Source organism: Aythya fuligula, chromosome 5, assembly GCF_009819795.1.
Source record: "Aythya fuligula isolate bAytFul2 chromosome 5, bAytFul2.pri, whole genome shotgun sequence".
NCBI classification, from domain to species: Eukaryota; Metazoa; Chordata; class Aves; order Anseriformes; family Anatidae; genus Aythya; species Aythya fuligula.
In genome coordinates this window covers 17,701,754-17,845,932 of record NC_045563.1, presented here as the reverse complement: position 1 = coordinate 17,845,932, position 144,179 = coordinate 17,701,754, and the positions used below count along the sequence as shown (strand labels likewise).

Sequence of the window (144,179 nt, the reverse complement as noted above, 5' to 3'; positions counted from 1 at the left end):
GCTGCAGCTCAGACACCAGCGGTCTGTCACACCGGGGCTGGACACAATTCACTGCCTGCTGGAGCCTCACTTGGCTCACCTCTTAGCTAAAATCCCTTTCTCCTAGAAAGAGCAAACCCTTATTCAAGGCTGGATGCTTACAGTTGGTTGTAACTCCAAAATAACTGTCAGCTCCAAAGCACATGAGGGAAAAATGAAGAAAGAAAAAGCTTTCCTAAGCTCTCTGGGAGAAGAAAGTCAATTCCTTGACTGACAGTGCAATGGAGGGCTTTCAAGTACTCCACTTAGTCTTAACATTTAAGGGGCTAGATTTTAAGAAGTTAAGCAGGATCTGAAAGCAGACATCAGGTGGTGTATTCGGAAGTCTCCTGGTACTCGGTTTCTATCAATATCATCACAAATCAGAAAGCTATAGTCCAGCCCTGACTTAAGCACCTAAATCCCTTTTGTTTTCCTTGGTTACTCTGAACCAAATTGATTAGTAGATTTAGAAGTGGCAGAAAAATGAAACATGTGGAACATTTTCCTAAAATACCCTGTGCTCTAGTTGAATGAGCAAGTGTTTTCTAAGGGAGAAGCTGGTTCGTTAGGGTATTACAATCCTTCCAGGTGGACATAATTGAAAAACCTTAGAAGAAGCTTTTCAGTTCCCATCCTCTGGAAAAAAGGGTGGAGCTCTGCAAAATTCAAGATACAGCATAAAATTTAATGTGATGTAGGAAAACGTGTTCCATCCTTCAGACAAAGGTCCACACAAGTTTAGGTGTAGATCTGAGATGGCACACATGATTTATCCTCACAATGCTGTGCATCTTAGACCTGAAACAAAACCTGAATTTTTGGAAGTTTCCTGGTTTGTGTCTGTCACCCAGAATTTTCTGTTTTACACAAAACCAAAGGTGCTGGTCTCAACATGCTGCCTGTTCCAAGTCAGAGGTGGCAGCATCACCTCACATGGCTGTTGAAAGCAGTAATTTCCTTAGACCACATGCATACACTCATGCTGGAGGACTTCTGAGACTTGTGAAGCACATCTGTTCAAAAATGAGACGAGCCTGTTTTCTGCCTTTTTTCCAGCCAATTTTCTTGCTTAGCCTAAAGGAGATATGTTTTTTCTAAGGGACCTCTTCAGAAAAGATGCTGAATTGGGACTTCAGGCAAAATATTCTGCAGTCTTCTCTGGAGAGGAGGTTAATGCATACGCATAAGGTTTCATATTTTTATCCAGATAAGAGTCTCTTGACTTTCTCATTCTGGAAAAGCAAGGCATGCTGCAGCAATACTAACTGAAAACCAGAGGTTCCTGCAGTTTTGTAAAAACTTTCCCAGAAATAAAACCTTCCTGCTACTAATAAATAGCTGCACAAGTATCTTCACATGGCTACAGAAACACTAGTTTTGCAGGAACAGGGTGGGAAACTTCTTGCGTTTCACCAGAAGTCAAAAGCCTCTGGGTTTTTGATTTTGAAAGCAGTGGGGCCAGAGTGCCCACGTTCTGGCTGTGGGTGGGAGGAAAAAACCTGCCCCAGGCACCTTTCACCCTCACGATGCTCCATATGGAGCTTGGCCTTGCAGCAGGACAGGGCAGTCATTGCTGCAGCACCCATGAATGACCACAAAGGTGATGAAGCTCTGTCACACAGTTTCCTCCTTCCTATTTTTAGTGTGCAACACTGATTTTTTTTTTAAATGTATTTTTAAATCAACATTTTATTCTTAATTATGACCTGTCAAATCTGATTTGACCCAAAATCAAGGTAATAAATCAAAGCTTTCATATGCATCCATAGTCAAAAGAAATGTTGCTGTAAAAAAAAGAACATTTAAAAAAATTAATGTTAACAGATTCCAGTTAAAACAACTTATAAACATGCAGAAGCATGTTTGGAACATTCCTGCACCACATAACATGCCATGCTACCTGTGGTGATTTACTTATGCTTTCAGGTTCTCATGCACTCATAGAAGTCACAGCTGAGCAATGTTTCTATTGTTCAAAGAGAAATATAACTATCAATTTAACTATCCAATTTTCATATGCATTGGGCCAGAGTTAGACTGAGCACCACTAGCTAAGGCTTATCATTTATTTTACAGTGGGACTACCATGGGGTCTCTGAGCTACAATGGCCCAGATAAGGCAAGCGTGCATTTTGTAACTGTGACTGAGACGAAGCTAGCAATCCCAGCAGGGCTGTTTCAGCTACAGCAGCGTTCCTCCTGCAATTTCTGTTTTTTTCTCCCCATGCCACTCACATCTTTTCAGTTCTAAAATGCTCCCTATTTTTAGTACACAATTTGAATTAAAAATTAAACAAAATGGGAAATAGCAGATTGGCAACCGCTGTCCCAATGCGCTGTATGCTAATTGCAGACATGTTGCATGTCTCAGCCCTGTTCTCTTTTCACTGAGTTGAATGCAGGTTTAACAAATCCTCGCTCCTTTCTCCCACACTCATCTGTTTTCCTTGTTTTGCTCACTATATGCCTGGTTCCTTCTTCCCTCCATTTTCTGATAGATGTTATTATCTTCCCTCAGGAAATAATAGGAAACTCTCATAGCATACTTGCTCTCAGGCCAATTCCTAGCATGCTTGCACCAATGAAGCTCCCATTGACAAAAATGCTAAGGACCAGCGTAGGACAGGAGATGACTGGGAAGGACTAGAGAGGAACAATGACTTCGCATAGATGAAAAATTTAAGCAGTATAAAAAAAAGTGAATCTGAAGCTCAGGGCATTTACCTATCCAGAACTGCTTAGAATTTAATAGAAAATAAAGTCTTCATAAGAAGGCACAAGGAGACAGTCACTGCCTCTTACATACTCTTCGTTATGAGGCACAGTAGCTTTGCCTTGTGATGCATCCATGAATGGAAAGAGAAGAGTTTAAATGATGGAAATGCAGAGTAGCTTCCCAGAGCAAACAGTTATTCAATCAGCATACATGTCTCTGAAATTGGGTCCCTATTCTAAGAGATTAATAGTATTGCAGTCTGCTCCAGAGACCTCTGAAATCAGTGGAGATCTTTCAGTCTATTTTACCTGGCTTTTGATTAGCTTCTTAGCATAGACTAAAAGCATGACAAGGTACAATAGAGCTGAGAAGCAAGGAACAGGGAAGGAAAGGTTTGCCAGAATATTACAGACAGCCCTTGTTATTCCAGAAAAATTATGATGTCAAGTCCCAAATAGCTGCAAAGTGTTGGAACTAATGTGTTCTTTCTAATGCATACATTATTTTTAAAGTGGAATCATTATGCAAGCGTCACCTGAAAGATCTTCACTGCTCACACTTACTACATTAGCCTTAAATATATGGTGTTACTAGAACCCAGGATTACAAAGGTAAATCTGCACACAGCTCTGCCCAGAAACACTACAGGTTGCACCTCTCCTAGTTACAAAAGTCATCAAAATTCAGACTGAGACTCAGAGGACCACAGGGTCCAAGCTCATGGCAGCCCCACTGCATACTCTAGCAGCTGCTGCATGCAGTATTTCAGCAGGCTAGCCCCCTTCTCCTGAACAGCTCAGCTATCCTCAGGTTGGCAAAACTCAGCATGGAGAGAAGCAGCCCATCACACCTGCAAGAGACATAGTTGAAAACCTTGGTTACACCATCTCATCCAGCTTTTCCAAATTGCTAAATATATAGTGCCTTTTAAAAAAAAGGCACTTTTAAAAAAAAGGCGTGGCTTTACAAGCCACGCAAGCAGCAGTGACCTGTTCCAGTCCTAGAGGAATCCAGTGCTAGATGTATGCAGAAAACCCCAATAAATAAATAAATATCTTGTTTTGTCCCAGTTCAAGAAGTCTAGAGAACATCCAGGCTATTTCATATATTCTAATACAACCAACACATTATTTGGCAGTACCTTTGTGCCTCTTTGCCAGAAGTCAGCTCTGATTTCTGCTGCATATGGCATTACAACCAAGACCAGAGCGCCAGCCTGCCTAGCTCCTCACAACAGAGGCAGTCACAGTCACCTTACCCAAATCTTAGAACACTATCTTAGTGAGAATTCTTACACTTTTAACATCTCATAAGCAGGGCAGGTGTTTCTAGTTGCCTCTGAAGGCACATTTGGCAGGTGTGGATCAGCTGGGTCAAGCCTGCTGGGTTCTTCTGACACCTGTATCACTTTCAGGGCTGGGAACCTGTATGCTGGCCAGATTCTCCACACCACCACAGGTTTAACTGCTTCCAAACACACTGCAATGAACAACCAAACACGCAGAAATTACGAAGTGGGATGTGGGGAAAGCATGGGCTCAGCTGCAAGCTGATAAGAAAGTCTAAAGGTAGCCAGAGAGACCATTCATCTGCTTAGTTTTCTGAAGATCAAGCATTTGGCCTATACATTCCTGCCAGGTATGAAGATCCCTTTTATTGCAGTCAGCTTGTGCACATCACTGCATTAACAAAGTGACCTACTTTGCACACTCAGTGGCTATTTTCCAAACCTGAGCATCTTACCCACATAAAAAAAAAATCAAGGCATAACAATATGCACAAGCAGCCTGGGTAGTGTTCCCAGGGCATTGCCTAGTCCAACACTCCTTCACACGTGAACTTTTCCATGAGTCCACAGCTAGGCCCTTTACATGAAGAAGTAGCACAGGATAATATTGCATGCAAATAACTCCTCAATTTTTTGAGAAATAATTTAAACTGTGTAGAAGGTTCGAGGAAGGAAGAAGAGGGTTAGAGGGTATTCAAGGAGAGGAATGACCAGAGCTCCTCCCTTAGAAATGGGGGGCTATTGCAAAGTTATTTTAGGGTATGTGTCTTTCAACAAAGTACAGTAATGGTGTGAGAAGCTCACTATTTATGCAAGCAAAAAAATGTGTTTCCAAATGTTGGCTCCTAAGGCCACTTCAGTGCCTAAGTAACCTTTATGTTGTGGGCATGGGTAATTCACAGTGAGCCCTGCTGTCTGGTCCCTGGGTTACTGGTTCAGGGACCCAGTGGAAACTCCACACAACCCTGTCTGGCCTCCTACTTGCCTAGTTTTCTTTCTATGGACAGAGTTATGTGAGGGAGGAGGAGGTGGTGTATTTGCAGCTTGTACCTGGGCGTGGGGCTCGCGTGGTTCTCCCAGCTCACTGGACTGGCCTGGGGAGTGCGGGATGCAGGAGGTGCTGACATCTTGGCTCAGACTATTTCCAGAACTACGGAAACAACAGGAAAAGTTGAACAGAAACAGTCTAATGCATGATTGTATACATTGGTATTCAAAACTTGATTTATATGCTTGACAGAAGTGTACCGTGGTCACTCTAAAACTGCTACTTACAAAAGCAAGTGATCCTGTCATGGTGTGGACTCCAGGCTTGTATTTACCCATACGTAATATTTTGGACTGTATCAGAGCAAATAAAATCATGTTTTTGCCCAAGGAACTAAATAAAGAAGAAGGCTACTTTACAGATGAATGATGGAGAGACAGCAGTGTGTTTGCATTAGCATTTTCTGTAGAGGGCTAGCACACCGGTACTGCAATGCAGGGCTCCACAGTTATTTCAGTCTTTTGAGCCCTAAAAGTAGGGACAGCTTCTACAGGGTGTCCAGTTTGTATTTCATGTGCTCAGTATCACTGCCATTGCTGTCAGGCCATGCCTTGGGGTATCTCTCTTCTGTACCTTTTCTTATGGTACCCATTCACAGGTGGCATTAGAAAGAGGAGTTTGTGGACAGCCTTCTGGGGCAAGGAGGAGGACTTTTCCCAGGGCTTGGAGGAGAAATGTGAAGGGTGGCACAAACCTCCAACTGCACTGTGGCACTAAGGTGTCAGGGAGCTTTTCTGGGGGTCATGGTGGCCTCTGATTTCACCCCATGGCGCAGGGACCCACAGCTGCTGGCACACAACCCGTGGTGCTGCTGGCCAAGGGTGAAGTGAACTCAGTGCACCAAGTCTCAGCCTTGTTCCCAAGGAAAAGACAGGCACACAAACATGGGAAAGAAAAGGCACAGGACACAAGGCATTAATTAGGGCTGCTCCCCCATGGCAGGTTCTGGTGCATTGGCTGAACTTCACTGCTTTACTGCTGAGCTGCCAAAGGTGTCTGACTGTATTTAACCACCAAATTCACATCTAGGTTTTTAGGCTAAACTGCTCTGGTCTGATTTTCACAAATGGGAAAGATCTGGGACTTTCACTTCACTTCAACTCAACACCATTTAAAACATACAGATAAATCTTTCCGTGCTTTTCAAGATATTCAATCACTTCACCTTTTGTTTTATGCTTAAGACATCACTTGAATAATAAGTGAATATATCAGCTCTTACCCTATTCTTTAATGTGTTTTGAAATCTGGCACACACTTGAGGTAAAAGATGTTTTACAGAATCACAAATCAACAGGCATGTTTTTAAGTGTTTTCTGTTTTAATTCTTTCCATTGAAATGTGTTTAAATACAAGTAAGTATGTCCTGACAGTATTTACTAACTAAACACTGAAATATTCAAACATGAAAGCCTAAAAGCAACATTGACAGGAAACCAATAAAAAAAGCAAAGAGCTATGTTACTAAATGCTAAAACCTAAAAAGGAAACACACTGGCAAAGTAAAAGGGAATTAAGATACGGTCTCAGTTTTCTGCTGTGGTGTGACAAGAAACAGAGAATAGAAGCTCCTAAAACACAGTAACCAATATATTTCATAGTATAAAAATGCAGAGAAATCTTTATTTTAGAAATCATCTCTTAGAAATTCAGTACTCTAGAGTTCTGCTTTATGGTAGCAACTCATTTTTTGTCTTTTTAAAATACATACACTTCTTGTTCAGTATCTTTTTTTTTTTTTTAAATTTAATTGCATATACATTAGTGAATTGCTTCTTTTGATATGTTTTAAGTAAAAACATATCTATTTTTTTTTCGATTCAAAACCAGAAGGTAATACCTCTGAAGGATACATACATGCATGAGCAATGGCCACATAGCAGCATGTGCGCTTCTATTAGTCTGACTGGAGGTATGGTCACAAATCACTCAGATGAGTTCATTGTCCATATTCAGTTTATTCACAGAATTATTGTTTGAGGTGCTTTGGCCAAGAACTGTAAGGCCTTCCTGTCAGTGTCAGAAAAATAACCAAGACAAATTATACAGCAGATGTAAGTAGTTCGCCAGCATCGAGTAAATATTCATCTGTATGTCTGCAGGTGACATTACCCACAAGGCTTTTCAGTAGGGCAGAGGGAATCACATCTATTCACCAGCTTGCAGTCGCTTCAGAAATAAGAAGTATGCCTTCTGGGCTCTCCTAACATACCTTAGCAGAGGTATAATAAAGTGTTATGTGGCCAGACATTGATACTGACTGACCCTAGAGCAACAAGTGCTCGTGAGGTTTAAGGAGAGCCGAGCTGGTATGTGCTGGAGGAACTTTTGAAATTCCCACCTATATTTTCTCAGTAGTGCCTAAATCTTACAATTTGCCACTGGAACTGAATCAAACCACAGAAAGCAATATGGGCTCATTGCAGTAATAGACAAATTGATGTTGCCTGAGGACAGCAAATGCTCCAACTGCCCAGCAACGCAGGCAACATCTCACACTTGCTGTGAGAAGCTGAAGTTTGGATTTTTAAGCCATGCTGCTTGGCAAACTTTGAAGAGATTTGAAAATTAGATTGATTGAGCATCACAGACAAGACCATTATTCTTATAAAACTCTTTCTCTGTTCCCAATAAAAAGATTGTTGTAAGCACAGAAATGTAAAGTGCTTTGACAAGAAAAAGCAACAGCAAGGAGTAGACATTGGATGACTTCTGTAAACCTGAAAAGAATTAATCTTTTGAAAATAGAAGTCAGGTTCTCAGCTGCGGAATAAAAAAGGCTCAATTCCACCGTCTTCAACATAATTGTACTGTCTGAACCGTCTACCACTGTGTCATATTCACGAGACACTCTTATTGTACAATTGTCATGGATTCCTCCTTTCTCTAGGATAGGCAAGGAAACCATAGGGCTGGATAATGTGGGAAGAGAAGTACCAAGCAGAGAGGAAAAATAAAATATATATATATATAGGGAAAGAAAGAAATGCAATGAAATAGTCAAAGCAACTGCAGTGTTAGCCACAGTCTAGGTGCAAGTGTCGTGGTTCCACTCGAGTGGGCAGCCGAGCTCCACCACAGCCGCTTTCTCACTCCCCCTCCTCAAAGAGGAATGGGGAGAAAATATGTGAAAAGGGCTCAAGGGTTGAGATAAGGACGAGAAAATCACACAATAATTATTGTAACGGGCAAAACAGACTCAGCATAAGAAGATAGTAAGATTTATTGCTCATTACTAACAAGCTAGAGAAGTGAGAAACAAAGGAAAGAAACCAAAAGCACCTTCCCCCCCATCCACCCTCTTCCACCTCCTCCCCCCAAGTGGCGCAGGGGAACGGGGGAATGGGGGTTATGGTCAGTCTACAGCACTTCTTCTCTGCCGCTCCTTCTCGGTCACTCTCGTCCCCTGTGCTGTGGGGTCCCACCCACGGGATGCAGTCCTTGATGAACTGATCCAGCGTGGGCTTCCCACAGGCAGCAGCTCTTCCAGAACTGCTCCAGATACGGGTCCGTACCACGGGGTCCATCCCTCAGGAGAAAACTGCTCCAACCTGGCTCCCCCACGGGCAGCAGCTCCTGCCAGGTCACCTGCTTCTGCGTGGGCTCCTCTCCACGGGCTACAGGTCCGGCCCGGAATCTGCTTCCGGCAGGGCCACCTGCTCCACCGTGGTCTCCTCCACGGGCTGCAGCGTGGAACCCTGCTCCACTGTGGTACTCCATGGGCTGCAGGGGGACATCCTGCTTCACCATGGTCCTCACCACAGGCCACAGGGGACTTCTGCTCCGGCACCTGGAGCACCTCTCCCCCTCCTTCTACACTGACTTTGGCACCTGCAAGGCTGTTTCTCACTCCCTTGACTCTCCCGGCTGCTGTGTGGCGCAGCGTTTTTTTTCCCTGTCTTAAATATGCTCTCACAGAGGCGCAAAACAACATCGCTTATTGGCTCAGCTCTGGAAAACAATGGGGCCCTTCCCAAACATGGGGCAGCCTCTAGATCTTTCTCACAGAAACCACCCCTATGGCCCCCTGCTACCAAAACCTTGCCACGTAAACCCACTACAGCAAGTTACTCAGGTTGTCATGAATTCTAGAGGAGCCTCACTGCACACTGAAGTGACTACCTGGAGTAGGTGCACCTTCAGACCAACTTTCACCAGGGCAAGGCAGTGGGAAGCCACTCTACCCAGATACTGATCTAACACCACAGTTTCAGGGAACACAGAAGGGAGATGGATAAGCCAAAGACAAGTTTTCACTCCAGAGGGAACCAGAGATGGTGAGGAGGAAGATGGACACAGCATTGCTCATTCTGTGGGGAAGAGAGAGTAAACCAGGCTTGACTCATACAAGAAATGGGATTTTAGAAATTAATTAAGGAAAACAGCTTGGCCCAGTGGGGTTCAGGGGTTGTCTGCAGGAAAGGCCAGAGCCAGGACATAGTGCCAGGAGGAAGGGTGCAGAGGAGGCCCAAGCTATGGTGACCCCTGGCCCCAGGCTCAGCCCTGGGATCCCAGTGTGCCCGTGTGGCCATGGGGGCAGCAGCAGAGGGGCACCAGGAGTGGCTGCAGGTACCATGGCAGTGGTGCCCTGTGCTCTGAACAGACATTCTTCGCCCCATCCTTGCTGCCCTTCTCTCCAACTGGTCCCCTCCAAGCAACCAACTGCCTGTATTCAAAGCCTCATCACAGTGCACGTTCCACTCATCTCCCCTAATTTTACAGCCCCTTTACTGTTCCTTCTCTCATTGCTTTTCCTTTCCAGCCTCCCTCACCTATCCATGTGTGTTACAGAGGAAACACCACTGGACTGGTGGTGTCTGCGCTGCCTGGGCACCTGCATGGCCCACACCACGGGCCTGCCCTGCTGGTTTTGACCACAGGCTCCTTAGGAGCAGGCACTGTCACCAGCCAGAGTCCCAGAGTGTCAGCCTAGCAAACCATGTTTTGTATATTGGGCAAACACCTGTAAACTGGGGAGTGGGCACGAGGGGGAGAGGCTTTTCATGGAAAAGGAAGAGGAGGAAGTCATGACAGTGTCTGCGAGGCTGCGGGCCTGAAGTGGGCAGTGGAGAATTTGCTGAGAAGGACTGCAATGTGCCTGTTGGTCTTAGCCCAAGGAAACCAGGAGGGGGGCAAGGTCTGGAGCAAACCATCACTCCTGCTGGCTGCTGAGGATCAGTTAGAGGACCAGCACGGCTGTGCAGCCAGCAAGGACTGGGGGCTGCAGCTTGTCGGCCATCTGTGCCTGCCGGGCTCACGCCAAAGTGGCTCTCCACAGGTCCCTGCGCTGACACTCACTCACATTTTGGCAGGCAAGGAGAGGAAGATGAGAGAGGAAAGGTACAGAGCTCTGTCTTAAAGGGGATTATTAGTATTAACAAATCCCTGTTTTCCTGTAAGAACTGTGACTGATTGCACCAAACTCTTCTTGCAGACAAATCTGAAGAGCTGCAGAGTATAACATAAAAAATGCATGTGTTATGCAAAGCCACACTTGTGTTACTGCTCTCCTACACGCGGCACATCCTGTGTGCCACTGACTTCATTTAAGCTTTCTTAGATTGAGGACTTATTATAAAGAAACACCCACCGTCTAACTGAGAAGCATCAATTCATGTGGATACATACACTCTGCATCAAATATTGAACCCTTCATCCACAGAATTCAATGCCTGAGTTAAGGCAAATTCATATTTGAATAAAAACCTCTTGCATATTTACCTCACAATTCTCCATGAAATACTCAGGTACTTAACTATCTGCTGACACACTAAAACTTCACAGTAGCTTTCCTAAAATATATGGCTGAACTTTAGGAGCAGAAGCTTGTACTAGTTCTCAGTTCTCAGGGCAGCAAGTGTCTGTGAGCATCTTTACTCTTCAAGTATAATATCCTATACACATCCCAAGCTGTGTGTGGTTATTTACTTGAACCCTTGTCTTGCCTTAAACTGCTGAGAGAAAAACAAAGGTGAAGAAAGATGACTGGCTGAAGAGTATTCAGTATCCCTCTGGCTCTTAGCTGTGAATCACTGTGTGCCATTGCTTGTATTTTTGACAGGCCTTCAGATACAGCGCATCTCCCCTAGTGTGTCTCCATGCTGTCAGGAACATAGTCTGATCACAGTCTCCCCACTTCCCTCATTCAGGGAAACCTCTTGGCCATTTCAGCAGGAACTTGAGGAAATGCTGCAGGCTTCCCCACCTGCAGCTGCAATGCCATGTCCACGGGAGTTGCTCATAGCTACATTTGGTATGTCAGAGGTAGACCAGATGACACAGTCAGAATATCATTTTGAATTTGTAGATATTTTTAAATGAAATTGCACTGAATGAAGCACTAGCTTCATCAAAAAGCCAAATTCCAACAGAGTTATCAAACATCACTCAGCTGTGAAAAAAAAGTTCTGTTATTCCTTCTCTGTGCTTATTTGCTCGTTTCATGTCCTCAGTATTAATTTCCCTTGGGTTTCCTACCCCTAAGTACTGTCTGATGAGGAGATTCTTTCATTTGGCCCCCGTTACACGGTTCTCCAGCTGCCTGGTGACAACAGATATAATTAGCCTGAATGGGGAGGGAACAGCAAAAGATAATCCAGCGAAATGACAGCTGCGAACATCCTGTTTGATATTCTTCATTGTGTGCTAATGACTGTTTTCAACACATGCCAGTGAGACACACTGTGAACATGACTGTAGAGTGGGCACGCATGAGAGCTGAAGAAAGTAACACAAAATCTTCTATCAAAAGATAAATGGGCAAAGAATCATTATTAGGTAATCCCTTGCTGACATATCCAAGCAGACAGCGATCTTGGTCCATTTCTGCCCTCAATTACATGTGCAATGACCAGGCAATTTAAGGGGAGGTGGCACCTGTGTTAGTGATGGCACCATGGATCTTCCACATACTATAATTACAGGAGGCAGGGAAAGTTATCAAACATGCATAAGCACAGCTTACACCTAGTTTTGTGAATGGAGCACATTAAGCGTGCTGATATGTCTTCATTGTTCTAGTTTTATATCTAATAATTATATCTAATGAAATCGATCTAGTAATTATGCTACTATTACTAATAAAGCAAATACAAAGCACTTAGCATTCTGCTACAGAAACATTATTTTTTGAGTTTCACATTCCTTGGAGCACTTACCATAGTCTGGTGAATCATGTCTTTCATCTCCTCAGCCTTTCAGAGGATGCATCAGATTAGCAGAAACTGTAAATTGTTTATTTTTACTGTAAAACCATTGAAGTGACTCAGGTTTCTTTGGGGATCAGCCTGTTCAGCTACTTGTACTAGCCTTAAGATAGGGAACAGTCTTCTGGATCTAAAAACATTCTGCATCTTGGAATACACTTATACATAAATGCATGCGTTCAAAAATGTATGTCTTCATTGTCAGCTACGACAAGATCTGTTAATTTAAACTCCATTGATAATGTTTTCTGCTTACTATCATTAATTAAAAAAAAATATATATGAAACCGTAATTCTAAAAGCCAAAACTATGCAGAGGAGTGAAGATGTACACGTTTTAAATGGACAACAAGCAAAGAACAAGTCAGACTATTAAGGGGGCAGCACAAATCCAAGGTCTTTCTATGTGCTGTGGAAACAGGAATTAGTTACTGACACAACAATGCTTTTACCTGTATTATGTATATCAACCTACAAGATTCACTCTGAGGCTTGCACATTCTTTAAGTATTAATTTTCATCCTTTTAAGTCTTTGTTTTGTAAATGCTCTGATGGATAATTATCTATAGTCATTTTACAAATTGGGCTTTTGTGAAAATATCTCTTTTCTACATCTTCTGGCTCTTCAGATGTATTTTTCAGATTTTACTTTTCTGATAGATAGGTAAAATAATGAAATAAATAAATGGAGTCACCAAGGTCACTAGATAATTAAAAAATAGTGAAGATAGCTGTGGCTGGAACTGGATATTGATGTCCCATTGTAATTATACCTGGAAAGCATCAGAGAGTGAAAATGCAGTCTGCACAGAATATGTGTTGTCAATACATTTGCAAAGGTGGGGGCACCACGACTGCTGGCTAGCACCCTGCCTGCCAGCAGCACCCAGTCAGGCTTGCCACTTTCCTCATGGATAGCGTGGAGCAAGGACATACAGTGCTGTGCAAAGCACGCTCTGCTTCGCTCTCCACTTTGCCATAGAGATGTACATCCAGTTCCCAAATAAGGGTAATCCTCTATCCACTGTACTGTTTCTCACCTTGAACACTACATGACGGACTATCAAAAGCCTATCTATCTATTGACATCTCTAGAGCACTTACCCCCATGTATGATACCATAGCACTATACATGGACAAAAGTAATTACAGCAAGACTGCCTATTGGTAGCTTGAAGTGATGGCAAGTATTTTCATTTACATTACTCTTTCTATGGGCAGTTTGAAGTAAAAAATATGTTCTTGCTCAGCTTCCTCTGAAAAGGTTGGTTAGATTTTTTCCATTTCCCATTTATTTGTTTCTCCTCAGCTTCATCCTTTTTTTCTTCCTGCACCTGAATCTCCGTATTTCTTTCACATGCCCCTAGAAGAGATGAGAACAAAAATGTCAGAACCTTTTAAAAGACATATCAAAAAGTTTTCTAAAGAAAATGATTGTTCTGTCTAGAAGAATGTGAATTGCATCTGCTGCTTAACTCACAAAGAAAACCTATCTATTTTAATTTGTAGTAAAGCAGAGGATTGGATGAAGCTAAATAGGTATGTGAGCTCTTTTGTTGTTAGAGCTCGTATTGCCTAGGGCTTAGTTCCATCAGCTAATAAACAGAACTGCTTTTACTATATTACTGTTTCTGGTGACAAGATCAAATAAACACCCAAATAAAGTCGTGTCTATTTAAAGTAATGATTAGAAGACAGAAACTGAGAAAAACATGGGTTTTCGTCCTATGACAAGTGAGACACAGACCCCTGCTTGAGGGACAGCACTCACATCAGGAAAGAGGTTCAGCACTGTTAAGCAGAAAGGACACTCCACTGATATTAAATATCTATCTATATATAAAATATTTAAATCTCAATTTATTTACACTTTTTCCAGTAGGTTCTTGCTGTAATACAGCTTATTTCTAAAAAATATAGTCTCCTACTTTCTATTTGTATACTTTCTATGGTCCTTTATCATAACCAACTTGGCCCTTAGAACAAAGTATTTTACTATGTAATTTAATAATATCCCAAAGATTTCTTAACATTTAAGATCTTAAAAAAATAAACCCTTAACAGTTTTCAACAGATAAATAAATATCATGCAAATATTATTTTGTATTGTTATTGACAACTGAGTAACAACCAAAACTGCCAGACATCTTCCTCTCCAAAGAAAAAACAGAATTCACCAGAGATCACTGGGCAAAAAGAGGTAACTTGAACAGACAGCTGAGTTTACCCATTGAAAAAAGTTATCTGATGTAGCTTAATATTATAGCATATAAATAAGACAAAGCCCTCAGGACTGGACAGTGCTGCTGTCTTCACATGCTCACTGCAAAGGCGGGGGGGGATGCCCCTGGTGCAGGGTCACTAGCTCCTAAAGCACTACTCTGTGTGGAGAGGACAGACTTTGACTTGTGGTGGAGAAAAGATCAGAAATGCAAAGCAGAGACAACTGGATAAAATTTACCTCTCTTATTCTTTTCTTTATTCCTTCACTGTGTTACATTCTTAATGCACGTGGAATTCAGAAAACAATTCAGTTTTAATAGAGGGAAAGGTGAGATTTTCAGCCACTGATATAAACCAGGACATAGATCTGTCTTTGAGGTACTGCCCAGCAAACGATATTCTTTTGTAATCATGACAGATGGAGGAGGATTTCCAGGGATCCAGAGATCAGTTCACTCTATCAAAATTCTGCCCTGCAAATGAGGTAATGTACCACGTGGTGCTGCCCTGAGCCCCAGCAGCTTAAGATACGCTTGTAGCTGGCAGCACATTGGCAAATTCTACTCTTATGTATGTATGTATGTATTTATTTATTTATTTAAAAAGGGGCTAAAGAAATTTTTTGAAGAGCAGGCGCCAGACTACTTTCAGAAAGCCAGGGGTGGGTGAGGGGAGCAGTCCATGGGTTTCCATCAACTCAGCAGCACTGCAAACAAGAGCAGCATCACATCCCCCTCACCTCCATCCAGTTCCAGGGCACGTTCAAGCGCTATCAAGGCAGTCAGACATCTATTTCCTTCACTAAGCACCTCACTTCAAACAGCGTGATTTTCAAAATGCTGAGCAGCCACAGCTCCCACTGAGATCACTGAGGGTTGTAGCAACTCAGCATGTGTGAAAGATTGGGGGATTTCCATTTCCACATTTAAATATCACCTCTGGTGTCTGATTTCAGGTGTCCAACACTTACAATGGGTGGCCAAAGCAAATGAGCATCCATGCTCCTGTCTAATTCTTTTTGGAAAGCTGAGCATAGGAGAAAATAATCATGAGACTGAAGGCTTCTTTCAGTAAAATTGTTTTCACATTAAAACAAACAAACAAACAAACAAACAAAAAAAAACCTTTTTACTTTGTTATTATTATTTATTTATTTCTTAATGTATTTACTCATACAACATAACAATCATTTCTAATATAGGACCACGTGTATAGAATAAATAATGGAAAGGACTGGAGCTTTCTCTAGCATGTCTTTTCATATCCTCACTTCTGCTTCTGATTAGGTTGGAAGCACAGTGCTGGGATGGAGTAATGAACATCCAGCCAGTAATTTATGTGACAGGAAATTGAACAACCAGCTCCTTGGCCATTATTTCTGTGAATTTCCCAAGCTGTAAATGCATCAAATAGTAACAGAGAAACATAAATTTTATTAAACAAAAGGGCCCATTTTTCTAGGTATGTCTACAGGCTTTAGGGAAGAAAAACAATAAAAAATTTGAACTAACCTGTTGACAGAAAACCTGTAAGACCAAATTTTGGCTCATTTGTTAATGAATTACCATGGTGACCTAAATTGTATGAAAGGATTAGTGATTTTAGATGCCCAGGAATATGAGATCCTAAAACCTTAAAACGTCATTGGTTTCAGAAAAAGCCACACATTTGCCACCCAAACTTCAGACCTTTTCTAAACTGCTCAACATCCAAAACAGCTCAGTATTTTTACCAAATATTAGCCTGTAGTTTTGGAAAAGGAGTAAGACAATATTCCTGGTGAGTAATACTACTCTGACAAACAGACACTGAAGTAACGTATTTCTGAGGTGTTACAAATATAGGACTTAATTCTACTTCCTCAAATTAGGACTATTACCAGTAAGAGTTTCTAGAACTAGTTTTGAAAAAAATGGAAAAAGAATATGAATAACTTTTTGATCTTGTCAGCCATAGATATATAATCTGATAAAATATATTTGAACAAGGAAAACTCTGTGGATTCCTTAGTAACTAAAACTTCAGTGAAGTTTCATTCTTAGGTGTGTTTAAATTGTCTGAAATATACAACATCAAAACCCTCAGCAGCAAAGAGCAAGGTGCCTGTGTCCATTGAGTAATACAAGTATAACATTCAATTCTATTTTTTCACTTTGACTGCCAATTTTATGGCACTTCATTTAAGCCTGAATCTCCAAAGAATCAATTCAAATTAGCTTTATAATTTTCCCCAAAGAATCTGCTTTAAAATAAATTGAATTGGAACATAAGACTTAGTAAATGAGTATAAAATTCAAGTGAACTTCTCTGAAGAAAAACCTCTATTAATCAGAAGACAAATAAAGCTCAGGTGCAATAATATATGACAGCTCTAAAAATAGTTTGTCCTTGCTGGTGGTTTAACATCGGACAAACCATACTTTGTGTAGTTGTGATGTCTAACAGTTTCATGCCATGTTTCTGGGAATATAAATTGTTATATAAGATGGTGTCTTAAGGCAGACATCAGAATCCCTTTTTTCTAAAAGAATAGTCATTTCATCAAATCTCAGTGATGTTCCTGCAGAGAACCAATGCTTTTTGACTCATTTTCATACAGTTGTGGTCCAGAATGAGATATATGAAGTTTTCCATCACCGACAGTGACATTATTTGTTACAAATTTGAATGTTGTCTGGCACAGTTGTTAAAGTTTATCCTTCATAAGCAGCACGGTGTTGATAGGAAGGTGGGGAGGCTCACACTCCTGACTGCATAACTTGATGGCTGGCAGTGGGCACTGGCCCACGGGAATGGAGCAAGGGGGTGAGATGGTTGCAGCAGTCACCTGCCAATTCAGCTCCCCAGAGAAGAGGAGAAGAGCATGCTTGGCACTGGCCTGAAATGAAGGCACAAAACCATAGCTAACTGCCAGAGGAGTTGTCAAAAAAAAAAAAAAAAAAAATGAGGATGCTCACCTATGGTGATATTAACAGATTTTAACCAATGACTGGATATTCTGCAGAGCACTGAGCCCAGATGTCAACAGCTCTTCTGAGTCCTATCCCCATCATTAATTTTCACTATGTCTCCTTGGCAATTCATTTAGCTTCCCTTTACAGTTTTGAATAGCAAATGCTGAGAAAGTGCTAAGTTTAATTATCATATCACATACGCATAAAAATCACTTTGCCTTCTACTTATATGCAGCTCTGCTCAAGGTGGAAAGCTGGCATTGAGGTAATATTAATTCCAGCCACAGCTTCAAGCAGCCCCAGTGTCGGGTGTCCCTGGTAATCTCCCTTCAGAAGGACGATCGGGGGACAGGATGTGCTCCTGTGGACTCCTGCGGCACCATGCCTGCCGCAGCCTGCAGGGTGCTGACTCCATGCCCAGGTGTGGGAGGTGGCTCCTGCTGCCTCGCCACAGGACCAGCCTGGGTCTCGATCTCAGCTCTAAGCACAAGCAGTTAATGAAGTGGTCAAAGAAAAAAAATCATGTGTGCACTCTGACACCACATGTTTATAAAGGTACTGAGTAGTCATTTGTGTTGTCACCTTTCTGTCCTGTCCCTTACTCTGTCCTTACACTGCCGCGTGGGCTGTGAGCAGAGCTGCCCTTTGTGCCATGCACAAGCCACACACATTTGAACACTTCCTCCTACCATCCATTGCAAATCTGGCCACTTGTTATGGCGCTGTGGAAGATGGCACGTGCATCCAATATGTCCCCAGAGAAATTAAGAACTGTGTTCTGTATCAGGACAGACCATACAACACCTTCAATATCCGTCTTCTATATTTCTTCTAAACTCAAAGAAAAAAAAAAAAAAAAGAGAAAAAAAAAAAACACCTCACAACCTATTGAGGCAGCACAGGCCTGGTGGCCAGGGTCTGTCCCACCACCCCAGCCAGGAACAGGGCAGCCGAGGGCACCAAGCACCACCCACGGATGAATGGGCTGAGACATGAGCCCACACGTGGGCCCACTTGTTGAGGCCCATCTCCGGGCTGGGCCAGGCTGTGAGGAGCTGGAGCCCAGCTCTGCTGGGGCAGGGGCTGAAGACCACAAGGTGATGTGGGGGCCTGGGCCTGGCAGGTTGAGGGAAGCTGGGCTGAAGCAGTAAGGCCTGGTCATGTCCTCAGGGCCATAACACAATGTCCAGTATTTTTTGGTTTACCCTATATAACACAGATAGAGTGCTGAAGAGCAAAATTCCCTCCATTTTATCCAGTAGCCTTCATTAATATTATTTCAGCTTTCTGCTTGAAAAAATATATTGCTATCCATATACCTATCCATATAGGAAATGACAAGCCCAAGATGCCCAACAGAGCAAAAACTACAGGAGTACAAATGAATTTTTGATTTTCCATGGATACAGTCAGAGAAGTCATCATTCAGGACACCTCATTATTCACTTAATTATTCATTTTGTTTATTTACAGTAGAGATATTACACATAATATGGTGTAAATCCCTAGCATCCTCAAACACCAGATGCTGGTTTTTCTCTGCAGTCCCAAAAGGAAAAACCAAAGCATCACTGTGAGAATTAACAAAAAAGCCCAATTAAATTCCTTGCCAGAATGTTAATTTCCCAAAGATAAAAGCAGCAAATTAATATTAAGCTTCTAGTCACCTCCCTTATCACTTTTGCACACATTTGAAATGACAGTAATCTGTGTTTAAATTGGAAGTTATCAGGTAGGGAAGCAAATTTTAAAACTGATTTAAAAACTCCAAATATGTAATGTTTCACCATTTGCTCATCTCAAATACAGGTCATCAGGAAGAACTGCTAAGGGCATGGCTCAGCTGAACAACTATTAAAAAATGGTGGTATAAAGGCATGGGAGATGAGACGTCTTCAAGTGCGATACAGAGAACCACAGCAGGGGCTGGATGGGTCTCAAAGGTCATTCTCTCATTTCCCTGCCCCCTGGCAGAACCGACTATACCTAAGTTTTTCCTGGCAGGTATATGTTCAGCTTGTCCTTAGACACCCCCTCTTAATGGGCACTTGACAATGTCTCCAGGTAATAGATCCTTACCAGTCACTCCCTGATCACTGAAGAGTTCATGCTTTAAAGAAAAATCTCACTTGCTACAGTTCTGTCACATTAGCTTTTGTACTATCAATGGATGTGAAGAAAAGTATTAGTATCTGCAAGTCTTCTGTGCATTTGAATAATGTTACTATGTCCTTGCTCAGTTTTCACTCCTCATTGAACAATCACAGCTCATTCACTCTTTTTGCAAAAATCAACTCCTCCACAGTCCTCACAGTTTTTGGGGCTCTTGCTTAAGGATCTCCCTCTTCAGGCAGTGGTTTTGACAAATGTCAATATACTGCTCTATAGAGCATGTATTCATATTCATGTTTAGGAAGGAACACACAAGAATGAGTAATATAAGCAAGCCTAGAAGAGCTTTCTTGATAGAGAATCCCATTCCACTGCCCAGCATTGCTGGAGGTCAAAGCACTGTCCACTTGTCTTTTTCTACCTGCCCTGACTTTTAAAGCAAGCTAAAGATGGCTCTGGCACTTCCCACTGTTCTGGAGGGACAAGGGTGATGCCATCGATTGTTATGGCAAAGGGAGTTTTCCCATTTACTGTCACAGCAACTGGCTTAAGCTGTGACCACCTTTAAACCCAACTACTCCCTAACATTTCCCTTGTGTCAGGGAAGCCCTAGTAGTATATGTAAAATTGGGTGAAGGCTTGATACTGACACTTCATGCTCATAATAGACATTATATTTTTCAAGTGTCAAACAATTAGGTATATTCCAGTCACACTTTCATTCCATTTGGAAAAATTGTTATTACATGCACACTTCTTTAAAGGTTTTGACAAGACATTCCTCTTTTTTTTTTTTTTTTAATATCAAGGTCCTACCAAATCAAGCAGGCTCATATTAAACACCCTTGTAGTTGATGTGTGGGACCAAATCAGTGCTTTCGTTATCAATGAGCAACACATCTTAAGTTGCACCCAGATGGTACTTGAGCAATTATGCACATATATTATCTGGCACACAGAGGCAAAACACCAAACATAGCGTGCCAACCTACTGCTGCCTGGGTGATTTCTTCGATAATACCAGAGACTATTTCACAGAGGTGAAATATTTAGGTTATCTGTTGATTAATTCAGGAAGGGGCATTACTGGGTTTTGCAAAACCTGCAAAAATTTCAGCATACGTGTAGCTGGAGATAAGTAAAATCAGTCAAAAAACAGTGGAGTAGGAGGTTATCTCAGCAGGAAGAAAGATGGACTGAGTGTGCACCTGTTTCTTAGAGACCCTTTAAAGATGTGTTTGTGGAGTGCTTTGCCTAATGGGATCCTGTGCAAGGATAGATGCTGCTGCAGTAAATATTCTTGAAATAGCGACCACGAGTGTTGAAAGGAAAGAAAAGCTTTTATACTGGATTGCATGCAGTTTACAGCATGGAGGCTTTAAACATCATAAAAATACAAAGTTTAACATAACCCTATCCCTATATTGCAGGTAAGTGAATATAACATATATTTTATATCATACAGTAACAGTGTAACTGTAGAGTTAGATTAACTGTTATGCTCTGAAAAGTGACAAAAAAATGATATTGCAGTGTTTCTTGTTTATCGGGCACCAATGATTTTTTAATCAAATATATGTTGTAAGTAAGAAGATGCTTTGTGTAGCTGCAAATCTTCCAACAAAACTTCCAGACCTGACATGTAACTAGATTACTGTTTTCATGCACTACCATCAGAACTCAAGATTGTGCAGACAAAATAAAATCTTCACTGACATCTCTAATTCCACTGACTATGGGTGGGATATTAAAAATGTCCAGGGGTATTTCTCTGCTGTGGAGACCTCCCCAGTTAGAAAGAGCTCAGAAGTAGCTCAGATAGAAGTAACTCAGATATTGAAAGCAGTTTAGCTTCAACTACTTTTCACTGACATGAATTAGCTCATGCATCATTTTACGTGCTGTGTCAAGCCCCAAGGTATTCAGCAACATGTGGAATGACTTCAGTGAGGTGTGCAACTTATTTTCATAGACACTTTTGAAAACCCCACTTTTACCTTCACTGGTCCCTAGGTAGTCCTCCTGCACATATTGACTTTGCATCAGGTGAAATGGATTACAAAAAAATCCCTTGCACAATTAATAATCTGTTATAACTATGCCCATGGAATAAAAATGCATCAAAGGAAAAAAATAATAACTATTCTCACGTGAAAATCACACTTCTCTTTGTTTGTATATTTCCTCCAATATTTTAAGTTCATATTTGTGTAATTTTCCAAGGTTTTCTCAATTCTACTGACATCCTCTGGTCAGTCTGACACAACACTGCAAGCTTGGCGTTTAGAGTCAGACTGGTTTGGGATGGAAGGGTTCTGTGATCCCTCTTGATACTCCTCAGACTGCTCCTGGCTGCATCACTGGTGCCCACGTGAGACAGCAGCAGTGGATAACAGTCCTTAGGCTGTACGAGGCTTGGTGGTCTCCAGGTAACATCCTTGTTACGAACCCCTGGTAAGTGGCAGACTTTCCCCAAGAGCAGATCAGGAAATCTCAGAAGACAGTCTCTTACCACTGGCACCCATTGCTTTTACCTACTGGTTGTTACATGGGGAGCAGGCTGGGCTGTCTCACTCACCTACATGCCCCTCAAACAGGACTTTCCTTTTCCATCTGCAGAGGGGTGAAGCAGTCTGCTTCTGGACCTGCTCCAGCTCTGTTGTTCAAAATAGTGTCTTTACTAAGTCCCCATCAGTATTTCTACTCTACAGTCAGCAGGACTGTTTAAATATGGTAACCTATTTAAAACTTTTATGTAGCAATTTTATTAACAGAAGTTTAAATCTTGTTTTATATAAACTAAATTCATACTGTTGGAAAGTAAACAGAAAAGTTAAGTCAAGAGGAAATTGAAGTAGCTCATCTACAGTATGAAGATTCAGTGTTTCTCTGGAAAACAAGACAAAACAAGACAAAAAATACAATCTGCTTAACTCAGCTTCAGATCCTCCTTCAGGGGAATTTTCAGGTATGCTTCCCAGAGATATACATTCAAAGGGTCCTTATATTAACTGAGATTTAATCTCCTGGAAATCTCCCCTTTTTCTTGTAATAACAGGATGTCACGTCCACATCCATTGTGGAACAGAAGGAGTGAAGAAAACCTCTAAAGTGAGAGATAGAAGATAGGTACTTCAATTATGGTCAGGCACTTTGGAAGAAGTAATATTTGCAGGAATCTGAGATGTTCTGCAAAGGCTCTCAGAGAAGCCCACAACTTTAAACACAGAGAAAGTTACATAAAAATAGCCATGCCTATGATCTTCATTTGTTCATTTTATACCATTTGAGAAATATAAAGGCATGTTCAAAAGAGTATAAATTACATTTACACTCATTCTAAAATCCCTTTGCAGTGTGAGAATGACATGAAAAGGCCTAAGTATAAATAAGAATTGCAGATCATGCAGGAGATAATACAGTACTCAGGCAATAAGGAATCACAGGACAGCACTATACTTACGTCAATCAACACATTTTTTAAAATCGGATCTTATTAAATAAACTTGATATGATTCTCCTATGAGATTACAAGTCTGGTATGTCAATGTTGTTCTGATATGACAGTCTCTGTGAGGCATTTCACTCAGTACTAAATAGCATTTGGATTTTGAAATTACTGTATAAAAGCAGCACAGCATATTCTAAAGGGATTCAAGTGCCCAAAAAACCTTATTGACAAGCTTATGAGAAATCTTTGCTGAATATATGTGTTCAATTATTTTCTGCATTGTGTATTTCTATTTTCTGGAAGACTAGTTTTGTGATCTTTTTTATTAATATGCTATTCTTTAATGATTGTGTTCATTCCTTAGTTAGGTCATTTTCTTCACCATGTTTAAAATGATGCAATACATGAACCACATCAACCACATCTTTGTGAGATCCAGGGACATGACATTGAGAAAAATAATTTTCTTGTTTTCAGCCCAACTAAATAGAGGTGTTGAAATAAAATCTAACTGAAGGATTTGTCCAACCCTTCTTCTGCATGCAAGCACATCCTTGGATCTTTCCAACTTTTATACCAACATCCCTGTTAAGAGCTATAGCTGTGCTGGAAGTGCTAGGAAAGTCATTTAAAAGACAGAAGATGTAAGTGAGAGCAAAGTTGCCTCTTGAAAGAATTGAAAGAATTGAAGAATTGAAGAATTGAAGAATTGAAGAATTGAAGAATTGAGAAATTGAAGAATTTCCTCTGTTAGCACAAGACTGTGGCACACCATTAATTAGCAGTTAAAATCTAATCTCATTTGTACACTTTCTAGAAAAAAAAAAAAAAAGAACTGTAGAAGAACATCAAATGACATATCTATATGAAGGATCATACATACACTACGAAAACCTTGGACTGTTTACATTTTCTCATGACACGGTCTAGGCTTTGTTTTGTCAGTGATGATTGGAAGGGTCTAAGTCATTTCAAGTTTAGCACTAGTCTGTGCTTAACAGTTCCTGTAAAGTAAATGTTCTGTTTTCTCACAAGTCTTCAAGATAAGTGGTGTCCCCTCCAGCTTTCTTAATTCAGTGCCTCTGGGGCAACACAAGGGGACTGAACTGCGGGTAGCATCCTGGCTTGTGCACTCTTTCTGAATAGCATCTCCCATCAGCACAACTGGAGACAGGCTATGGAACTAGGTGGACCATGGACCTGGCCTCATCGGGTATTTCTTCTTCATCAGGAGTAAGATGCCTAAATTTCTTTATGTCCTTTGGTCTATGTACACCATTTCATTTTAGTTCCATACAGGAGTTAGAAAATTGCCATAGAGAACAGGGAACTGCAATAATGAATCACCGCGGTAGAGAACTGGCACATATCAGAGAGCTACAAATGTTTTCTTTGTTATCCTACTGTTCTTTTTGCCATGACTGGCTCTCAGCAATAGATACGATGTGATTTCTCACCCTTGGCTTACAGTCCACAATTCTGTATTTCTCACCCTTGGCTTACAGTCCACAATTCTGTATGCCTGAGAATGTCTTTTCCTGATCTAAGTTTTATTATATTGTACCAGCTTGTAGACTGTGACAGTTTTCATAATTATGAGCAAATTATTATAATCATGTCAACAATGTAATCATAGTATCTGACTAGTCTTCGTCAAAGGCACCTAATAAGTTTCAGTGTTTTGTGTTTTTTTTTTGTTTTGTTTTGTTTTGTTTTTTTATAAATCCAGATGAGTCACTTTTCTTAAGCCCCAGTAAATTTAGGTGATTTGCTCAGTTTAGAAATCTGCAGCTGTTCGCATGGGCTGCTGAAAATGGAGAAAATCTCTCTAAGTAGTTGTCTCTGTCTCATCGTATGTCGATCATATGATCACATATACCCAGGTTGTGGCCCTGCATAAAGGTTGGAACTGCTTGCCTAATATGGCAGGTTAAGGGCAGGAGACTCTGCTCTGATCTATGACTTGGTCTTATTTTAAAGTTCTTTTTAGTATTTATTCCCATGTGGTTGTCTACTTTTTACAATCTTAAATATGGAGGCTAACGCCTGCAGGATTTTCAAAGCCCCATAAGTAGTTAGTGTAAGGACTGTTAGATTCCAGAAGCTAAGAGTTGGGTGCCTCAACAGTTTTGCAGATTGCAAGAGCCATCTTCCTATTTATGTAGGTGCTTAAATATTGCAAAAAATATGACTTCTATTTTTTATTTATTATTCATGAAATATATTTTTTATGATAGTAAAGTTACATAATGTATGACTGAAGATAATGGAAAAAAATAAAAAGAAATCTAACCGGTTCCTAATATAATTTCTGAATTAGCTGTGCTTCACTACTGAATCTTCAACTTATTGTTATGAAAGCTATAGAACATAAAATGGGAAATATCATTATGCTGCTATATAAAGCCATGGTTATTTCCACAATTTCAGCACTGAGTGCAGTTCTAATCATCTAAAAAAGACTATAGCAGGACTGGGAAAAAAAAAAAAAAAAAAAAAAAGAAAAAAAAAAGACAAAGACAAAGACAAAGAAAAGAGCAAGTATGATTCAAGATGAAATCACTTCTGTAATACAGGATGTAATAGCAAGGAGTTGTAAACCTCTGATTGATAAACCTCTGATAAAAGAGGGTGCTGCGGAAGCAGCACTCTCCGCAGCCCTGTTGCTATATGGTTAATCATCACTACTGCCAATGGTCAGAGGCTGGACATTGGGACAGGTGCGTCTTAGGTCTGTCCTGTACAACAGTTACAATTTTCTAGAGCTCAGCTTAAGCTTCAGGACTCTGCTTTCCATCTTCTACACAGTGAAATCCTGAGTCTCTGTCCAGACGGGGCTTCTGGTTTCCACCATCTGCACTATTCTGCAGTTGTCTCTGTAGATCTGACTTCAGGGCAGTATTAAAATCTGTCCACTTCCTCTCCCCCCCCCCCCCCCAAATAAACAAATAAACAAATAAATTAATAAATGTGGAAAAAGACCAAGAAAAAAACAAGCAGCCCTCCCCCAACACCCTCCATTGAATTAATTAAGTCAAATCAAGAGCCTCTCAGAGAAAAGAAGGTTTAAAACATGCTGCTAATATATTTGCTAGTTCATCAAGGTGTGACCTATCTTCCAAATGGGGACTTGGAAAATCTGGGATACTTAGGGTCTTTCTTCAGGGATGCTCTGTTTGTGTACAGCATATCAGTTCTGGAATAATGCTTCCCTCTTCCAATACACTGTCAAAATAGAGAATTTCAAGTTCTTCAACCAAGGCCTTCTTAGACAGTTAAATATATCTGTGTGCTGCTTCCCCAGCAGAGAGAGTAAGTAGAACTTCAACTGACTTGTTATTTGTACTCTTTTAACACTACAGTTTCATATTACTAACTCTCAAAATTGCCCTTAGCCAGGAACAGGAATGTTAACAAATATATGACACTTACAAAATTAGTACAATGTTTGACTATGACATGATGCCATAGCATCTGTTACATCTCAATATGTCACTGAGTATTTCACAATTATTTAACATCTCTCACAGCTTTCTTCTCCAAGAAAGATTAAGTATTCAAAGTTCTTCCCTTTCCAGCATAAATGTTCTGCAGCTTCTAAGGTTTTCTCAGTAGAGCCACCTTATATCTTTTAATGCAGCAATTCATCCTAAGATGTACTGTTGTATATGTCTTACTTTTCTATGAAAAAAACCTAGTTTGTAAGCCATCTTTATCTACATTCTTCAACATTTTCTTGTATTTAGTAAAGCTAATAGTAAAAGAAACAAAAAATTCACTTTGCATATTAAATCTACTTATGTTAGAATAACTTTAACAGAATTATATATTTAAATGCAAACTCAACTGGACATTTTGCAGTGCTCATAGAAGTACTCCACCTTGCTGTTCGTGAGATTTCATCTGATTAAGGCTGATATTTTCACAGTAGCACCCAGCTCTTTCTGGCTAAATCTACATTAGCAAATATTTCAGTGCAGAAACAGTTTAGTATTTTGCTGACATTGGTGTTGAGGCTCTTACAAAGTCGTTCTCTATTGATTTAATCATAGTTCTTTAAGATGAGTTCTCTGTTGGCCAAGTTGTGATCAAGAACTCTGAATCCTTCCTCCTAATACTGATTGACAGTCAACTGCAAATTTAAAGGTTTGTAGGCCATTTCATCATTCCTACAGCATGAGAAGCCCTTCAGAGCATGGTAGAAAGTCTTGACCATTCTGCATGTCTGCTTGATATATGTTGGAAGATGCTGAGGACTTCATGGTGTTGCAAGTTAGTCACTCATTCAGACCCATGTATCCTCCATTAGGTATTGAAGCATATTTTCGGGGTGCCTGAGTGGACTCCTAGTTTATTTTCCATCAGAATGAATCAGATTTGCATGCACCATAATGGCTTTGCAAATTGGACTAATATACAGAAAGTGGGGAATTCCAAGGGATTCACTTCAGAACTACTCCATGTTAATGCATGTGCAACCTATATGGGCTGTTTTAAAATTCATCACTAATTTTCAATTTCTTGCAAATAAGAAGTTCAGATAAGAGTCCTTAAAGAACTATGATTAAACCAAACAACCAAACAACTAAATAAACAAAACAACTTTTCCCTTATGTTTCTCATGGGAAAATGGTATAATGTATTTTCTGAAATCATTATTGGCTAAAAACAGGTCTTATTCTTTTTCCATTTGGGTAGCTGTCCATTCAAAGAACAGTGTTAAGGAATTAAAGCAGGGATGGAGCTGTAATTCATATTAATTTTAAGACAGCATTTCATTGCCAGAGAAGTATAAAGCTAATATGTTATAGTAAATGAGAGTCATGCCAAAGCTTTTCTTTGAACTGCGACATTTTGTGTGTCAGTTAGTTACTGGGTTTGACTTGTCAGCCACCACCCACCCAGCTGATTAAAGATAGAAGACACAGTAACACTACCACAAACCTAATGTACTATCTTTGAACTAAGTTTTATTTTGGGAACCTAATAGGGACATATTGCATATTCTATGACGTACCGCGCATATTTACTTTTGGAGTCTTCTGATCACTGAATATATGGATGAAATATTCACCATCTGATACACTGGAAAAGGAAACAAAAACAAAAACAAACAAACAAGCAAACATCTCAATGAGGAAAATCTTGGTAGCTGTCTCAGTCCTCAGAATTCTTTTTCAGTCAAATCTCTCCTGCATTTCGGTATGCTATACTACCAGAAATATCAGGTTGCCCAAAGACCATAGTTCAACACCTGCTCATTTCATCAATAAAATCATCCAAATCCTTTAAACAGAAATTACAGATTACTAGACTTCAAGAGCTCTAGTGACTTATAGAAGCTCCAGTAGAACAAAACAAATATATTTTGAAAGTATGGTTATATAATCTGTTTATTATAAAGTGGCAGCAATAAACTAAGTGCACAAAGTATCCATTTGCAAGTAATTTGAACAGATGATCCCTCATTTGAAAACTCAAGAAAAGTAAATAATCTTTTCATGCGTATTTTTAACAAGCAAATCCTGCTTGTTAAGTAACTGAGGTGTCAGAAAACAAACAAAAAAATCTACATAATAGGAAACCAAATGTGCTTATAAACTTGAAATACAGTACAGCATTCTGTTAAGTAAGTCCTGAAGATTCACCTCTGCACTGTTCCATTGCATATATGAATAATTACTTGTTCCTTTTAAACCTAGGGCTCTTTAGCTACTGCAATTCATTTTTTCAGTGCCAGAGATTCAGTCCCAATTTTGTACCAAGGATTCTGCCAAAGAGGGTAGCCATCAAACAATTTATTTTTTTTTTCTGGGTTCATATTATCATCATCCTTACTTGCTTGGAAGTGTTGCAAATAAGAATGTAGCCTGTTAGTGAGTGTATAGTCCCTTTTATGTCACTCTAGAGTTGACATGAGTTGTCACTGACATGAGTTGCAGCTTGCAATCTACTACTGATCATAGCTCTTAGCTCTGCCAGTCCTTTCATGTGGACCAGAAAGGGGGCTGTTATATCAGCAATAGAACACATACAAAAATGCAAAGAGTATGGTCTCTTTCATCTGATAGTTGAGTAGCTACTGCTTTTATTGTTTCCCAAATCATTAGTGAGAATAATCCACCACCTAACACACCTACTAAATGTCATTCCTAATTTTATCAATGTTTGTAGTGACAGATGAAGTATTTCTGCAGTTCACTAGTCAAAACCATGATAAACACCAGCTAGTAATTAGTCTTTATTCAACTATTCAGTAGGGAGAGCACCACCAGAGTCTACTCAGTTCCACTCAACTGTGATCATCTGCAATTTCTTTCCATGGGTTCTCATGGGAGGATAAACAAAAACACTTACGAACCTTTAGTAAAGTTCAGTTCTTTCCTAACAAAGAAAAATAAAAGCCTTTAGTGACATTGTAAAATAATTTTGTTGGCCTTTGCTGGAGATAATTCAAGTTCACAGTAACTTCCGAGGTCCTTGAGAAAATAAGGATTGAGAGCATATGGACGTAAAAGAAACAGAACCCCTTTCTCTCCGGAGTTCCTTCATATATACATTTTCTAGACATATTTCTTAGAAGGAAAAGCATACAAATACTTCAATAATCTTTAACGGTCTGCAATAACCTTTAACAGAAGATTATTCTTGTATGGTACAGAGTTTAAAAACTGCAAATATTGTCAGATATTTAGATAGCAAACCACAGTCAGTCTACAAAGACAAACAAGAGGCTATTGACTTTTTAATGGCTAAATGGAAGCTAGTAGTAAAAATGAGATTTCCAGCAGATGGAAACTTCTCAGATCAGCGGCCCGTTATGAACTAAATAATTACTTTGAAATAAATAAAACAATAAAATGATATATATAATAATAACATAATACTGCGTGGAATTAGGATTTAGGAAAGGCACAAGGACTGGATACCATAGTCAGTAGACTGAAGTCTATTGACCAAAAAAATAGAATATAAGTAATAGCACAGCAACCCATCATATATTTTTTCATGAATGTGTCTAGACCTGTAGCAACTGTCCCTGTGGGATAATAATTCAATCTTTTGTGTCTCAGCAGAGACAGCGATGATACTGCTAATTAACATCCATGATGACGGTTCTCTTATGAAAACGTTCATCTATTGGGAAATAGCATTTCTAAGGCAAACCCCCAATCTATTAGCGTGTCTTGCCCTCACCTTTCAAAGATAACACCAGTCCTCTTGCACTGATTAGCACATAAAGCATGCTACTTGAGTTACAGCTCATTTCATCTAATGGATATCTGCTTCTTATATATAGAAACAGATACATCTGCTGACATATTCAGCGCCTCTAATTTCCTCCCATTATTTATGTACTATCTGCCTTGGAATTAAAAAAGATAAAGATTTTACTTTATGTGTATGTAGTAAGGTGCATATATGTAACAGGAACAGAAAACATAGACATTATTTTATAAATACTTTGCCCACGTATTATATTCTGGCATGTCTCACTAAAGGTAGGAAGAAATAGGAGACTTCTCTTTTGATTTAAGAGTAGAATCTTTCTCTTACTGATCATTATTATTTGTTATTTATTTACAGTAGTATTAAGTGCATGCTGCAGTCCATAAGGCCTCATGAGGAGGGGATTGCTTCTGGACAGTTTCAGCAGAAATCTCTAATCCAAGCAATTTAACAACTGGCAGGTAAACAGAAATAGAGCAACAGAGTGGAACATGTGATCAGAGATCAGTGCCCATAATGAAATCTCTACTATCTATTACTACTAATATGAAAACAGAAAGGCAGTAGGAAGTAAAGGATCACAGATAAAATAAATTGAATAAGAAGGATTTATCTCACTACAGCACAGCTTGGATGGGTGTACATAAACTTAGAGCAGGCAAGAACATCTCCATAAGCAGTTACTGGATGATACAGACAGAGAGAGAGAGGAAGGAGGAAGGTAGAGAAAATGGAAGAGAGTGGTGTGTACATCGTGACAGATTCTACCTTATTTTTCTCCTCAACTCTTGGAAAATTCTGATATTACTAAAGCATATACATCGAAGTTCTTCACTAAGAGTCAGCTGAAGGTTTGAATACCTACTATTTTCAGACTGACAGATTTAGGTCCATGACGTACACTTCCAGATTTATTTTTATCTCCATTAAAAAAAAAAAAATCAAAAGAAAATAATATTCATGTTTACTTTACTTCATTATTTTTATTATACACACACAGGTCTCCATAATAGCTCAGAAGTAAATTTGATAGACAGTTAATAAATAAATGCTAAATTAAAAATGAGGTGTAATATTAAAAATAAACAATATAAGAAGGGGAAATAATAAAGGAAAGACAAATATACTACAGATTAAAAAAAAAAAAAAGACATTATCCACCATAAATTTATCTGCTTCTACATGTGTGAGGTATTGTGGTCTGTCAACAAAGGACTTTGAAAAATCATGCAAATAAATTTCACAGTAATTAGGATTCAGTCGGTCCTTTTCCATATGTTGTCAAAACCAAAAAGTAGAGAGTTGTAGTCAGTTGTAACTAGGGTGATTGGGAATCAATTGAGTTTTCAAATATTTTAAGTATTCTACACACACATACACATGTAAATTAATACACCCAACTTGTCAACAGTAAAGCTTCAAAGGCTGTTCTTCAGAGCTACACTTATAGTCAAAGTTCTTAAAATGCTGGCTGAAACAAATGAAGTTTCATTGATTTTTAAATAACTTGAGATCTAAAGTTTTCATTTTGTCTCTTCACTAGAGACTATACTTTAAGCAAAGTACAATAGTGATCCTTCATCTTGTCCATACTTCATTGCAGATTCAAAGTCTTTGAAGCCGATGCAACCATCAGAATCCTGATCAACCTCTCTATAAGAGAAATGAGATCTGGTATCTAAAACCTAAAAGACATTATGTAAAACAGACATTATACTTAGTTGTAGATATCCAACACCAATATTGTTTTGAAGAGCTCAAATCCTACCCATTTGAATTCTATAAAAAGAATTAATCAACTAAAAATGCTTTTTGTGTAGTATGTCTCATATGTAGATCTCAAAGCTTTTCAAAAAGAACAAGTATCATAATGTTTATTCAACATTCACCATTAGTGGTAGTATGGCAGTATTCCTACTATACTGCAGTATGCAAAATGGATACATCTTCTACATAGATTAAATTGAAATTTTCAAAATAATCCATGCTGTTTAGCAGAGGCAAATTTTATTATCCCCTGAATACCCTGGAAATTTCAAAGGGATTCTAGACCCTGTAGAAGTAGTACACTGTCTCAGTTTTAAAGAAAACCTCACACAAAGGTATGGGATGTTCTCTTCTGTAAGATATCCTTATTCTAAACACACTTTTGAGAGAACTCTATTAAAGGTAAAAGAAAATAATTTATTTACAACACCTTCAAATATGAAAACAGTTCAAAGGGCTACAAGGGCTGATAAAAGAAAACAGAATACTGCTTACATCTGTCTATCCTCACTTCAATTGCAAGAATCTTCTCTATAATATTCAGCTTTCAATATATCAGTAACTATCAAACCACGTGACTGAAGAAAGGTTTCTTCTGAAGAAAATACTGCATCTCTGTCTTCACAAAGGAGGGTCTTGATTTAGAATATGTACTTCTTATTTCCATCTCCCTGAAGAAGTACAATTTAGATTAAAATATTATCATTCTCCCTTTCAATACAAATATTAATCTGCACTTTATTCAAGAATCCTCCAGTCTGCTAACTTGCAACTTTTAACACTGTTTGGTAAGATTCTTCTCCTTTCTTGGCAATAATTTGTACTATGTTGAACTACACTACACGTGAACTATTAACCTCTCTGGTGATATTAAATGTTTTCTGAACTTGGTCAGCTGAACTTCAAACCTCATGGTGCAAGGATGAACCTCACATGACCATAAACACATGAAACAACACCCTACCATTGAGGAAATATTTAAACAAAATTAATTCCTTCAGCTCATTATTAGCTCTAGATCCAGACCAAAACATGCTCACATTCTACTGCTTTTCAGGTAATGACAAGTTTTGGATGATGATCACTTATGTGTTTTTATGGACAATATGACAGCTGATCATAACTCAATCTAATGAATTTCTTGGTAAAAGGGATCCTTTCAGACACGATATGTTATAATATAAGCAAATGCAAAGTTATTCACCAGTAGGGGATGAATTCAGGTCATAATTACAAAATGGAGATGCTGTCCTGGAAAGCAGTGACTGAAAAGGGCGGAAGAGTCATAAAAAGTAATCAAATGAAGATTATCTCCTACTGTGATGCTTTACATAAGAGGGTGAATATGATCCTTGAATGTATAAGCAGGATAATATCTAAAACAAATACAAGAGTGATTTTATTTCGGAGTATGGCATTAGGAAAATTATTAGGGAAATACCGTGTCTAATTTCTGGTGTCCAGGCTCCAAAAAGGATAGAGAATTGAGAAAATAACTGTTGTAAAAACAAGCTCTGGAAATGACGCCTTATAATGAGACATTAAAATCGTCTGTTCAAAAAAAGATTAGAGAATGGATTCAGTCAAATCAAGATGACAAGTATATATATCTAGAGAGAATATTTCAGATAGTAAATATTCTTTTAAGCAGCAAGGAAAGGCACAATGGTAGACAAAAGTTGGAAGACAAAGCTAGACAAATTTATAAATTACTTAAAATTTCTTTTTTTAAATGGTGCCAACAAGTTGTTGAGGTAACTTACCTACGGATATGGGACAGTTGCTATAACATTAAAATCAACACTACTTAACTTGCTATAGCATATGTTCTAGCCGAAAGGAAGAATAGTAGGTTTAGTTATTTCCTTACTGGCTGACTCTGTGGTGGTAATCATACCTATTGATTTGCACTGTATGTAAGTACCTTATCTCATATAAAGTATTATTTAGATATTCTCCATCAGTAACAGAGCAGAAGAGGCATTTTTAGAAAACAATGAATAGAGGTAAATAAAATGAAACTCACCCTGAAATTTTAAGCAAGATTTAAGAACCTGATGATAGGAATAATGCCACCATCTTTCTCCCCTGATATAGCCTTATAAAAAAGACACTGTAGATGGTGAATGATGATCCATGCTTGTCTCATCTTGTTTTCACTTATACATCCCTATTTGTATACAGATGCTTTTCGAATAAACAGGAACTACAGAAGAAAAAGAACAGTTTTACCATCCCAGACAATCACTTCATTTACCCAAATGGCTTGTCTCTGACAGCAGCCATCAATGTATGGAAAAAAAGGATGAGTGTAGTGATACTTCCTTGGGTTATTCTCCCTTGGTGTATTCTCTACATTCAGGGGTTTCCTAAACAAGACATGCATGTTTGTATGTAATTATTCTTGATGCATGTTTATTGCATAAATTTTTTTAACAGTTTTTCAAAGCCGTGTGAAGCCCACAGCCTGAGCACCTGCTCAGTGAGTAAGTACCTCATCTTATTTGTTTTGAACCTGCTTTGAACCAAAATCATTTGACATTCCCATTCTTTTAAAAGTCAACAACTGAAGCATTTTTTGTAACAAAAAGCCTATTTTAATGACAGTAATTATTACTATAATCTGTGTTATTTGCAAGTAAATTAGTTTATTTAAAGAAAATGTACAGATTCAAATAACTGAGAGAATGCTTAATAATCAAATAGCAAAATCTATTTTTTTCTTAATACTGCAAGGTATTCTCAGAATTTAATTCTGAAAGAACAATTCACAAGCATTTTAGAAGGTAGTGCTGACAATCTGGCTAAACCAAATTTAATAGGAGTTTTGTCATTAATTTTCAGGAGACACCTATTTCACCCCATATATCTGAGTTATGTGCACAGTCACGTATTTAATGTTTATATTAATTACGTGTGCCTGTTTGGAAGCTTGTCTTGAAAAAAGGCCCTAAACTTTATATGGTGTTTGTTCTACATTGCAAAAGCCACCAAATGACTCTGAATTGTGTATCACCGTCTGAACAACCTTTAAGTAGAGATTAGAAGATATGTTGGCTGATAAATAAATTACTAATAAACTGGTAAGTAGTCAGCTTTTGTAATCTGAAGAAACACTGCATTTATTTAAATGTTACAAATTTCCAAAACCTTGCCAAAGGTAATCTAAAAGCTAGGATGGTCTTGGAGTGTTAAATTTTCATTTTCATCTAGCAGAAGCAAATGATATATTCATTCTTATGATTCTGAAAATACTATGTCACAGTATATTGATCTTTATTTCATAGACCTGTACTCATTTAACATTCTTAGTAAAACATATATAGATGTTTCAAGGTATGCAGTGCCGTGGGTAGACTACGATTTTTCACTGAAAATTGAGTAATAATCAGCATCACAAGTTACTGACTGTGAAGTATAAATTATTCTCTTATACAATTAAGTAGTTGAAGACTCCCCAAATCACCTAAGTGTATTTTCATAGCAAACTATATTAGATAAATGGCACTTTCCTTCTGACAGGAATATTTTAACCATAAATCTGAGTATAGTAAATGAATAGCTTAAAAGACTAATGTCAGTATAAGTTCCCTCTATAAGTTTTGTGTTTATTAATTCGCTGAAGTGAGTACTTATCAGAAAAGTATCCACATGCAAATACAGCTTACCCTTTTATTTTATAAATATATTAAGCAGACTCTTTTTTTTTTTTCCCACTATCCTCAAAACAATTCGCTTATAATCACAGAGTAGTGAAAGTACGGAAAAGCCAGCAGAGATTGGTGTTGAGTTGGCTTTTACTGGTTAGCTCAGTAGAAGAAGCCCCAAAGTCACGTAAGAGCCAAGATAAATTAAACATTACTCAGATCTCTGATACCATTGCCATACATCATATATATGCAAGTGAGGAGGGTAGCTTAAAACTAGCATAGATTTCTCCACTATGCAAACATAGTTAAAGATCATTAATTATACAGGTAAGGATGGATGGTCCTCACTTTGACTTTGAAAAAAATTAAGTTAACCCATAGGGAGGAAGTTTTCATTTACTGTATTTCATGCGGGCAGCGATTTTCATATATAGAGATCAGTGAGGAGAAAACAGCAGCTCTATCATGTAAACCAAATATAGGTAGAGAAATATATGGGAGGTACAACTGAAAATAATAATTAAAAAAAAGTCTCCTTCTCACAACAGTCTACATGAATAAGCATTTACTTTGGCTACTGTTCAACAAACAAACAAAAAATATAATTCCATTAAAAGTGACAGAAATGGTCACTTGATTTTCCAAATTAGCTAATGGAAGACTTTAAAATGTTACCCCTTTAAATTTGGGTAAAACAGCATTAACAGTTTCCATAACTAAATATGAAAAGATGACTTTCTGTTTACAAATAGATATAAAATTGGACATTTGAGAAATTTTTACTACCTATTTCCAAACACTTTCAGTTTCACCAATTTACTAGGCACTTTATAGCTGAGGTATTATGAGAAACAACAAATTAAAAGGCCTCTACTTTCCAAACACAGTTGCAATTTATCAAACAACTATATGTGGTGACTTAATAGATGGCTTTTTATGCATTGCTATGTAACAACCTTTTTCTCAGAACAGATGAAGTTATAATAAGATATACCATGTACAGAACTAACTTATTTCTGTAATAGTTTGTGATCTACTGTAATTTTTTTTGTCCCTATTTTTTCTTCCACATTGAAAGTCCTAGAAATATTAGTTCTAAATTAGAGGCAGAAGCATACAAGGCACAAAGGACTGGATACAGTGTCTTCAGATCTCAACCTCTCTGCAGTTTCACTGGTTTTAGGACATTCCAAGAATAGTGGTGGTCTTTAACCATTTATTGTAGCCAAGCCTCATTCCCATCTCAAGTCTCCATCAAGTCTCCAAAAAAAAAAAAAAAAAAAAAAGGTCCCTGCTATTTCATTATTTAGGTTTATACCATGTATAAGGAGAAGTTGTGTATTTCTTTTAAATTATTTCAGAGAAGTGCTAGAGCGCAGTTTTCTGAATTAACATACTACATTGTATTTAAACTGCATTTAAGTACTGTACCATATTTAATTACAGCTCAGTGGTACTGCCTTGCAACTCTCATGATACATTTATTGCCTCAATAAATATTTTCTACATTTCAAATGTTCTGTCATACTTACAGACCAGAGGCCAGCAGGATTGTTGGCTATGAATGATTTAGGCCTGAAGTCATTTTTGCAAGTGTGTCTGGGCACGGTTCTTTCATGCTTAAAGTCCCAGCACCATTCAGATCTAACAATGTCTGCTGTACCTTCATTTTTCTGACCTGACTGGGATAAGCCAAAGCCCATTTTCTATTAAAATAACTTTTCTCTTTGTATTCTTTAAGGAAATCAAACACGAACATCATAGGGAGCCAGCCTACTCAGGAAACCTGCGGTGATTTTACAAGGATAAGGCACTCTTAAAACCCAACTGCCTTTTTCTCTAATAACAAAAGATGTTGCAGTTTGATCTAACTTGTATTTTCAAGGAAGTAGTAGCACTGAAGAAACGCAACTCACAATGTGATCCAGGAATTTTCCTTTACAGCTCCTCCACTATTTCTGACACTAGCCTTCCTCTGCCACAGTCAGAAAATCTGGATTCAATTTCCAAGGGAATCCCTTTCCCATCAAAACATAATCATCCATTGTATGTGGCCAATGATAAAATTTTCCAAATTATGTTTGTCTACTGTATGTAAATTACATTTAAATCTATTACTGACATCCTTTTTTCTACTTTCATTTGCTCTGCACAGACACTTGTTACAATCTTCTCCCAACCCTCCTTGATCCACTGTGTTTCTAAAACAATATGAATAAATGACACTTGGCTGTCATCCTGTTGTCCCTCATTTTAGCTTATTCCTTGTTACCAGAAGAACATCAGAAGATCAGTAGGGTTACATGTTGCCTGTGTGGCATGAGCCGGATATGACTGATTTACTGCCTTTTGTCACAGATTATATTTTAAGAGCACTGTGTTCAGAAGTGTCTTTTATTTCTTCACTATCTGACTAGAAATTTCAACCTTCAGTTCTTCCTTTTGGAATTACAATACAAACAATAATTTTAAAATATTAAAACTAAGGCAAGTTACAAACACAGGTCTATTAAATGCATTTGCCTACTATTTGGTAACACCCTTATAAATTAATATTGGCTCCAATAGGTACCTAACATAAAGCATAAAAATGCCTTATTAACTGGGAAAAGGCCTCCTTTTTTTTTCCCCTCTCCTATATTAATTGTTTATGAAAAGAGCAATGAAAAGAACAGAATCTTTTCTTAGACTTTCTGAAGTACCCGCCTGTGAAACAGATTCATAAAAATATTCCCTATGATTACAATATAATTTCAGGGAGTAAGCAGAAATATTACTCAAATGTGTACTAAACTTCACAAAGACCATACAGACTTTTGGGACTTCAATAGCTGAAATATTGTATTTCACAGTTTGAATTGCTCTGAATAAGTAACTCATTACTTGACAGATATTCAGAGAAAGGAAAACAAAACCAACCCCAACCAGAAAATGCTAGAAAATGTGTAAGTAGACCACATGTATATAATCTCAGCAGTTATATGAAGAATAAAGTTTTCACAACCAGAATTTTAAATTGATTATATCTTTTACATTCAAATTTTATTGCTACTATGTTTATCTGATATTCTTACATAAAACCATCAGGGAATAATTGAAATCAGAGTCAAGAGTTGGACTTGATGATCCTTAAGGGTCCCTTCCAACTCAGGATATTCTATGATTCTATGACAATACTTTCACTGGATTAGAACCAAAGTTGTCATACTGATTGAGCAGTGAGAGTAAAAATTACACATCACGCAAGGAATCCCTGCCGAGGATAAAATGACCCACCAACTGAAGATTCAAGGATGATGGCTTCTTCAACAAGCTGCCTTCTCTTCTGATTAACCAGCTGGTTCTTCCTTCTCATAGTGCTTGCCTCTTTGTTGATGGGATTCCTGCAGAGCTCCACAGCTGTTTTGTTACTAATGTGTATATTAATTTTGAGAAAAGCCATTGTGGTCTTTGGTAAATGCAGAAGAATTATGAAGAAACCTCTGGTTTTGCTTCCTGAAACAGGACAAGCAAAGTACATACAGTAGAGAATGCAAAAATACACAAAGTACAGGATGTGGAATGCTCCCAGTCAGAAGTTTCAATCATATAGGAGAACTTAAGGAATCATGCCTCACCTTCAATGCTGTTCAGCTTTTAGAAATATTATTTTAAAGTAGAGAGCAAACAAATTACTATCTGGTGAGAACTGTTCCAACAGTATATTACATTCAGTTGTTTCTTCTCTGGGATAAATGTTGTCCTCTTTTTCTGAGTGCACTACCTGACTACTGCTGTCAATAACTGTAAAGTACTTTATTCTTGATGCCCAATTCTCTACCTGCAATATTCTTTATCTATTTTTCTATGCTTTCCTTGATTTTCTTCTCCCTCAACAGTAGAAATAGTCTTGGGTACAATAGTTCAGCCAATTTTTGTCCCTTCTTAAATGATTGTCTTTTCTGAAGCCTTTATCATTCATGCCATGTTTGATCCGATAGGGCTAGTAGTGTACTTGTGTAGAGCAACTCTTCATTTTATATCTCTGAACACTTCACAGAGAAAAAAATGCCCCAGATCCTCTTCTCGTGATCACTTCTGCCTTCTTTTTCCACTGACACTCCATAGAAGAACCTCTGAGCTTCTACTTCTTTTCATATGCAACTGCCCACTGCAGCTTGTCCTCACGTCTTCTCAGTCTCTTGCACTTAGGCAAAAAAGTTACCCCTTGAATGTAAATGACCCTGCTTATGTCAGCCTTTTTTACTTCTTTTTCTTGTTCTTAAGCCTCTGCCCCTTAGAAAAGGTCTACTGAAACCTACAAGGATCTACAGGTTTTATAAAAGAATTGAAAAATGCCTCGCAAAGGTCAAGAAAGAACTAGCATTTGTGATCATAATCAAATGCATGTGTTTCTAGTGAACTTATTTACTGAGCTGTTGTAGGATCAAAATTAATATTTTAATCCCTGACTTGGAATTAAGTATAATTTATAATATATGATGTTATAATAATATACACTATTATAATGATATACTGCATAGCATAGTATATAATAATATATAGCATATAATAGATAATATGTAACATGTAATACATAACATGTATTATGTAGCATGGTTATATAGGATACTATGCTGTATAATATTATCATTTTATTTATTATAATATGTAATATATAATTTGTGGATTATTCAGAGAAGGAAGCAATAGTATATAAACTGAAAAACACAGTGGTTGGATACAACGGTATGAATCATGTATCAAGGTTGCCTGTTCAAACAAAATCAGGTTTTACAGAATCAAAACTAGAAGCCTAAGAAAAAGAAATGCAGATAATATCCCCAATGGGAGGCTTATCATAGAAAGAAGATCATAAACAGCCTAGGAATCTTAGTGGAAAAGCAACCCAGTGTGAGCTTTTAAGGAGCAGTGAAGATATAAAGAGTGAACTCATTTTTTGTTACATAAATAAGGGAGCAGCACTATATATGCTGTGGATGCAAAATGCCATGGTTGACACCAGTACTGGAATACTGTAACTCTTCTGTCTGCTTTGGTGATTTGTTTTTCTGTTTGTTTTAAAGAATACTTAAACTGTTAGATGATGCAGAAACCTAACCTGCCAAAAATAATTTGGAAAGAGAAATTGCTTGAAAGAAATCAGTTCTTCCATTTCCATCAGATGCTGTTGACATGACAAAAGAGTACCTCCATCCAGAGAATAGTTCATAACAAAGAGATGGTGAATAAAACTAGTTTGAAGGGCTAAGGAGTGACAAAATGTAGAATAAAACAGAAGTGTTTAAAAAAGTATGAGTCTAATTATATAGCCTGTAATGTACAAATTGTCAGGCTAATCTTTTTTTTTTTTTAACCTTAATCACTATACTTATGTCAAAAGAGTTCAGACAATCCCTTATCTCCTCCCATTTTACTGTTTTACTCCCATTTCACTATTTTACTTCACTTAAACCATCATCCTTGCTGGGGACTATATACCTAACTTTGGATCCTACTAATTCTGCCTTAAATTACTCAGTGAAAGCACCGAGACTGACTCAGAGATTGTCTATTGTCCCCATAGCACTCATCAGCTGAGAAAAAAAAAGGAGTTTAAAAATCAAGTCTTTAGATAAATCTAATGTATGTAATGTTTTCATCCTTTTATCACCTTCTTGCAGGCCTGAACAGATTCATTTGAAAACATGAAATACCTTACTTGATGGCTAACATATGTAACTATTTTTATCACCAGTATTCATCTTCTGGTCTTGCCTAAAAGCCCCAGTCAGGCTTGAGGTCTCATTTAACAAGGAATTATAAAATACAGAAGACAAAGACTGGAAAAAAAAAAAAAAAAAAAAAAAAAAAAAAAAAAAAAAAGTAGATGAGAACTAGTCCTAAACGTTTCATGAATTGGAACTTAGGTTAAAACCTTCCTAAACTCTATGTGGCAAAACGAGGGGGAATGGGCTTAAGTTGAGCCAGGGGAGTTTTAGGTTAGATGTTAGGAAGAACTTCTTCACTGAAAGGGTTGTGAGGCACTGGAACAGGCTGCCCAGGGAAGTGGTGGAGTCACCATCCCTGGAGGTCTTTAAAAGACGTTTAGATGTAGAGCTTAGGGAAATGGTTTAGTGGGGACTGTTAGCATTAGGTCAGAGGTTGGACTCGATGACCTTGAGGTCTCTTCCAACCTAGAAATTCTGTGATTCTGTGATTCTGTGAAAAGGAGATCCCACTTTCCAGAGCTGCCAGTTCTTTGAGATGGCTTGTTAGGCATTACCAAAAGATTCCCCGTGTGATGAGTGCTTAACCTTGCTCACCCAGAAAAGGCAGAAGCAGAGGAGGATTTTTCCTGGAGACATGTAAATAGTTAAACAGCATCAAGCAACTAAATCATTGTATACCACAACTGCAACAATACTACAACTACAACAATTTTTACCTCTTCCATATCCTAGCATTATTGATTCTAATACTGAAAAAGAACAATACTAGTCCCTAGCTAGGTTGCAGATTGCATGAAAAACAAACAAACAAACACCACACATCCATTTATTTATTTATTTATTTATTTAGTATTTAAAGCTGCACGTTCAGATCTTGCAAGCTAGATAGGATTAGATCTGAAAAGTTTCAAATCAAAGGCATAGGTCAGAAAAGAAGAATAGCGCAGTACCAGTGTTCTAGTACTCATTACTCTAAGTCACTCTTGAAACAATGTTCTAGCATGGACAAAGCAGATGCCCTGTGCCATGAGATGTTATCTTTCTAAAAAGATTAAAAGTTGAGTATTGAAGGTCATGGACATGTGAATAGGCTAAGAGGTGGCAAGTTAAGCTCTCCTATTTGTCCAAAGTTGTAAACCCACGATGCAAACTTTGAAAGTAGAGGAAAATGTTCTCCTTGATGAACGATGTAATTTTCTCACTCTTAGATCTTTAACTTCCATGAATGGCCTGCTTGTTTCTCACACTTTCAAATGCACATCTGTTCATCTGTGTGCAGCTGCCCTAGCACAGTTTGCTCTAAGTTCATTCTTCACACTTCACAACTTAGGACAGCAACTTGATGTGGTAGCACTACTTGCACAAATCTCAGTCCAATGTCACATTCAGAAGATATTCTTGCTAAACCTTGATTATTATATTCTTGTTCCCTATGCTTTCAACTGGATACTACCAATCACTTAGACCTGCCATAATCTGAATTTACTGCAGGACATAGGATAAAAAGAGCATTACTGTCTCTGTCAGAGAATCCACACTACAAACACAGTAGACTTCCCTGCTCTTTCTTTTTAGCCTCTCTACAGCATTTGACATAACTAATGAACTATGAACTGTGTGTGGAAGAGGCTGACTGTTCTGAAACAGTTTATTTCAAGAGAGCCATAACCAGAGAGGAGCAGTAGAAAAATGGACCTCACTTCCCTTTTTCTTCAATCCTATTTAAAATACAGACACAGACACTTAAAGAACTGGAAGGATGTCATGAACTCCAGTGAAAACACTATGTAGGTATTACAAAATTCCCCCCTTTTATCATATTGTATTGCATACAATAACACAGTGTCACCAAACTGCCTTGGTACTTGAGCTCATGGATAAAAAGCAGAGGGTGGAAGCAGAAAGTGAGAAAAAGAGAAGTTACACTGGTGGCAGGAAGAAACACTTTAAGGAGCTTGTGGCACCATGAAGTACCTTCTGGCTGATGTTACATAGTTCCATTTAGGTGAGCTGGTCTATAATTTAGAACTGATCCTGGACCTCTCTCTGACAATAACCCTAAACCAGGTGCAAGAATTCATCCTGTCTTTGCTGTTGATGATTTGGCCTCTATGATACACGCCTTTGTCACCTTTCAGCTGGACTACAGCAATGCAGTATCCTGGGCATGAAGCCATTAGCCCTTAGGAAACTTAAAATAGCACAGAACACAGCAGCACATTTCTGCTGCAGCCCAGGGAACTATAAGCACATCAAATCTGCTTTCATCTTCCACACTAGCTCCTGTAAAATAGTGAGCCAAGTTCGATGTCTTTATCATTATCCTTAAGGTGTCCGATAGTCTAGGCTCAAAATACCTAAATGATTAACTGAGAATCTGCAGCTTTGCCCAGTTAAGGACAAAATGTATTTTGTGCTGTAGATCGAGTTTTGACAGAGAACAGTCTAAAGCAGTTGAACAAATTCTCATCGCATCTAAAGCATCAGAACTTGCTATTGAGTAAAAGATGTACTTTTTGGATCTTAACCTCACTAACAATTTCTTTTGTAATAGTAACACAACAGTCAGAAATAAATTTATAAAAACCTAAGGGTTTTTTTCCTTGCTGTAAAATGAGACAGTGAAGGAAAATAAAATCACACTCAGGTGTTATCTGTATTCTCTGGAAATGACTCAGCTACAATGATAATGAAGTATGTATAAATAGGTGAGAAGAGCATTTGCTGTATTTTTCCAAATGTGATGACACTGCATGTCTTACATGAACCAGGATATTTAATGTTAGTGAAAACTAACTTATTTTTTTAAGAAAAAATAGATCAGAGCTAATGTGTTTTAGATCAGAATAGATCAGAACTAATGTGTTTTAGAAACCTTTAGGAAAAAAAAAATATATTAATTGGCATGCACTTAAAAAGTCTGAGGACATAAGAGTAACTTATTTTCAGTAAGACAGACTTGTAAGTGCCTAGCAGACCCAAAAGTAAGACTTAGACACTTTTAATAATTTCATTTAAATTTTATTAGATAGTAATATATTTAAGGTGATGTAAAAAACTGAAGCTCATGCCACATCTCACATGCAAGGACTAAATTTAAAAAATGGACTGAAATTCCAGAAACACTCTATTCTGCAAAGGACAAATATAAATGAAAATTTCTTCACGGAAGTAATAATCTTAGTCTCTCTGTAAAAACTATCAAAATGGATGCCATATAATACTAACAAAAATACTGGTTTTATCAACAGAAACTGTTCAGAAATCTTAGGAATACTAACTACTATATAATCATCACTTAACAAAAGCTTTTGAGAACTGATAACTGTTCAAATGAGAGGGCCTGCCTCCCACTTAGCTTTCTTGGAGGTATTAAGTTCCCATTCTCTGCACCTAATTTGGCTACAGAAATACTTAAAGTGCGATGACATTTTTCTTAATTGTATTTATTAGTACCAATGTAGATAAAAGAGCTTGAAATTTTACTTCTAGCATATCAATTCCTGTTAGACAGATTTATACTCTAAATGTCACTCTAATCTTCACGTAAGTGGACAGTTGCAAGGAACCACAGATACACTAACATTAATAAAAAGAAATCCATCTGTCTTAAAGAGTGTGAAACCATAAAGGACATCAAATAATTTCTATTTCAAATATATAATCACTTCAAATGAGCTATCTAGTACCATCTTGAACTTGATTATCAGATGAAAGAAATTGGACAGAGATGATAATCATTTAATCCCTTAAGAACAACTATTCTGAAGAGCTTTTCACTTTGTGCTCAACAGTCTTCTAGTATGTTATGATCCAGCTCAAAAAGAAGTATAATGATGAGGAAAATTATGTTTCCAGTAACAGAGAATCTTCTCAGCAACGGGAAGTCCTACAAAAGAAACAATAAAGGAAAAGCGACCACTTTCAGCTGATGGCATCATCGATGAGTTGCACCACTGCAGTTGTGACAGAGATGAGTTCATATCTTAAGATTTGGTGAGGATTTGGAGACTTCAGAATTGATATAGCAGAGATTACACCCAATGGCCAATTGTGGCCAGCTGCTGAGCATATATTCACTACTTGATGAGAGACTTCATGGTTCTGACTATACATTCACTGATACATTCAAAACAAAATCCTAGTCATGATTCCCAAGCAGAAGGCCCAGAAAGGTGTGGTGAGAAATACCCAAGCAGCTTCTACATGGACTGCCAGTAAAGGAAGCATGGCTGCTCAAGGGAGTTTCAAGGAATCCTTGAGGACGATTGACCAAGTACAACCAATTTGTCAACCTGCTGCAGAGAGGCGATTATGCAGCACAAAGGTAAGAGAAAGAGGCACATTTGGGGTGTCCTGAGGGCTGCAGGAACTGGTGGTGTTGTTCCCGTGGAACACTAATGCCATCCTCCAGGGTGAGTAGCAGAATGCGACCTCAAAATAACGCACTGCAGAGGGTTCCCTTTCTACCATATATATAAAGAGCATGAAAATGACTGTAAAACCTTCCTCCCATCAGGTAATTTTTGCTGAACCTCCTTTTGCATTCGCAGTTACTCCAACATTTGAAATACTTTTGAGAACCTGTGTCTATTACTGCAAAATATTTTAAAATGTTTTAAGCAGATGCTCCATAGTGGCTGCATAAACACAAAAGTAATGTGTTGTGATGTCAATCAAACTTGAATGCAGTCCAAATGACTAGTTTTAAAAAAAAAATAAAAAACTAGTAAAAATATCACTAAAGCAGAGAGCATGGCAGTATTTGATTAAACTTTATACATAATATACATATATCTATTCTGCCTACAGGTTACCAAGTATTTATAAAATTTTGAAAGAATAATGTGCATGTCCTATGAAGCACAGCATATAATATAACTTATCCTTTTCAAACCATGACACAATCTCATTAAAGAACAAAACAAAAACAAAGGAAAAGAGAAACTAATACCAGTTACTGTGCTACATAAAGGGAGTAGTTTATGGAGTGCTTATTTTTATTAATTAGAGAAATTCAGTAATCTGAAACATCTACCAGAAACATCTGAAAAATCTACCAGTAATCAGGAACAAATCTACCCTGTTGATATGTGAAAAAAAAACTGTGCAGCAAGAAATGTCAACCTTGTGATAGCTATCATGTGATCACATGCTGAGGTAGCCAAAGTTTTCAATATTGTAAGATTTGAAAACATCACTTCAGCCACTAAAGGCACAAAAATGATACTTAAAAGGATCCTTTGTCCCATGATGGCAAGATATTTCAGTAAGTGTGAAATCAACTTCTCTCCCCTAGAAAAATTATTTTCTAAATGTTTGAGCAACATATAAAATTAAAATTTCAACAATTTTAAAGAGAGACATATAATGGTATCAATTTGATTCGGAAAAATATTGAGTTTTCTTACTCACTCATAATATGCAGTCAGTTCAATTTCTTTAAAATTTCAGTACAAACCAACATAAACTCTTTGTTATCTACTTATAAAGAAATCTAGTGTGATAAAAACAAAAATAGAAGGGCTCAGGAAACTGTTAAATGGAAATATACCTGTAAAGGCAGAAAGTATCTGATCAAAATGAATGCCTAAGTTACACAATTAACTAGTTATTAATGCTAAAGTTATTTAGGGAGAAAAACAATGTAAATCACTACAGAAAAATAACAGACACTTTTATCGTGCTCTGAGTAGAGGAACTTAGAAGAAACCCAACCGTTATTTTAAAAATATTCACTAAAGCTGCAGTAAAACATAAATCTTTCTGTTGACACGTGACTGTAACGAGTCAAACACAAATGATAGCACATGCAATATGCAAAAGACACTGACAACTTTTCACATATTAGTATACATCATAGAGCTCTAGCTCTTAATATTGCCATGTGTTAATAGCAGCTGGAATTGATACTTATCCCCTGACTTACTGATGCACAGAGATACGGTTATAATAGACTTGCATTAATACTTCACTAGGTAGTCCTATTACACTGCAGATTCATATAATTGATCTCTTAAACTATGCATGAACTGTAATATTATTTTAAAGATTAAATTCTTGAGGTAACTTCAGATCCACACCTTTTCCATAATATTTTATAGAAAAAGGAAGAATATTTAGTTACATTTAGTTACTACTGGAAAATAGTAAAATGACAGCAACACCTCTTTTTAAAATATGGGCATTCATATGAGATTTTGTTATTTGTATGGGTTTGGTTTTTAATAAAACATTTCTACACTTCAGTGAAAAATGAGTATCTTTCAATTCATTTTATTTTCATCAGAAGGTGTCCTTGTGATCACCTATTGATATTAATTAATCAAAACAGACTTCTTATCCCACTATGTCCTTAAGAAATATAGGTATTATGGTTTCTGTGACTAGTATTACACGAATGGTAACTCCCTCATAAGATAGATCACAATTACTGAGGCACGCAGTCAACCCAACACCTTCAATTATTACATTCTGCCTACCTAAACAACTCTCTGTAATTGTATATGGTGGGCCTTATGTCTTGATTCCAACTTGTTTCTTGCGTTACCATACATTTCTACCACGTCTCAAAGATGTGGCTTTACTCCAGTGATGGGTTGATGAGTTTGCATATCTGACTGTGAAATACGTAAAGTGATGCAAAAAAGCAACTTTCTCAGATTACTCATATTCGATTCACATATTTTCTTGCAGTACCCATGGGCCAGATGATATTATTTGTTTTGAGGCAGAAATCTCAAGGAGCTTCAATCAAGAGGTAACAGTAAATTCTGAAAATGGTATCAGGAATTTCCACTTTTAATAGCAATGCTATTTGCACTCTGATTTTATTAAATACCATGAATGACAATGTAAAATAAAAACTTCTATTCAAAGATTTGTTATTTTTGAGTCCTATCATCTCCCACATTTTTCCCATACACTTTAGTCTCAATTTGAGATCACAGCAAATTAATTTTTCTACAATGAAAGAGGAGGTTTAAGAAATTCTTTTAGGAAACGTTAGAAACAAGTGAATAAAAAAAACAAAACAAAACAAAAAAACAGTGTTAGCTACAATGAAGCTGAAATCACTTCTGTGCTTTTTTTTTTTTTTTTTTTTTTTTTACTCTTTATTTACCTATCTATTATCAAAAAACTTGAGGTTAAAAAGTAGCATTAACTGTGTGTCAGAAGTTTTTCACTTAGAGGTTTTCAGATTTTTATGCCTTCCAATTAATGCTCATTTTTTTCTCCCTACTCAGCAACTGGATTTACCATCTGTTTCAGTATTAAAACAGCATGCAAGAGTAGCATAGAGCTGGATAACATAAACTGCCTCAAAAGCTGCCTTGATAAAAACAGATGGAATGATACAAGCATAATCATTAAATGTGCAGTTGCTGAAGTTATACTTTTTCTATAAAAAGGGAGCTTTTTGTATTTATTTAAGGAAAACTAGGCCAGCTAGCTAGACTATTTCAACAAAAGATACGTTACTATCTACTTTAAATGTTGAACTAAACTATTATTAAACCTGCATGCATCACAAGCAAAGGTATGCATCAACACACAAAAATACACAAACATGCTATTGGGCAGGTTCACAATGAAAACAGTAGAGGTGAGAAAATCTCTCTTTAGATTTATAGAAATCATAGATTTAGAAAAAATCCTAGTTATTTACTGAACATACTAAATAAACATTTTATATAATCCATTATTCTATGTTGGCCAAATGTATTTTCCTTAAATTGTCTTTATTTCTATATAAAAAATACATTTTGTAGAAGTACTAAAGAACATGTTTTTACCAATATCATATTAAAGTTCTTTCAGTATGTACAACGCCAGCATATTCAGTGCCTCAGAAAGAGAAGCAACATATTTTTATTCAAAAATCTTAAAGGAAAAGGACAATATTTACCAGTCTGTGGAGCTTAGGTATGCTGTTTCTGCAAATCCCCACTACTGGCAAGTGCTCTACTGAAAGCAGAGGTCAGTGAACCAGGTGCTCACTCCGTCATGAATACAAGACTCTATAATGAGTTTCACTGAGACATATATTTCTTTCTGTCTTAAGGGACTTCGATAGATGAATTAATTTAAAAAGCCACAAAGAAGTGAGAAAATTAGAATATTTACCCTGAAATTCTGCTATTCACTTGCAAACTTTCTTTTTCTTTCAGGAATCAGTTCTACAGATTCCTTTCTGGTATTGCGATACAACTGTATTAGATAGAAAAGGTAGTAGGGAAGCGTAAAAGCAAGACTATATTTTTAAAACAAGAATCTGATTAGACTCAGAGAGTTCAGGTTTTCATTGACACTTAACAATTGTTCAAAAATTACACATTTTTACTACAATCTATAGACAGATACTTCATGTCCTATGGATAAATGTTCTGGTACAACTGTACCCTCTAATACCATAAGAGGATTTAACACAAAAGCTAATGTATTTGCATTCTACCTGAAATGAACTAGCTTTCCCTATAAACTAATATGCTCATATTAGAAATAACCTAAGAAAAATAAAGAATATAAACACAAAAATGATCACACTAGATCAAACCATTGGTTTTATCTTGTATCCAGCCTTTGACAGTTATCTATGAGATACTTCTGGAAAAAATACTAGTATTCACTCTTAATTACTGAACTAAGGCCATGGAAGATTGTTCTCAGTGCTCACTCCTATGTGGCTGCCTACTTTCTCAGAGTTCATATTTCATCACCTAAAATATAACTTTCAGTATCTTTACTCCTCACATAAATGCTTAAGCCTTTTCTGAATAATACTGTATATTGAGATTTATGTAACAGTTTTTGTGCTCATGCAATCCTCCTTGCTTTTTTTCAAATGTTTTTTCTTTTATTACAACAGAGAATCAGTAGTAGCTTGTAGTTACATGCCTTTTAACCATCCTTTTTTGTTTGTTTCTTTCACTTACATATATTTTTATTCCTCTCTCATCCAAGCTGATTCAAATCTTTCCAATTTCTTCTAACATACAAATTTGCCCTTATCTGTAACACTTTTTGCCCATTTCTGGAATTTTTCCATTAAACACAAATCCCTTCTGAGTCAGGAGGTAGGATTTAAGTGGTCCAACTTGTCATCTAAAAATGCTACCCAGTTTAACTAGTTACCTTGGTTTCATCTAGCCACTGGACAGAGGGAGGGGCACTTGCTGAGAGGAAGGCATCCCATCCTACCACAGGCATCTAACATAGGTGGGATAAATCATCCCCTGTAAGAAATTCTTTGAAGATGAGACCATCCATTTCCACTGAGTTACATGGAGCAAACAGGGGAAAGGAATACTACCAGTTTACAACAGTATATTACAAATATTCCAATGTTGCCTTTTTTTTTTTTTTTTTTCTTGTTTCTTTTACTTCCCAGCATTACCTCATATGCTTCTGACTATTGATTAATATAAGCTGAGATATTCATCGACTTGGCCATGACAGCATTCAGGTCATTTCCTTGAGTAGTTGCTAAGTAAATTTAGAATTGAGAATGCACTTGACTATTGAGAACCGTTCATTTGGATATATGTAACCTCAATTCTTTAGATAATGTTTCTTATCTCCTATTGAGCTACCTATTTACTTGGCGTTGAAAGTCCCATTAGATACCCTGGTAAGCACCCTCAGTCCCTACCAACATAAATAATCTGACATTATTTATTGAATAGTGACTTTGTTAATCACACACCCTCTTGGATAGTTAATAAATATCCTAAGAATTGTTGGATGCAGTCAAGCACCATCATGCTATTCAAGACTCATGTTTGAAGTTACTCTTCATTTGTGCTTCTCTGTTTTTCAGACATACCCATAGTCCTCATCCTGAAATTGCCCAAATCTGTCATCAGCATGGAAGTTCGTATGAAGCAAAAAGCAAAATGTCCACAGAGGACCCATAGTGTCTTTACAGAGATAAATGTATTTTTCCTCACCCTAAACTCTCTGAAAATAAACGTGCTTTTTGTCCTACTTCCACCCCAGCCAAGGTTAGGTAAGAACAATTTAAATTAAATACATAGAAGCAGTTATATACACTGGATTCCCTATACACATAAATCTCACACGGAAATTAATGAGATCCCATTATTTAGCAGTGTAGATTATGTTAAAAGATCACAGGAAATAGCAGTCAACCTTCAATGGTGAATAAATATATTAGAAAAATTAGTAAATCTTCTACCAAATGATATTATTACTTTAGATGTAAATTTATTTATAATTATCTTTATTTCTTAGAATTCTGTTTTCTCATTGACAAAAAAAATCTCTGTGATCAGATGCAACTGTTTATTTTATTCTGAAATACTGCAAACATTCTGTCAACAGCTTTACAAACAAAACAGGAAGACAAATGAAAGCAGAGTAGTAAGTAATGTCTATTTCACTAGTTAGATATAAATACTATATTCTTTCCCACGAAGGCTTGTAGTTGCTCTGTAAATAGGTGACATTTCTTTTCCAAAGAAGAAATCATATACAATTGGAAAGGCACTGCATAAACAATGGAATGAGTTGCTCCACTTTAAAAAAATGATATATGAATTTAATAACCAATCATAGGTGGAATCATAAAGAAGAAATATATCTGGCAGACAGACGGACGAGTCTAGAATTGGAGGCCTGTGTTCAGTTATCAAACCAGCCAAGCCATTTCATTTACTCCGTGCTTCAACTGCGTTCACAACATGGAGGGAACGCACCTCTTCACCCCGTGAAAGCATACACTTTAAAAGTGCTTGTAAGGTGCTCGTATCCTAGTCTGCGGATGTAAAAGTTCCTAACATATTTACTACAGACATCACTAAGGTAATTTGTAATTTTGACACAATATCCAACACAAGACCTCTTTATCATCATTTTGTCCAACACAGATAAAATCACAGCTACTTAGTAGTTTAATCATGAGCCAGTCACAGTGTTTTTATTTCTCTTTTCATTCCTACCTGCACTTCTTTCTCCTGGCTTTCATTCATTTTTTTCTCTCTTTTACATTGCAACTATTGAAAAAGAGTTGAAGTAAAGAATTTGTATTTTGGTCCTAAACACAATAAGACAAAGTCTATGTTCTCTCTTCTGGTAAGAAATGTAACAATCTTTTCCTTGTATTGAGGAAACTCACCTTTGCAGTTCCTGCTGGATTTATGTGCTAAAAAGAAATTACTGGAATTTGGGAAGCACTAGCTCCAGCACCTTGTACCAATACCTTTAAAGGTCTTTAGTATGAACAGTAAAACACCTATTTCAGCTATGCATAACAGAAAACTTCATTGTAGGGTAGGATGGTATTGCTAGGTGCCATTGGTCATGCTAGGTACCATTGACAGTATTAAACAGCTTATCTGAGCACATGACTTGCTACAGCAAAGAGTAACAGATTGGAATTGCAGCAAATAATTTCATTAGCTCATGAAGGCAAGGATCACCATAGCACAGCCCTCATGTTGTAATGCAGAATGCAGTCTTCTATTTATTTGCATATGCAAAAGAAAGATGTGTTCTTGCATATTTCTGGCTCACACAGTAAATCTGTGGATTCCGAAAGGATATCAGGTGCAGTCTGGTGACTGGACAATTTGAAGAAAAAGATGAGATCTACCCTTGAAGTGACACAAATATTACTAACCTGAAGTGCTTCTTCCTACTAATGCTATTTCTGTCTCACCTGCTCTTCTTTTTTGTGTCTCAATAGCTGATAATAGCCTTATCTTAGCATCAAAAATGAGACAAAAACTAACTTTCTGAATACCATGGGCAAATTTTCCATGAACACAGAAGAACTTGCTCATTACTATGTTTAATGACAAAAGGAGAGGTACTTTGAAAAGCAGTTAGTGCAGCTTCTGGAATTGGGAAAAATCCCAATTTTTCTCTTCATTGCTGATCAGTTGCTAAGAAGGTAGAAAATATGGCATGACCAGACTGCTCTATTCTCTTACTTTGAATACTAGAAGATATATTGTGAAGGGAATTTCATGTCTCTTTCTATAGAAATAAGAGTAGCTCCCCATCTACTTCCAAATAAATAGATATTTCTTTAATTTGGAACTCCAACATCCAGTTTCTGTAAGACAAAGGACTTTTAGGTTCAGAATATCAGTTATGATAAAATTAGTGTAATGTCACAATTGAGATAGTCCAAGAACTGAAAAATTCATTAGACCACTGGATAAATCAGGCAAGAGAGATGGCTAAATCAGGCAAGATTACAGGCATTCAGATACAGAATTCTTCAAATTCTGTATCTTTTAAATTGATTTTTTTTGGGGGTGGAAACAATACTTTAAATGCAATATTGAAGTTTAAATGGCAGTAAAATAAAGGCAGTTTTAACAAAATCAAGAATTTTGAAAAACAAAATGCTACCACATGCTAGTTTTTCATGATGTTTGGATGCTACCCCTGAAAGGGGTATTTACTGTGTTACATCAAAACAGCTAAGATGAATAAAACTCTTAGCTGCAGTGGAAAACAGTGAGACATAACGGTCTAAATATTAAAAGATAAGCTATTTTTGACTTACTCAGCTCTTATTATAGTTGATAAAGATACCACTCACAATTTCTATGAATATGAATTATGTTCACATTTTTAATTTTATAAATATCTGACAACAGGGGTTGGGTTTGGGGAGGAAAAAAATTTTGCTGACCATCATTCTCCACAAGTAATTTTGTTCATTGCATCTGACCAGCTTTATCCATTTGTGTAGAACATAGTGCATTTAGTGTTTTAGAAATTACACTTTCAATCATCAGCAGTCCAACAGAACAAAATATTAAAGTCAAATGCTTAAAGGTACATATCAGTCTTTGAATTGTGGTGCGTAATTATGCAAGACAAACATTATACAATTGTAGTAAGTGATATTTACCTTCCTTACATCCAACCATTTTTTTGTTTTAGAGGAAAGCCATGCTTTTAATTTGTAGTTCCTCACATTTTTACTATGCAAACCAATGAAGCAATAAATTTGTTTGTAATGAAGGAATATTGCTGCATATTGAAATTTTAATGATAGTGCAATCACAATACAGATTTAACTATGAAAGAGAACAATATAAGCAAATTCATATACACCTTTACATCCAGAAAGAAAATATAGTTCTGAAGGGTACAAAATACTATTATCCCTAAATATGACTTTACTGGTTGGTAGGTTTTTCATAGCTCACAAGTTCACTATATTTTCAAACAGATTACTCATTTACTAAATACTTATTTGCAGATAACATTTTGTTTTAATAATAATTTTTGACTTTTTAATTATGAAATCATAAGTATGAAAAACAATCTTTCTCACATATGAATGGGCCAGAAAGCAGATATGCAAACCAATAAAAAAAGAAGAAATGAGTTTTATATCTCAATATAGTCTGAATCTATACGCTACCTGCTTCTCCTCCATTAACACAGTGGCATTTACAGCCATTCTTGAATTTTCTCCTTTCAAAAGAAACTCTAAATTTGTATTCAACCTTCCAGACTATCTTACTTTTCTTTCTATTGTTTAAATCTTCAATGCCTGTAAAGAAAACATGCCCCCCTTTCCTACTATTTCCTACCAGCTCCTTCCTAAATTCATAATAAGCATTAGAATTGCTATATTCATGAACATATATCCACTTATCTTTGTTCCTCCAGGTGAAAACATATTAGAGAAATTGTTATTAAATCATTAATGTACTGGTTTGAAAAAGAAAAAAAAAAAAAAAGCTAAATGGTCTGAGTCAAATTATGAGTATTTTGGATGTATAGTAAAAATTTTCTTTATCAATGTTTTCACAGGGGTGTGAGAAATTGCTGAATGGATTGACATGAATACCATTCCAAGTGAATTGTTATAGGAGCAATACAAACTGTATATTTCCATATCAGCAGATTCTTATGAAGGTTATTTTAAAAAGGACTGTAATACTGGGAAAATTAGCAGTTACTAGTGCAATGTGCAGCAGCCATTAACACATACTGAACAGTCACTACACAGCATTATACGTAAGTCTGAGCAAGAAATAAAGCATAGTGTTATAGTAGTTCAACCTAGGACACATGCTATGCCAGAACTGAGGGTCATAACACTCACAGACAGGATTGTTAAGTAGATTGAAGAGAAACTAAGAGCAGAACTGAGACTTGCAATAAGGAGGGATAAGGATATTTAAAACATTCAGATAGGAAACTGAGAAACCAAGTCATCGAGGCTTTGTGCCTTGCTACTGAAGAATGTTATCCGCTGAATTCTAACTGATTTGCTATTGAACAATTCTATAGCTTTAAGCAGATGGTTTGGCTCCTTTATTTGTCATTTGTTGCCCTGTCTGCTTACCTTTGTGCACAGGCCATTTAGAAAGTTCATACTAAAACATATGTCTCAGTTTGATACAATGCAAAAATTCAAATAAGAGCAAAGTGATAAATACTTAGTATTAAATAACAGAATTGTTCAAACACAAAATTACAATGAAAAGGAAAGTCCAAAGAAGACTATTACCTCTCCAAGTAGGACTTCTGGAACATCTCCATTTAGAATAAACAGCATTTAAAAGCAGTTTCAAAAGTAAATAAGGATCAATATTTCATAGAGGTATAATAATATTTCACAGAGGTGGCAAAAAAACATATTTTACTATATCAAAATGAAACATTTCTTACTATTGCACTAGTGAAAAGAAAATAGAGCATTTTTTCAAAATTCAGAAACATACAGTATTTCTAATGAGTCTCCATCTGACAGCAATGAAATTGTTCTTTTACCTTATAGTGGGTTAAACTTTCTACAATTCAACTGATTACAGTAAGATGATTAATAAATTCATGGGATTAAAACTCAGATGGGTTGCTGTAACCATCTAGTTATTCTTTTTACATGAGGCCACAAAATTTCCAATCAATAATGCCTCTGATGAATTAAATTATTCAGTTCTGCTTTACAGCTAGTCAATCTAGTTTTTTAACACAGATATAGATAAAACTGCATTACTGCATTATTTTCAGCAACCTTTGAAGAAATAAGAGCTGCTTTCTATGGGATAGGCATCTATATATTTGTTAAATGTTTTAATGAGCTGACTTAGATATGGATGAGAGGCAACAGCTTTGATTATAAAATACTATTTTACTCTTGGAAATCCTTCACTATAACCTTGAATTATACAGTTATGGAAAAGCAATGCATGATTTCATACTGTTTATGTCTCAAATATTTGCAAAACATCAAAATTTGACGTGAAATACAATTAAAAATATCATTAGGCTCATTCATTTGAATGTTTTGTGACAAAGATAAAAGATTAGCTTAATTTATGAAAATCCACTCCTGGAACACATTATCATTCTGTGGGAGAGCTTAAATGATATCTCTCAAATCTCAGATCTCTGCTGTATTAAATTGTAATTTTTACCTCTCTGAAGAAATAATAAGTCTGTTGCTCCTGTCCATTCACCTCAATGCTTTATTTTTTAGGAATATTAGGCCTGCTCAAGGCAATGGAAAACAAACAAACAAACGATTTTTACATGAGCCTGAACATAATACAACAGACTTCAACAGTGATGGAATGCTTACTATCAGTCTAAGGACCTTGACCCTCTGTATCTGAGCAATCTGAAGTTAACAAAAGGGCTACCTATAAAAATAGCATTTTCTTAACATATACAATGTTCACATATGTTCATAGTTGAAGAGCTGAAGATACCTTTCCAAAATCTTTATGAACCATGTAGAAATAAAACAAAACAGTACTCGAAAACAGTACTCGAAATAAAACACACAGTACTCGAGGTGCGGCCTCACCTCGAGTACTGTGTGCAGTTCTGGGCACCACAGTATAAAAAGGACATGAAACTGTTGGAAAGTGTCCAGAGGAGGGCTACGAAGATGGTGAAAGGCCTGGAGGGGAAGACGTACGAGGAACGGCTGAGGTCACTGGGCCTGTTCAGCCTGGAGAAGAGGAGGCTGAGGGGAGACCTCATCACAGTCTACAATTTCCTCGTAAGGGGGTGTCGAGAGGCAGGAGACCTTTTCTCCATTAACACCAGTGACAGGACCCGTGGGAACGGGGTTAAGCTGAGGCAGGGGAAATTTAGGCTGGACGTCAGGAGGGGGTTCTTCACAGAGAGGGTGGTTGCACACTGGAACAGGCTCCCCAGGGAAGTGGTCACTGCACCGAGCCTGTCTGAATTTAAGAAGAGATTGGACTGTGCACTTAGGCACATGGTCTGAACTTTTGGGTAGACCTGTGTGGTGTCAAGAGTTGGACTTGATGATCCTTAAGGGTCCCTTCCAACTCAGGATATTCTATAAAACAGAACAAAACAAAAAGACAACCCAAGTAGCATTATACATCAATCTGTCCAGTGCTCAACATCAAATCTTGCTACTTGGAGAAAAGCTAGTAGGTCATCAGAACAGATTCTATTTGCACATGTTGCATACAAAACTATTTTATTTGACAGTTCTCCTCACCAGTCCTACTTGCCTAAAGCCATAGAGGCAATATCTGTGATGGAAAGATGCAAATTATGTTATTGATTTCATTCAGCATGGAATGATGCTTCTTGCATTATGTTTCTCATATGGTAAATTGAAGTGAAAGTTAATTATTTTGCCTGATTAACAAAGAAAATAGAATAAACCATAAATTCAAAAAAAAAAGTTTTAAGTCATAAAAAAATCACCAAGATTATCAAAGATTTGGCACAGTCCCAGATCATCCTAAGAATGGAACTAAATGTGTACAAAGCCAACACACACAAAGAGAATGATTCCTAGAATAGCAGAAACTCACTAATCAAAAGATTTGCATAATAATCATCCATCTGTATGAAGCACCATATGGCAAACACAACTATAATTTCACTAAATATGCTTTCTAGGAGAAACATGTTGCTTCTGTTTTCAACTAAGTAAAAAGACAAAACCTAGTCATAACTGGCTGATACACCCAAGTGAGGGGAAACTTTTGATGTAAATATGAGCAAGGCATTGAAGAAAGCATGCTGTAATAATCACACATCTGAAAAATGTATTTCAAGTGTATAACAGAGTATGCAACAAAACAGTCTAGAGAAGAAGAAAAGCAGTGGGCTACTGGCAATAAATTACATGTTCAAATCTTCATACAATTTATTACATAATTTCAAATCACTAACATATCAAAAGCTGAATTCCAGCTTAGCTTGCAAGAGTTGTATCTGTAAAAATAAAAAAAAATAATAAAAAAACAACTCAATATTATTTTCTTATACACGTTACCAGCTTCTTCAAGAAAAGAATTAAATTGTAGTATAACTGTATGTACTTTCCAGTTTATATTATTTAGAGAGCTGTGCTTCAACAGAAATTAGTTCACTGATTTTATGGCAAACCACAACTTCAGCAAAGCAACTTCATTTGACAAGTATTTTAGGAATGCTATGGAACTGTATGTGAGCTCAGAGGTTTTAATAAATAAGCTAGCACTTAGTTTTAACCACTGTTGAGGCAGCTTTTTAGAAAAAGCATTTAAAGAGACTACCCTTGCCATTATGGTATATAAACACATTGCTTGCATTTTACAAATCCAGGGGTGTAAAGAAATGTCAAACTGAGGAAGAAACAGGATCAGTGTCTTATTGCTGAATGGGGCTGCTTCATGCATATCTGTTTATAAATACAGTAAGAGTACTGAGGAATTCCAGCCTTTTGCCTTTGAAGAGGAGGGCTGACAAATCTATTTTTGTAGGCAGGTATTCTTAGCTATTTGGATCTAGCTACATCAGCAGAAGACCACTCTGTCAGAAGACAACAGGAAAAGGACTAATTTTCAAGGAAGGAAAAGGTTAAATGTCAATCTACCTATGGAAAAAAAAAAAGTAAATCATAGAAAATGAAGGGAGTAATAGATGGGAGAAACCAGATCAACTGATTGGAACTATATAGTAGAAATACATAGAATTATTTTATTAATCCAAGCTTATATAAGGCAATATCTAACTGGAATTTCCACCACAAGGAAATACCTTATGAAATGTAATTTTTATTTTTGGCAAATGAAAGTCCAGAAAGCCATCTGAGACATTCTGCTTACAACACACTGTTTTTAACCCCCACCAAATATGAATTTAATAACTAGAGAAAGTGTTTCTTGCATGAAAGACCCTCTTATCAACTGACCTTTGAATCAACAGAAACTGCCACAAAAATTAAAACTAAGTTAAATTGCAGTGACCTTCAATTAATTTAATGTAAAGAGATGTTACTGAGGACACAAGTGACCAAACTAAAACTTTATTTAATCTGGGACAGTTATAGCTGTTTAGATATGTTTTTTAAAGGGGTGAGGAAGATAGTTAGCATTGGCTGATAATCACAAAAAATACAAGCAGAGAGCAGGTCAGAGACTCTATTTAAAGAAAGTCTCTTTACTAGCAGATTCTTCCCAACTTCATATATAGTCGCACATTATCTGTCATGTTCATTTTAATGAGCTCTACACTGAAGTCACATCTTTGACCTCTGGAGTGCAAAGATCAAGTTATCGTAGTTTTATTTCTTGTCAAAAGCTCTGGAATCTATTCTTATCATGGGCTTACTACGACCAATTGTTTTAATGAAACTTGGCCAAATAATGAAGTGAGAGTCAAACTGATGTGTTGCCTACAGCCTTTAAATAATTATTATTTCACCTATAAACCTGCCAAAGCATGTTTTAAGACTCAGGACTCCCTGGAGAGAATGTAGTTTGATTACTAATTGGTATTGTGCTAGAGAAGATGGAAGGAGAGGGGAGCTAGGTTTAATGCTACTTCTTCAATGTTAGCATGACAAGCTGGTAATTATTTCTTCTTATGCCGGTATTTGGTGTTTCTATGTTTGTGCAGTGGTCACCTATATAACTGGGAAGCTAGTATATAACTATATGAAAGCTATATTTTCCTGGTTTCAGTTAGAACAGAATTAATTTTCTTTCTAGTAGCTGGTGGAATGCTGGTGGAATGCTGTGTTTTGGCTTAGGATGAGAAGAGTGCTGATAACACCCCGATGTTTTAATTGTTGCAGAGCAGTGCTTATACCAAGCCAAGGACATCTCAGCCTTTTGCTCTGTCCTGCCAACAGGCAGGCTGGGGGTGCAGTAAGAGCTGGGAGGGGACAGACCCAGGACAGGTGACCCAAACTAGCCAAAGGGGTATTCCATACCATCTGACGTCATGCTAAACAATACATAGGGGTGGCTAGCCGGGGGGAGGGGGCCGGACTGCTCGGGGTTAGGCTGGGCATCGGTCAGCGGGTGGTGAGCAATTGCATTGTGCATCACTTGTTTGTACATATTATTAGTAGAAGTACTATTATCATCATTGTATTATTATTATTATTATTGTTATTAATATCTTCCTGTCTTATTAAACTGTCTTTATCTCAACCCACGGGCTTCACTTTCCATTTCTCTCCCCCGTCCCAGAGAGGGAGGGGGAAGGGTGAGCGAACGGCTGCGCGGTGTTTAGCTGCCGGCCGGGTTAAACCACGACATATATGTAACTGCAGGCTAGTACTGGTTCTCCAATGACAAAGCTGCCAACTTCACCTAATTTTTCAGCTATGGTGAATCACAGAATCATATATAATCTTGGGTTGGAAGGGACCTGAAAGACCACCCAGTTCCAGCCCCCCTTCTATGGGCAGGGATGCCACCCACTAGATCAGGTTTTCCAGGGCCTTGTCCAACCTGCAGTAATTTCAGTTTGCACTTTACCTTGTTTTCTGAGGAGAGTTAATGAAAGTGAGACAAACAATGAACCTGGAGCAAAAAATAAAGTAAAAGTGAAAATAGGTCTGCTTTTACATGGTTCTTTACACTGTAAATAAAATAATTATTTCAGAAAGATGGCAGTAGCCATTCAGTGACTCTGAATTTAAATTTTGCTACAGTGAATACACCCATCCACATTCATCAAGAGAACTATGATACCGAATGTCTTTCTCACAATACTAGAAAATGGACATTGAAATGGTTGAATGGTTGGTAAAACAGTTGCAACTGTAATCACTGAGGGAAAAAATACCTTTCAAAGAAAAGAATGACTTTGGGGTCACCATAACTGCCTACGCTCATAAACTCTGGCGTCAGTTTGTTTCATCTACAGATTTTGTGTATTTTCTTCTGTAAGTCTCATTTCCATGATTTTGCCCTGTCAAATGAGAATTAAAAGATATTTATTTCACTTCCCACTTCCTTCAGAAAACATAGAACTATATTTGAGAATATAGCAATGGGAAGAGCCTGGAAATATTGTTTGATAGCTGAGATTGCCTCTAAATGGTAGCTGTAGAAAGCAGTCTAGACTGTAACTTACAAAGAAACCCTAACAGCATTTTGTAATGGTTTAGAAATCTCAGTTTTCAACCAAAGAATACAAGACATTTCAGAAACTTGTAAACCAAACAGTATTATTAAAACATTCAGTAAATTTCACTCCTTTTGTGCAAGCTAAATGAGATATGTGCTCTCAGTGGCAATTATGCCTCGTTGTTCATGTGGGACCTTGAATTTAAAGCATATTGATGTTTTTGACCCAGATCTAGAAATGATACATTCTCCATCTCACTAGACTGACCCACTAGAGTCATGTGCTGCTGCTAGTAGAGGTCTTAGCTATGTTTGTTTACATTGTCCTGTGAGCCTATTGTCCTAAGGTCAACAATGGCCTTAGGAATAACCTGAAGACATTCTCTGAAAATGGTGGCCCATCCACATGGATGTGCTTAGTAACTGGGTACATTGCGTACCTGCATAGGCTGTCTAAGTTTATCATAGAGATTCATAAATAATCCAACTGTCATGTTGGATCATTGGGTGTTGGATCATTAGGTGATCCAACGCGATCATTATCACCTAACCTTATTACCAAACCTTATATCTCACAGAACAAAATCAAGTATTATCCAAAATCTGCCTTGCAGGGGGCAGTATGGGAAAACTAATAAAGAGTGTGTCGTACCTGCTCATTTGTACCATCAGATGGGACCCTAAAAGGTACAGAGAACTCATATAGCTTAGAAAATAGCTCACATAGATTAGCAAAAGTTCTTGAGCTTTTGTTCTTGATTTGCATGGACAATATAGTGACAACCGCATTTAAATCTCTCTTAAAAGCAATGTTTCTGAAAGATGTTGGAATAAAAGACAATGTGAACTATGATATTCACAAATAGTAGGTTCAAATATGAAAGTATGAATTTCAACATAATACTATCTTCATAAAGATAATTATAGTAGATCTAGTAATTCTCTGGACCTTAACATTATTTGCAAAAAAAAATTACTTACCTGTTTTATCAGGAATGGAGATTATCAGTTCATTTTTCTATTATATTTATAGGATGTTATTGAATGGTATGCTCATAAAGACATTTTACCAATTCTGCTGTACATTTTTGACTGCCAGCCTTCTACTTCTAAATAATACAGACAATGTGATTTTTAAAATGGGACAAAATACTAAGTTGAGCTTATTAAAAAAGAAAAAAATAATAATCCTTTATCCTTTTCCAGAATCCATCCAATGCCTAGTGGAGGCAGGAGAACAGATACAGACCTTATAATACTAATGAGAAAAGTGCTCTTGTGTGAAGAGCAACAATTAATGCTAAGCAAGATAACAATAAACAACAACAAGGTCAGAAATAGCACTGAAACTGTAAAGCATACAATTGATCTTGGGGTAACAAAAGAGATCCATTAAAACTGCAAATAATTCGTGGCTGTGCATGTCATCTATACAAGTACTTTCACTTGCACATGGTAGAGTTCTTTATGACAATACTAATTAAATAGAAATGACTCTCAGTGAGTAACATAGCGTTAAGGCTCCACATGAAACCCAGCACTTCACTGATAGCATCATACCCAACAAGAGAAGAAGAGGTCATCACCAAGGAAAGGAAATCACCAGCTCCAAGGAAAGCGGCCCTTTAATAAAATGCTGTAATAATAATTACAGCAGTAGGTGCACACCCCTGAAACATCATGGCTCTACCTATTAAGCCTTTGCTCAGGACTTTTATCATCTATTACTATCACAAAATTGATTCACACCCTTCAAGCCAAGCACATTGCTGTGTCTGCTTTAACAAACATATTTTTAAGAAAGCTCTTTCTTCTCAGAATAGATCTTCTGTTTCTACACGAGGAAGCTTGTTACTATGAGGAACATCTTTACTAGACGAGAAGGAAAAAAAAGGAAGAGAAAAAAAAAAAAAAAAAAAGCATTGCCAAGGAAGTAAAATAAAATAGGCTGTTAGGATTTGGAAAATGCTTTAAGTCTAAATTCTATCTACTCGATAGCATTATTATATTACTGAATTTTTACATTAAATCTAAGTCAAAGTTTTGGATATTTTAGTGTGTACCTTTTAAAATGGAGTCTTATGCGTGTTTCTTAACTTCCCATTAACCAACTGATTCTTGTGCATATGCTGAAGTACCAGAACAGCCATTAAAGTCAACAGGTCTCAGTCAGGAATAAGTGTATTACTGATTTGTCTCTGTATTTGCAGAAGACTTAAATAAAGATAGAAGAGTCAAGATCAAAGGCCAAATCCAACCTATATATTCATTATGCTAGAACAGTTTGTTTGCTATTTTCTGTAGCCAACAGGGCACAAAATGTGATGCAGTCAGGGTTTGATTCCTCAGCCCAGGCAACTAGATAACTATTTACAGCTGATGAACTCTGGCACAAATCCTGGTAAAGACTGAATTTATACTCCAAACTTTCAAACAAAAGGCTTAACTTTTTGACCTCAATAAATAAATGTTGGTACATCTGAAAACTTCTCCAGTTTTTCCAACTGCACCAGTTAGTCTAATACAAAATATTAACTTGCAAACCTTTCCTCATCTATATCAATGCCATTAATTATCCATTCTGTTACTATATCCATGAAAACTGAAAGCCAGCTCCCAACTCAAAGAGCTTTCATGGTCCGTAAAATATGTTACTGTGTAAACAACTCACAAAACAGAAAATGATCCTTTTAACCAATAGGATAATTATCATCTTTGTCTTTCTTTTACTACCAATCTAACAGAGAAAATGCACTTCAAGATGCAAAGTGTAACATTCCCATACATTTCAAAAATTTGAATAAGAAAATAAGAGAAAAAACAAATCAAAATATGTTTTCATCTAAAGAATACTTAACAAATAACAGATTTTATCATGTTTCATTCAGAGAAAACAGCATTAATAGAAAAAAAAAAACATTTGTCTAATATGCCTTGATTATGCCTGATATTATTAGTTTTCTGGTCAGTTGTGATGAGGTCACTATATTTGGCTTCTGTGAAATGGAATAATGACACTATCTTGTATGCAAAGAGCTTTGTCATGTCCTGATGAGTACTGTACACTAATCAAGTATTTATGAAGTTTCCACTGCTTGAACTCTCCAGAACTACTCTTTATCTACCTTGTTTGATTAAAAAATGTTCTGTCTTCAACCAGTTCTTAAAGGCCTTTTGGCCAGTACAAGTGCAGCTATGACAAACATCACCTCATGCTATAAATTCTATTTTTGCTATGCCCATCTCCATCCCGTTTCTTCAATTCCAGTTTTCCCCTTGGTTTTCTCAGTAGATTTCTCTGCAAAGTTTGGGGAAATAATACTCACATGACAGAAGCAGCTTCAAAGCCACCAAGAACTGACAAAAAATAAATTAAAAATAACAACAACAAAAAAGCTTCTAAACTTTAAAAGTGGATTCTTTATAATTACAAATGCAGGATCATTTTCAAAATGAAACACAATTTTTAGATTGACAGTACAACTTTCTCTTTACCTCAGCATCTGTTTGTAACATGGTGGTCGTAACAGTCAACTGTTTCCCAAATATTTTATCTGGTGTTGGTCCTGAAAAAAGTGAATCGACTGAATATCTCTTTAATTCAGTTTCTGTTCCTTTCCAACAGTTATTCCTAGACCCTTCATAGATGGGTACCTGAAACTTTGTTGTAGCAAAGCATTAAATAGTTTGTATGCAGATAATTTTTATTCTTACTGTAATTTATCTGCAGCTGGAAACTAGTTGTAATGTCACTGTCAATGTAATGTAATTAAAAACTGTCAATATAACTGTAATGTACTGTCAGTGTAACTGCAAATAACTAATGCAATTACAAATATTCTTATTATTCATAGAACACTTCTTGAATGCAGCTAAGCTTTAGAGTATTGGTTACATTTTATGGCATGTATTTTATAGGCAACTGTTCTATGGTCTGGGCCAAAATGAATATCAAAAAATACATCGTTTCATCAAAATGAAATTTCTTCATTCAGTTCTTTGACTATCTCTTTGCTTTACTACTCCCATCAGATGACGATTAAATTATTTCACCTCCGTAATAGGAACTGATATTATGTATCCTAATACTTTTCTGCTTCCTAAATTGAAGTGTCCCCAACTTTGCAGTCTCCTCTCATTTTATTCTAAAATGCCTTCAATAACCTTGGAAGCTTGCCTCCAGTCAATATCTATAAAATACTTTGGAACAGTAATCTCTTTTGAGAACAGACACACTTATCTTTTAATTCAACATCAACATGGAACCGTTAAGGTTGGAAGGGACCTCTTGAAATAATCTAGTCCAACATCCTTGCTCAAGCAGGGTCAGCTGGAGAAGGTTGTCTAGGATCATCTCGACTTGGGGTTTGAATGGAGACTTCACAAACTCTCTGTGAAACCTGTCTTAGTGTTTGACAACAACTGCAGTAAAAGTTTTTTCTTGACTTTTTACCAACTTCACAGAAGGCAAGTTGCATATGAAAATAATTTTCCCATATAAATAGAGCACAAAAGCAAAAATGGAGACATACATGCTAAGATTCTTCTCAACATCTTGAGGCAGAATGCAATCATTTTCTGATGAAAAATATTTTGGAGCATACTGGATCTATTTTTCCTGTTTTCTTGCATTCTCATCCAGTCATTCTAAAAGCCTGAGCTGTCTCCTCTGGGAGACTTACTGTTGCTATGTCTATACACAGAGTTCATTGTTTCAAGTACTCTGCAAGTCAGATTAATTAAAGTATTCACCTTGTTTATTTCACCGCTGCTGAATCAAGGCAGACCTGTATCTTGTAAGAATAGGAGAACTTTACACTTCTACTTTAAAAGCACATTCCACACCAAGTAATTGATTTTCCTCATGGGGACCAATTACAAAATATGAAGGAAAATGACACTGATATTGCACCTTCAAAACCACCAGCAGAAATAGTAACAGAAGAAAGATACTTATCAGTTATTTTTGGCTCCTTCCAGACCTCTATCAGAGTCCTCCTAATTTTAGATTTCAGCCCCTTGTTACAACTTAACTTTCATTCAAGTCATTATTCAAATTTGTCACAATAAATTTAGAAAACTACAGCTGAGCAACAGACTATAACTTAATTTAGATTTTTAATAACTCCTACTGATTATGTACATTACGAGAATAAAATTCAAGTAACAACAGGCATGTATTACAATAGGAAATTTATTGCACATATTTTGCAGTCCTCCATTATGGCCTAACCACTACAAATAGTCAAACTTTGTAAAAGCACTAGGGATTATGATGTTAAGGTGCTCAGTGTGGCTGGTGAGAAATGCCATTTTGTAATAAAGAAACTGAGGCACAACCAGCATGGCAATTTTCAGAAGAGTATGCGATAACCTCTGGCATGTATGCAAACCACAGATCCTCTCACCACTCCTCTTACAAGCCAATCATTATAAACATATTCATTGATCTCTGCATGTTAGGACACCCTTAGCATAGCTTTCTAAATCACAAGTCCAGAGGAGAAAAAAAAAAGCCTAAAATGTATCTTGATAGATTTTTATTTAAAAAATCTTCATAAATTCAGAATCATATATGAAGACATAAGTCCAAAATGGGGAATTTTATCTAAGCACTGGAAAATGAATCCTTAAAACCAACAGCAAGAACACGCTTTTGAGAACTGAGTCAGAGGTAGAAGCTATGGGCAAGCTGGATTCTTCCTGAAAGAGAGTGGTACTACTTCAAATGTTCCTTTCTAATTAAAATTATTAAAAACCCATGTTAATTCTATGTTGCAATGTACACTTTAAAATATATATTATTTTGATGTCTTTTTTTTTTTTTAAACATTTATATTTACAGTCAATTCACATTTTGAAAATCATATTTCCTTAGTGTAATCTATATTATATTAAGGCATTATTACAGAGAAAGATGCTGCCTATCTTCTCCAGCTAATGTTGCAGGGAAAAAAAAAGTCTCCAGGGAATAAAAGAATTTCAATATTTATCCTAACATTCTTTAAATCTGTTTTTCCTCCATCTTTGCTTTTCTCATCTTTTTTTCTATTCCTGATTATTATACTGTACCGTGCCACGCATATGCCTCTTTCCTTTAATTACTTTTCCTACTTACTTGTTCATCCACGTTTTTACTGCTTGTCGCTAAGCAACATGCATAACATTAGGACATACATTCATTTATCTTCGAACATGTTCTACTTCCTATTTGTGTCATTCTCTTCCAATACTTTATCCCATTCAATTTTGCCATTGATTTCCACATTCTTTCATGTCTTGTTCACAGTAACTGGCCTAAAAATACCTATTCAATTTTTAATATAAGTCCTAAGAAGCCTATATAGTTTTTAATACTCAATGTTGATGCTCCTCTTTCATTTTTATCACTATTCAATTACAATAAATAAATAAATAAATAAAAACAGTTGATACAGAAAACATTCCATAGTAAAAAGAAAGGTATCTGTTAAGTTGCACAGAGGTATGAAGTCAAGGATAGAAGAGTGAAAGGCTACCAAGAACAGATCCCCTGGAAGGGCAAAAGACCACATGAGTTAGCATCTAAGATTCACCTGCTCTCATTATGTGGCAGGGTCTTGGAGGTAGAGAAAATTGTAAATTAGATGCAGCTATGAAAAAGGAGCTAATGTGGGATTTAAAAAGCAGAATGTCTTGGATAAACCAATTACTTTGGCAATTAGGAAACAGAAAGCTTTGGTCGTGTATCTGTTTCTTGAAATCTGTACAGAATAGGAAGCAGGTTAAATTTAGTAAACTCTTTCCAGAAGATTTTTAAGACTATATAGACATCACAGGTGTCTACTTGTAAGAATTCTTCTTTACTTTAACAAAAATCAGAAAGTTTGGTTATAAACTATTACAGAATATGAAAGAAATTCAACCACCTGCCATTCTTTCTAGTCATGGAATATTTCCAAAACCCAGATGGGTTACAGTAGGGTAAAAAGTAGTTCATAAAATCCTAAATTAGTCTTCCAAAATAACAGAAGCTGCCAGCATCAATCCAATTTTCTCTTTTTGAAAAAAAAAAAAAAAAAAAAAAAAGGTGAGCAGAAACAAGGTATTTAATGTGTACAGAAATAACGAAATCTATCTATCCTCCTATAGATTTCCTACATCTCCCTATCACAATAACCTGATTCCCCAGTGACTTCTCCCTTTACAAGACTTCCAAATCTTTTCATGTTTCTCACCCTTTTTCTTGCATTGTCTCCCATGTGTTCAGCTGAGTAAGAGGCAGGATATGCCACAGCTGATTGAAGCTATATTTATGTTTAAAAACTACCTATATGTAGGCAGGCAGGAACCAGAATGGTATATGGTAGTATCGGTAAAAAGTCACAATACGGAATGGGGAGTGAAGGTGTTTGCCTACTCCAGAGTAGACAGTATTTTGTAAGTTTCTTCAGCTAACCTTGTCTTTAAATGTTTCTTGCACATGTCAGCATATGTATGATCCCTTTAAAAGGCCTCTGATTAAGTTTGCATTAAACTGTGCAATCGAGTGCCCTCTTAAGCCAAAACTATTTGAGCACAGACAAAACTTTATCTAGTTTTCCCATTTACTCCAAAAATCTTGCTCCATTCTTAGTCTTTCACAGAACTAAGAGACATTAAGAGGGGTGAGTAGGAAGGGAGGAGAAATCAATAGATCCATCAACATAATTTCTACTAGCATTTTATTTACTACATGGTATCATTCATACACCAGCATGATTTAGTCCATGTCAATGCTATAATGACTGCCCTACTTTCTTCAAGTTCTCAATAAATCTATATAGTCAACAAACTTGGCTTAAAATAAAACATTCAATTTTCCCCATTTTACATATTAGGCTTCTGGCACTTATTAAAAAAAAAAAAAAAAAAAAAAAAAAAAAAAAAAAAAAGCACAGATTTAAATGTTTTTGTTGTTTTTAATGTATTTCTTTGCAGCCTGTTTAAATGTGTACTTTTCTCCACTGCTGTTCCTGCAAAGTAGGCCCTGCATAAACTAGCAGTTCTCCTAGACCATCAGGGACCACAGGCAGCACCAGCCTTGCAAACAAGCCAACCAAATCAGAGAAGCCATATCTCATAAAACAGACTAAAAGACAAAAATGTCCAAATTTTACAATTGGTTAGCATGGAGAACAGTTACCTGTGGTGGTTCCGCTCGAGTGGGCAGCCGAGCTCCACCACAGCCGCTCTCTCACTCCCCCTCCTCAAAGAGGAATGGGGAGAAAATACGATGAAAAGGGCTCAAAGGTTGAGATAAGGACAAGAAGTTCACGCAGTAATTATTGTAACGGGCAAAACAGACTCGGCATAGGGAGACAGTAAGATTTATTGCTTATTACTAACAAGCTAGAGAAGTGAGAACCAAAGGAAAGAAACCAAAACCACCTCCCCCCTCATCCACTCTCTTCCACTTCCTCCCCCCGAGCAGCGCAGGGGAACGGGGGAATGGGGGTTATGGTCAGTCTACAGCACTTCTTCTCTGCCGCTCCTTCTCGGTCACTCTCGTCCCCTGTGCTGTGGGGTCCCACCCACGGGATGCAGTCCTTGATGAACTGATCCGGCGTGGGCTTCCCACAGGCAGCAGCTCTTCCAGAACTGCTCCAGATACGGGTCCGTACCACGGGGTCCATCCCTCAGGAGAAAACTGCTCCAACCTGGCTCCCCCACGGGCAGCAGCTCCTGCCAGGTCACCTGCTCCTGCGTGGGCTCCTCTCCACGGGCTACAGGTCCGGCCCAGAATCTGCTCTGGCAGGGGTCTTCCACAGGTGACAGCCTGTGTCGGTGCAGGGCCACCTGCTCCACCGTGGTCTCCTCCACGGGCTGCAGAGTGGAGCCCTGCTCCACCGTGGTACTCCATGGGCTGCAGGGGGGACATCCTGCTTCATCATGGTCCTCACCACAGGCTGCAGGGGACTTCTGCTCCGGCGCCTGGAGCACCTCTCCCCCTCCTTCTTCACTGACCTTGGAGCCTGCGAGGCTGTTCCTCAGTCCTCTCCCTCTCCCAGCTGCTGTGTGGCGCAGAGTTTTTTTCCCTGTCTTAAATATGCTCTCACAGAGGTGCAAAATAACATCACTTATTGGCTCTACTCTGGTCAGCAGTGGGGCCCTTACCAAACATGGGACAGCTTCTAGATCCTTCTCACAGAAACCACCCCATGGCCCCTTGCTACCAAAACCTTGCCACATAAACACACTACATTACCATGTAAGAACAGTGCTTTTCAAATCCATTGAATTCTAACTACTAACACTGCCTAGGGGAATTACCTATAGTATTAGTCACTTGAATTCAGAAGCAACAGACACTAAAAGTCATACCTTCCTCTGTTATCTTTATGTGTATATGTGAGGTATGATTACTGTTTACCTTCTGCCAAATGAAGGAACAACAGCAACTGCAAAAGGAAATTCACTACCAGAAGAGGCCAACTATGAAAAGCTTCCAGTCCTGAACAGTCAGGATTTAAAGTGTGAAAAACAGAAATGAGTCTGTACAAAAGAACTGCTGTGCTGTACAAACATAGGAAAATAAGTATAACACACCCTAAAATCTATCTTCAGAAAAAAAGAACAACATTTAAGTGAGGGCAGGAGAACAAATTAGTTAATTATAGCCTTGTTAATTAAATGCATCAGCAACTCCTTACTGACCTTTTTTACTAGACAACTCCACATCAGACTCCATTTGAAGTGCTTATGAAGCACAGTTTGCCAGCATGAAAAAGTTAGCCTGAAGAATTTATTAACCTTCCAACACAAGAAGCCAAGAGGAAAAGAGTAAATAGTTGAGAAAATTCTTTCAAATAAAACTTGAAATGCCCTTTGATTTACACTTTTTTTTTTTTTTTCCAGAGTTGTTAGTTTTTCAATATAGAATTAGTATAAAGAACAAATTATTAGGTTCTTCTACTGGAATAACAGTCACAATGAATAATTCCAGTCATGAAATATTATGTATGTTTATGCATAAATAGATGACCATGCTCCATGTATATTTGCTAACTTAGGGAAAGAATTCACATTACATTTGGCATTGTACTGCATATACCATATTTGTGTTACTCGTGGGAAAAAAGCAGTCGATAAAGACCTACAGAAAGAAGAGAATGTTCTGCCAAGTTTGTGTCGTGGTTTAACCCGGCTGGCAGCTAAACACCACGCAGCCGTTCGCTCACCCTCCCCCCTCCCTCTCTGGGACGGGGGAGAGAAATGGAAAGTGAAGCCCGTGAGTTGAGATAAAGACAGTTTAATAAGACAGGAAAATAATAATAATAATAATAATAATGATGATACAATGGTGATAATACGAAAGTAATAATAGTATGTACAAACAAGTGATGCACAATGCAATTGCTCACCACCCGCTGACCGATGCCCAGCCTAACCCCGAGCAGTCCGGCCCCCTCCCCCCGGCTAGCCACCCCTATATATTGTTTAGCATGACGTCAGATGGTATGGAATACCCCTTTGGCTAGTTTGGGTCACCTGTCCTGGGTCTGTCCCCTCCCAGCTCTTACTGCACCCCCCAGCCTGCCCGTTGGCAGGACAGAGCAAAGGCTGAGATGTCCTTGGCTTAGTATAAGCACTGCTCTGCAACAATTAAAGCATCGGGGTGTTATCAGCACTCTTCTCATTCTAAGCCAAAACACAGCATTCCACCAGCTACTAGGAAGAAAATTAATTCTGTGCTAACTGAAACCAGGACATCTATCCACCCCTTATTCCATACCATTTATGTCATGCTCAGGTTACACTCTTTTCCATACATTCTAATTAGTCACCTATAGTAATCATGGTAGTGATAATATACAGTATAATATACTATTTAACATGGTGCAATTCAGTTCATGGGCTATTCTCACCCAGTATTAAATCTCCTTGAGGTACACACCGGACCTCTCCGTTCTTTTGCATTACCCACCAAGTATATCCAGGTCCCTGAGCGAAAACAATTCCACGAATAGGTTTGCCTTTTCCTGAGGCAGGAGTAGCCCAGACTGTTTTACCCAGCATATTTTTTACATGCACTACAGGAACTTTATCCCCATCTACAGTACGTAACAGGTTTGATTGGGCAGGTCCAGCTCGGTTGGTAGATCCCCTAGTATTGACTAACCAGGTGGCCTTTGCCAAATGCGTATCCCAGTTTTTGAACGTCCCAGCGCCCATTGCTTTCAAGGTAGTCTTTAACAGGCCATTGTATCGTTCAACTTTCCCGGAGGCTGGTGCATGATAGGGGATGTGATACACCCATTCAATACCATGTTCTTTGGCCCAAGTGTCTATAAGGTTGTTTCGGAAGTGAGTCCCATTGTCTGATTCTATTCTTTCTGGGGTGCCATGTCGCCATAGGACTTGCTTTTCAAGGCCCAGGATGGTGTTCCGGGCGGTAGCATGAGGCACAGGATATGTTTCCAGCCATCCGGTGGTTGCTTCCACCATTGTAAGTACGTGGCGCTTGCCATTGCGAGTTTGAGGGAGTGTGATGTAATCAATCTGCCAGGCCTCTCCATATTTATATTTCAGCCATCGTCCTCCATACCAAAGAGGCTTTGACCGTTTGGCTTGCTTGATTGCAGCACATGTTTCACAGTCATGAATAACCTGTGCTATAGCGTCCATGGTCAAGTCCACCCCTCGATCACGAGCCCATCTGTATGTTGCATCTCTACCTTGATGGCCTGAGGTGTCATGGGCCCATCGGGCTATAAATAATTCACCTTTATGCTGCCAATCCAGGTCCACCTGAGCTACTTCAATCTTAGCAGCCTGATCCACCTGCTGGTTGTTTTGATGTTCTTCAGTAGCCCGATTCTTGGGCACATGAGCATCTACGTGGCGTACTTTCACAGCCAGGTTCTCTACCCGAGCAGCAATATCTTGCCACAATGCAGCAGCCCAGATAGGTTTGCCCCTACGCTGCCAGTTGTTTTGCTTCCATTGCTGTAACCATCCCCACAGGGCATTTGCTACCATCCATGAATCGGTGTAGAGATAGAGAACTGGCCATTTTTCTCGTTCAGCAATGTCTAAAGCCAGCTGAATGGCTTTCACTTCTGCAAACTGACTCGATTCACCTTCTCCCTCAGCAGCTTCTGCAACTCGTCGCGTAGGACTCCATACAGCAGCCTTCCATCTCCGATGCTTCCCCACAATACGACAGGACCCATCAGTGAACAGGGCATATTTCTTTTCATTCTCTGGCAACTGGTTGTACAGTGGGGCTTCTTCAGCACGACCCACCTCCTCCTCTGATGATATCCCAAAGTATTTGCCTTCTGGCCAGTCCATGATCACTTCCAATATTCCTGGGCGACTGGGGTTTCCTATTCGAGCCCGCTGAGTAATCAGTGCAACCCACTTGCTCCATGTAGCATCAGTTGCATGATGCGTAGAGGGGACCCTTCCCTTGAACATCCAGCCTAGTACCGGTAATCGGGGTGCTAGGAGGAGCTGCGCTTCAGTACCGACCACCTCCGAAGCAGATCGAACTCCTTCATATGCTGCCAATATCTCCTTTTCAGTTGGAGTATAGCGGGCCTCAGATCCTCTGTATCCCCGACTCCAAAACCCCAGAGGCCGACCTCGAGTTTCCCCAGGTTCTTTCTGCCAGAGGCTCCAGGTGGGGCCGTTCTCCCCGGCTGCAGTGTAGAGCACATTCTTTACATCTGGTCCTGTTCGAACTGGCCCAAGGGCTACTGCATGGACTATTTCCTGCTTGATTTGTTCAAAGGCTTGTCGTTGTTCAGGGCCCCATTCAAACTCATTCTTCTTACGAGTTACTTGGTAGAGTGGGTTTACAATCAGACTGTAATTTGGGATGTGCATTCTCCAAAACCCCACAACACCTAGGAAAGTCTGTGTTTCTTTTTTGTTAGTTGGTGGAGACATAGCTGTTATTTTGTTGATCACATCCATTGGGATTTGACGACGTCCATCTTGCCATTTTATTCCTAAAAACTGGATCTCCCGTGCAGGTCCTTTGACTTTATTTTGTTTTATGGCAAAACCGGCTTTCAGAAGGATTTGGACTATTTTCTTCCCTTTCTCGAAAACTTCCTCTGCTGTGTCACCCCACACAATAATGTCATCGATGTACTGCAGGTGTTCAGGAGCTTCCCCCTGCTCTAGTGCAGACTGGATCAGCCCATGGCAAATGGTAGGGCTGTGTTTCCACCCCTGGGGCAGCCTATTCCAGGTATATTGGACTCCCCTCCAAGTGAAGGCAAATTGTGGCCTGCACTCTGCTGCTAGAGGGATGGAGAAAAAATGCATTAGCGATATCAATTGTGGCGTACCACTTGGCTGCCTTCGATTCAAGTTCATACTGAAGTTCCAGCATGTCCGGCACTGCAGCACTCAGTGGTGGCGTGACTTCGTTCAGGCCGCGATAGTCCACTGTTAGTCTCCACTCGCCATTAGACTTTCGCACTGGCCATATGGGACTATTGAAAGGTGAATGAGTCTTGCTGATCACTCCTTGGCTCTCCAATTGACGAATTAGCTTATGGATGGGAATCAGGGAGTCTCGGTTGGTGCGATATTGCCGCCGGTGCACAGTTGTGGTAGCAATTGGCACTTGCTGTTCTTCGACCCTCAGCAACCCCACAACAGAAGGGTCCTCTGAGAGACCAGGCAAGGTAGATAATTGTTTAATGCCCTCTGTCTCTAAGGCAGCAATACCAAAAGCCCACCGGAACCCTTTTGGGTCCTTGCAGTATCCTCTTCTAAGATAGTCTATGCCAAGGATACATGGAGCATCCGGACCAGTCACAATGCGGTGCTTTTCCCACTCATTCCCAGTCAGACTCACTTCAGCCTCCAATACAGTCAACTGCTGAGATCCCCCTGTCACTCCACAAATATAGATGGGCTCTGGTCCTTTATAGCTCGATGGCATTATAGTACATTGTGCACCGGTGTCTACTAAAGCCTTATACTTCTGTGCGCGTGATGTGCCAGGCCATCGAATCCACACAGTCCAATAAACTCGATTGTCCCTTTCCTCCCCCTGGCTGGAGGCAGGGCCCCCCCTAATCCTGGTCAGAATCTTCCTCGTTTCTGTGTTTGAAGGACTGTCTGCTGGAAGTTGGAGCAGCAAACTTTTCGGAGAATCCCTTTTTCCTGATTGTTTTCTTTTGCAACTCACGTACCCGTGCCTCTAGGGTCGCGGTAGATTTTCCATCCCACTTTCTCATGTCCTCTCCATGGTCTCGTAAGTAAAACCACAGGGTGGCACGGGGTGAGTACCCACCATATCGTCTTCCTTGTGTGGGTGAACGCCTACCCCTGACAGCTGAGACACTGCTTTGTACAGGTGCGAAGGAGAATAATCTCTCTTCAAGTTGGTGAACCTTTTCAGAAAGTTTCTCCCAAGTGTTCTCCTTTGGTCGGTGGGCACTGGTTGGTTCAGGTGGGGAGGACAATAGATTCTCTTCAAGTTGGTGAACCTTTTCAGAAAGTTTCTCCACAGCTGAGACGCAGGCCTGTAAGGAAGAGGAGAGACTTTCTTCGTACTGCCGGAGTTGTTTAGCTGCTTCACCCACTGTGGGTTCCTCATCCTCTTTCCAGGCCATTATTGCCAATGAGCTGGCATATGATGATGGTGCACTCCGTACAAACTTCCGCCACATGGGTCGTGTACACTTGACTTCATCTGGATCTGTGGATGTTTGTTTGAGGTCTGGATCCTCATAAATCACTTCCCGTACGGCTAATTCCCTCAGGTACTGGATTCCCTTCTCCATAGTGGTCCACTTGCCTGGTAGACATAAAATATCTTCCTTGAAGGGATACCTTTCCCTCACAGCTGAGAGGAGACGCCTCCAGAGGCTGGTGGGTCGTGCTCCATCTGCAATTGCTTTGTCAATGCCGGCGTCTCGAGCAAGGGATCCCAGCCGCTTGGCTTCCCTGCCGTCTAATTCCACACAATTGGCTCCAGAGTCCCAGCACCGGAGCAGCCAGGTGACAAGCTGCTCACCTATACAGCGACCAAAATCTTTTCGCACATCTCGTAGCTCGCGCTCGTTTAGGCTTCGGGTAGTTACTGTTGCTCTTTCGGCATCCTCATCTTCCTCCTCCTGAATCCTTGACGGCCCAGCGTCGTCATCATCTTCGTCATCTCTATACTTAGTTTTGGCAGAAGCCTTACCTGGATTGGCAGAAGACTCTCTGCGTTCTAAACGACTTGAATTTCTATACCATATTTTCACCTTCTCTACAGGGGCAGCTTGCACTGCTACTGCTCGTTTCTCTGACTTTGTTACAGGGTCTGCCACAGGGGTTGGAATGCCCTCTGCAGGGTCAACTTGCACTGCTACAGCTCGTTTCTCTGACACGGCCACAGGAGCTGGAGCGGCTACAGGAGCTGGAGCAGTTGCAGGAACCGGAGCTGTAGCGGCTACAGGAGCTGGAGTTGGAGCTGGAGCAGTTGCAGGAGCTGGGACTGGAGCAGCAGTAGGAGCTGGAGCTGGAGCGGCTTCAGGAGCTGGAGCTGGAGCGACTTCAGGAGCTGGGACTGGAGCAGCTTCAGGAGCTGGAGTTGGAGCTGGAGCAGTTGCAGGAGCTGGGACTGGAGCAGCAGTAGGAGCTGGAGCTGGAGCGGCTTCAGGAGCTGGAGCTGGAGCGACTTCAGGAGCTGGGACTGGAGCAGCTTCAGGAGCTGGGACTGGAGCAGTTGCAGGAACTGGGACTGGAGTAGCGGCCGGAGCTGGAACTGGAGCGACTGCAGGAACTGGGACTGGGGCGGCTTCAGGAGCTGGGACTGGGGCGGCTTCAGGAACTGGGACTGGAGCGGCTGCAGGAGCTGGGACTGGAGCGGCTGCAGGAGCTGGGACTGGAGTGGCTGCAGGAGCTGGGACTGGAGCATCTGCAGAAGCTGGGACTGGAGCATCTGCAGAAGCTGGGACTGGAGCGGCTGCAGAGTCCACCGTAGGGGTCACAGTGGCCGTTGGATCTGTCACGGGACTTGGAGTGGCCGCAGGGTCTGTCACTAAGTTGATAGCAGTATCCATGGCAGCTCGATAGGCGTAAGCCAGGCCCCAGCATGTTACAATGATTTGTGTTACTTTGGAACTTCCCGAATCGCGACACCTTTTATTCAAGCATTCTGCCAGTTTTTGAGGATTTTGCACTTGTTCAGGGGTGAATTTCCAAAACACTGGGGTGCCAACTGGTCTAGATGCCTGCCCATATCCTCCCATACTCCCTGCCACCCACAACTATACTGCCTCCGGGCAGATCTCCGGATGAGCTTCCTAAGTAGTTGTTTAACTTTAAGCAGAACCTGAAGTGCATTCAGGAGGCAGAACAACAGGACTATGCTGGTCTGAGTATCCCAAGGATATTCAATATCTTGGAGAGCTATTGTAATAAACTCGGAGGATAAGAGGGTGGTGAAGGAGGAAGGGAGAGTGATCAAGGAGGGTACAGGGGTGGTGAAGGAGAAAGGGAGAGTGATCAAGTAAGAAAAATTATCTTCCCCTTTCCCCTCCACAGATTGACTCCCTAATGAAAAAAGGCAACAGATATAATTGCTAATAGTTTCCAAAATACAGTTTCCAAAGTATAGAATCGAAGATGTTACTGAGTACAAATACCAGGTTAGAGTCATGGCCAGATATTTCATCATCTCATAAGCCACTGATACAACACACAGTACCATAATGGTCTGAAACCAGGGCCCGGAGAGGATAAACAACATGACAGAGAGCACATACGGAAAATAACGTGCTATAATACTCAATTTGGAAAACAGGCGCAGCACAGTTGAGATTAAAGCAATCAGCATTATGACAAGTGACTATTAAGCAGGTCTAATACTTATACCAATTTTAGTTTAACACACTCTGGTCAGATCTGCCGTTATCTCAACCTTTCGTGCCCCACGTTGGGCGCCAAAAAGACTGTCGTGGTTTAACCCGGCTGGCAGCTAAACACCACGCAGCCGTTCGCTCACCCTCCCCCCTCCCTCTCTGGGACGGGGGAGAGAAATGGAAAGTGAAGCCCGTGAGTTGAGATAAAGACAGTTTAATAAGACAGGAAAATAATAATAATAATAATAATAATGATGATACAATGGTGATAATACGAAAGTAATAATAGTATGTACAAACAAGTGATGCACAATGCAATTGCTCACCACCCGCTGACCGATGCCCAGCCTAACCCCGAGCAGTCCGGCCCCCTCCCCCCGGCTAGCCACCCCTATATATTGTTTAGCATGACGTCAGATGGTATGGAATACCCCTTTGGCTAGTTTGGGTCACCTGTCCTGGGTCTGTCCCCTCCCAGCTCTTACTGCACCCCCCAGCCTGCCCGTTGGCAGGACAGAGCAAAGGCTGAGATGTCCTTGGCTTAGTATAAGCACTGCTCTGCAACAATTAAAGCATCGGGGTGTTATCAGCACTCTTCTCATTCTAAGCCAAAACACAGCATTCCACCAGCTACTAGGAAGAAAATTAATTCTGTGCTAACTGAAACCAGGACAGTTTGCTATTTAGAAGTGTGAGACAAACAGCGGAGTATTTATTAGATGAATCAGGAGACACTGTGAGTTACAGTAGACAAGATGAATCAAAACTATCAAGCAAGAAAACACACGTTGTTCATTCCCCCATTTCCTACAATTCTTTGATTTCAAAAGTGATTAACAATACTAGAAGTTTATAAACACGGGACAAAGAAAGACGTATAAAACACAGTAGGCATGGCACTGGTTAACTAGGAATATCCTAAAAAATAAAATAAATCCCTAACACAAGGTGGTTATAAGAGGATCATTATTTTTCTTGCTAGCTGTACTTACCAATTACAGAGATCACCGATGCATTTTTCAACAGCAAAACTGCGTTCTACCTGTGGAATTTGGCTTACTTTCAGCAAAGCTCAAAACTTTCCCAGAAAAGAAGACTTCAAATCAAGGAGGACTTGAAATAATTTCTTCATCTGTTTCTGAAGGCTATTTTACAATAGGGAGTGATGCATTACCTTGAGAGGAAGATCTGAATTTGTTCCTCTATGATTTTTGTGGTGCAAGAAATATGACCTTTGTCAGGAATGTACTCCCCTGCTTGCAAAGTGAGCACATATTCTGATGCCTCTACTTACGTAATTCTGACAAAGGGCTTTCAATAGGCATTCAATCAAATAATTGATTGAAACATCGTAACGCTGCAAAATTTTGGTTTTGCTGAAATTGATTTGCAGTTTCCAAATCAATTCTTTCATACTTCCTATGAGATGCAAATATTTAATCAAACTTTGTAAACACAGCATTTTAACTGGAATAAGAGAAAGAAAAAAAAAAAAAACACACTACCCTAACTAGATAGGAAGAATTGGTGAATTCCAGATTATTGGAAGAAATTTGGAATTGGGGAGGGAAAAGAGGAAGGGAATCTCTTCTTCTGAGCTGCCCAACAGCCTTAGGACATTAGGAATGTGCTGCAAAGCTCTAAAGCCTACTGGCACTTTATTATTAACTTGGCAGAAAAGTCCCACAAGAGAAAAAACAAAAACAAACAAACAAACAAAAAACATTTCCTAAATTGTCAAAATAATTTTTGAGAAGTTCAGTTATTGTTAAACACATGTGAGAATTGGGAGCAGACTGAATACATCTGTAGTACAGATATACATATATACACAGAATATAAATAGCATTTTCCATATCAAGATGAAGAGACTGTGTCATGCCAAGTACACCTAACAGAGGACATAGAGTATTGGTGGTACATCATATGACAAAAGATCCTTCTGCTCATTTTTTCTTGTTTATAACTGGATTCAGCTATAAATGATAATGAAAAGATACCACATCAGGTTACTCAGATGACATGTCACCTGATGATAGAATTGGAAACTGTAAACGTCAACAGCCATGGCTTGGCTGTGAAAACAAATAAATTAATATAATTCAGTTAGAAGAGTCTGTGTACAATGAAGAGAATGAAATTACAGCTGTTGCACAATTCTAAGACACAGAACCTGGATAGTAACAGTTCAAAGTTGAAATGGATCTGTGAGTTTCATGTGGGAAATTGTAACTGTTTGTATTAGTGAAAAGTTCCAAAAGAAGCATGAGAAAATTCCTAGAAAAAAAGTTGCTGTTCTACAGAAACATGGGAATAAAAATAGCCTATCTGACAAATGAACAGTCTCCTGCCCCAGCTCACTGCCTCTCACAGTGGTCATCATCACATTCCAAATAAAAGAAATATTATGGAGTACTTTACCCAATAAAAACAGGCGTGTTTTTTTGTTGTTGCTGTTGTTGCTTTTCCTATACCTGGTTAATAACCAACATAGACAAAGAAAGAAAAATAGGAGAAAAAAAAAAAAAAAAGTGAATTCTTAGGGGTGAGGTGAGATGAAAGAATTAGAAATGAAAGGATTGAGATTCTACAAACCACTTACCAACAGTGTAAGAAAATGTCATAGAAGGTTATTTTTGCAAAGGAAAATATGATTTAGTGTGACTGTTACCTTTCGTATCACTGCTACAGAACAGAAACACAGCATGAAGAATTCTGAAGCCACATTTTCTGATCAGGTCTGAGAGAAGGAAGTCTAGAGTGGGGCAGTGAAGGCCTTTTTGTAGAAAGCACTTTTCAAACAAAATAGTAACACAAGAGGGTACGTTTCTTCAGGATATGTGTCAGGTAAGTACTGTGAGTGCTCAAGGATGATACTAACAAAGGTTCATAACCGACTAGCATTTTATTGGGAATATCTAAAATTGTTCACAATGAGAGGAAACTGAATCCTCTTGACTCCAATGAATCAGTGGATTGAATAGAGCTTTCTCTGTACTAACTTGCTGGTAATGACACTGAAGTTCTGTGTGAAAGCCACATATACTCTTTCTTATGTTTAGATGCACTGTATTTGTAAGAGAAAAAGCTAGGAAAGGCACACAGACCCCAGACACAGAGAAAGAGATCGTTGAAAGACCTGGTAAGGAAGTTAACAAAATTTGTTATTCAAATTACCAATAAATACATCAACACTCAGAATTTTTACCTGCAGCACCCTCAATCATTCTTTTAGCTATTTTGTTCAATCACCAGATAGTCGCAATAGACAATCTTTGTTGGGAGAAAAAAACACCATTTATTGTTTTCTTTTTGGCATAGGACACATCGTCCCTATCATAGCTTCAGGCCTGATGCAGACTACTGAGCTCCATGACAATAGTAATCCAACTCCATCTACTGCAGGACAATCTTTTGTTTTGGCACACTAACTTCTTTTTAAGTATGCTCCGTTCTATTCTATGACAGGTGGATACATTTCTGAGCCTTAAGATCATTTTCCAAATCATTAAGAATAGTCAGGTCCATATGTCTGTCCAACTCTATATATGCCACAGTTCTTAAGACTGAAGGTTTTGGATGCTCAAAATGTTCTCATTACCCAGAGAAACAGAGGTCATTTCTCAAAGATGAAGAGAAGAACTCAGGTTCTGGAATTCGTTGTTTCATGTATGTATTACTCAGCAGTAACTCATAAAGTCTCTGGGAAAGAAAGAGTACTTTCATACTAAGTACTTATATACTGCCTAGTATAATGTGACCCTAGACCTTAACCAACTCCCTCAAGTGATACTGTGACTTCTGAGGTTCTCGTGTTGTAGCAGAAATCTTAGAAGCACTGAATCATCTGATCCAAACTTATTGTTGAAAGTAGGGCCTTAGATATTGAGGGCCCTGTGAAGCTGAGCATTCAATATTTCCAGGCAGGGAAATTCCACCACTTCTCTGTAATTTAATCCAGTGTTAATTCTTCACAGCAATGAAGATTTTTTTCCCCTATATTCAGACAGAATTTCCCCTGAAGCAACTTGTACACATTACCTCATGTCATGGTACATCCTCGTTCCATACTGGGGTCTCTTTAATGATTGTATGACTTTTGGTACTGAAGAATCCTCTTCTCTGACATCATCAGCGTACCAAAACACAAGACACAGCACGTGTTCAGGGGTATCTGTAATCTTATTTTTTCAAGGATTCCATGATTAAAAGGTGCTCTTTTTATCAAACTTACTTTAAGAGAATTTGCACAATATACAAAATATTTGGAGGAAAAAAATCAGTGACTAAATTTTAAACAGAGAAATCACCTTAAACTATTTAATAGGGATTTGCAAAAGCATTATACTTTTTAAGCTTCTGAGGGAAATACTACAACAAGAGAATACAATAGATATCAATCTTATTAAGCAAATAATTCTGTGAATAGTTTAACTTTTGATGCATGATTTCCTGTAGATTTGCATCTTTTGACTGACTGGCTTTAGAGCCTATGATGAAACCTTTGTCTGAGGCTTCTCTGCAGTTAGGCCTTTACTGGGTCTTACTTCCACGTAGACTCTCCAGTTAAGATTCAATATCTCATGTAAATGGCCCTTTCCTCTGCTAGGGACACTCACATTATCTGTTTCTATTTCTTTGTTCCCTTATTTTTATGAATTTTGTGGAAATCCAATTATTTATTTGATCTTGGCTCTTTGTGATATTTTGCTGAAACCAACCTGTAGGTTCCAAAGATATCAGTGAGAGGAGCCCATTGTCATGCTAGCCTTATCAGAAGTCAGTTAAAAACTCACAGAACTTCTTTTAAAGCTGAAACTTGAAGACTTTTATAAACCTTGTCAAATTCAGAAATATAAGGATTGCTGGGAGTCATTTAAATGCTATTATTAATAATTAATATTATTATTATTAATATAATTAAATGCCATTATAATTATTAATATTTTACTCTCCATTTAAACAAAACACTAAAGATGAAGTAAAGGGTCACTGTGCAGCTACCTCAGAAACACCACATGATGCCAATTAACATGTGACTAGTTATTAAATCAAGTTTTAACTTAGTCTGTCATACTAAAAACAAGTGTTGTCACCAGGTATTTTTTAAATTTTTTTTAAGCTTTTTTAGAATTCAATATTACAATATCCTCTTTTTAATTCTGATGCTGATTAGTTTTCTTATAATGCAGCAGAGATTGTAAGAAAAAAAAAAAAAGAACAAAAAAGAAAACTAAGATAACTGGCTGACAATTTGACACAAGGGCTGTTCTTTTATTATGCTGCAGACAGGCTCATATTTATTTTTTGTCATACTTTTTTTTTTTTTTATTATTATTATAAAGGGACCCTAGACTTTACAAAAACTTCTTTGTTGCAAAGTTGTTGGTATTAATATTAGCTGAAATTGGTTTAAAAAAAAAAAAATCTGGTTTTCAGTCTGACATCATACAGAATCACACAGAATCACAGATCACACTCGAAATACAAGGTGCCATTTATTTTGGTAAAAATATTTTATTCTCAACTCTGGAGAAAAAAAAATAAAATCTACTTTTATTAAAAAGTATGCTCTGAAAGAGCTTAAGGAACATTTTTGCCTATAGTGTAGATGTGTAGCTCGAGTTTAAAATGAACAAGAATAGTTGTAATCTAATAGTTGTTTAGTAGTTTACTTGAAATGAGTTTGTTGGGGGGTCAGTCTTTTTGCCAGTTTCTACCATCCAATGCAATCAAGCAAACTGAACAAATAGAAGCTACTGCTAGAAGACCTGCTTCACAGTTGAAGGTGAGACAAAAAATATCTGTGCTGCTGCTAACCCAGATGTTACTCCTTCAAAAAAAAAATCAACCTTTGATGTTGTGGATTTGGTCTATTTTATAGCTGACACACTTTAATATTTTTAATTGTGTATCATAGTTTTATCCTATCTGAAAGAAAATGTCTTAAAAGAGAGCCCTGAGGATATTACCAGCTAAGCACTTAGTGTGGCATTAGCACATCTTAATAAGTTGTGGTACCATGGATGTAATATCATAACTGACCACGTGCATATTCCTACTCCACAGCAATGCAATACAATGACTTATTTAAATTTGCTAGTGTAATTGCAAATATTTGTTTGAAAAAGCATAAAAAAGCATAAATTTTTTAATTTATGGAATTATAAAAAAAGCATAATTTTTTAATTTAAATACTATTTTTATTTCACAGATTTTGCTTTAAAAATGTTTTAAAATTTATTTTATGCAGTATTTTTTCTCAAATGAGAAAAAAGTGCGCTGAATTATTCAGAATGAATGAGTGTAAACACACAGTATTTTGTATGCTGCACAAAGCACTCACATGCTCAGTCTCAAACCTGCAAAAATTCATGTGTGTGATTATTTCAATTATTTTAGAAGTCCTTGTCTCTTCAGTTATACAGGAAATTCAGTATACAGGAAATTTTACACAAAATTTTCAATGAATTTTCTGAAGGATTAGGAAAATAAACAAACTTGGCTCATGACAGATAAAAATTTTATTCCAAATCTTTGTTAGGATGCCCTGGTGTCATATATATTTGTAGGGAGAGCTCTATACTTTCAGTAGGTGTGATATTAGTGTATATTGGTACAAAAGGAACACTATGCCCAGTTCCCGCTAGATTTAGCTAGATGGAATTTTAATAGACAAATGTTAGGATTAATGAAAAATTTGAATTTACAGCAGTATACTGGGTCTGGCTAGGATGGAATTCATTTATATCATAGCAGCCTCTATGGTGCTGTGTTCTGGATTTATGACTAAAACAGTGTTGGCAATGTACCAGTATTTTGGCTACTGCTGAGCAGTGTTTGCCCAGCATCCAGGCTTTCTTTTTCCCACTCTCCCCACCTTGTGAGTAGTCCAGAGGTGGCCAAGAAACTGGGAGAGGGCACAGCTGAGACAGCTGACCCAAAATGACCAAAGGGATATTCTGTACATATGACACGCTCAGCAATAAAACTTTTGGGAAAGAAGGAGGAAGGGGGAATATTTGTGATCATGGTGTTTATCTTCCCAAGTAACCATTATGTGTGCTGAAGCCCAGCTTTTCAGAAGTGGCTAACTCACCTACAGGCAGGAAGTAGTGAATGAATACCTTATTCTGCTCTGCTTGCATGTACAACTTGGCTTCATTTGTTAGTGTCTTTATCTAACCCATCTCACTTTTCCTCCTCTGAGTCTCTCCCCCATCCCACTGTGAGAGGAGTGAGCAACTGACTGAGCAGGCGGGTGCTTAGTTGCTGGTCAGGGTCAACCCACCACGAGCAGCAAAGCTGTTAGGTAATTGGATTACAAAAATAGTAACACATTTATAGATAGGAAAACAAACCAAATCACAGTATTAATAATTAGCAAAAAGATGTGTCTATCAATAGGCATTGTTCAGGATTTTCTACAAAATATTTTCGACCATACATGTTTTCTTGAAAAGTATCAACCCACCAAGGCAGAGCTTGGGACTCATACAGCCTATACTGTGTGTATCACGTCCCTGTGTAATCAATAATCAAACAGGTACTGCCTTGAAAAATGAGAACCCGTGTTAGGATACAGCTTCTCAGTGTAAAACACATTCAATTTCCTTGCAGTATGGAAGGGTAAGCATGCTCTAGTGTTTTAATTAGTCCATTCTCCATTAGTTTAACTGGCCAGCTTAGGCAAATCCCTTTAGACCATTAAAAAAACAACTATTAAAAAAATCTTGTTAACACTGCAACCAACTCATTTCATAATGATCTAACTGGATACAAAGATACAATAAGCTACAACATTGGAAAAGCAGATTTCCACATCGCATTATTAAGGCGAAACTCTATGATGGAGTCATGCAGATCAAATATGGTCCATGAAAAATAGCTGAGAAAAATAATTAAATGAACTGCCTTGTATGAAGTAACTCTCCTAAGATAAGCATTACTTTTCTTTTCGTTACTAGTTACTTACAAAGTGCTATTTTGATGCACACACAGTACTGCTATGCAGTTATTATAAATAGTAGGCTTTACCCTCTACTCTTATGAGTGAGAGATGCAAGACAACATATTCTGATTTATTTCACAGTCCATACCAGCAAGATCCTTGAGCTCCTAAATAAGTACTATAATCTCTAGACCTGCTCTGCCTGAGAAGAAACTCTTTTACTCTTTCCCCCTGAACATCCTTAATACCTTTCTAGATTAATTGTGAGGATCTCTCTCTCTTTTTTTTTTTTTTTTCTTTTCCCCCTTCCTTTGGTTTTATATCTCACAAGAGTGAAAGAGAGTGGATATTAATACAGCTGTTGCATTCTTCTCCACCTCACAAATGCCAGCTAAGGACAGGTAAGAGAATCTGTTGGCTTATTTTTACTTCATGTCTTCCTGGAATGAGACACTAGTTGTAGAAAAACAGTCTTAACTCCAGGCCCTGATAGGAGATAAGATGCTGAGCCAGGTTCTTTCCACTTTGATGTTCAATCTGGCTTACCATCTTGTCTTACCAGTTTTAGGGCAATAGTTAATTATTTGTGGGCATGGGAAAAGCTCTTAACTGCTGATTTGAAAAAAAAATGTACATATACAGATATGCATGGGTAGACAAAAAAAATTGATCTGTTCTATTAGAAATGGCTCTCAGGAGGTAAAGAAAAAGATGTGTAAGATGTGTGTAGGTGACGAAGTGTGATAATATGAAAGGCTGCAAGACAGTTGCTTAAGAAACAAGAACAACAAAGGAATAAACTACTGCAGGCATCACCAGAGCTGGAATGACATTGTACTGTGTACTATGTTTCCACGGCAACTAGCCATAGGAAGATGAATGTTTCATATTCACCGTGCTCTGCAGTACATGTCTATAAATCAAACTTGCATAAAAGAGCATAAGATTTCTTCCGTGGGGTGGCTCTGAAAACCGGGTTATTTTCTCATTATTATATAATTACATGAAAGAAAAACGAGACAATTAGGTCATTTTTTCGTATGGAAAGTACCAATACACACAGAAGTACTAATATACCTCTGGTGTGCCATCCTATCAATCTAAGAGTACAGCAGCATAAAATGCAGATCACAAACGCCTTCATTTCTTCCTTGAGATCTGCTTTATGCTTGCCAGCTTTAAAAGCTGTAGGAGACTTTTCTGTCCACTTTTGTATTTGAGGACATTTTTCATCATTTATAAGCTCACTCACATTCACGTGCGATTGGCTGTCAGCTTATTTCTGTTACCACTTCCATTATCACAGCCTGAGGATTTAGCACACAAATACTGACTTTCTCTAAACAAATGTTACAGCTAAGACAAACACTTTCTTAGCAGCCATAATTAATAATGTTGTGTAATTCTAATTCATAATCACATTACTTTTTTTTTTTTTTTAAAAAGAATTCGGATCCTGCTTTAAAAGACATGTTCACTTACACCCAGCAATTTATCACAAATTATTATTGCAAAGGACGTGTCACATTTCATATCCATGTTGCAAAACAGAGAACAACAGCATTATTATATTCTGTGCTACCCATTAAAAAGAGCCCCACCATGAAAGAACAGATCATCACATCATTTACCTCAGAAGGTACTTTTGCAACTCAACAAAGAACGTTGAGTTTTCACGGTACGATGGCATTTCAATCAGGTGCACACCAGGTGCATGATAAGCATTTGAGTGTTTTGTTCAATATAAATGCTGTATTAACACAGAAACAAGAAATATTATACTACTGTAAACCTAAAATTCAGGCAAGGTTAGGGTCAGTTAATAAAATAAACTGAAAATTCAACCACATTTTGTGAAACTTTAGCAACAACTAACTGCAGAATATTACTGACATTTCTAAGAAAACAATACATCAGGAGAAAGAATATCTACATTAAAACTGTTTTATCAGGAAGAGATGAAAATACATTTGGTCATATTCCCGTGGAATTAAAAGTAAAAAATAAAAATGCCCACTTACTATAATCAGAAACAATGCCATTTTTTTTTTCTTTTGTAAAACAGAGCACTTAATACCACCCCATCCTGAATACCACCCCATCCTGAAATGCTATTACCAATTCAATACATCTTTATACATTAATAAAAGAATATGCAGTGTTAAAGTAAAGCAGATGTATTAAGTGTGTATTTCATAGCTCTGTATTCCAGCAAATATAGTGGAGTAACAGATCACAGACTCTGTACTGAGTGTGCAAGGCCTGAGGACTAAAACTTGTCAGACTTGGTCTGAGCTTGCTTGACCTGCCTGAAGCTTTTACTTGATTTATCTCTAACATCAAGTCTTTTAAGAATCAGGTGGCTATGCCTAATTTGTTCTTATGTTTATACAGTATAAACATAGTTTTATAGAGACAGCAGTAACAAGAATTTATTCTATGTAAAATGAAATATTTATGAGTTTAAGATAATGATGTACAGTAGAGAAATACAGACCTGGCTTGATAGCAGAGACCTTCAGAAGTAGGACAGCATATAGAGCAGAAGAATATAGGCCTAGGATGTTAAGATGCAGGGCACAGACTAACACTGGAGGACCAAGACTATAAACAACTCACCAACAGTCAGTTAAAGAAATGCAGACACAGGAGCTATACAAAATCAGCTTTACAGATGAGAAAGAGAGCAAAGAATAAGTATCTAAAGCAGGTAATATGTGCCATATCTCATAAACTCAGATACAACATGGGTTTGCAGACCAATGCAAAAAGAGGAAGGTGTAAATTGAGATTTTTTTCTAATACAGTCTTCTTTTTCGTTTTATTTTTCTGAAAATATTAGATTTCTACTAGTAATTATTCTTTGACTAGATTGCTAAGATTTCAATTTATTAACAATAAATTTTTGCTTTGTGTATCAGGTGCATCTCCTTTTAGCCATAACATGATTTTGAGTGATAGAGTTGCTGTACAGGTAAGATAGGAACAAGTACATTGACTCTTCTGACCAATACCTATGCCCAAAATATTTCCTCTGGCTTTCTTTTCATACAGTTTTAACCGAATTGTACAATTTAGGGCAAAAGTCTTAGTTCTGCTTCCCTACATAATGTTCAAGACACACACCGAGAGTTACAAGAAACATCCAAAAGGGATGTGTATTTTAAAAGAGAATTTAGGACTCCCATTCCAAATTATTGTTCTGAAGAGTTCCATGCAGATATGACCTGTGCAATCCTATGGAAATGTGTATTACACAACACTATTGCACAACTTCTTTCAGGGGTAGCCAAACAAACATGCAAATTTCTGTTTGAAAAAGAAATTTTTCTATGTTTCTTCTTCTGTTTCAAACCTCATCCATAAATATGCAATCACAAGTTGCACTTGCTGGACTGTGTTACTCACTGATTAATATGCTAACATTAGAACTGCTGTTGATTGTGACATGTCTTCTTCTCTAGTTGCATGGTATACTGCAACATTTGTGGTATACTTCTGTTCATTTAATAAATTCATCATGATTATAATTGAAATTCGAAACTGGGAAATTTCATGGAAAACTGCACATAACCTACTTTAACGATGGTCCTCAGCAAGCTACCTGATGCCATGCCTTCAAAAGTGTAGCACATCTTTCAATAGCTGAGTTACTACCAAACAAATCATTCATATCACAAGAAGAAAGTTTTACACTTTGCCATGCAATGTTTTCCAAAACACTTTTGAAATAATGCTAACTTGCAACTGCTGCGGTAAGATCAATTTCTTTTATGATCCACAAATAACTCTCAAACTTTTATCCTTTCACTCCTCAGCCAAATCTTACAAGATACAGATGCACTAGTTTTAACCCTAAATTTTTCAAGAGACAGCTCCTGAATGCAGATTTCCTGATTACAGGAAGAAAATGTAAAAGTAAATAACTTTAGGTTTCTTAAGAAAGTATTCAGGCACCAATTTACTTCCTGTATTTAATGGTATCTATTATTGTATTGTATGTATCATATGTTATTTTTATTTATTCTGTGTTATTTTTATATTAAAATATACTGTATACATTTATAATATTCATTATTAAAGGCATTTACATAGTAATGTGCTGAAGTCTGTTCAGTTGCACAACAAAATCTAATCATTTCAACTTACTGAAACATATATAATAAAAAGACTGCAAGTCAGGAAAAAGGATCTCTCTGTTTTTCTTACCTGAAGGCTTCAGGTATGACGCTTTCAGGTAATTTTGAAGAAACAGAATCGAAGGTTTTCTTGAAGTCTTCAAAAGTTAAAAACCCTCTACCTTTTAAATTAAGATTAGACATGAGAAAAATAATACAAATTAACTTAAAAAAAAAAATACAATTATGTTTGCACGGGAGCTAAACAATTTACATTTCTGAAATGATTATACAGTTTAAGTTATTGTACTTGCAAAAAATATTTTAGGATGGCTACATCATATTGATAAGCAGTCTCAGAAAGATTTTATACTCAGAAAGGATTTTAAAATTCCTTTGTGCCAGCGTAAACCCTGTTCAAAAGTACTACCTACAATATCCACAACTCTCTTATTAAAATTTTTTAATTTTAAAATTAGACATTTTGAATTGAAAATTCAGACTTGTGAAACTTTGAAAATATGTTCTCTCAAATATGCCAAATCATATTTGAAATCTATTATTTTTGACATGCTAGTCACTATGAGCACTGTGTTTCAAAAAAAAAACAAAAAACAAAAAAACAAACAAACAAACAAACAAAAAAAAAAAAACTTCCATAAAAATTTTCCCCTTCAGTTCAATCCTGCTGAAGCTCCTGAAACATATCAGTGATATCAACTGATCGGTCATGTAGGTTATAAATTCACTTCCAGATCCAACTGGAAAATAAAGTACCTCAAACCATGCTATCACAGATGGTGTGCAGCAGATAGCACGACAAACAAAAGCACAGTGCTTGAAACAGTTAAGTCCTTTGAAATAACTCACTAAAAATAACACTTCAAAAGCTACTTTCAGTTCACAGCAAAAAGCTGCAGTGAATGCTCATATGATCATCCCAACATCTGATCTGCCATATGTTTCACTTTCACTTGTTTCAAGGGCCATAGTCCTATCTCAGGTCAGGAAGAAACCAGGAAAGGATCATCTCAATATCTATTTGCTCAGAGGCTTTTTTCCTTTTTTCAGTTTGGTGATGGGAAATCCTCTTTGCTGTCTAACAGGAACAAAGAAAAATCACCACATCTACTTCACAAAAAGAACTAGAGGAAATTCATGTTGCTTTGGTTTCCCTTCCTTGATCTATTGGGAGAAGTGAAAAAGATCTACAGCCATCACCAAGGATAGAAATGTCTAAAATATGTGGCGTAAATATATGAGGGCAACATATATGAGAGTAACAGAGAAATAACAAGAGGTAGTAACAGCAGGTAGGGAGGGTAAGTGGCTGGAGGTTTCTTTCAACAGCTGGAGGATCTCTGTACAACATAAAAGCCAGAGCTACTAACTAGAATGTTGTAGCCTACTGACCCTGAGTGGTTTTTTTAATAGTAATATCACCATCTTTGTTACTGTGATACTTTTTCCACTTCACGTGGCAACATCCATGACACCTCATCTTAATCTCTTCTTCTTTCCTTCAGATGTTTTGTTTTGCTTTATTATTTTAGAATTAACACTCAAAATGTTTCAAAGAAGAAACTTACTTTGCACATCAAAAGCTGTGAATATTTGCCATGTTTCACTGTTGTATAGTTGTGCAGCTTTCCTTGCACTCATGAGATCTAAAAACTTTTCAAATAATATACCTAGAAAAATGGAAATATCTCCTTGAAAAATGTCAGTTTTATTTTTCTCCTTTAAAATATGTATTACTATTGTCTAATAATTAAAATTCATTTTAACAACAAAAATAAATACAATATAAAAATGGAAATAAAAGTCTTCAAAGTTGGCTCATGCAAACACTTCAATGACTTTTAAAATTTCTCATGTATTTTCTGTATTTGACTAGAATGCATCTGTTTATGTCTACTAAGTTCTTGTAATGTCATCTCATCTTTCCTTGAACTGGAAAGAAACATGGACTTTTCTCAGTCCAAACCACTTGCATGCCATGGATAAAGTTCCATAGATGCTGCATAAACAATGTATCTGGCATCATTCCCAGCACTGAGAGAACTCTGAAATAATCAGATATAGATTCCTATGAGAGTCACACTAAAATTGAGCGTAAACATGGATTGTTTATTCCTCCTGTGTACTATATTGAAGTCTTTACTTGTACATTTGTCTTACCCTTTTAATGAATGAAAACTGAAAGAAATTTAAAAAGCAAAGCTACTTTGCAAGTACTGTTTGAATTGACCATTTGTTCTAAAATTGAACTAAAGCATAAAATACAGAAACAAAATGCTGCCCCCCAAACTTTAGGCCTTCTTATGAAATACGCAGATATGTATATATAAAAATTTCTGCAAATACATTTTTTGGGAAACAAAACAACACTTCAGCTCAAAATTCAAACAGTCTAATATTTTTCTTATACCCTTCTAATATATGCTTTATGCTCATTTTTAACTATTAAATTTTAATAAGAAGGTGACATGACTGTGTTCTGCAGGATTTTTTAATTATTTTTTTTTTTTAATCTAATAACATAACAAAAGCTCTGCACTTCTCTTTCTTTTGATTCATTCAGATTCTATTCTTTCTGCAGTGCCTCAAAAGCACAGCTCCTTCAGCTCCACCTGCCGTCTCAATTCAAATCTTAGACTCCAAGCCTGTAGCTTTCTGGTGTTTCTTCCCTTATTTCTTCTTGAAAATTCCTACATTAAGAACTATTATAGTCTCAGTTTCCAGGATTACAAAGACATGCTGATTTCAACTGCTAGGCTCTGTACATGCACAATTTCTTTAATAACAGAGGTTGCCTAAACATACTGAACTTGCCTGCATGAACAGCTTTCCATTCAATTGGATAACTATGGAAGTGAAACCATAAAAAGCAATATGAGATTTCCATCCATTTATTTTTTTTTTCTCTTTCAGAGTAACATACAAGCCCAGAAAATTATAGTATACAATTTTCCTTTTATAGAATGACTCCTATTATAGAGTGCCGCCTATTCATTGATCTTGAGAGTTGGCAATTTATGTGCTACTATAGCAGGCTGTAAAGCTATCTCAAACCCACAAAAAGGTCACGTTAACGGAATATTCAAACCATTTAGACATTGACAAATCCATGGTCTATCTTTATGTATTCATTCACTTATTTTGGTTCAGGCATTCATGTGTGGGTTTTATCTTGAAAAAATCCAAGTTAAGCCTTTATTATCTATTTTTGCTTAAACTAAAAATTTGAAAGTAAGGGTGAGATTTAACGAACATGGGTTTTGGCATCAATACAAAACACAGAGACAGAGCTCTCACACCACCCTTCAAATGTATCGATACAAATTCTTGTGGGCCATGTGGTAAATCGGATGAGGGGACTTCTTGATGAAAGCAACCATTTTTCCACAACTTTTATTTTTTACAAGAATCTGTACAATCTCTAAAATCTCTACAATTTGCCACATGGCCCCACTGATAAGGTTGAGGACCAGGAAAATAAAAAAAAAGCAGAACTATATGAATGGGGATGTTGTTACAGAAAGAAACACTTATTGAACTGTGCTGTAAGACTTATTTATTTGCCCAGGTGAACAGTGGAACAGTATCAAAAGAAAAGATTTTTTTTTTTAAATGAAAATCTTTTTCATTACTTACCAACTCAAACACCAATATTTTAATTGTTTTTCTCTCTCACTGATCTATATAATATTAAGAAATGCTACTTTGAGAAGCAAATGAATTCCAAGTTAAATTTAACACATAAGCACTGAAAATATTCTAAAACTAAATTAAATCCTATAATCCTCTTTAATAGCTATGGTCAGCTCATTTATCATTAATCTACCTCATTTTTTTCAAAACTCTAGGGAGCAAGCATCAGATTTTTATTTTATTTTTTAAAATTTATGAATGAAAAATGAGTGGAGATCATTGACAGATTAGTGTTCTTATATTACCTGAATTTTCTGGTTTCACAGAAGACATTACTGCATCCACCTCCACCTAGTACAGAGAAGATATAACACAGTGGTTTTCTACAGAAGTGATAAATCTGAATGATTCCTGTATGATTTCCATTTTATATGAACAATATGTGACTTCACTAAATGCTGATTTCATAGTAATACATATTATGTTATCATCTATGCCATTTAAGAAAAGATTTAAAGCTAAGATTTTAAAGCTAAATAACCTGATGAAAACAATCAGACTGACTTTTCAGAACTATATTAGGAACTGACTGAGAGATTACTTGCAAATCTTTGAACAATTTAAGGAACAAAAAGGGAGTGTATATCTAAAAAGGCACAGACCTCCACTTTGGGCTGTATTTATACTGCTTTTTAGCATGACTGTTTTCACAAATCCAAGCTCTTGCATCTATGCTGTTAGAATACCAGCTTGCACATACTTGCAGCAGTGAAACATTTCAATGGGAGTAGACGAGGCTTTGGCAGCTAAGTACAGTCCATTCTGGAGAACGGACAAGCCAAGCATGCTGTGACCAGTTAACCTAAGCCTATAGTCCATTTGGCCTGCAATACTTTTCACAGCCTGTGTTGGGCAAATAGACATGGGAGTCCTTTTCAGAAAGCTTTAATAAGATGTGCCAGAAGAGCAGCTGGAGTTAGTGAGCAGCCCTGAGCTCAGATTGCCTTTCTGTACTCTGGATGCCAAGGTGTCCTGCTGTTGGCTTCTTGATCAGTAGCAGATGCTGAGCTACAGGTGTCCTGATGTGAAGGTATGGAGTTCAGTCAGGGAAAACACTGGGTGTTTTTTTGGACACTGGACACCCAGGCACAGTGTTGAGCTCTTTTATTTAGATCTGAATGTAACATGTAGTACAGTGAGTGAAACTTCAGCTTGGAAAACAAAATGCTTTCATGGCTACTATTCCTGCAGTGCCCTCTTTTCATCTGAAACAATGTCTGAATGTGCAGTTAGCTAGCTGAATGGGTGTTGAAACATGGCACACCTTAGATCAATTAAAATATTCTGTGGGAAAAAGGGATGACTTAACCAAGCATTCAGAGATAAAAAAAAAAAAAAAAAAAAAAGTATTTTGTCACCCAAGCATGACCCCAAAATGCTACTAGTTACCAGAAATGATTATTCCTATGTGCTGATAAATATATCAAATGTACATCTAGTATCAATCAAAAAATCAGGCTCACCTCTTTCCATTTTCGTATATTCCTAGTTACCTGTCTCAGAAGGCTTAATTTTAACAGTAGACAGCTCAGAATCTCTTTGAATAAGCACACAATTACAGTATTTTATAAAAAAAAAAATAAAAAAAAAAATAGAATTTTGTTAAATTACAATGAATGATTTTGAAAAAGCATGTGAAGTATGAATGTGGTTCTTATTTTTAGGTCCTACTTCCTCCAGTAAGGAGTTCATTGCTGACATCTTGTGGGTAACATTAGAATAACTTTTAATTTGTAGAATAAATGAAAACATGACCAAAAGAGATAAAGAAACAATTTACTATAAATGTGGTTGATTGATTGCAGTTAGTGATGCTAAATAAATGCCATTTCTACTGAAAAGAATTATGTTAGTATGCAATGTAGTTGAATGAACAGTTTTGCCTCAACAAGTAACATGCGCACACCATTCCCTATCTCTTGGAAAAGCTGTTGGAAGTGCTCTACTTGTCCGGGCTATTCTTTACGACTTCTAAAGAAATATAAGGGCTATTATTTAGTCCTAGATTTCAATAATTTCGACAACAAGGTAAAATGCACAATAATATTCTCAAGAACTAGACACTAACAATTAATTTTTAGGGCCATGACCTCCATTTGGTTCGTATCTGGTGCACAGAAAAAGTTGTTTCTCATAACTTTATTAAAAACAACCAAAATGCCAAAGGGAGTACTCACAATGCACAGCCATCAGCAAAAAGCATGGCACAGCCATGAACCATAGTTAACCATAGTTAGTGAAAGGCACAAAGAGAAGTACCTGTCTACCCGGAGCTTTTAGTATTTTACATTAATCAGTCACTGGATAAAAAGCAACAGTTGCTGGAACCGTGACCACTTAAGGAGCTAGCAAAACCACTAGAGGACAGAATCACACCTGGAACAAGTGTTTTTAATTAATTTTTGTGCAGCTGCACAGACAGAATAGTCTACAGCCAGGTGGTCATGACACTGTCTAGAGACATAGCAGGTGTAACTTGGCACCTTTACAAGAAGAAATAACTAAACCTGCACCTCATTTCTGCCTGGGAGTCTTCTACTTATATTCTCTTCCCGTAAAGGAGCCATCAGTGACTTACACACAAACTCCTCTTGTTTGAATGCCTTAATCAAGCTTTGAGTACTCCTGTTATATTCAGAGAATATAACAGAAAAACAGCTAATTCTAACACAAATGTAAGAACAGACAGTGAAAGACTGATAAGGGGAATCTGAGCATTTTCAGATTCAGAATCCAATAGTTAAATCTCACTTTAAAAGCCTAAATTATTTTTAGATCTGACCCTAGCTCTGTGGGAAAATATTTACTCATAGTTGAAATGTATCAGAGATGATTGCTTTCACAGTTAAATAAAACATTTCTATGCTTTTTACATTAAATAATCATATACAAAACTTTATCTATGACCTTGTTAGGCTATTGTCTGAAAATATGTGAAGAAAAAATAAATACATAATCATTCACAAGTAACCCCCTGAATATTGCTGAAACTGCAGAAGAAAGATGAATCATAGTTTCTATGCTAAATATATATGATAACATACAGGTCAAGCTTGTATTGTCATGGCATGAGAAAGACAAAGTTTTTGACATACATGTATTTATTTCTTGTATGTGTTCTTTATATTCTTTCTGAGATCACTTACAGTACTAGAGTAAAAATGTAATTTCCTGAACTGCATTAAGTCACACAATTTATCACGTACCTTCCTATGAGTACGGAGTACCCAATACATGATTCCTCTCAATAAACCTTTCTTTTGTTAAGATTTTCATACAGAGGAAGATATATATTAGAGAAGTCATGATTAAACACGTCCCACTTTCACTTGAATCCAGAAATAGGTGTTTTTGAGAATACCAGTTTATTATTAAGATACACACATCTTCACACCTAGTTAAACCACTGAGTAAAGAAATGGAGCATACTACTAATAAAACACAATAGTTTTGACTTAATCTCTTAAGCAATAAATACAACGCATCCCTCTGCTCATCACAGTCTATAGGATACCTTCTCAGCAGGAAAGTACTTCATTATTTTCTTTTGAAATAAATATCCCCAGATAACAAAATCACTTTAAAAAAACTATAGGTGTTCCTGTTTACCACAATTAAATTGTACAGACCCTTCAGAAAACAGCGTTCTCAGTAGCAAGACGTCTATATATGCTGGATCTCACATAGACCGGATCTTCAAAACATAAAAGTAAAAAATATATATATACACACCTTTGAGGGCTTGTAACTAAACAACAGCACTACTGCAACTTTAAATTCCTCTCTGCTTAAATAGCCTTTGTTATCTTCACCACACACTTCAAACACCTGCAGAAAGAAATTGATTTGGGTTAAAAACCAATAAACATGACCAAAATTTTTTACTTAGAGTGACTGTTATGGGAAAAATAAAATAGTTCACTTAGTTCACTAGCTGAATGAACTATGTGTTAAAAAAAAAAAAAAAAAAAGTGAAGATTAGTCCCATCTCTGTCAGAACTCTGTTATGGTAGCTGAAGGACTACACCTAGTCAATTTACTTTTAAATTTTTGTTGAAATACATTTTCCTTATTTTTTATGTGCTTAATAAAAGCCTTTTTGTAAACTTAGAAGATATCAGTACGGACTTCTAGAAACCAAATCATGTTAATTTTGTTTCAGTAGGATGTTTACTCTTGAAATATGCAGGCATGCTTGATTTCTCACTGAAGTTCCTGTATAGACAGGAAATGTAGGACTGAGAGACTGGAAAGCAAGTGTAGTTAGGAGCCATCAAATTTTCTAAAGAACTTTTAGAAAAAAATACTGTTTCCATAATCTATGCTTAGAAAAGAGATTAAGCACAAAACGTGTAGAAATGGGCATTTTTCCTAAGAGTTTTTCCCTCAGAAGAGCTTCAGCCAGGGTTAATAATAAATCATTAGATCTTCTGGTACCGGAGGATACACCCATAAGTTGTCTGGGGAAGCAATGCCACATGCAATATTACCTCTGAAGCCTGTAGAAAAGTTTTAGTAAAATTACCTAAACGAGTTGAAACTTCGCTACTATTTTTCGAATAAAATAAATGAGAGCCAAACGCGGGGACGGTTCAGTCCGCTGGGCGGAGCACGCTTTGATGTAGCCCAGGCTGTCCCTGATTACTGTTACACCTGCTTTCCTCCCACTCCCTCCTTGAAGTCGACATGCAGTTATCTCATTAGCAGGGCACTTCAGCTGCAGTAATTAACACCGAGCTGAACGAGCGATTATGCAAATCCCGCACCTGCCCTGAGCCGGCACGGAGCTCAAGTGACGATTTATGAGGTTAATTCGGCCGGCTGGGACGTGCCCAGTTTGTAGGGTGGGCAGCACCAGGGGGCCATGGCAGAGATGGAAAGGGTCCTCGGGGCCTCCCGGTGGGACTGACAAGAGGCATAGGACTGAGCTGGGGCTGGGTTTCTTCTTCCTCCTCCTCCTTCATCTCCTCCTTCTCTCAGGCCCAGGCGCTAGGGCCCGGGGGAAGCCGCCGCGCTGCCGGAACGGGAAGGGGCGGGCGGCAGCTGTGGGGCGCCGCGGTCGGTGCCGGGGTGAGCGAGGCTGTGGGGGTCCGTGAGGGTCTGTGTGGTGCGGGGACGTCTCCTCCAGCATCCTAAATGCGTGCCTGGGGGCGCCCTTATCCCGGCCCCTTTTCCACGTGTGGGTTTCCCCCTTCGCTGCCTGCTTGGCAGCTGCTGCTGTGCCCGCCTTCCTTTGTGTCCCGGGGAGCGGGGCAAGCAAGCCAGGTGCGAGGTTAGGAACTGTGCGAGCTTTCTGCCAAATAAAAACAAAACAAAGGTCGTGGTAACAGGCCGGTGGAGTCTAGGAAGGGAAGCAGCCTTGAGCACAGCAAAAACGCGCGATTTCTGTTTATTTCTAATTCCTAGGACCATGCTTCAGGAAGGCGCGCACGGCAAATGGACGGTGTCGAGCAGCGATGAGAGCACTGAGGAGAACTCGGACGGCGAGAAGCCCTCCACGTCTGCGCTGCTCAGCGCCGCACCGGGCAAAGCCAGCGGGCCCCAGTACCCCTGCTCCGAAGCCAGGAAGGCTGCTCACAAGAGAAAAGCTTCTCCGGTGAAGTTCAGCGATAAAAGTCTCGCTCCAGAAACGCCTCCCGCAGAGAAACAGAGAGCGACCCAGGAAGGCTTGGGCTGGTGTCTTTCCAGTAGTGATGAAGAGCCCGAAGACCGAGAAAAGAGTGCCCCCCAAAAAAGGCTGAAAGAAGAAAAGGGTGATGTGCCTGAAGAGCTGCCTCCAAATCATATCAAAGACGAGCACTCAGGGAATCATAAAGCGGAGGACTATAACGAAGCACCCAGTGAAGCCCAGGATACCTGGGATTTGCTGAACGGAGGGAACCCGTTCAGGTTTTTTCTCACTAAAGTCACGGGAATTGAGCAGAGCTATAACTCTGGAGCCTTGCACATAAAAGGTGAGCAAGTGACTCTTGTGGAAGTGGGCTTTTGGGGGTGCTTGTGTGCATGAGAACAGTTCCTTATAGCCTGTGGGTATTTTTAAATGCCCAAATCCCTTGGTGTAACTGAGGCTTGATACTCTGAATGTGAATGTTGCAGGAATGGGCTGTTACCTGCCTTTGTGCTTGTATTCATGCTACGGAGTGGTTTGGACCTACTAATTCACTGTTACTTGATACAGTAGAAGGTACCACTAGTGGGTTTTTATGGCTAGGGTTCACATTTCAGTGCAGCTGGAAATGAGCATAAGTCAAAATAGAGCAGTCTTCAGTGATGTGATACTGATGCTTTATGCTGTGTAACTAAAATTAGTTATATAGCTGATATAAGGGGGGAAAAAGCAATGTGCACCTGCAATCATCTCCTTATTCTGAAAAATCTCTTAGGTCACCAGGCTGAAACAAAAGCAATCTTTACAGGGGGGTTTTGCACAGAGATATTAAAACAGGTTAGGAAAGTTCTGTAGTTCCTCATGTGGCTCTTTAATCATTTGTTCGCATACAACTAGACTGTAGCTGTGCCTCAACCTTACACACCCCCTTGGAGCATCAGTTATTACTGAATGCAGGCTGGTGTCTGAGACCTCGATTGCATTACTGCTGTACATCTTTACCTACCTCATGAACACGTTGTGGCTTTTGGCCAGTCTTAAGAGTAGTTTTCTTGTTAGGTGGTTCCTTGAGCTGGTGCAGAGGCTGTTTTTTGTTTTTTTTAGTTTAACCTGTAAAAACATTTCTATGGAGATGGATTATGGAATATCATGTCTTTATTAGAACGCATTTGTAGTATATGTTTTCAAGTTGCTGCTGTGCTTCAGTTTTTAAGGTTTTCAATGCTCAATCTGATTAGCACTCTGCTCCCATAAATAAAATACAGTAAGGATACACATGTTCTGCAATCAGTCTGCTGTGTAGCCCTCACATGGTTCAAGTTTCTAGTCTGTCTACCTGTGTTGATTGACAGGGTACCAGACAAAGCTGTGGGCAGTTGTTATTCTTTTCCTTTCTCCCCTTAAAATAATTAAAAAGGGGGAAAAAAAAAAAAAAAGGAGGAGAATTGGAACTGCTGCCAGTACTAGTACAAACAGCTTGCAACAGGTAAGTCTTTAACTTTCCACTTATGGTTTCTAGCCTGCCACAGTTCTTCAAGGCCTCTGTACAGGGAAGAGAGGAGTTCAGTGTCTCTTTCTCCATCTGATCTTAGTCTCTTTCCTAATGAGTTTTTGCACTTGACTTTCTACTTTAGTGGGGTAATGCTATTTAAAACTATAAGACCATAGTCACATCACAGCAGGACTGGGAACTTTAATATTCAAGTCAGTAAACTTAATTGTGAATGTTTGCTGCACTAAGTGTGAACAGTCTGGTACTCATGTTGTAGTTATCACACCAGTCAAGATGCAGAATGCATACTTGAACTTTTTTACTCATTTATGTCTTAATGTTTTTAATAGATATTTTGTCTCCTCTTTTTGGGACTCTTGTATCTTCTGCTCAGGTGAGTTTCTTGTGTCAGATTTACTTTGCTTGCTTATTTCACTTTGTTAACCTCAAACCTGATAATCCATGTTTGTCATGTAGCTGATGCAAGTAGGGAACTTGATTAAAATATAGAGGGAACCCTAAATGTTTTTCAACTGTCTTGGGATCGGTACTGTTTAATAGCTTTTATCAGTGACAAAATCCCACAGACAGTGGGACCGAGTGCACCTGCAGCAAGTTCACAGATGGCACTAAGCTGAGTGGTATAGTCAATACAACAGATGTAAGGGATGCCATCCAAAGGTCCCTGGACAAGCTAGGGAAGTGGGCCTATGTGAACCTAATGAGACGCAACGTGCTGCACCTAGGTTGGGGCAGTCCCATGCAGGAGTACAGGCTGGGAGAAGAACTCATGGAGAATAGCCCTGCAGAGAAGGACTTGAGGGTTTTAGTGGGCAGAAAGTTTGCTATAAGCTGGCAGTGCACGCTTGCAGCCCAGGCGGCCAACTGCACCAAAAATGGCCAGCAGGTGAAGGGAGAGGATTGCCCCCCTCTGCTCTGCCCTTTTGAAGCCCCACTTGGAGCGCTGCATCCACATAGGGGCCTCCAGCACCAGGAGGATATGGATCTATTGAAGTCCAGAGGAGGGCCACGAAGTTGATCAGAGGGCTGGAGCAGCTTTCCTATGGAGGTGTGCTGAGAGAGTTGGAGGTGTTCAGCCCAGAGAAGAGGAGGCTCCAGGGAGACCTTACTGCAGCTTTTCAGTACTTAATGGACACTATAAAAGAGATGGAGAGCAACTTGGGGGAGGGGGAGGGAGGGGAGCAAACAAACAATGACAGGACAAGGGGGAATGGTTTTAAACTAAGAGAGGGGAGATCTAGATTAGAGATCAGGAGGAAATTCTTCACTTAGAGGGTGGTAAGGCACTGGAACAGGTTGACAGGTTGCCCAGACAGTTTGTGGAGGCCCCATCTCTGGAGATGTTCAAAACCAGGTTGGATGAGGTCCTGGGCAACCTGATTCAATAGGTTGCATTCCTGCCCATGGCAGGGGGATTGGAACTGGGTGATCTTAAGGTCCCTTCCAACCCAAGTCTTTTTATGGTTTTATGAAATATAAAAATAATCCCATGTTCTTAGAATTAAATTGTTTATAAGACCATCTCACATTCTGGGAATGTGTAACTGAAAAATGCATCTTTATGTAATTGTAAGTGATTTAAAAATAAGTGTGTTGCAATCTAGGAACAATCTAGGAATATTCTTGTTAATGCTTGGAAGCTCTTCCTGTACGAAGAGATGGTTCTTGCACTGCAGCTTTTACATCGTGCATATGCGATTCTTCTTGTGTGCATGCTGAACTTTATGAACACTAATGCATTCTTTTGAAAAACTCAAATTTGTCCTTGAATTAAGAGACATGAAAGAAAGGAGTTGAAATTCAAAAATGTACTTGTTCTGAAAACATGCTGTTTGAAGTTTTTGTACTGTTTTTGTTTGTTATGATGCATCGTTGCGCATTTGTATGATATAAGTGGTAATGAGCAATAACTTTATGCATTTTTGTTGTATTCCATTGTTTTGACAAACAGTTGTTTTCTTTTTCATGAGCTTGTTTTCTTTTTTTTATGCACAAGTTTAACTACTGCATAGATGTGGAATGGCTCGTTAGACAGTATCCACAGGAATTCAGGTATGTTTATTTTCCAAAGGTGAAATAATAGCAATTTCATCTATAATAGCAAGAAATTCTGTTCATGTGAGTTCATCTTACAATTGAATTATAAGCTTTTGCTTACCCTGGGAAATTATTTTCTGATTGTGTATGTGCAGGCTATTGTTTTTTCCTTTCACACTTATTCCACATTTGTATTTCTCTATTGATTTCTTGCTTTTTTTTTTTTAAAGTATTAAATGGACAGAGTTCAGTACGGCTGGTTTCTGATTTTTATTAGTCACCATTTAGAAGACCCCACTGTGCACCAGTACTACAGTGTAGTAGATGACCTATGCAAATGGAACAAAAACCCCTGTGCCATGCAATTTACAGACCCAAGAAAAAGATAATGCATGAGGAAGGAGGGAATATAGGAGGAGCATAAGAAAACAGTGTGAAAATGATTGGGATGTTATGTAATGCCTGGAGTTGCTGGATATTGTCATGAAAGTAGTTCTTATTTCCTCGAAGTTCTACTCTGATAATGGCAACCTGCAACATGAAGTGAACTTAAAACAGGAACAGAAACTGTTGTGTATTTTTTACAGCACTCAGTAGAACAGAGTATTAGGAAGCAAAAATGAAACTACTGCTAGAATAAACCTAGCTTCTCCTTTGTTTCAATCTTTTCTGTAAATAATAAATTCTTATATCCACATTTGCTATATCAGTACTTCAGAGATCTTATTTCTGTATTTCTAGCTATACAGACAAGAGTTCCTTACAAGATCCTGTATTACTAGTTTTTATTTTCAAGTCTGATTTTCTCCATACACCTCCTGTTTTCTTTTCTATATTAAAGTGTTCTAACATCTTTCGCATAGAATTATATGGTAGTTAATGTTTTTTTCAGTTAGTTAGGCATGTAGAATTTAGTGCCATCTTTCTGATGGGCCATTGGGTTTAGGAACCAGAAGTCACAGCTACATCAGAAGCTGGTTTGGGCTGATTGCTAATTCTTTTGATGTTTTAATAGTAATATCACTTTATTTCAGGAAGAAGCCATTGTTGATAGTTCATGGTGAGAAGAGGGAATCCAAAGCTGAACTGCTTGCACAAGCACGCCCTTTTGACAACATTAGTTTCTGTCAGGTAACTGATATTTTCATCATCCTTTGGTTGAAATTAACCAGGGCAAGATCTCTGGGCTGCTGTGTGCTATGTTAATCAGGTGTTTACACTAAGTGGTAGACTAGTAACCAATTTTTTATTAATTTCAGAGTTTAAATATTCTAACAACAAATTCACGGTTTTGCATATAATTTTTTCACACATAAGAATTCAGGTGTAATCTATCCCATATGATAGACTTGGCAACGTAGTCATTCCCAAGTAGTAGGGGCAAGTTGTGTTTGTGATGGCTTTCCTGTTTGGTTGTACTGCTTCATGTACTTCCAGCAGCCCATGCATTCCATTATGCCAGTACCCAAAAATGAAATATTCATATTTACATCTGCTCTACTCATGTTAACTAGGCACAATGTTGGAGCCATCATTGACTAAAAGTTCTCTCAACATCTGTAACTTGTGTTTTATCCTTTCCCTAGAAATAGTGTTTTAAATGTCCTTCTTGATAAGAGCAAAGCAATGAATAAAAAAAGCATTTCTGTCCCTGGCTTCTGGCCTTTTCTTCAGCCACTAAGCTGTTTGTGACAGTTATATGCTTCAGAATGACAGAATGGCTGATGCTGGAAGGCGCCTCTGGAGGCCATCTGACTCAACCCCCTGCTCAAACAGGGCCACCCAGAGCAGGGTGCCCAGGACCATGTCCACATGGCTCTAAAGGCCACTCAGGAGGGAGACTCCGCAGTCTCTCTGAGCAGTCTGTGACAGTGCTCAGTCACCTGCGCTTCCCGGTGTTCAGACAGAAACCCTTGTGTTCCCATTTGTGCCTGTTGTCTCTTACCTGGTCCATGGGCACCACTGAAAAGAGCCTGCCTCCATCTTCTCTGCACCTTCCCTTCAGGTATTTAAGGATCCCCATGTGAGTCTTTACCTCTCTAGGCTGAACAGTACCAGCTCTCAGCTTCTCCTCATGGGAAAGATGCTTCAGTCCCGTCATCATCTTCATGGCCCTCTGTTGGACTCTGCAGCATGTCTATGGCTCTCTTGTGCTGGAGAACCCTGAACTGTTCACAGTACTCCTGTTGTGGCCTCTGCAGTGCTGAGCAGAGAGGAAAGGTCACCTCCCTCAACCTGCTAGCAATGCTCCCACTAGTGCAGCCTATCAGTAGTTTCCTTTTCTGCAAGGGCACGCTTCTGGTTTCTGGATCCCTAGGTCTGTTTCTGCAAGGCTGATTATTTCTGAAAATATTGCTGGGTAAAGAAATTTTGTTGTAGCAGATCCAGCAAACAATTTCACTGCAACTTCTAATACAGTTTCTAGCAATTAGTATATTTAAAGGTGATAGAGGATAACGTATTTTGTGATCTGTCCACTAGAGAGCAGTGAAATGAAACTAAATATGAAGCACCCTTCCGCCTTTAACATTCTTGCATATGAGATGTGCACAACAGCAATTTTTAATGATTGACTCTTTCATTTTGTAGGCTAAACTGGATATTGCATTTGGAACTCACCACACGTAAGTAGCAGCTGTGAAGCAGAATGTTCCCCTTCTAAAGACGACCCTAGAGCTGATACATGCAGTTACTGCGTTCAGTGTAGCAACTAGAATCTAATGTCAGAAAGTACTTAGAGAACAGAAAGATAGATTATTACTGTATGTGAAGACAGAATTCTGAAGGAAAGGCCTAATATATTGATGAAATTTGAAAGTGATGTCTTTCATGTTGTATATCTCTATTTCATGTATCTGCGAGTTATTTTAAAGCTATAAAATGGGGTTTCATAGAAAAATTGCAGAGTCTTAAAGATAAATTTCCTTCATTGTTTTGTATTTATAAGTGAGAGGTTTGTTTGTTGTTTGATAGGAAACAAATGAAGTAAGATGAGGCGTGCCAGTTACACAACTGGAGTCAGTGAACTGTAGGTATTGGCTGTTAGTACCTCATGCTTTGATGCCAAAAGTATAATGCAGACTTTATCAGCCGTTGGTAGGCTGGATAGAACACTAATTTACAGCTCTTTGTCTACATCAACTGCAAAAAATCTGGAAGCAATTACTGAATTTGGGTTTTTTTCAAAGGAAAATTTGAGTTTGATATTGTGGGAGTGTCACAGATGAAATGTCATAGATTGCAAGCAACAAGTAAGAAAAGATTCAGTGTCATATTTTGTACAGTGAAGACCTTTGTGAAGATCTTCTGGTTTCAGGGCAATCCAGTGCTTTTTATGAATCAATCATTTTGACAATTCTCTTATAAAATACAGCTTTTTTTTTATCTGCAAAGTAATATCTTTATTTGAAAGAACATAGCAAATATTGTTCTGAAAGGATTCATTGTTGCTTTTGGAAGTCAGTCATGGGAGATATGAAGCTGTACTCGGGAATAAATCATGATGTTGACAATACACAGCAATAGTTTAATGACATGCAAGTTTGGCATGTGTGTAGGGCAAAACACTTCAACGCTACTTTTTATGGAGAACAGAATAAGTCTTTTGAAATTGATCTTCTTGGAGCATTTTAGAGAGTTATTAGGTTATTTCCTACTCAGTGTGCTTGAAGCAAATAAAGTGTTATTCTATTTTTAAGGAAGATGATGCTGTTGTTATATGAAGAAGGTCTTCGAGTTGTGATACATACATCCAATCTTATTGCTGATGACTGGCATCAGAAAACTCAGGGGTAAGTAACAATCTCTAGCAGGTCTTTTGATTACTTGCTATTGAGTTGTCAGTTTGTATGGCTTGCTCTGTGTTAGAGGTCTGTTTTCTTGGTTGTGCTAGATATGCAACTCCTCCTGTCATTAAACACCCAAATATGTTGAAAATCAGGCTTTACGTAAGTACTAAAGAGAATTTAAGTCACTGAATCATTTTTGACTAATGTGTCAAAACAACTGGAAATATGTATTTTAGGCCTTATTGTCTTTACTGGAAAATAATCAGCAATTGGAGCATATGAACCTCAACTGACCTGATGACGTAATAAACACATGATAATCCTTGTACTTTAAATTGTGCAAAGATCTGTTATATAGTAGGTAGTATGGAATTCTCCCCTGGGGAGTTCTGAGGATGTGAGAAATGAGGGACATTCTTACAGTCATTGGAGCATTTCTGATGCAATTTAGAAATATACCTATGTGCTCGTGACTACTTATTTTGAGATACCGGAAGTATTCACTGGGAAAATGAGATGCCTGTAGCAGAGACTTGTAAACGTTCTTTGCTCAGTGCTATCACTGGCAACAACGATTCTTAGCTCTGTGCCAGACTGATGTTGTGAAATGTATAAGTACTGTTACAGGAATCACATTGTCAGGGCTAAGGATCTGTCAGTTTTAGATTATCAAATCTAGCTAAGATCTGTCGATCTATTCAGTTTTGCAAGTCCAGCCATTTTTTAGCTTGTGTACAAGGCAGTTCATCAAAATCAGCTCTGAGGTACATATATCTTGATGTCATACATCAATCTTAAGACTTTTTTTTATTTTTATTCCTTTTTATAAATAAACCATAAGATCTCAAACATTGAATGATATGGAAGAGGCTGAGGATAGTTTTCCAATAGACACTAGGTTTCATGAAATGAAGTTATCACTTAAAAATAGGAAAAGGATTTTTTTTTTGAGGCATGCAGTTTATCTGTGAGCTCCTTGCAAAAGGATGCTCCAGATAATTAAAAATTTAAATGTGTTTGGAGGGAAGTGGAGTCAAAATCCGTGTGAGAATACTGAAAAATAGGTAGTAGCTTCCTGAGATGGAGTAGTTGCTCACCTTTTACACATCTGAAGTCTTGGACAGTCCCAGGGGACGTGTAAGTTTACTACTTTTCATAGGTATCTGCTACTTCTGGAGACAGGACAGTAGATCCAAACATCCAGTGCTACAAGTCTTAACACTGTTAAGATTTAAAAAATCTATAAAAATAGATCTAGAATGGTGGTAGCTGTCAAGGCCTGATCTCTGGTTGCTTTCTACTGTAAATAAAATTCATGTCCTGAGCTGACTGTTACTTTAAACTCTGACTAGTATCAGATCTCTTATTATGCTAGGACTAAGTGAAATATTAATAATACTATTATAATGTTGATATAACAGCCTTCTGTTCTCTTGACCCTTTTCTGGGAGCATTTTTAGTTAGTGCTCCACAGTAGTCTAGGATTTAAGATTTCTTAGTCAAATGACTTGAAATTGGCCTTTCAGATGTCACCGTCATCTTGATACCATCTTACTACCAATAAATATGACAAAATTTTGAGGCTTTTCACTTGTCTGAAGCAAGTTCTTATAAGGTTTGAGTGGCAGAGGTACAGCCATTGATTTCTTGCCTTTAAGTCTTTTACTTCGGGATGGCTTCAGTATTTTTGACAGCCAGCTTTTCAGAAAGCCAAGAAGGCATGAAAATACTTACATGGGGTGCTTAACGTTGTCCTACTTGTCAAACATGAAAAATAATTTTTAGCTCATGCACACTTCAGTAATATGAAATGTTACCAATATGATGGGTCACAGGATCCTGTATGTTTTATTGACTCCTGAATTACAAAGGATAACATCAATGTTTTTGTGGAGCTGACACTGCAGAACATTTGGCTTTCATGGCTATAAGAATGTGTGACTGGGAAGAACTGCTAGATGGTTTTGCCCTGTATAGTACCCACCCCATTTTATTCTGATGGAAATCCTGGAGAGGCAAGTTACCATAAGGTAATTTTAAAGCCATATAGAACTTTCAGACTCTCTAATAGGATTTTTTCTATGTCTCTACAAAACCAGTAACTTAGAATGTGTTGCAGTGTTCTATTCATACTGAAAGTATTGATGGAAAGCTAACTGGTCAGTAAATCTAAGCTTGGCCTCTAAGAGTAGAGAAATCTGTAAGCATCTGCATGGGTAAATGTGTTTACATTTGTTGTTTTTGTTTGAAGTTACTGGTGTTGTGGTACTGACCATAAGACTTGATGATTCTGTAGTTGTAAAGCAATGGTAAGTTGCGTTATCTTCAGTAGCATCACAGTAAACTAAATCTGTCAAGAAGTCATTTAGGATCTTCAGATCTGCTTTAATGACTTACTAAAACCTTGTGATAATGTGTGGTGTCCTTTTTGTGCCTTTGTTTTTAGAATATGGCTAAGCCCTTTATATCCAAGGCTACCTCAGGGAAAAGCTGGTTCTGCTGGTGAATCTGAAACTAACTTTAAATCTGACCTGATAAGTTACTTGATGGCTTACAATGCTCCTACACTCAAGGAATGGGTAGATGTGATTCAAGAACATGACTTATCAGAGACAAGGTATCTCTTGTATTTTTTGTTTATAGTTGTTTGCATGCTTTCTTCCCCCTAATTAAGGCTCTGTGGCTAACATCTATTAGCCAACAAGTTTGTTCCTTAACCTTAGTTGTTTTCAGGATTAACAGTTCAAATATGGGTCTGACTATGGGCAGTTGTCAATGGAGCAACAGACTTGATGAGCTGCTCATTCTGGAATTTGAAGACCATGTAGTCCAAAACAGATATTCTCAGCTTTAATAAAAAAAAAACAAAACACAGAAGCACTCATTTCTGGATAAACTATCACTTAAGTATGTATGTGCTAATGTTTTTGTCATTTTGCTTTGTAAGGAGTTCCCTTTAAATCTTTTATGCAGACTGTTGAGTTAATCAACTTCTAGTTTAATAAACATGAAAAAAGTGCATCAACAGTAACTTGACAGAGGTGGCCCTAAGTGATGGGGACATGGGGTTTCTTTTAAGTTGGTCTGGGTTAAGTATTTGCTCCAATAAAATTAACAGTGGGGGAAAAAAGAGTTGTATTAGATTCTCTCATATGAGAGATCATATAAGCAAAGGTTATTGTAATGAGGATTGTATGCAGAAGCCTATTCTTAACTTTAAGACAGAGCTTGATCCATTAATCTATGTGTAGAATTTGGCCCATTAGTCATAGATTGTGTGCAATATGCTATATTATGTTGAGCAATAGCATAGCTTGTCTTGAAACAGTCTTCTCTAATATTACACTGTTATTATTACTTTAAAAAAAAAAAGCGCATTCATTTAATTCACATCTAATAGATACATCTAGCGCTTCTACAGAAAGACAGTAGTTATTTCAGAAAGAATAAATTTCCTTGGCAACTTAATAGTTCTGCAAGCCAGCAGAAATGTTCAGGGGGAAAAAAAGCTGAAAATGACCTTTTGGGCATAGAGACTGAAACCATATCTAGCTCAATATGTAAAATGATGTGCCTTTTTCATTCAGATAAAATCTTACAAGATCATAAAGAAAGGCGTAGCCTATAGTGAGCTGAGCTCACCTGAGCTTCTGTTTTTGTACACTTGATGAGCTTCAGCTTGGACAGGTCAGGTGAGCCTTAGCTGATGTGAGTTTATGCATGGTTTAGGAAAGAGGCACTTCCTAGGATGTGGATCAGTTCCTTGCTGTATAAAATATGTAGGGATATTCCTGGATAGAACTAGGATTGAGATGCAATGAGGAACAGCTTCTTAAATGAAGATTCTGGGCAAGTTTCCATTCTCAGGACAAAGTCAAAAAGATTACTAAACCATTATTAGAAAGTTTAAAAAAGCTGCACTTTGCTTCTGAGCTGTTAGGTACCTGGATGAAATCTTTACCTAAACCTCTTGATTTGTATGTAACAGTAGATTGGCTTTACTCAAAATTACATGCCCAATCAAGTGCAAATAATTCTCATTTGGCAAAGACTTCTGACTATACCTGTCTCTTGCGGTTTTGTGCACAGAAACAGGTACAGTTCATGCCTCTGCTATAGATCAGCCTGGTGGTGCATGACAGCCATGCAGGATTCTAATAGTTACATACCTGAAAATCTTCTTTTCTTCATATTGTAAGTCCTGAGTGAAATATTAAATACTACTTGAGCTATGCAAGGAAAACTTATTAGCATATCTTGAAATTTCACAAACCAAAATACTTCAAAATCTGTTATATATGGTACTTAATTGCTTGGTATTCTTATTTTTGTAATCCTAAACAGAAGACATGGCCCTCTGCTATGATGTGCAGTACCTTCCATTTCCTGGTGTTAAAGTAGCTCTTCCCATTGACTTGATTCCCACTGGTTGTATGTTGTTTTTTTTCTTGTGGGAGTAGCAAAGCTGCAAATAACTTGGTATTTTTTCCTTTCTGTAGAGTTTATCTGCTTGGTTCTACCCCTGGACGATATCAAGGTATTGATAAAGAAAAGTGGGGTCATCTTAGGCTCAGAAAGGTACTAAAACTGTAACCTCTTTTGTTAGTATTATTTTAACTGTAAGTGTATTTTCAGAGCATTCTTTAGTTCCTTTTAGCTTTTCCAGCTGTGCTCTGTAATATTTGAAAAAATTGATACAGTTTAAATTAACAAAAAACATAAGCTTGCAATTTACAGCAGTGTAGGTCTTGCATGTTATGTTTCTGAGCTCTATTATCAAACTCAGCTTGCTGTCTGAAGTGTCATGCCCTTAGAGATATCTGAGGAAGCCCCATCACTTAAATGACTTTATCTGTTCTTGACATTTGTAAAAAGTTTGCTATCAAGATCCAGCCTTCTGTGACTGGGTATCAAACATGGCCTTTTTCAGAGGCTTTTTCTGAGGAATGAGGTGTTGATAAAGACTTCCCTGCATGCAGGGATCAGGCTTGTTTAATTCACTTAACTGTTAAAAATTAAGTATTTTTGTTTAACTATCTAGCCAAAAACGTGGAATTAAAAAAAAACACTTTGTGTACAGCTGATGTTATCCTTTCAGTCAGATTTTTAGTGTTGTTCTTCTATATTTAAGATCTTGACTTTTTATTTTTAGTAAATAATTAGAATTTTTTAACCCCCTGCATTATTTAAATAAGCTACAATAGTAATTAATTGTACAATATTGCATATCAAGATTTTCTAGGGTTCCTTCTTTTTCAGTCTTCAGTATTAACAGGTGACGTGAAATACCTTACTTAAATGCTTCTCATATCTGGGGAATTTTCAGTCTGCATCTCCTGATGAAGTGGTTTTGTTTAAAATTCCATGCTGTATTTTTGATGGTATTATCCAGAAATTCTGGTACTGTCCATGGCAAACTTCAGTGGTGTATAAAATATCAATTTATCACTTTGTATTGAAAATCAAACCTACTCTTTTGGACTTCCTCTCAAGGGTAGAGTATACCCTGTCTGATGTATGTCACCTGCATAGTTTTTCTTGCCTGTAAGACACTGAATGAAAATGAAATAAACCAGAAAAAAGTAAAGGATAAAATTCTTGTCACTGTTTGTTTTTTAAGATTAATTTCTTTAATAACAACATAGGTATGACTGGTAATGCTACAATGAACCCCTTTAGGCATAAGTGCCCTACCTAGAGTGAGGAGAGGTTGCTACTACATAAAATTTAGTATATGCTTATATCTATCTGGTTATAATGTGACTTTAAATTCCATTCACAGCTTAAGAACAACGTGAGAAGAAAACTGAAATAATTCATTTAAATTGTTCTGGTTTTCCTGTCATTACATCTGGGGCTTTACAATGTGAGAATTTGAAGGTCAACAACCACCATATATAAAAAGACTTTTAACGTCTGAAGTTTGTATTTCCTGTTTTTAGGAAAAGCTCCCAAAATTCTTTTTACCAGTAATTTAAGGGTTGGCTCTGATGCTTTTGGATAAAACTGGTGATGTTTGATCTTCTAAATGAGCAGTTGGTTTACTTGGAGATCCTGATGACTTTTTTTAATTGCCAAGTTAGATAGTACGAATGCTAATCTTTGTTTTCAGAAGTGAATACAAGCTCTTAAGGCTTTCTTCCTGTTGAATGTGTTACTGTTTTAATTTTCCTCACTAGCTTTTGAAAGAGCATGCTTCATCAGTACCCGCACAGGAGTCTTGGCCTGTTGTTGGACAGTTTTCAAGCATTGGATCAATGGGAGCTGATGAGTCCAAATGGCTGTGTTCTGAGTTCCAGGAGAGTCTGGTGGCCGCAGGCAGCAGAGCGACAACTCTCCTTAAATGTGATGTTCCGGTCCATTTGGTATGTCTCTTAGGTGCTAATTTTTAAGTCAAGTGCAACTTTATTCTGAAAAATTAAGCTTTTAGTATTTTGTAACATTGGAAATAAGTAGCATGTAACAAGTTTACTTTAAGATTTTTTTTTTACTTGAAAATTGACAGCATATATATTTAAAGCTGCATTATTAAAGCTAACTTTTTTTTTTCCCTCCATGAAGGTTTATCCTACTGTGAACAATGTGAGGCAAAGTCTGGAAGGCTATCCTGGTAAGCAGATAAGCAAAAAGAAGTACATTTAGTTTTTTGTGGTCAGTGTCTTGCAAAATCATTTCAGTGGTTGCTATTTGAGTGAACCTGAAGTTGTCATCTTGCTGATAACTTGTTTGAACAGCTTGCAGTAGTATCCTTGTAGTATTTTAATATTACTGGGGTTCTGACTCTGGATTTTCTGCTCTAATTGAGTAGAAATACCTTTGTGGGCACTGGTGTGTTTGATGTGTTAATCTGTATAGTTATGTTTATATATCAGCTCTTGACTGGAGTTAGAACAGTGCTTTGATTTTTGGCAGAAAGCTCCCATTTTTTAGTGTTCATACTTCAAGTTCACCTTGCCTTCTGTGCAGCATTCTACACATCAGAAAATGTGTTTTACTGCTTGTTATTTTTAATACTGCAATATGCAATTGGTATGATCAGTCTTCCCACATCTATCTTCATTAAATATTTGTGCAGAAATCATAGCCTCAGCCAACCTGAAAGAGGAAGAGGTACTGTAGTGTTTTGATGCAGTAAAGCTCATTTCTTGAAAGCAAACACTTGGGGCTTACAAACATGCATGCCAAGGTTGATGTCATTGTGAGGCCACTGATCAGTCTTCAGGAGGTCATGACAATTGCATGAGATTTGTAAGGACTGAAAGGAAGGAATTATTTCCTATCTTCGGGAAGGGTAGGAAAGAAGGATATGAGGACATACAGGCAGGCCAGCCAGTCTCACAGTGATCCTTGGGAAGGTGATTCAGAAAGAAATTGATTGGGAGTAGTCAGCGTGGATTTTTAAAGGAGGGATTTTTACAGGAGAAATGATGTTTAACCAAGTTGATGTCCTTCTGTGATGACTCACTTCATGAATGAGAGGAGTGCACTGGATGTTGTTTAGCTCAACTTCAGTAAGGCTTTCATCATGACTTCCTATAACAACCCTACAGATATCTAGCCTTTACTTCATCAAGTTGAGTGGAGGCTGAGGTGGGCTAGAAACGAGCTGAGCTACCAGTCCCAAAATGTTGTGATCAATGGCATGAAGCACAGCTGAAGGTCAGCCACTAGTGGTGTGTGCAAAGCATTGATATTAGGACCAAGTATTTAGCATCTCCATGAAGTGCCAAGATGGTGGGGTGGAGTTCCTGCTCAGTAAGTTTGCAAATGATATAAATCAGAGGAGTGGTTGATATATTTGTTGATTGTGCTGCCCCTCAGAGGAATCTATACAGGCTGGAGATTGAGGCTGACAGGAGCTTGATTAAGGTCAGTGAAGGGCAGTGCAAAGTCTTGTACTGTATGGGAATAACACCAGGTACCAGGACGTACTGGTGGCTGGCCAGTGGAAAGCAGCTTTGGAGAAAGCAATTTGGTGCTCATTAAGTTGAAGATGAAACAGCAGTTCACCCTCATGACAAGAAAGTCAGCAGCATCCTGGGCTGCACTGAGAGGAGTGTTGACAGCAGGCTGAGGAAAGTGATCCTTCCTCTCTGCTCAGCACGGGTGAGACCACACCTGTGAGAGAGCGCTATGTTAGGGACTTTCCAAGATTTTGTGAGAAGTCCTTATGGCTTCTTGAAGGACAAGTTGAATGCATTAAGTTCTGCATCACGTTTCTAATACACAGCACTGATATAATTCAGTATGTCACAAGTGATTTGTCTACGTTAAATTCATTCCAAGAAATTAGTGTGTGTTAGTCAAAGACCAGATCCAATACAAATACAATTTCAACTAAAGAGATTTTGCTTTTTAAAATGTTTTTTTTTTTTCTTTTCTGAATGCTGCTTGCTTTACACCCGCTTGCTTCTGTGAGTAATGATTGTTGATATCAAGTGGTATCGTAACAAAGCACCAATGCACATTTTCTTTTAAGAGGACTTAATTCTAGAGCCTGTGTTCTAGAAAGAAAGAACAAGTGTAAATCTGCTACTTTGTGTTCAGGGACTTGCTACATCTTAAGAATTGGGAGGGGAAAAAATATATCTTTGGAGCATGTAAATTTTCCAAAAATAAGTCATGAGGATAGAGATAACATACCCCAAGTCTGCATGTTTTGTTTTTTGTTTTTTTTTCAGAATGTCTTTCAAAATGTCAATATAGGTGTTCTATATTTTTTTCCAGCTGGTGGTTCCCTTCCATACAGTATACAGACAGCGCAGAAACAGCTGTGGTTGCATACTTATTTTCAGTAAGTTAAACTCTTCTTTGATTTTGTTTTAGACTCTTACATTTAAACTAAAACTTCTGTATGTTTGAGTGTTAAAAGCAAATTAAGTGGCAGTGATAAGAAGCATGGAATCTTTAAACTCCTTAAAATAAAAGCCTCTAAGTACTTATTTGCTGGTCTCATCTCCAAAGTGTGGATAAAACATGATGTTCTTATACCTGCAAAAATACAGAGTACCATTGCAAATGAAACAAGTAGTCGTATTTTGGGTTCTGTAATCTTCTATTTAGGCTTTCCTTCTCTGCATTGGAATCAAGTTACTTTTTTAGTGCAGTTGTGCTTCACTTTTCTACTTATGCCTCACTGTTAACAGGAGTTCAGCTGAGGCACAGCAGCGTTAGGCTTTGTTTGTTTCAAATGGAGCAGTCTTGCTCTAAAAATTCTCAGTTCCTCATGGTAATGCCATCTTTTGTCAAAGGTGTCTGACGTTTTCCATTAAAAGCTTCTATTTTCACTTGCTACTAATTTTTGCCAAACTCTAACCATCTGACAAAACCAGAGCCAGATGTCTCCCTCAGGCTGGATCTTTTTAAAATTTTAATTGTTTTTTTTGAGAACAATGGGAAAAGTTGTTTTGTGCAGATCAAAAAAAAAAAAGTCAAAATCTGGTAACATCTTACAAGACCACTGGTTTCCATTCATTTCACCAGAAACTTTAACTCTTCCAGGCGGAAGCTGTTCCAAGATACTTAGCCCACATTGAAGTACAGCCAGAATTGATGGAGATACTGTAAATATTCAGAGGGCTAGGAATACAACTGCTAGTTGCAGAGAGCATCCCCCATTCTGGAGTGAGCATGATTGCTACTGTGAGCCTTGCTGGCCAATGTCCAGCCTCAGTTCTCCTTCTGTAAGCATATACTTCATAAGAATCTTACTGGAAGAAAACCAATTCTGTTCAATTAGTCTCTTTAGCACACAGAACATTCCTTGGTAATAACATTCATCGTATTATTCCTGTTCAATAAGAACACTCCACATACCTGTCTCATTGAATATATTCATGTCCTTCTCTGGCAGCAAAAGAGCTGTTTTAAATTCATCTGTTGAAGTGGTTGCAAATGACAAGTGGCCCTGCATAATTGGCTCTGTAGTGAGTGTCCAGATGTAGATTCTTATCCTGCAGTAGTAATACAAGACACTGGCACTTGAGGAGAGCCTGCATGTAAGCTGTTAACACAGTGGATGACAAAACATGACAATGCATGGTAGTAACCTGAGAGAGAGAAAAAATAGTAGGTCCCTTTTCAGTAATATTAAATATAAGATAACCTATTTTAAAGACTTGAAGGCTTTGGGCAGTAGAGGAAATAGAAGGAATTTGTCTTTACCTCACTGGAACATAATGCAAAACCATTAAGGAAGTAGGGAACCTACCAGGATTGAAAGAAGAGAAATACATCATACTTAAAGCAAGGGTGAAGGAATAGCTCCTTTTTAGAAGCACGGAGAGATCTACGGAGTAGGAAAATTGTGGTCTATGTTGTCCTCTAAAGAGGTAGAACCTATGCAAATTTTTATGTCTACGGACCGCTTTTCTTAATTCTTCTAGCAGTTGAGTGTAATATAGCTCTGAATTGTGATTTCTCAGAAGTAATTTCACAAAAGAACAAGATGACTAAACTTAATATCGATTTCATTTTTCTTACCAGAACAGAACAAATGAAAACTAGACTACTCTGTTAAATTAGCTAGTGCATAAGTGGTACAATCGCTCAATTTTTCTTTGATAGAGTGGCTGTCTTTTCCATTCAGCATTACTCATTGATAAGGAGAAACACATAATCCTCAATGATTTCATTACTACTTTTTGCAGCAGTTGATTTTCTTAAGAGTACATAGAACATTGCATTTTAATGCTAATTTTAATTGAGCGATGTTTAATAGCATGTCTTATGTTTATGCAGTTACCTTGTCAAATACTTATTTTCAAAACATTAAAGTTGGCTTGACAAAACCTTGTTTGACTTGTCAGTGACAAGTCTGTAATTGGTTATATTGTCTGTTTTTAGAGCATTGTGTATTCTTTAGGCCTTTAGAGTTTTGAAGAAGAATAATCTCTTCTCAATTTGAAGAACAACAGCCATTCCCTTAACATCATAAAAGATGAGAGATGAAGCATTTACACAGAGGACCTACTGTTCTCTTGTGGTGGAGATTAATGGTATGAGTTCTCTTCACTATGTTCTAGCCTTCTTGCTAGTGTTTCAAGATAGAAAGCCCATTCACTATTTGAAGTTAAGAACTAAATGATGAAAGAGGTGATGTTGTAGAAAATGAGTTATTCATGGCTCTGCTTCTGTGTTGAATGTGTTTGCATTGGATTTATTTTCAGGATGTTAGGATTATCTGGCTTCCCTGTCTCAGTAGCTCGACTTGAAAAGATGGGGTGGAGGGAAGTTGTGTTTGCTCCTTTACATCATTTGTGCCAGAAATGTCAGGCATTAGTGGTGAATGATATTTTTTGTATGCCTTCCAGCTAAATGCACTGCAATTGCAGTGTCTCTTATTTTCAAACTCAGAAATTTACCAGATAGTAAAACACTTTTTATCACAAATATTAAAACTAATTAAAAAAAAAAATACTTCTGAAATACTACAAGTAAATGAAGTGATAATTTGTGAGCATTCTTATCTGTAGTGCTGCACAAATATATTTTGCAAAAAAAAAAAAAAAACCACAAAAAAGCAACAATTATGTGAAACTCAAAGACAGCTATTGGAAAAAGAGAGGGACAGGGCAGGTAAAAACTCTGTGTTTTAAGAGTAGGAAAGTAGGGGGACCCTTCAATTCAATGCTTTGACTTAGTTACACCTAATCATAAATGTGTAATTTAAAAAAAACTTTGGACTGAAATGCCACAAAAGACTGAGTAGTAAGTTAGTGATAAAAATTTCAGGAATAGTGTGGTCTGAAGTCAGTTAAGCTAGTAAAATCTTAAAACAGCAAAAAGCTCTCATGTTTTACTGGTCAAATAGTTGATTTAAATCTACCCGTACAACTTTTCCTTACTCACACTTGTGCCTTCAGTTTAGACTATACTGTGACCCATCTAACTGTCAAGAAAATAACTACTTTAAGCTGTGGTTTTGGTCCATAAAGTACATCAAAGCTAGTTTCATTTAACTTACTGTATTTACTGTGAGACTGAATTTTGAGAGATTGAATATGCTGGAAATTTTATTGCAAGATGATACCAGCCCTTTCTGCAATCTCTGCCAGCTACACTGATGAAAAGTTTACAAATCAAAATGTGTTAAGTCAGTTCTACTAGAATTAGCCTCAATTTGTTATATTATTATATGTTCTTTTATTTATTTTTTTTGCCCTCTTCTAAACAACTGATCTCATATCTTCAGGCTTTTTTTTTTTTCAGCTATTTTTTCAGCTATTATCAAAGCATATCTTCAGCTATTTTTTTTCTAAAACATGTCAGGACAGTTTCATGATGAAGTTGAAATTTAGCTGTATTAAAAATCAGAAATGCCTGACTGAAACCCCTTCCAATTCATTCAATTTGTCATTCTGGTAAGCAGTTCAGTTACGTGCTTGCTTTTAGGCTGAATTGAGAACATTTCTTAACTACCTCTTTGCTAATAGCGATTTTGCTAAAAGCATCTGAGATTTTCAGTGAGATAGTAAATAGTATATCACTAAAAAGAACATAATCACTTTCCTCTTCTTATCCATATATATTAGAACTGCCCTACTGAAGGAAGTATGGCCAAAATATATGTTCTCTTATTTTAACTTTCTGGAATACTGGTTTCAATTGCTTTTAGTTACTACAGTAATTTAAGTACAGTTAGCATTATGTAGGTGGAAGAGAAGTGGTAGTACTGCTAAAATGCAGTACTTAATTGTGTCTTTCTGAGATAAGGAGGTAAGAAGGATTTAGACAGATATTAACTACAAAGATACTGGGATATGGGGAGAGAAATTTGTGTTCAAGTAAGGTATTGAGATGAAAAATCTTTCTTTAAAAAAGGCGTTTCATTGCTGGTTCTATTTCTTCCTGCTTTTCACTTCTATAATCTTACTGGAACATCTTAACTTTCTTTGTGCTTTAAGTTTTCTTCTGCGAAGATGGGAGGTAATGTTTGCCTGAACTGCTAGTTGTGAGATGAAAGATGTTAACAATTACTCATGGTATTGTTACATAGTATGTATGATGTGAAATAATGTAATATACTTCTATAGAAGTTTGAGTTCTGTGGGGGACCACTAGTTAGCTGTTTTACATATCTTAGCCTACTCTTCAGAAAACAACTTCAATGTGGTATGCATCAAAATAGAAGTTTTGAGCAGTGTTTCAAGTCTTGCCTTTTCAGAATATTGTGCCAGTTCTGCAAAACGGTAGGTTTTCATCTGAGGATAGGCATGTTAAAGTAACCTAATCTCAACTGCTGAACTGCAAAGCCTATTGACTTACTTGCGTGAAAGTTAGTCCTGAAAGTCAGTTCAAGTAATTCAATCATTCCAGGCCTTCCACTTCCTGAATTTTCTTAGGCTTTTAAATGAACAAAGCTCACTTGAGGTTTTTGAGAGCTGATAAATTCTTTTTGATCAACCTTTTAGAAAAGAATGCCAAACTAGTAAAAGAAGATTGTGACAACCAAAACCAGAGCATATTAATTAGTATTACATTCCGAACCTAGGGAAGACAAGTCTCTGGTTTAATGTAGGTGTATTTGGAGGCCCTCTCACTTCCTGATTTTGAGTGAGGCCTAACAGTTAAATGGAAAGTGCTTGTGGACACCATGGTTACACACCTTCAGTTCTGTACATACCTTTACTGGTTACTTGCAGTTGAGTTCTGACAACCAATAATTGATGTTGAATTACCCTAGCAATGGTTTATGGTTTTGAACTGGTTAGTGTGTGTGTGTGTATATATATTTAACCTCTACTGTGTTAAGTCCTCAAGTTTCTGAGTGGCTTAGGGGCATAGAGAAGGGAAGAGAAAGGATAGTGTAATTGATCTGCTCCCTGCTTCTACTTTATGTTTAATGCATTGTAATAACTTTGGGGAATTCTGCAAGGCTTAATTTGGTGCCAAGACAAAGCTCATTTGTTTAAAGGCATAACCATTGATTGTCTTCAAAGAAGGAAAATTGGCTGGAAGTTTGGACTTCGTTTCTTGAATGCTGTTTGGAGTGGAAGAATGGAAAACTCTTTAGGGGATTCTAATACACTGAGGAGAACGTCTGTCAGGGTTGTTTGTAGTAAGAAGAATTATCCTGCCTGTTCAGCTTACATTAAGATTGTGGATTTCAAGATTAAAAATTAAGTTTAATGAGGTATTTCAACCTTTTCTGTAAGGTATACAAGTATTAAATGTGGTAAAGAAAGATAGTATCAAAACATGGCATTGTAGCATGGTGAGTATGTGTGCATTTTGTTTTTTAATCAAAACACAGATATCTGAAAAAACATTCATTTTCTTCTGTTTCTCTAGCAAATGGTCAGCAGAAGTCTCGGGTCGAAGTCATGCTATGCCTCACATTAAGACATATATGAGACCCAGTCCTGACTTCAAAAAGATTGCATGGTTTTTAGTTACAAGGTAAATAACTAACTATACACCTCTCACTTTTACATGGCTTCATTTTTTAAGTTCTCATAAATCGCAGGCACAGGTGAGTTACTACTGTAATCATACTGCTATAATTAGTATTAGGAACTTTTGTCAATATATAATGTTTTTTGATACATTCTCAGGGACTTTCTTTTTAGAAAGTCTGAGTCTTTTACAGGTTATTTAAATGAAAGTTTTAGTGGAAACAGAACTGACCTGAAAATAGTTAAGTGTGTATGTACATTTATATATCAATTGTATATCTGCATTCATATACATACACACAAAGTAAGAATATAAATTTTCCGTTGTTAAGAAAATGCTTGTAAGAAACAAGATAACGCTACTTAGAAAAGCTAGACTAAAGAATCAGTTGCATCTTGTGAGAACTTAAATGTTAGAGATGCTTTGACTCTGTTCTTAGCATTTCCTGAAAGCACATGCCAAATTTTACGTATTTAGAAGACATGTAAGAAACCCTTAAAAGTACTCCCTTAATGGTGACAACCCAAATTGTTCTCTGGGCTGTAACTTGCAGTATCAGGGTCCAGCATCAATGGAAGTAATAAATACTTTCTAAACCTTGGGCTGAGTTTCTCTAAAACATGCTGGATATGTTGGCTTGTCCGTTGACTGCTACAAAATAGAATGAGTTAAGGTTAAGTTTATCCTTGTGCTGGCTTATTGTTATGAAACATAGATATCTAATATTTGCTGTTTAGATATCTAATAAATGCTGTTTAACTTCAAGTACAGACGATATTCTTACTGCATCTTTTTTTTGCTCCTTTGGATTTCTTAACATGAGGGGAGGATGTGTTACTGTGAATGAAAATGTAGATTTGTTTAATTTCTGGAAAAAAATGACTTTTGTGTAACTATACATACGAAAGCTTATGATGTTTGTATCATTCCTCTTAAAATGTTCAGTTACTTGATTTTTTCTCTATATTCTGGCTTCTTAAATTTCATTGGTTACTGATACTATTGTAGGTTGTAGTATCAGTGATTAAAGTGGTAGTTAAAGGATACAGATGTCATTTAAATGTGATGCTAGTCCACCTGATATAGAAATTCATGGCTATTTTGACTTTTCTTAATGTCTTTTCCCTTCCACCATATGCTACTATCAAAAAACATCTAGTGTGTTTGTTGGTTTAAGTATAATGTTTAGGCTATGTATTATTCTGTAAAAGTAGGTTATGAGAACAGTTCTGTATCTTTCTGGCTCAATGTAGCCAATACTGATGCAGGATTAGTGAGCTGCTGCTGAATAGCATGTTAAAACAAAGATATTCTTACTTGATAATACTTCTGTTTATGAATGTGTCTAAGTACCTTTTGTTCCTAACATTTTGTTCTATGTTTTAACACTTGCAAAAATGTTCTATGCTAAATATCTTATAACTAGTCATAATTTAGTTAGCCTTTAATCTTCTAATGTTGTTATATTGAAGCTATTTACCAATTTTAAGTTCCTTTCTGAAATGCATGGAGAAGATCCCAAAGGCTGAATCTCTTCATATCTCTGTATGAGATGAGCAGGCTTGTATAATTATCTGCATGTATTCCATCAATTCTCTTCTGATTATTGCCCCTGCTGCTCCCACCACACAAATCACTTTTTAGTAAAAATTGGTTTGACTGAAGTGAAGTACTCCTGGTAGAAGTGTTGCTACAGCTGTAGCGCGTTGCTACAGCTTCAGCATTTTTTGCTCTGAAGATTATTCCTTGCTGAAATGCTTTCTCTTTTCAGTGCCAATCTATCTAAAGCAGCGTGGGGAGCTTTGGAGAAAAATGGCACCCAGCTGATGATACGCTCATATGAACTTGGAGTCCTTTTCTTGCCTTCAGCATTTGTAAGTTCATAGTTCGAGTACAAATCCTGGGATTGCTAAGAGTGTGACAGAATAATCTAGTTATGAGCTTCTGTGTTTCCAGGTTAGAAAGCTTGTAGCAAATGGAGTTTGTACGAGTCATTTTTTCAAATAGTAATAGGCTGTTTTCCTGCACAGCAAGTATGGATTTGGTATTGATATGACTTTTGTCATGTTGTTAAAAGGCAGTAATACTTTACAATGCTAATTAATGTTGCTGGTGAGGATGATCAAATCCCTTTCATACTTAAATCTATTCTGAGTGAATATTCACAAGGAAGTGATGTATATGGATTGTAACTTCAAAAACAAATCCTAATTTTAAACTGATTGTTCATGCTTTCTGACATGTATTTGTGAAGCTACATGACTTTCTTCTCATACTTTCTGCTCTGAGGAATAAATTCTCAGATGTGTTGTCTTAAATTCCTATGTTGATTTTAGAACATCTTTCTAAGAGTCTAGATGCTGAAGTATTTTACTTTCCAAACCTATGACAGCAATCTCAGTATATAGAAAAAAAGTTTTACCCCAAATACACATTTTAGCGTGTGGAGGACTAGGAGACATAAAAATGTTTTAGTGAGACCCAAGACCTATCCAGCTTATATCCAGTCTGAGTGCAGCCTTTTTATGCTATGGGGATTAGCACGATAAACGGTATCTGTTAGCTCTATGGTATGTTCCCTGGGATTTATTTGAAGACTTACAAGAATGAAAATTGTCCAGAGTAAGTTAGTGCCACAACTTGAATTATCTATTAACATGTCAGGTTCCTTACTGAGCTAATTTTGTTGGGTGTTAGCCCACACAGAATCCTGTGGTACTGAGTTCTGTGATTTAATTGTGCATTTTACTTGAAAAATGGATGACTTCTTGTTTTTCTCTCTTAAATTTGGTGCCTGATAGTAGGGAGATATGAGTTTGCTAATGCTGCTTACTGCTTCTTTTTTGTGAACCTATTGGTACCAAAATGTTATTAACAGTATTTAGTCTATGATCAGAAGCCATTCAAACTTTTTTCTTGGTGAAACTTATACTTTTCTGGAGAACAAATGGCAAATTTCTCTGAAAGAGTTTGTATGCCAAAAATCCTCAAACATTTTCTGAAGAATATGTATTTCACAGAATCACAGAATTTCTAGGTTGGAAGAGACCTCAAGATCATCGAGTCCAACCTCTGACCTAACACTAACAGTCCCCACTAAACTATATCCCTAAGCTCTACACCTAAACGTCTTTTAAAGACCTCCAGGGATGGTGACTCCACCACTTCCCTGGGCAGCCTGTTCCAATGTCTAACAACCCTTTTGGTAAAGAAGTTCTTCCTAAGATCCAACCTAAAACTCCCCTGGCGCAACTTTAGCCCATTCCCCCTCGTCCTGTCACCAGGCACGTGGGAAAACAGACCAACCTCCACCTCGCTACAGCCTCCTTTAAGGTACCTGTAGAGGGCGATAAGGTCGCCCCTGAGCCTCCTTTTCTCCAGGCTGAACAATCCCAGCTCCCTCATGTTTTGTCACTTCTGTTGATCAGTAATGTACTCCCAAATGAATATCTGCTAATGTTATAACTTCATAGAAATACTTACTTACCATAACTATATATATATAATTTTATTGTCTCCTAAACTTGTCATACTAAGATTTGGTAGTTTACGGCTGTAGCTCCACTGACACTTGAGGCATTTATGTAGTGGTGTGGTCTTCGTCTCAGATGGATACTGAATCTTATGTTCTCAAGCTTGGTTTCTGTGGAATACAACTTTTAGATAATGTGGATTGGTTAGAGACTGAAACAAGAATATCCTATTGACTACCTATAGCAGGAAGCGTTGGTAACATAATAATGAAAGGTTGCGCAAAAAAATTGCTTAAACTTCCTGCACAAAAGCAACTGACATCAAGGGATAAAATAATACTCTAAGAAGTTGGCTGCGGTTATCTCCAGATGCTGCTGAGCAAATAACTTGCTTGTGGCAGTGAAATGATTGTACTTCTGTGGACTTTTTAAACTTAATGATGATAGCTGATCAGTAGATCAAGCAGTCATTCTATATAAAATTAACATTCTTGTTCTGACTCATGTTTTCCATGCATTGCTAGCTTTTTGAAAACATATTTCAAATGGGTAGAAAGTCGGTAATAAAGTTAACATAAGTCTCTTTACCAAGAATGACTGGACCTGTAGGCTTTAAAAAACAAATCTGAGAATATTTGGCTTGCATGCCATCCTGAACCTTCAGTTCTATATGGAATTTCTTGCACATGGACCAGGAGAAGGAGGATTGCCAGAATATCTTTTAGAGGGCTAAAATTTATGGAGGAAAAATCTTGAAGTTTCTTCCCTACTCCTAAAATCATAGTAGTTTTACTGCCTGTGTTCCTTTTCATGAGTTTTTTCTCTAACTCAGTTTCATTAAAATCAATCTTTTTTTTGTTGAAAATAAATGTATGTTTAGGGGCATTTAATAATCAGAAAGATAAATATTTTTGAAGCACTCAAATACTGTAATATTTCAGCAATCTGAAGTTAACAATTTACTTTATTTGCGAGTTAGTTTGACCTTTCTACTGTTAAACACCCAGAAGGATGAAAAGTCATTTAAACCAAAATTATTAAAGCTTTTGTTTCTGCTTGCAGGCTAGTCATAGCAGTTGGAACAAACGTTATTTAGTCATTTGTTAAGAGACTGAAAATTACTAAAAATAGAAGTGTATTTTTATTCTTATGTTGTATCAAAAAGACATTTAAGTTTGTCAAAGCAAAGTTTACTGATGATTAAAAACACATTGAATATTCATTAAGCATCTGCTCCAGCAGAAGCCTATGGGCCTGTTTACACAGAAAATTCAGTTAGTTCACTATAAATCCCATGTGAGCACTCTACTAGTAATGACAACTAGAAGAACTGTTTCAATAAATATTCATGGGTGAGCAATTCATAACGAAGCCCAAGTTTTGTGGTCATTGGGAGGGGAGGAGAGAGAAGACATTAGGACTGCTTTCTCTCCGTTTGACAAACTACTTCCCTCTGTTTAGGAACTGGAGAGAATTCTGTTCAGTTGAGGGAAGGTTATATTGCTTTGAATTTTCTTTGAAGGCTTTTCATTAGTTTTGGTCATATTCTTTGTTCATGTACACTCTAAATTTGTTTATAAAATGAATGCAGGAGAACACTGTAGAATGTTCAAGCACAAATACAGACTGGGCTGAGAATGGATTGAAAGCGGCTCCTTGGAGAAGGACCTGGGGGTGTTTGAGAAGCTCAACATGAGCCAGCAACGTGTGTTTGCAGCCCATAAAGCCAACTGTATTCTGGGCTGCATCCAAAGGAGTGTAGCCAGCAGGGTGAGGGAAGTGACTGTCCACCTCTGCTCTTGTGAGATCCCACCTGGAGCTCTGTGTTCAGCTCTGGGGCCCCCTGCACCAGAAGGACATGGACCTACTAGAATGAGCCCAGAGGAGGGCCACAAAGATGATCAAGGGGCTGGAGCACCTCTCCTGTGAAGGCAGGCTGAAAGTTGGGATTGTTGAGCCTGGAGAACAGAAAGCTCCAGGTAGACTTTACAAGCAGCCTTTCAGTACCTAAAGGGGGCTACAGGAAAGCTGGGGGGGGACTCTGTAAGGGAGTGCAGTGATAGGACAAGGAGTATAATGGTTTTAAACTAAAAGAGGGCAGGTTTAGATTAGATATTAGAAGGAAGCTTTTCATTCAGAGGGTGGTGAGGCACTGGCACAGGTTGCCCAGAGAAGCTGTGGATGCCCCATCCCTGGAGGTGTTCAAGGCCAGGTTGGTGGGGCTTTGGGCAACCTGGTCCGGTGGCAGTTACCGCTGCCAATGGCAGGGGTTTGGAATTAGATGATCTCTAAGGTCCCTTCCAAACCATTCTCTGATTTGATGTGTAAAAGTCCTTGATTTAAGATAATGGGTATTCTGTTTTGCATTTTGATCACCCTTTTGGTAAAGGCAACAAGATGTTCCCTTTCCCTCAGTTCCAATCACCACTGTGTTCAAAAGATCAAGTTTTCCATTCTTTATTATCAAATATTGCTCTGATTTTTTTATTTTTTTTTGCTATTAGTTAATGCAGCAAGCAGTGTGGAGACTTCCTGCAGTACAGAAGAATCACTGCTGAAAGTTCAGGTTGGACCAACAAATAAGGGGTTGCAAAATGTTTGTCTTGTGATGTTTGTAGTAGCAAAAGGGAGGGAGAATTAATAATTGCACTGGAGCAATTAACAAACTAGTCTCATAGTATGCCTCTAAGGTTCTATCAGATTGATTAGATAAGCGGGATTTGTCCATTGTAAATCCATTCCAGTGCTCCTAATATCTGATTGTTGTGGCTTTCCCTTATAGCTTTAAGGCTGTAGTAGTTATGCTGCTTTATCCTTGGAACTTTGTCAACCTTACTTCCAAATTCTGTACTGAAGTTCTAGTTTTCATCTTGGGAGCATCCACCTTCTCTGCCCATAAGACAAATTGTCATGAAAAATGCAGCTACTGTGTTTCGTTGTGATTTTAAGTGGAAAATAAATGTTAAATTTAGTATAGACAGTGTCAAATTGTGAAATTTAGGGGCCAGTATTTTTAAAACTGAATTTTCACTTGTATACCATACATGGAAGTATAAACAAGTTGCTTTTTGGGGAGAGGTAGGAGTGGGTAGGAATGAAGAGGGGTTGTTTAGGAACCTGCTAGCTTTCCAAGAGTGCTGAAACACAGATATCAGGAGGATGAGTCACTACCAACAAGTGAATGAGTACTGCTTGAAACAAATCTAACTGTAGGCATCAAGGATTTTGAATCCTTGGCTGATGGTTTTTTATTATTGCAGTGTGAATTTATCCTTAGGATGCATGCATAAGACAAACTATTTTTGGTTTTCAGATATGAGATTAATGCATGCAAGATGTTTTTTGAGAATTCCCAGCTGACAGTTATAGCAGCAGAGTTCTGTGAAATGCTGGGACTGTCCAAGAACTGGAGGTAATACAGAGCTACGATAAGTAGTAAGATTACTATGCTAGCAGTGTCCACGCTAGTTTAAGGTTTCCTCAGGCATACCTGTACAAGTTGCTGCTGCTATGGTGATGTGCCATTCAGTAAGTGCATTTGTAATATTTCAGTAGACAGAGATGCTTTTGGCAATTGTTTTCCTTCCATGCAGCTTCAGGATTCAGTATTTCTAGAAGATGGGTCCAAATACCTTGAGATGAGAGCTAATGTAGTATCCGTAACTTGAGGTAACTTACTTCAAGGCTGTTTTCCAGCCAGGTGACGCTGGATTCTCTTAGAAGAGGATCTGACCCTTGTGATCCCCATCTGTCAAAAATCATTCACTTCAATGGTATCATTAACCTTTAGAGATAAGAATTACTGTCTGTTGGCCCCATTCTTTATTATCAAAGTTTTTGGAAGGCTTGTGGAAGTTTCATACCTACATTCAATAAAAGAGTAAGCCATCTCAAAACTCAGTGGCCAAAAGCAGATGCTTATGGAAACATACAACGGGTATGTATATGGTAATTTCTCTGAAAGTTTCCTGAGTTAGAGGCAATATAACATCTTCTGTTAAATGCCTCTAAGCTCCTGGCATTCACAGCATGCTGTAGCTGAGTTTAACACTGTCACAGAAAGCACAGTGTTTTGAAACGGGTTTCATTTGATGTCTTTCTCATCTTATACTGGAAGAGGCAATAAATGTGATCCCTATTCACTCTTTCCATGCCACTCCTTCTGTAGGCTGTTATATTTTTCTAGGATGAAGAGTCCTAAACCTGTTCAAGCAAATGAGAAAGCTGTTCATCCAAAATTGACAGAAATGTGTATACATGAGAAACATATGTCTAATATCATACTTCATTATAAATTCTGGTTTGATTTTATGTTGAGTAGTGTGGTTAAAATATATGCAATATAAAGGTGGTTCATGCAAGGAAATGCAATACTTCCTACAGACCTCTCAGCTTTCTTCTTAAATTGCAAAAGCAAACATGCTCCTGTACAGGTGGCTGTACTGAAATCTGTCAGCATTCATGAGATGGTTTCATGTTTGAGTTTCAGACCTCAGAATGTTATTTCATTGCAGCTGTCTTTCCTTTCCTTACTGGGAAACACTAGTGGAGACACCTTGATAACAAGGAGGTAGCTGTGGAATCAAATATCTATACTTGCTTTAATGCCCATTAAATCATCTGATACTCAAGTTGCTATGCTTAATTTGTTAATCTATTGTATGTATATGCCCTGCAGTTAACTATGCATTACAGATTTTCTTAGATAACTTAGTTTGTTGTGAAGACTTCTGTTGGTTCAGTATGGTTTTAACATACTACGTGTTAGAGTAGTCTGATTTAGATGAAGATAATGGAGAGAGAAATAGACTAACACATTTCTAGAAACTTTTTAAAGTTCATCATTAGAAATATCCAGAATAAAATGAGACAAAGTGATTTGAAACAACTAGAGCATTCCTACATCAAGAGACTCAGTACACTCTAGCTGTTGGAATGCCAATTTAACACTGCCAATTCCTGATAATTCTGTTTCTTCAGGCTGTTTCATGCAGTTTGGTTGTAGTTAGTGACACCGATTTTGATAGCTATGACTTGCATACCACACATTTAATATTTTTAACCCTAAAATAGCTGCTAGCTCTCCAACGTCTACTTTCTGTTTTCTGCTGAATACAAGCTTGGAAGTAGATTGCTTCTTCATTGCCATCTTTTGACTGCCAGCATTTTTTTTTTTTTTTGTCTCTTTTTCCAAACGCTTTCCAGCACTTATGCTTTGAGGTTGGGTATTGGCCTGGTGTACAAATCCAGACTTACAGAAATATGTTGAATGGTTGTTCTCAACACAGCTGCAGCTGTCATCATTTACAATTTTAGTGTTTAGTGAAAAATCAGCTGATGCAGACATTAGATCATAAGCTTATATTGATTTTGAAAAGTAATGTTTATAGAGTCACAGGTCGTGTCTTCTATTGGAACTGCATTTCTCCTGCATTTCACTTTTTATCTCTGTTTCTTGCCTCATATCTTCATTGTCATTCACGTTCAAGGTTGCTCTTTCAGCTGCTGGGGGTTTCTTTCCAAAGGTTGGAATAACTCAAATCTTTAACACACAAAATGTTGAAAGAAGCCCTTCACCTAATGGTATGGAGTTGTTCTGAGAAGCATGTTAAAATCCTCTAAGGATTGGAAAAGCAGAGTCTTCCACAGTGGTAGCTTCTGTGTCTGATAAGGTCGGAAGATAAACTGAGCTTAACTAGCCCAAAATGTTTGTGGAATACTTAAATCTTTTAAAAGGAATGCTGAAGAACGTGGTACTAGCAAGCGAGCTTCTGGAAATAAAACCTCAAAGAAAGAAATATCGTAATCGTGATTAAACTGAGAGGTTACCTGTTACTGCTACTTACTGGTATCAGATACTACAATTACAGATAAAAGATCAGTACAGACATCTAACAGTAATACTTCAGATTCTGAAATGCCATATTGATGGAAAATATTGACCAACTGGTAAAGAATAAAATCGTTTCATAATTCTCTGCAGAGAGGATTATGAGCTCAATCTGGATTAGACAGTAGTCAATCATGTTTGTGTGTGAGCAGAACTGAACAGCTTTTGCTGAATTCAGACTGAACTAAAGCAACCTCAGTCATTGCTTGATTTAGACCAAGCTTAATTTGCAAAGTAATGTAGGAGTACCATTTCCCCTGTCAGTTTCTGGTTTCAAGTGAAGTACTATTCCGTATCGAATGAAATAAAATTCTTAATGCAATTTAGATTGTTTAAATATGTTCCATATAGAATTAAATATAAAATCTTGTTTTACCCATGTTGTATGTGGAATTCAGGATATTAAAACTTGGTACTTTATTCTCCATTTTATTCTCCATTTTCCCGTTCTTCCTCCCAGTGCCTATTTCACCAATGTATGATGTTAAGGTACTAGGAAAACCCACAGCAGTATCTGAAATTCTGTAACTACAAAAAAAAACAAAAACAAAAAACATGCTTTTGCAACTGAGAAATACATCTCTTAACACTTCAAAATTTATTGCTTTGAGCAGCAGTGTCAGAGAACAAAATACAGCTGTAGAGGAAACATTCTGGAAGAACAGGGTATGTCTGAGGGGAAAAACTTAGACGCAAGGCAGCGTATTTCTTCAGGCAAGGTCCTGCTGGTTGGTTTTTGGAAGCAGCAATGAGAGCTGTCAACATCCAGGAAATGTTCAAAACAGACAAAATACGTGAGTAGTTTCAATTTCTGTGTGATCTTCTGTGTGAAGATAGACATATGAGAGTTGTTTTTGAAAGCATGTGAATCTCCTCAGAGAGCCTTGTTGAGGAATGTATTCTGTAACCTAGGCTTTTACTCCAGGATGTTTTTGAGGAAAACTTCTAGATCTCTTTTCTTAGAGAGAGATCATCCATTCAGAAGAGATATGGGTTAAATTCTGATAGAATGGTTTTGTGATGGAATCCAATGGGGGTGGGGGTTAGTATCAGAAAGATAATACTCAGAAGTGGGGAGAATATAGATGGTGACTGAGGAAGAGCAAGGAAGAGGAAAGTGAAGGTGTAGAACAAGAACAAAGCAAAGAGCTTGAAAAGAAACACTTAAGTAATAATAGAACAAAGAGTAGAAGAAATAGAAGAAATGAAGCAGAAGCAAAAGCAGTGAGGGGGAGGGAGGCAACAAAAGAAATCTGGATAACAAAAGGAAATGAGATTACAAATGTACTACGAACACCATACGAACAACATATAGCATAGAACATATGCTATATGTTCTATGGTGTATTTTCTTTCATATTTTGTGAAAAACACCTAATACACTGAACTTCGGAGTGGAGTAGATGTGTTATTGCTCTTCATATTTGAATTGGCTGAGATTACCAAGTGTGTATGTGGAGTCCAAGTAGCTGTTCCATCTGCTTTGATGGCAGTGATTATAAAAACTTAAAACTCATGGTGCCAGGCAATACTTGTCTAGCTTCAATGCTCTTGGTCAGACGTGTCTCTCAAGTACACTGTAGAAAAAGGACCAACTCATGAAACACCAGAGACACTGTCTACTATTCCATATTTCTCTATTAGCTGTATGTGGAAAATGAGAGCTTACAGATAACTGGTTTCTGTGACTTGATTTCCTCATTTTAGTTTGCAATTAAAATGTCAACTTATGATTAGTTTATAAGGCTGCTCATCACCCACCTTCTCCACCAAATGAAACCTAACTACTGTGGTTTGTACAAAAATGCTGTCCCCCTACCACCTCATTTACACAACTCATGCACTTTACGACCTATAGTATCCCTTGTGTATTTCATATGCTCTACTACAGAAGATGGTAAACATGGTTATTTGCATTTTATATGAAATTTCTATCTATTCCTGAGTGACTGCAACATCATTGGAGGTAAAGCTGTACAACTTGATTGTTGCATTTTTTCTAAGTAGTTTTGAATTTTTTTATTATTCAGTCAATCCCTTACGATTTGTGAGCTTTTAAAAATTTACACATCTCTGTGTTGGTATATTTTGAACATAGTACTTGTATGTAAAAGCTAATCTCTACAAGAGACTGGTTTTAAAGAAGACTTTATCAAAATTTCACTGACTTGAAAGGCATAAGAAAGAGAAGTTAAAACAGATTTTGGTTCGCATAGTCCTTTAGCATGGTCCTTGTTTCTTTCTCCTGTTCTTTCATTGAAAATGAAGTGTGTGTGTTTTTTTTGTTTTTTTTGTTTTTTTTTTTACCTAGTCCTTGAAGTAGTTCATAGCATTTCTTTGTAACTAGTGATTTCCAGTTGCTTTGGGTCACAAGGCAAAATAAGCATCTAAGGGAATTTCTTTGAATGACTTGCAAGGACTGCTGTGGTGTGGCTTGACATTGTCTTTGGTAGCTCTCCCTTTTGTCTATTATGCTTCTAGAGTATCAAAGGAAAGGGGAAAGGCTGCTTTGTTTCCCTTGCTTTCTGTGGTCATATGAATATTGTTTTCTGACTTACAATGATAACTTTAGCTAAAATAAAACTTTATATTGTAAAAAAGTAAAACCATAGGCAGGGCTATCAATTCAGTCATTTATACTTGAATAAAATAGAATTACTTAGTCATAATTAAGAATCTTGCTTGTACTTTAACAATCTTAGTCTAGTAAAACTTGAACAAATGGGTCCTGTGGCTCAAGAGTATAAGTTGATATTCAGACTTTCGTGGGGGGAAAAATACACTTGTTTAGGAATGCATTTGAAATTATTTTTAAAAAGCTTTGTAGCCTTTAAACTTCTGGTCTGTTCTACTTAAATTGTACTTGATTGGCAATATACTAATAGAATCTCAACATTAGAGATTGCTTTTAATTCATTACAACTGATGAATGGGTTCCCATTCCTGTTAAAAAGTGGCTAAGAGATATAATCTGCCAAAGTTACTTGAATTGCTTTAAATCCATTTGCCCTTGTACCATGTTTCATTGTAGCATGTTCTTTTGCAGTTCTTAATGTGTAATCTGACTTTGAAATCTGCTGTCAAACCCTAATAGCATGAAATCTTTGTGCAAGCAGTTTTAAATCTACACTGAGTCTTTTTGCTGCTCGTGAATGGTGTTATACAACCTAACTGAAAAGCATGAAGTTTGAAGACTTTATCAGGTTGAATCTTAATTTGGTTAGCAAAACACATCAAGCATCTAACCAATAGGTTAGTGATGAAACTAAACAGTAAAGAGAATTTTTAAAGCTCTTCCCTTTAGTTAAATATTAAAGACCAAATGCATAATAATCTTTGATTAAAATTCAATTCCAGTGTCCATAAGCATGTTTGTGAAAGCAGCAACATTTTGTATTAGGATATGTTGCCCCTATGGTATTATGAAAGACCTTATGCAGTTTGGGGAAGGAACTGCTCACACAAGCAAGATCACAAGCCTGAAACAAATTGGTAGGGATGTATGGGACTGAGAAGGTAGATTATATCCACCACCGAGTTCTTAGGACAAAGTGCTCTAGTAAGCATCTCATCTCAGTAATGGAAGCACAAAACTTTTTGTTCATTGAAATATTGTTATTGGGAAAGACAAACCTAATTAACAATAGATTCTCCCCCCCCCCCCCCCCCCCCCCCAAAAAAAAAAAAAAAAAAGCATGCCTCTTTTCTGTGTGTTTACCTTCCTTCATAGGGTTTGGAAAAAGGTTACTTCCGTGTGAGAGGGAAAACACTTTCAGAAGGTAATGATTCAGCAACGTCTTTTCCTGTACCTTTTGACCTGCCACCAGAACGGTATGGAAGCAAAGGTAAGATGTGACTTCAGAAGAAAAGTAGGTGTATTATATAGAGTCAAACTAATCTGAGTAACTCTTAAGTCACTTCAATTTATGTTATATTCCAGAGCTTTATTTTAACATTGTTGTGGTTTGACTGTATATTTAAAATGTTATCACTCCCACATTCTGGCTAAAACTTTGAAGAAAGCAGGTAGAAAGCAGTTTACATGCTTTTGGTTCCAAATTTTCTTTATTGTTATTTAGGTTTTGGATGGATTGATCTTGTCTTTTTTCATGCTAGTAGCAGTAGTCATACCTGCATTAACTAGTTCAGTGGCTGGTCTTGTCTCTTTTTGTTTTACCTTCAATAGGACTTTAGATCTGCTCTCGTAAGACTTGCAGGAATGTGATGCATGTTATTCTTATAATTTGCAAAGATAGCTTATCTGCTTTAAGAGCTTTCTGCATTCTTTTATTAAGAAAAGAATTAAGCTAAAAGTATTAAGTGGTATTCTAGCTTTCCCGGGGAGAGAGGGGAAGGCTCAATGTAGAAATGATAATCTATTTAATACTGCTTTTTATCTAGTATAAAACACTGTATGTTTAAGTACTAACAACGTTTTGTTGGGGGGAGATAATATGGGGTTGTGCCTGAGTTACTTGCTAATAAAGGGGAAGAATGTACTGCATGTTATCACTGTTAGTGACCCAGCTTTCAGCTCTTTCTGAGAATGGAAGTGGTCAGATTATCTGCTGATGTTCCATTAAGTGCTGTGAACACGTACACTTGTGGGTTATTTCTTATGTAGTGCTAAGGACGTGATACACTGATATCTGGTTGGTACCTAATGCTTAAACTGATGTATTTTGAAAGTTTTTTCTAAAACTTCATACTTAAATTAAATTAAGTATGAAGTTTTATTTCTTGAAAACTTTAAAACAAAGATTAAAATTAGAATCCATCTGTGTATACTCAAACGTTACATTTACTATTTTCTTCCTACAAAAAATATAGTTGTATACTATATATATTAATTCCTGCATTTGACTGTGCCAGTGATTTTTTCATGTATACTTTGTCTAAACAGTTTTTCTAAAAATCCTTTTTCACTTTTTGCATGGAAAACTTCAGTTCTGTGGACAACTTATTTTTCTTTAGTTCAGCTTTTGGGTCTCAGCCTTCTTCTGTGAAATGAATACATGTCAGAACTTAAGTTCTATAGGCTTTGGCAGTAGACACAGTCAGCTGCCCATGCCTTCTCACATCTTTTCCCTGAACATTTTCCACCAAGAGGCAGAAGAATCGAAACAGATATTTAAAGAACATCCGTGTTATGGGATGGACTCATAAAATAATCTCTCTGTAACAACACAGTTATCAACTCTCAGGGTCTCTCTAAATTTATTTTAATGAAGTCTTGAGAAGCAGAAATGCAAGTAATTATCATTCCTTTAAAGAAACTGTTTTGACTGATCCCTATAATTGAAGGAGAAAAGGCTCCAGGGGTTTTTCCATGAACTCAGATTCTCTGAACATGGGAAAGCAAATTATAGATCACTTTCATATAATCAGAAAACTTGTATTAGCAGCAGGAAGGAAGAGAAGCAAGTAGACTAGTGAACAGATGGTCAGGAGCAGGGCCATACATGCAATCTAAAGCTCAAAGTAGAAGATATGTATACCAAAATACACTTTTCTTGTACTCATACAAATTCCAATCTTTGATCAGACATGAATCATGTTACAGAATTACATTATATAATAGCGAAAGAAAAGCAATTCCTTAGTCTGTGGAAATCTATTTGCAAAGATTCTTCTTTGTCATTGTCATAGTAGCTTGGTCATATTAATTGGGGTTTCAGATGGGATTTGGCTTCCAGTGTGAGAATTAAGTTGTGACTGGGTTACAAGACAGGAATTTAGCATTTTAACTGTTCAAACCCTCTGGGTGGGGGGCGACACACTACAAAATAGGGGAGTTCCTGATAAACAAGTTTTCCCATTGAGTTTTCTTTTCAGTGTATTTAAATCAAGGAAACATACTAGCTGTTCAGCTGACAAACAGTACACAGAAAATTGTATGTATACAAGATGGGTTCCAGTATTACATTTCTTTTGGTTATTTTGCTTTTTTTGTTGAGGTCTTCTGATTCTAGTAATTTCTGAAAATGTATTAATGTATTTCATTTTTTCCAGAAGAAATCAAATTTATCCTTGTTAACTGTGGGCTAAAGGTGTCAAATCTCGTACTCTGAGAAGGTGGAAGAATGGTAGGCAAATGAGATTGAAATTGGATTTAGTGCAAGTTAAAGCATTGTGGAAAAATGAACAGTCTACTTAACCATTCGTTAGTTCCCCTAGCTAAAGTTTGCAACCTCTGACAGTTGTGATTTCATTTTATTAAGAATGCACAAAAATGCATGTCATATCTCACATGAACAGGTTTCTCCTTTGTGGCAGGCCCTTTTCACTTCTTGATTTTTTTTCTATTGCCACGCTGTGGAAGAAGAAATTGTCCTTTTCCTTGTAATTCCAGATAGACAGTGTGTGTTACTCTGCCCAACTTTCAATAAGTGGAAATTAGGAGTATGGTGGAATTACATTTAGTGGATATTTGTAATGATTTCAGGAAATGAGTAACACCATCTTTTTTTGTTTCACACAAGTTGTTCAGTATTGGGTAAAAATAAATTTCACAGCATATTTGCCTGCAGTCTGGTGCTTTTAGTTATTTATGACTAGAAAAATATTTAAAGAGTAGGGCAACTTTTAATTTATCCTGTCTAGTGACAGTGCCTAAAAGAGGAGATCAATGTCTTGTCCAGGTAAGCTTAAAGGAATTATTACTCTGAGCTCCTGTACAAGGACCTGCTATATTATTAGAAATGCAGATGTCCTGGGAGAATGTCACTTTATTTAGACTCTGTTCTCCCAACTTTTATTTCATTCTTAGAATTCTGTTTTCTCTACTAAGTAATTAAAATATCTGGGAAGGAAATTAAGAAAGAAGACTTTTGGGGAAGTCATTCCTATTCTTCAGTAACATCTATTTTTCATATTAATACTGCATAGCTACGTGACCTGTGTACTTTCTAGAGTTTGCAAGACCTTGACTTGGAGCATCCTTTCAATTTTTTAGAGAACTTCAAGTCCTCTCAGCATGCTTAATACTGTACAATGTTCCTTCTGAGGAGATGACAACTAGAAGCTAGTCCTGTTTCTAGTGTTATTAATAGATTAAATAGACAGTATTTCACTTACTAGATTAAATGCTAGCAGCAGTGGTAAATACAAATCTGAGTATGTCTAGAAGTTTAATTTTTCAATTTGTGAAGTAGTGAGTACACATTATCATTGTAGTTTGTATATCGGGGTAGTCTTCTTGGGAGAAGTTGGAACTCATCTCAGGCAGTGTTGTCATCCATTTCTTCCCTGGGTGTAACCAAAAGCATTATTGGTTGGTGAACATCCCATATGTGCTTGCAGCTTTCTTCAGACAGGCCACTTACTCAGATGGCCTTTCAGAGTCCACATATAACACTTGGTAACATGGCAAAGCCTGTTTGTTGTGTTTTTTTTTCTTTTTGTTTTGTTTTGTCAAGCTCTTCTTAATGGTAATGAAGAAATGAACACTTTGTATGAGAGGAATTTGAGTTAGCCGATGTTTAGTTTTACCACTTCAGTGTATTGCCGTAATAGGGTTAGAGTCTTGAAGACCAGAATGGGCCACTGCATTCTCTGGTCTGATCTATCTCGTGTTGCTAGCCAATATATTTGAACTCAAAGCTTGTGTTTGGCTGAGAGAGATTTTCCAGAATATGCCTCAGGTCTTTAATTGAGAGCATCATGAGATGGCATATTCATCATGGTTCATATTTTGCTTCAGTAGTCAGTCAACCCAAGAGTCTAAAATAAGCACTTCAGTTTTATTCTTTTTCAGAGTAGATGTGTGATTCCCAGTCTAGTTGTTGCACTTGCATGGGATTTATCCATCTTGTGCAGACTGCAAGGTTTGTAGCTGAAGTCTGAAGAAATTTAACAATATGTCATCCTAACAAATCAGAGTTAGCTGCACATAGAGCCTTTACTTGGGCATCTTTCCTTTAGACTATTTCTCCCCAGCTGCTTTAAAATGCCAGCACAAACCAGAAGAAATGGAGTTGCAGGGAAAAGCTATCAGTTTTGCCATGTATGATATACGTAGCTTGCATCTTTTCTGTTGCTGCAGAGAATAACATGCATGTTTAACATCTGGCAGTTTGAAAATAGAGTAGGAATAATCTTACTCTTTGAAGTGATGAAGGACCTCATTAATTTTTAGCAGATAACATTTGTTACATGTAACTTGCACATTATTAACTCTTTGCTAATTGCTGTTTTGAACAATGGCAGCTGTTCACCTCCAGTTGTCAGCTGAACAGCAGAAGCCTATTTGTGGGCAGCAGATGTATCTTCAGGGCAAAACAGAATTAAGAAGAAAAATAATCATCTGAAAGATGATAGAACTACTTCATATCTTTAAAGATAAAACTATATAGTTTATAAACTATATACAATGATCTGTTAGTCAGTGACAGGAGTTCACATTGGGCTTTTTCAGGCTGTCACAGCAGAAAAGGCTACGATAAAGCTGGATATGTTGATGGTACTAGGATTTTATTTTTAAATATATAGGCGAGGTATATAATTTAATAGTTCCTTGGAAGTAAAACAGATAATGATTCAGTCTCATATTTGGGAAATGAGCCAACAACAGCTAATCTCAGCTAGGCATATTTATAGATTAAATTTCTTTCTGCTTTGCTGATAACATTCAGACTTTTTTCCCCTCTTGAATCTTTTTGATGAGTACTGCTATTTTGCTGGATAAAATTTTCTTCTCATCAAGCTCCTTTGTCTCATCTGACTTGAAATATTCCTATTATTTCTATTTGTGGCTGGACCCGAAGAGTTGTGGAGAGTTCATCCAGTTGGATGCTGGTCACAAGTGGAGTGCCCCAGGGCTCAGTACTGGGCCCAGTCCTCTTTAGTATCTTTATCAGTCATAAGGACAAGGGGATAGAGTGCACCCTCAGTAAGTTTGCAGATGACACCAAGTTGTGTTGGTCTGCTTGAGGTTAGGAGAGCTCTACAGAGGGATCTGGATAGACTGAACCAATGGGCTGAGACACACTGCATTAGGTTCTGCAGGCCAAGGTCCTGCGCTTGGGGCACAAGAACTTCATGCAATGCTACAGGCTGGGGGAAGAGTGGCTGGAAAGCTGCCTGTCAAAAAAGGCCTGGGTGTGTTGGTCAATAGCCATCTACATATGAGCCAGCAGTGTGCTCAGGTGGATGAGAAGGCCGATAGCATCCTGGTTGCATCAGGAATAGCATAGCCAGCAGGCGCAGGGAGGTGATTGTCCCCCTGTACTCAGCTCTGGTGATGCCACACCTTGAGTACTGGGTTCAGTTCTGGGCCCCTCACTACAGAAAGGACATTGAGGTGCTGGAGTGTGCCCAGGGAAGGGCAATGAAGCTGGTGAAGGGTCTAGAGAGCAAGTCTTCTGAACGCTTGAAGGAACTGGGGTTATTTAGTCTGGAGAAAAGGATGCTCTTGATTTAGAATGCTTGGGGATTGATTTTTACATCACCTCTATTTCACTGCATAGAGAAATTTCTTGCACCCAAATCATGTTGCACAAAGGGATATGGCTCTAGTTTTTAGCATGGGCAAAGGCAGAAGCCTTGGATCATGCTTGTGGATGTCTTGATACAACTTGACTGCTAGCTGTATTCAGTTTACCTTCCTTTTTCAGGAAATTTTCTCTTAAAGTCCTAGTGTTAGGAAGCTGGTGCCAAAGGTTTGTAAGAGCAGCAGTACAGCACTGGGACACTAATCAAAATAGCCATTTCATTGTGCCCAAGTAGGAGGCAATGTAGCTCAATTTGGTGTGTACCAGGTAAAGTCAGCAGGTACAAATTCATAGCGGCTGTGAGGAAATATTACTGATATTGAAGGGAAAGATGTTTTAACCCGCAGTATACGTAGGTTGGTCTGACAACTATACTACCATCTTCTCTGATTCATGGCTGACCATGGCCTCTGTTTTGTTTATCAGGATTTGTACTAACATTCATTATGCACAGGATTGATCGTGTGATAACCAGTGGAAGCTTTGACCTCTCTTCTTCCTCCAAAGGCAAGGGAAGAGGAAGATCAGACTTCTACGTTTAATAACTGAGCTTTCCTGAGCTTGTTTTTGTTTTGGTTTACAGATCAACCATGGATTTGGAATATTCCTTACACTGATGCCCCTGATACACATGGAAACATGTGGGTTCCATCGTGAACATTACTGGTGTTCTGTGATGTTTCACTTACTGACACTGAGCCTGCTACGCTAGATGCAAGACTGCTTATTTGTGTTTTTAAGCTATGATGTCTGCTGTAATGGTTAAGTTCTAGTTGAAAGGTAATTGTTGATACTGGGGAGAGTCTTAGAGAATCTGTAACTATGATACTACAAATGAATTCGTAACATTGCATTTTTTAAATACCTTTTTATATGTTTTTTCATTACTGCTGTTTCCAGTACATTTTTTCTAGATTTAAAACAAGAGTAAGACTGGAGATCTTCTCTGCAGTTTTCAGCTGTAATGGATTTGAATTGTGTTGTTTTGGGAGACTGTCAGTTGGTCCCAGTAGCTCTAATAAAAGCTATTGTATGTAAAACTTAAGTGAAAATAAAGTTAATCTTGTTTATATATCTTTGGTTCCATCTTCTAAGTGTGTACATTGCAAATTGGATTGAACATTTCCTTTGGTAACTTGCTTCTAATGCAAGCTTTATTTGCTGTTTTTGGCTTCTGGCAGTACATCACATCAGTTATTTCCTAAGCCCCCTTTTTTACCTCCACTTGCAGGCACTCAAGTACTGCCAAAAACACTAAATTAGGTAGGTGGGGGTGCTGAAAAGTAGTCCTAGATATTCTATAGGATGTATAAACAATAGCTCTTGTAATCCAAAAATCTTATTGTATAGTGCAGTATTCCACTCACAACTCCTTCTGGATCCCAAATCTGACTGGGTAGCAGTTCCAGTACTGCTGCTTTCATTTTTGAAGTGTCATTCCCCATGATGGCTGGGACTACTACACTGGGAAGCATGACTTCCCCATGCTTCCTAGTGTATATCCTTGTTTCTTTCAGAAGTTGCCATGAAAAAGGTGTCTTTAGGTTGACATGGCATCTGACTAGCAAGGAGAAGTCTTCCTTCCTATGGTGTCCTTCCTACCAATCCATAAAGAAACACTCTAAAGCACTGCTTCTTTGCCATCTGTCTTAGCCTTTCACTGTTGGTGTACCCTCTCTAGTTAACTTCAGTTTCTTGCCTGCAGTTACAGTTTACAAATCAAAAAGGTTATTTTGAAGTTTTTGTTCAGGAAACCATTGTACAGTCTCTTATGCAAAAGGCAAATAACCTTGGCTATGGCACAGAGGAATTTTACACTCACTTTACACAGCATATACCATGAACTTAAGTATTCAGGCTGCTTGTTTCTTTTATGGTGTTGGCAATTTACAGGCCCGTTGATCATAGTTTTTTCCAGTTCTGAGAACTTTGCACATAATGTACACTGCATATGCATCAGTGCTACAGGGATGTCTGCGGAACAGATTGGAAGATGGCTGTCTGGGCTTCCTGATTTCCATTTTTCCTTGATTCTATGTGCAGAATCTTTACTATTTATACTACTTGCAGTAAGTTTGATTTTTATCCTTTGTGGTTGAAAATAAGTGGATCAGGGAAAGTAACTTGTAAATGGAGCAATATGTTCTGAAATCTGAGAACTTCCTAGTCTTTCTATTAATTTTTAAGAGTATGATTACATTTTAATTATTTCCATTCTGTGAGAATTAAGGAAGCTCTGAGTGGAGAAGTCCTATATGAAGACTTCTGGAATGTAGGCTGAAAATTAATACATGTTATCCATTCACAATAGATAACCATTGCAATTTACTAATGCTGCTACATCTATGGCTATTTCTGTTTTTGACATAGAGTGGTTTGACAGGCTGAGGCATTCCTGGATAAATTCTAACTGGAATATTGTGGTCTCTAGTAACTTGGCATGGTTTAACTTCAGCTCTCCAGGGCTCACGTTAATCCATTGTTAGAAGATCATTCTAAAGTTCATCAGTGTGAACAAATAAACCAAGTGATCAGTTCTGCTAGGAAACGCATGAAGTCTTTCCACAACATGACTGTGGCCCAAAGCAATTTTGTGACATAACGTGTGAACTGAGGCACTGATGGATGGTGGAGGTGAAAGAAAAAGAAAAGACTTTTGACTTGGCTTGCTTAACAGTATGTGGTTTAAGGCTAACATTTCAAGTAAAAGTTGGAGCTTGGTAGACATAGATATGTACATAGTTTTTTTGTGGGTTTTTTTGTGTGTGTTTTTTTTTTTTTTTTTTTTTTTTAGCTTCCACTTTCCTGTAACAGTAAGGAAAACCTGTTTTGAAGAAACTGTCCAAAGATGACCAAAGCTCCAGCACGGTAACACACTTCTGCAGCTAGCTGGGCTTGATGACGTACTAGAGCTGTCCAGAAAGCTCCTGAAAACGCAACACATTTGGTCAGAAAATGCTGTTTAATTGCTATTTGTAGACTATTTACAAGCTCTTAGGAGCCAGGACAGATTTGAATGCTTCTTAATTGCTCTTAAAATTCCTCTTAGAATCCTTTAAAATTCCATTTTTTATACCATCCTAATTGTTTGTTTCATGTCTTCTTTTACAATTTTCCTGTTTTCATTCCTATCTCACTTAATTCTGGTAAGTAGTTGAATCATAGATAATACTATTTTTCTAGGAATTATCTAGAAAACTCTTGGATTTCAGAATTGTCTTTAGAAAATAGGAGCCCTAATATTCAGAAAGTGAAAGCAAAGGAGAAAACAGACAAATGAAATGTCTGTTTTCAGACGCTGTTTTCATTCTGTTAAGACATACAACAGACTGTATGTAACTAGATTTGCCTGAGCATGTTAGACTATAGTCAGCTCCTGCTGAGAATGGATCTGTTCTGGTGCCCCTTCAAAATGAAGTGCTTTTCCTTACAGATTAACAATGAATTCTTGCATTGTTGTATCGTTACATACTGGTGTAAATAACGTGCATACGTTTTTGCAGTGTTGCTAATAAGGCTGTAAAGGAGAAGGTAATGCTTTTATTTTCCCCTGTAACTAAGTGGATAAAGTTGGTTAGGGTCTGATCAAACTGTTTTAATGGCTTAATGGCTAATACAATAGGTTGTTCTCTAAAAGCTCAACTG

General features: G+C 37.7%; 2 protein-coding genes across 3 annotated transcripts; one reads left to right on the top strand and one right to left on the bottom strand.

Annotated features, from left to right (window-relative positions):
• Window positions 1-82,705: 82,705 nt before the first annotated feature.
• On the bottom strand, window positions 82,706-99,301 carry EFCAB11 (EF-hand calcium binding domain 11). Its single transcript, XM_032187891.1, has 8 exons — window positions 99,248-99,301; window positions 98,070-98,165; window positions 94,583-94,628; window positions 92,213-92,314; window positions 90,715-90,805; window positions 89,003-89,062; window positions 88,137-88,255; window positions 82,706-82,735 (listed from the first exon to the last, which is right to left on the bottom strand). The coding sequence occupies exons 1-7, from the start codon at window positions 99,299-99,301 to the stop codon at window positions 88,201-88,203; spliced, it is 504 nt and encodes a 167-aa protein (XP_032043782.1). The 3' UTR covers window positions 82,706-82,735; window positions 88,137-88,200.
• A 91-nt stretch (window positions 99,302-99,392) lies between these two features.
• On the top strand, window positions 99,393-141,606 carry TDP1 (tyrosyl-DNA phosphodiesterase 1). Of its 2 annotated transcripts, none has more exons than XM_032189076.1 (16): window positions 99,393-99,407; window positions 99,744-100,291; window positions 101,788-101,831; window positions 103,455-103,510; window positions 104,530-104,626; window positions 106,085-106,119; window positions 107,194-107,286; window positions 109,730-109,900; window positions 111,783-111,861; window positions 113,463-113,648; window positions 113,845-113,893; window positions 116,011-116,077; window positions 121,576-121,683; window positions 123,452-123,554; window positions 134,774-134,888; window positions 141,118-141,606. In XM_032189076.1, the coding sequence occupies exons 2-16, from the start codon at window positions 99,748-99,750 to the stop codon at window positions 141,189-141,191; spliced, it is 1,821 nt and encodes a 606-aa protein (XP_032044967.1). In that variant the 5' UTR covers window positions 99,393-99,407; window positions 99,744-99,747; the 3' UTR covers window positions 141,192-141,606. The 2 variants fall into 2 exon arrangements, with proteins under 2 accessions (XP_032044967.1, XP_032044966.1); XM_032189075.1 differs by lacking the exon at window positions 99,393-99,407 and adding an exon at window positions 99,570-99,602.
• Window positions 141,607-144,179: the final 2,573 nt, after the last annotated feature.

Coding starts and splice junctions, on each gene's coding strand:
- EFCAB11 (XM_032187891.1), bottom strand. CDS start 99,301: ATGAAGGAGGAGGAGGAAGAAGAAACCCAGCCCCAGCTCAGTCCTATG. Junction 92,315..94,582: donor TGTGAAACCAGAAAATTCAG/GTAATATAAGAA, acceptor CCATTTTTCTAG/GTATATTATTTGAAAAGTTT. Junction 88,256..89,002: donor GGTCTCTGCTATCAAGCCAG/GTCTGTATTTCT, acceptor GTGTTAATACAG/CATTTATATTGAACAAAACA.
- TDP1 (XM_032189076.1), top strand. CDS start 99,748: ATGCTTCAGGAAGGCGCGCACGGCAAATGGACGGTGTCGAGCAGCGAT. Junction 107,287..109,729: donor TGGCATCAGAAAACTCAGGG/GTAAGTAACAAT, acceptor CTTTGTTTTTAG/AATATGGCTAAGCCCTTTAT. Junction 113,894..116,010: donor AAGTCTGGAAGGCTATCCTG/GTAAGCAGATAA, acceptor ATTTTTTTCCAG/CTGGTGGTTCCCTTCCATAC.